Here is a 111,877-nt window from a genome sequence, read left to right as displayed (position 1 = left end):
TTTCCTGATCCGTCCTTGTCTTTTAATTTTGTATTTATCATATTTTAGTTGTTTATTTATTTTTTTTCTTATCTCTCTTCCTTTATTTTGATCCTTTTTTGGTCACTGGTTTTAGTTTTTTGTCTGAGAGGATTGTCCATGTTCAATAAAGATGTCTCATTTTTTTTTCAACATTTTTGTTTCCTCTTCCCGTTTTTGTCACATGAGATGCACTTTGTCATAGAGATCTAATAAAAAAATTGATGTTGTATTTCTTGATCTTTCCCTTAAAGCATGACATCTGTCATGAACAGTCCGTAATGTGCTCACTTTTTTTTCATTATTAGATTCTGGAAATTTTGTACAAAATTCATTAGGGCTATACTTCTGTGATCAGTGCAAAATTCTTATCTGTAGCCAAGTTCAAAATGAGAAATTGCCCTTAAAAGTTTTGCACATCCATGTTGTTGATTCACATGTGACTTTTTCAGATTTTTTTTTTTTTTTTTTTCAATAAATGTTTCCTAGTGACAAATAAACTTAAAGCATAAAATTTAGGTGAAATATCTAACAAAGAACCTCCTGGTCAGGGCCGGATTTGGAAGTGTGGAGGCTCCTAATCAGGGTTCGAAAAGATCATCATATTTTTGAAAATATCCGATACTTTGATTTATATATCCAAATAGTTTGATATATATGTATATATCCTATATTTTTTACCCGTGAAAGTTAGGATATTTTGTAAAAATTTTATTGTGGGGGCCCCTTTGTTGTGGAGGCCCCGGGGCCGTAGCCCCGAGTGCCCTCCTCTAAATCCGGCCCTGCTCCTGGTGACCAAAACTCAATTTTGATAAAAGTTGCAGGTACGACGTTTTTGCTTTGCACTTATGGAGATGCCTCACAATTTTTTTTTTTTTTTTTGTTTAACCCCCCCAAGTTATATTTTATTCTTTTTTCATTTTTTAGGCTTAATTTTTGCATCAATTCCTTGTTTAGAGGGCAAAAAAATCCTCCCTAAAAATTTTTTACACCATAAATAAATTACTTGATGTTTTAAATCTAAAGTAAAGTTTGTTCCAAGTCAATTAGATGGGCTTGAAATTAATTTTTAGAGAATCATCAAGGTCATTACAGAACTCATTAATTTTAAATCATTGTTACATAATTTCTAGAAAAGTTTTCTTTTATTGATGTAGCTTTTCTTACACTTGACTTTTCCTAAAAGAAATATTTTACACAATTAAATGAAAAAGACTTTCAATTGTGTTGACTTCACTGCTCGTTTATTGGCATCATTGAACAACAGAATAATAGATGAATTAACCCTTGTAGTTGGTTAAAAGTACCATATTTTATAAGACATAATTACTTTAGAACTTCAGATGGAACTGGTTGCAAGATTTTATCGAAGATTGTCAGTCAACGATTACAATTGTATTTTTATTTTAGCAGTAAAAATCTGCATTCTTGTCCAAAATTAAATAGAAAATGGTATATTTATGTTCATACAGTATATGTTAGCAGCAAACAACACATGCATTCGAGAAGGCAGTGTCAGAAATAAGAATTTAAATCTATGAGCTATTTTTGATAAATTGAATATTAATGAGTTTACTGAAAAAATAAGAAAGTAACATAAAGTTGAAATAATTTGACATGCATTTGAAAAAGAAAGTCAAAATTAAAGAAATGCTTCATTTTATTCTTTTACGTTCGTTGTGAATTGTCATGGCAGTATGTGTGTGTGTGTCTAAGGTGTGGGGGGGGGGATTTGATGCGATTCAAATTTTTAGGTATCAACTTTGGCACCTAGGATTGAAAATCTGGGTCTGAAAATTAAATTTTTTGTTTCAAAATACTTCTAATGACTGCTAACTTCTAACTCTTAGGTCTGATTGAAAGGCAAAAAAACACGGAACAGTTGATCGAGCTTCTATCACAAGCAATGCTAGAATAAATATTGTTACAAATTCTGTAAATAGTAATTATTTTTATGAGAAATTTGTCGTAATCTAGCTAAATTTGGCGTTTATTAAATTATCTTTCATTTAAAAATTGTAGTAACGTAACCTGTAAATAGTTTCTTGTAATGAATAAACAGCCCTCGTACATTCAGCTGAAGTATACGGTCCCCTCATTTCTGAATGATAAAATTGGAATGGAAAGAAATAAGATAACAATCTACGATTTTCTGTAATCTTGTGGAATATTTGAGAGGTCTCTTTCGATGTCTACGAATAACCGTGCGGCATTGATAAAGAGTCAGTCAGACTCGATTGAGAAGTTATACTGAGAGTGTATTAGCTCTGTTTATTGCGAGGCATTTCGCTGTGTTGTTTTACGTATTTGGATGTAAATACGTGTGTAACCGTTGAGTTTACGGTGTTGATTGATATTTGCTTAATTGCTGATGAATAATTTAGCAGTTGTTAACGATCTTTCCTGTACATAGTGTAAATAAATCTCCTGTGTTTTCTCAAGAACTGTGTCATCCTTTCAAGAAAGTTGGAAGTCGCACCGGATCCGTAACTATTCATATAATTATTTCCTTGTCAAAAGATAACAGGTAAATAAGAATTTATCTTTTCATTTCAAAGTTAAATTAAAAAGTATCCTTGTACCAGGGGTGCCCACTCCCCCTAAGAGCAAGGGTGCACCCCATCCTAAATATCGCGAAGACCCCCCCCCCCCAAAGAAAAGAAGAATACTCCTCAAAACACCCCTTCCCCCAGGTGGGCACCCCTGCCTTGCATAACAAATACACTAAAGCTATTCCACCAATATTAATGAGTTAATTGCATTAAAAATAGCATCCATCTTTTTACCTTAATATTTGGCAAAAGGAGAATGATTATTTTTTCTAATGGATAAAGGTATAATACAAAATATAAATTTAATGAAAAATCCTTGTTCTGAAAGCAAACACAATTAAGTTTATAACCCAAACTTCTGAGAGTAGTTTGCTTCTTGTTCTTCAGGCCCAAGCCACCGAAAGCCAACATGGTCCCCCTTGTCAATTTGGCCATTGGATTCCCTTCCCCAGGGTTGTCCGGGTTTTTCCACCCTAGAAAACACCTGCATCATTTTGTTGAAGTTGATTTATACTACAGTAAAAAATTACCCTATCTCTGTGTCAGTGGCTACATAGCACCTCAGGGGCATGGGGAGGGAAGGGCGCAAGAGGTATGAGGGTTATGTATTAACCAAATTTTTGGTTAAAAGAATTATCTGTGATGTTAAATGACAGTTTAAAATTTTAAAAATATATATCTATTTTATGCTTTTTGTCAAATGTTAATGCATTTTTAACATCTTAAATGTATTGACATTAAGTATAACTATTCAATTAAAATAAATAAAAATGATATAAATCATTCCAAAAAAACAAAATTAATGTAGCATATGGTTAATATGTCACTATTTGGTTTACATTTATCTGCAATTCTGCATTAATTGCTTTCCTGATATATGATTTAATAACTTATAATCACATGGTAACATATTATGCTACAAATAAAGAATCTTGCATCTACCCCTTTACATATACAATTACAAACCTAAAACTGAAAATGCAGAACACCTAATATGCTCCTTCACGATAATTTACCATTATTCAACTTGAACTACTATGATTCATTAAACAAGTTGATTTTTAAACAATATTTAATATTCATAATCATAAAACTTCTGAAGTTATACTCAAACTTTATGTACAAGCATTATTTTTACATATTATTAATTACATTTTAAAAATATTTGAAATTATGATACTTAAGCTGCATATAACTTAAAAACCATTAGTTAATTGACTTTACATACTAATGAACATTTAATTTTCCAAGTTTTTTCTTCATCATCATCATCACTGACTTGACAACCCATTGTGGGTCCTGGCCTTCTCCATGAGCTTCTTCCAGTTAGATCTATTGTTTTGCCGGATTTCTCCAATTTGAGGATTTGATAGTTTAAAAGTCTCCTTCCAAACAATCCAGCCATCTAATTTTTGGTCTTAATCTCATACGTTCGACAGCTGATCTTGCATTTAGGATCTTAAGTGACTAAGGGGGCAAGCAAATAACACGTCCTGCCTATCTCATTCTTCGCAATTTAATGTATTTTACTATGCCCATATCTCAATAGTAGACTTTCAATTTCACTGTTTCATACTTAAAAAAGTTATTAGTAGTACGCTAATGAAAAGTGTTAAAAGATTTTTAAAAAACTGAAAAGCAACAAAACTAAGCATCTAAGTGTTTTCTTTTACATTGACATAACTTTGAATGTGATAATTTTAATAACTAACAATTTCAATTAATTCTGTACTACAATACTATACTAATACTTTTCATTGTATTTTAAAATGTCTCTGTTTACCAATTCTCGAATATTTAAATTTGTTTACTATTTGGCTGCTGAATATTAAAGCATTCGGCTGAATTGAATATTTGATTAGTCTGTCAAATAGGCAGTATGCTGAATATGTGGTGCATCTCTAATATTTAATTGAAGAAATGACAATTCTTTAAATGTTGGTTTTCTTGATTTCTGTTATTTCAATTCAACTAAATCAAAAGTATTTCATACTTTTTTAAACAGTATTAAAATACCCTTATAAAGCTATTACACTTGCCATTAAGAAACACTTCAACAAAATATGTCTTAAAACCACATCACAAAATCCATAAGTATATAAAATATTTATTAATTTACAATATTTACACATTTACATGGAGAAAAAAAGTTTTTGTCATTGAAGTGTGCAAATTCTACTTCGCTGTCTACGACTAGATGTTTGACTGCTTCTTCTTGACCAAAAACTCTTCTTAGAAACAGGCCTTTCATCATAATATCCATCTGAAAACTAAAAAGACATACTTTTGTCATATTTTGTGTGCAAGATTCAAGTATAATACAATAAATGATTTACAATATGTACGATCTTCATTTTAAATATGCTAGAACATTTACGAAAGAAGTTACTTAAAAAGCAAATGGTACACGTTTGATTTGTTTCTTTCTTTAGCAGGCTCTCATTTTAAACTAATGCACCGTTTATTGCTGATTCCTCTTCACATCACGCTTTGTCATACTTATTTTTATTTTATTTTTGACAATTATCTATAAGAGGGGGGGGGGATGCTTAGTTCAGGTAAAATCTATAGGATGGTGAAAATAAACTGCTTTTAGTTCTCTGTTTCCATGTCATACTGTACAAGATTTTTTTTTTTTTTTTACCAATATGTTTCGTATCTGAAAATACTCAAACCTGTTTTTCTGCGGTCTTTTTTTGTGCGAATTTTTTTTCTGAGGTATATGAAAATTATTCATAAAACAAGTAGGAATTTTTTATGAAACGAATGCGAGGTGAAGTAAAACCTGTAAAGTTGATCATCCTAGTATGTTAATCACCTGTCTATCTTGACCACCAATATGCATCAAATTTGACTGAAAATCATATAACAAAACCTTTGTAAGTTGACTACTTGTCCAAGTAGACCACTAAAGTACTGCACCGCAAGTGGTCAACTTACCCAGGTTTCACTGTAGTATCGTCAAGTGATGACAGGGGCATCCTAATGGGAAGTCACTGTGAACTCCCAAAAATTTCCTTATTCGGGAAATTTTTCGGGAGTAGGCAAAATTATCATCATTTGGTTTATTTTGATTTCGTTTAAACATAACTGTTTTGGGTTACTTCCTACGAGAGACTTTTTTTATGCGGTCCCTATCCACTGTCAGGGGCGCCGACTTGGAAAAATTATTGGGGGGGCTGGATGTCACCGAGATCTAGGGAGTATGTTAAAGCACGGAGCCGCCGCCCCCCCCCCCCCGCCAGAAAAAAAATAATTATGCTTTTAGTCTATTACAAAGCAGTTGATATATAGCTCTGAAAAGATTGAAATGATATTTAAGTAAACCTAAACTATCATTAAAAGAATAAAGCATAAAATATTGCTGTCACAATTTGATTACTATAAGTGAAATAACTACTTTAAGCTTGCTTTGGATAAGGCTCAGAGTTCATTAAATAAAAATAATGTCTCAAAATTAATGCTTTAATAGAGTTAAAAAGGTTAATACAGATTACTTTATTAACTCTAATAATTGAAAAAAACTATCACGCCTTCTATTTAATATACAAATCAAACCCTGATATATTTTTTCCAGATCAGAAACACTTATTAGATGAGAGCGCCGCCGGCGACAGACTTCACCCGAAGGTTTGCGCACTGGGATAAATTCTTTGAGTGTTCTCAGCAGCAATAACACTATCATTATTCACAACACTCGTTTTCAATTAACCTGTTTACTACCGCAATAGTTATTTGTTTTAATTCATTACTGAATGTATTTTACAATGTAACTATCTTCAAACAAGGAAAGTAAAAAATACCAACATAATTTTGAATTTTTAGATACCATAATATGAAAAATAATGTTCTTAAATTATTGAGGGGGGCTCTGCCCCCTAAAACAAACTATTGAGGGGGCTCGGGCCCCCTCAGGCCCTATGGAGTCGGCGCCACTGTCCACTGTATAAAAAATATTTTTAAACTGTGTTGTGAAAATAGCTTTTTATAGTTACTCGTGAAGTTTCCAACAATTTTTTTCCATACGTTTTTTTTTATGCGGTCCCTTCCCACCACATAAAAACAGGGTTGGGTGTACTTATTTAATCGAGAATATAGTATTTTTATAGTCTTTTGTTATTGCTAGCTTTTACAGTCAGGCTTTGATAAGATGACTTCGGATGGGCAAAGCCTTAAACGACTTTTCAAGATAAAGGTGCTATGCCATCCGAGGTTATTCAAACTCTGCAAAATAAGAATACTTCATTCCAATTTAAACAAAAACAACCTCATACAAGATTAAGCACCTAATCATTCTCTCAGAGGTTTACAACATCTTACTTCTAATACTATCTTCTTTTTTGTCCCCAGTTCTCAACTCCTTTTTAGAAAAAAATCCTGTTTACATTCCTGTATTGATGCCTTTAAAGATTTATAAATTCTTATATTATTATTTATTTATTTTATTTATTTATTTATTTATTTTTTGATTTTGCATACAATACACTTTAAAACCCTTCGTAACGGACACTCCTCAAATGTGGACACCCATTTTATGCGGACAATTTTTAATTCTCCGATTCCAAGGGAAATAGCATTATTAAACCCCTGTTCTGCTGACACCCCTCTATTACAGACAAAAAAATTTGTCCCGTTAGTGTCTGCACTGGAGGGGTTTTACTGTACTTTATTCATTATAAACAATTGCCTAAAGCATTAAAGTTCACCTCAAAAATACAACTAAGTTATTTAAAATTCATATACCATTAGTATTTATCAACAAAAAATTAAGAAATATAAAGAAGTTTTTGAATACAAACCAAAGTATAACATGAGTTAAAGCATTTTCTTAGTACCAGAATACTTTCTGAAAATATTAACTCACTTCTAATCGATCAACTTCAGAATTCTTGTTCATTGATGTTTTCTGGTACTTTTTCAATTCTTCTTTTAGTTTCAAAATTTCATTTTCTAACTGTTTTTCTCTATTCTGGAAAAAAAAAGAAAACATATATATATATATATATATATATATATATATATATATATATATATATATATATATATATATAATCCATACATGAATGTATGTTATTGTAAAAGAAGTCCATTTATTTGGAATTTTCAATTTTTATTTTTGTCTAACTAAATCAACTAGTCTTTTGACTAACTAAATCAATCTGCCTAGTAAAAAAATATATTTCACTCAATTGTTAATTTTTAACTCTGAAAAGTGAGGGGGCTAGGCTCCTTGATTTTTTGAAGCGAGAGGGCAGTTGCCCCCCTCCCCCTCCTTTACAAGTCAGAGTTTAAAATTATATATCACTATGCTGTGAATGTGAAGGATATGGTAATCGTTATTATTGGTATAAATAGCTAGTCAGAGTTGGCCGGATTGGACCCAATTGTGTTGGACCCAATGGGTTTTTTTTGAAAAAACCCATTTAAAAAAACCCATTATTTAGCCCACTTTTGGGTTTTTTAAAATTTTTCGAGAAGTTTTTTAAAAAATTAATTAATTTAAATACTTTCACAATTTAAACTTCTTTTTTTATTTGTTCTTCACCACAGACAATGGACATAAAAAATGAATTTTGAACTTTAATAGTATTTCTTAACTCTTAGCAGCACTAAAAAAAATACTTCAAAGATTTTAAATAAATATATTTAACTTCTTTCTTTAACCTGTCAATAAATAACTCAAATTATCTTGACTAAGTCCTGTCACGTCTGATTTTCTCAATATTTGTAGACTATACAGAGGAAACTACTCTAGCTAAAAGGCTTTCATGTGAATTATTTTCTGCAAACCAACAAGTCACAAATCTCGAATAAACAAGGTATATTTTTTAGAAACTAACAGGTTTTCAAATGATCGGACAGAAAACAGAAAAGGATGTACAGTATTTTCATTATCTTACGAAAAAGTTTAATATTTGTTACTCTGTACACAGAAATAGAAAAACAGGCAACATAAAATTCAAAGAAATGTCTTGATTAAGCTGGAATTCAGTAAAAAAGGATTTAAACTACTTGAGGTTCAACAGTAGTTTTGCATAACAAAATGAAATACAATAAAGTAAAATGAAAAAAAAAAAAAAGTAGTAATTACAAACGAACAATAGATTTTATCACTCGAGAAGTAACTCTGCCTTAACTGTTGGTAATCATGGAAACTAAAAAAATCAAAAACTTCACCATTCTTGGGTTTTGTTGTCTTTTTTACTTTTCTTCAGAAAACGCTGAATTTTCCAGCTTTTTTTACCCCAAGACAATTTTTGTGTTTTGTTCATATAGTTACGCTACAATATGCTACTACCCCACATTTTCCCTAAAAAAAGACAAAAAAAACCCACATTTCTTTTAAAAAACCCAGCTTTAGTTGGGTTTTTTTTTGGGTTTTATTGAAAAAAACCCAAAAAACCCTGGGTCTATGGGCTTTTTTAAAAAAACCCGGGTTTTTGCCAACCCTGTAGCTAGTGCACCAAAAAGTAGGGGAGGAGGGTCAAAAAGGTTGCGGGGGTGGCAGATTTGGCGGGAAGTACCCTCTAAAATTGACTTTTTTCTTTTCAAATTGAGCAATTGAATTTTAACGCCACTGTTGAACTTCTCGAAAAAAAACAGGACACTGCTTTAAAATACAGGATAGATGGCCACAGTAACCTCCCCCTTCCAAATCAAAGATCCGTTTTCATTTTTGTGAAACAGTAACATAAGTAAAATATAAAACACACACTCATTAAGTCAATTTGTCTTTCTTTAAACACCTATTTTGATCAATTTAACCATTTTCAATAAATCTTTAATTTTGTGCTCAGAAAAGTGAGGGGACAGTTGTTCCCCTTGCCATCTTGAATGAGCCACCTATAATTGTTGGGAATAATCATAGTGAATAGTTTGAAAATGCTTCATGATGCCTTTTGGTGATGTGATACACAAGTTGGAATTTTGGGTTCACATAGTCCATCAGCAACTGAAGTGAAATTTATGAAAATGAACCAATGATGGTTCACAATCCACAGTACTTCTAAATTGAAATCAATTTTGAAAAAAAAATTTTTTTTTTTTTTTTTTGCTTGATAATGGTTATGTCTTTTATATCATAGAATGGCTTTCTGTGCAAAAAATAAAACTGTATTGCACAAGAAAAAATGCACTAAATTGATTTGAAAATTTATAACCAATTGAAGAGATGGATGAATTTTGATAGCAAAAAGTCACTGGTAACATTAAATGCAATCATAAAAAGCAAAGTTTGTACATTGCTAAAGAATAAGTTTTAAAATTGACCAGTTTAATTAAAAAATGTACATATTTACTATATTCAGATTTTGGTTGCCATTTACATCGCTGCTTTGATGCTGCATTTCTCTGTTTTCAATTTTGTCAGATTCATTTGTATAGGTTCTGTAAAAATAAAAATAATGAATATAAAAAACGTTAATTACGTTAATGGAAATAAAAATGGGTTCCATACAATACGTAAGATATTTTTTTAAAATATTGAATAGAGTTAAAATAATTTATACAAAAAAGTGAAGAATATATTCAATAAAAAATGGTGTCGGAAATATTAAAAAAAAATAAAATTAATTGAAAAAACTAACAAGCAGTACATTTGGTAAATTCCTAATTTTTTTCCTAAATAAATTTAGATGACATCAAAACTGGTAAACTGAAACCAGTTGAAATATTTTACTTCAATTGAAGATAATCAGCAAATAAATAAAAACTAAAATAAGCAAATTAAATTAGCTTAGATTAAAACAACTTGGAGTTTTCAAAATAATTGAAATGTTTACAAAATGCAAAAGGATTAAAACCTCAAGCTTGGAGGCAATTTTCAACGAAATATGTTTTATAATGGCATGTAATAAAACATTGTTTTAGGCATCGTAGAAATTAAAAGAATTTGCATGAAATATTAGATAAGATTATTAATCTTCAAAGTCAATCAAATTTTGTACACAGAAAGTACTAGAAGATTAATTTCTAGTGAAATACTTATTTAATTCATTTAACTGAATTTCAAAGCATTAGCGATACACCAACAACCTGGTCGTGACATCCAGAGGTTGTAACTTCATCCTTGTTATGAACTCATCAGTCTGGAATAGTCAACTGCCTAGCCGGAGGCAGATGTTATCTCATTGAAGCTGAGAGTGCAAACAAACTGATAGACAAAATAAATTTAGCACACCAGTGAGTCTCCACAGCACTTGAGCGGTTCAACACATCAATTGAAGGCAAAGCTTGGGTAAATAAAAGCTATAATTGACCAGTTAAACCAGACCATTGCTACGAATTCTTGCTGTCATGCTTAATTTATTTTAGCTAACAGTTTGTTGTTGCTTCAATGAGATGAAATCTTCCTCAAGCTCGGTTATTGATTATTTGGGGGGGGGGGACACTCTTATGATGGACTGGATGCCCCTTTATTTAATATAATTGTTTAATTTTTAATTGAGGACCTAGCAAAAATATTTTGCCCAGTGCCTTGCAAGACCTAGAGCTCCCACTGACTGCCATCAAGTCTAGTTTTGAGGTAATCAGGTTAAAGTTTATTAACACTAGTGACTCCATTCAAGGCTAAAGACTACTGCTGCAATATAGAAAACTGCAGTAATGGGAATTTGCTTCATTCTTGCTCTGAAAATATACACTATTGACAAGTATTAATCTGCAAGAAAAATATTTCTGTATACATTTGGACTTGATCCACATTAGCTCTGAAGGCCTCATTTAGAGAAGCCAAACTCTAATTTCTTAAATTTTTACTTTTTTACTTAATAAAGAAAAAAACAAATCAAAGATTTATTTCACCAATTTTGATAGTAAAAAAGCTTTACTTACTTTACTTTGATATGTTGCAAATCTTGTTTAGCTATCTTTGGTTCTACTTTCGGTGGGTTTTGTTTGCAATCTAAAAAAAATCACATTAATTAGTGAGTGCATTTAAAATACTGGATGCTTTTTTTTTAATACTTTTATTATTCTTGTTCTGACTGTTATGTTAACATAAAATAATTTATCAATAATTTTACTTTTCCACTGCCTGCTGCCAATTTTTTGTAAGTTTTTGAAAGGTTAAAATTTATGATCTGATACTCTCACTAGAGATCTATGCATGAAAATGGAGTAAGTATTAATTTGTCCAATCTGCAGAAATGAAGATTTCTCCAGACTGAAAATGAAGTTAGTATTTAGTACTCACGCTCCATTGTTACAAAACAAATTGATATTGGGAATTAATTTCATTATGTATCACCTTTCCTTTCTTTGTTTAGATTGATTTATCTGATACTATGCTAAATTTTGGAATGGATAACAAACACCAAAACCAATATGTAGGGAAGAAAATGAAATTATTGATTTATTTTTAAGAACTACCTAAATTATTACTAGGGCCCTATTGTTATTGTCACTTCCGTTGCATCATATTTCATAAATATTTTTACTTCAAAATGTTATAATATAGTTAAGATTTTTTTTAAAATATAATAAAACATACCAAAGTTTTAAAATATTTAAATCAAAGCATTTGGAAAAAAATAGGAAATTTAAGTCACAAAAATTCAGAAACATTTTTGAAACAAATAATGAGAAGTAAAATTTCCAAACTGATTGCAAACTTGATAAGAGGCCTATAGAAGTTATTGAAAAAAATAGTATGATAAACCTCTTAAAAGATAATTCTGAATTTCGTGTTAAATATAAAAAAAAAGTATAGAAAAATGAAATTTTAGAAATGTAGTCACCATTTGGAAGACAACCCATAGTTGTGGTAGTGATATTTTTTGATATAGTAGTTGAAGAAACAGCATTTGCTAATTCCATCTTTAACCAATCTGGAATCTTAAAAACAATGAAATAAATGAATAAGGAAGTAGTGGAATTTCAGGGTGCAACATTACTGCTTTTTAATGGTAATCTAATGAAAGAATTCTGTAATTCTTCAAAAGATTTTTAGTTGCAATAATAATAACAAATTTAAAACTGAGCTTGAACTAAAAATTCTAACTATTGCCTTAATTTTAGATTTAGCAAAGTTGTATACATTGATTACATGTAGGCACAAAGTTTTCACATCACTTGCTGATTCTTCATTTCAGGTTGGATATTTTTGTTTGAGCAATTATAATTGAAGCTTCTTCAATGTGGCGCCATTCTGAAAACGTTCATTTAAAAGTTGTCCGAAACTAGGCTATAGCCTTTTTAAAGGGATGAAAGTAAAATGTAATGAATAAATTTAAGATAGGAAATGTACAAGTCTCAAACTTGAAGAATCTAATTTTATGATGAATTTTCATAAGTTTCTTTCAAAATTTAAATTTTTTGGTAAGGGTTCATGTTAGTAATTTTTATTTTTATCACTTTTGCCTCCATTCTGAAACAATAACACTACAATTTACTAGAAGCTTCATTAGATCCAATCTTCAAAATGAGGTCAAATTTATACATGCACAACAATCTTGGTAATTCACGTTTCTGGAATTTAGTGTTTCTGAATGTGTTTTTTGGATAGATCAGCTTTTACTGTATATTCTAAAAGCTTCTCTCTCTAAATGGTTCCATTCAAGGTCACAGCTTTCATGGATTATCAACTATCAATATAGTTTTAATGGAAATACCATAAGAAATTCATGAAAACAAGTAGTAATATTTTGGTTTTTTAAATTGAAAATGCCAAAGAACCAATGCTGGTATCACACATTCCATATTGTAATATTTTGTTTTTTGCAATTTAAATGGTGATGAATCCTACCTAGATTTCTTCTGTACAGCAAGAGGATGCTTGCAATCATAAAAATAACTAGCAGTCATGCAGAGACTACAGAACATGTTATAACTCAGTTCACTGCATGTACATGGTTGTAATAGTGTGCAAAACAAACATGAATTGCCAGATAAAGTAAAATTTGTTATGCACTGAAATAAAAATCAACTGTCATGACAAACACTGCAAAATTAAGTGGTGTAACCTTGAGGTTAAAACCAACCAATAGTGATATTCAATCATCAAAATTCACATGTTAGCAGTTTGATAGGCTATGGAATGTACTGAACCAAAAAATACCAGATTGAAGGGGACAGAATGTAGATGGTAAATGCCAGAAAATACCATTGATTTCACATCCAAATATACCATAAGATAACAATACTATTGAAATTCAGAGAACAATTAAAAACAAAAATATGTATCTTCAGATCTTAAGCAAAATCCACTATAATATTAAAATCTGTTCGCGTCCGTCTGTCTGTCTGTCTGTCTGAAGATCTATCTTCTCGAGAACCGCTGCGAATCGGGAGTCAAACGAGATACCGATCAATTCGAATTTTCCCAAAGAAAACAATAGGACCAATCTCGTGATTGTGCGACTTCAATTAGCGGAGATATTAATTAAAACGTTAATTAACATAACGTTATTCGGGAATTTTATTTCTTTCCTGTTGCCATTTTGAATTTGCGTGAGCAAGTAAAATTCTAATAATTGTTTTAAAAGAGATTTTTTTGACTGCTGTCCAAATTTTAAAATAACGTTTCCATCTAGAATTTCATTTTAAATTAGTTTAAAATTGGTTGCTCTATTCGGATATAGCCTTTATTTTATCGTCTGTCTTTTTTTTATTTTTTACATTCAACGTTCTTAACTCCTTTCAACATATGAAAGTTGTTTCTTTAGCTATGTTTATTGATTGTAGTGTAAGTTTATTATTCACCGGCCTCATATTTTGGTACATTTAGGATGTGCGACTAACTATGTTTATTTTGTTGGACTTTTTCCCGTCACATGTGTGAGTTTTCGAATTGTAATAACTCTCTTTTTCCTTCCTGTTTCTATTTTTAAAATACAGTTTATATCGTTAAAAGAACATGCTAAATTAAGATTGTTTGGATTTTTTTGTGAAACTGATTTGAACAAAAAAGATTGTTTTTAAGGATTTTAACCAAAGCTGAATTGGAATCTGACGACTTGGTATTAAATTAATGCTTGTTGGTAGTTATTTAGTCTTGGTGCTTTAGTATCACGTTATCAACCAAAAAGTGTGTGTCATTTTATGTAAAAGGCTGATTGTAATTGCACATAAATATTTCAGATATAGTCTATCAGATGTAATTCATTTTAACGTGAGCACAGATTATAGTCGATAATGCATATATTTTCATCTTTTGTGCTAATTGAAAATACTCATAACTTGTATCATTGATAACTATGATTAACGTTAAAGAGATTTTTGCCAAAAATATGCTCTACCGGTGTTTTGCAAACCTTGCATTACGTGTATTTATTTACTCTTTAGCGCTTTAGAAACTGATGTCAGAGTAATACAAAAACATCAATTGGACATCTCCTTCATTTTTTAAGTAGCCCGTGCAACGCCAGGCACGCAGCTAGTCCACTATAATATTAAAATCTGTTCGCGTCCGTCTGTCTGTCTGAAGATCTATCTTCTCGAGAACCGCTGCGACTCGGGAGTCAAACGAGATACCGATCAATTCGAAATTTCCCAAAGAAAACAATAGGACCAATCTCGTAATTGTGCGACTTTAATTAGCGGAGATATTAATTAAAACGTTAATTAACATAATGTTATTCGGGAATTTTATTTCTTTCCTGTTGCCATTTTGAATTTGCGTGAGCACGTAAAATTCTAATAATTGTTTTAAAAGAGATTTTTTTGGCTTTTGTCCAAATTTTAAAACAACGTTTCCATCTAGAATTTCATTTTAAATTAGTTTAAAATTGGTTGCTCTATTCGGATATAGCCTTTATTTTATCGTCTGTCCTTTTTTTTTATTTTTTATATTCAACGTTCTTAACTCCTTTCAACGTATGAAAGTTGTTTCTTTAGCTATGTTTATTGATTGTAGTGTAAGTTTATCATTCACCGGCCTCATATTTTGGTACATTTAGGATGTGCGACTAACTATGTTTATTTTGTTGGACTTTTTCCCGTCACATGTGTGAGTTTTCGAATTGTAATAACTCTCTTTTTCCTTCCTGTTTCTATTTTTGAAATACAGTTTGTATCGTTAAAAGAACATGTTAAATTAAGATTGTTTGGATTTCTTTAAGTGAAACAGAGTTGAACAAAAATATTGTTTTTAAGGATTTTAACTGAAGCTTAATTCGAATCTGATGACTTGGTATTAAATTAATGCTGATTGGTATTTATTAAGTCTTGGTGCTTTAGTTTCACGTAAGCAACCAAAAAGTATGTGTCATTTTATGTAAAAAGCTGATCGTAATTGTACATTCAAATGTTTCAGGTATAGTCTATCAGATTTAATTCAGTTTAAAGTGAGCACAGATTATAATTGATAATGCATATAATTTCATCTTTTGTGCTAATTGAAAATACTCATAACTTGCATTATTGATAACTATGATTAACTTTAAAGAGATTTTTGCCAGAAATATGCTCTACTGGTGTTTTGCAAACCTTGCATTACGCGTATTTTTTTACACCTTAGCGCTTTAGAAACTGATGTCAGAGTAATACAAAAACATCAATTGGACATCTCTTTCATTTTTTAAGTAGCCCGTGCAACGCCGGGCACGCAGCTAGTCGACGGATAATTTATTTCTGATATGAATTCCCAAAATAATTTCAAGCAAATTTTGAGGGATCTTTATACATCTTGATTTAGTTACATGGCACTAAGTTATGTAACAAAAGCTAATACTAATGCAACAACTCCAACATGGGTCAAAATTTTTATTTTGTTTTGGTGCCTCAAAATGTTTTTTTCTTTTCATATTTCTAATTGAGTAAAATGAAATTGTTTACAACTTGTTACATAAATTATTTTGTAAATAAACATTTGATGTGAAGTCACATATAAAAAAAAAGGATCAGATGTTTGATTCTGCATGACTCAAATTAAATCCTATAACACGGAATAACTGTTTTAAAAATCTCACACACATATTAAACAAACAACGTAATTAACTCACAGGACCAAGACTATCTTCATCAGGCACATCAGGTAACGTAACTTTAGGTTCAGAAAAAGCCGGTGGAGGGCTGAATTTTTTCACTTCATTTTCTTGATTTGCAGAACTACTACTTTTTTTACTGAGTCCTCGGGGCAAAGGAGCAGTTGTGTCTACCACAAGATACACCTGCATCCCAAAGCAATAAATATTTGCAACACTGACCATTTCGCCTTTTGCAATTTGAGCAGGAGAAGCATACAATCTAAAGAAAATAAAACAAGTCCATTCATTTCAAATAGCACTTTTTATGTTTTCTGTTTACTCAGACATTGTATTTGGGCAATTTCAAGGGTAACTGACTGACATTTTTAAAACAACACAATACATATCTTGTAATATTCAAAGCAAAGCATACATTGTAAAAACAATCTTTTCCTGTGGAATATTGTATTTTTCAGGCTGAGTTCAATGGTACAATTAAATTCTCAAAATAAATTTTGGACGATTTTAAAACAATTGTTAAAAACATGGTAACTGTCTGACATACTTGTTTTTAAATGTCAGTCATTAACCATGTTTTTAATAAAGATTTCTAAATCATCCAAAATGTATTTTGAGAATTCAACTATACCATCAAATTCAACTAAAGAAATACAATATTCCAAAGCTAAAGATAATTTGCAGAACATATATTTTGCATCAAAAATGTCAGGCAGTTAGCCGCGGAATTGCCCATTTATAGTTATGATCAATTTTGATTTATATTAAACTATAACCCTTAAGAAGTTTTTCAATGCTCTACCCGAAACCATTCAAAAAGAAGACTTTCATGTATGTTTAAAGATTAAAAACTTATTTCTTTAAAACTATCATTTAACTTGCTCATCATTAAATTTTTTGATCTTATCTTGTAATCAATATATTTTTTTTAAATTAGGTTTTATAGTTTCTTAGAAGCATTCATGTAGCTCAACTTTATTGATTCAAAATATATTAACATTTGCACAAAGTAAATAAAAGCAATTATTTTATTTTAAATAATTATCTGTTTTAAAATTATCTTCAATAGCTTGAGCTCCCTTCAGCTGTACCAGATGATGTTTATTTTGTAATTTTTATCTGGAAAAGCACTTTGGAAAGGGAGGATAAATAGCATTCCAATAGGAGGGCTGCCATGCGGTACACTGTAAAATTTTGGAAACGTTTCTTGATATATCGGAAACGTTTCCGAAATAGTAAAAATCCTTCATCCAATAGCAAAGTTCTCATTATTTGGAAAGCTTTTTGTTATTTCAAAAAATCTAGAAGCGGAAGTGCTGACGCAGTGCTTCGGAACATATTTTATCCTTCTAACACGGGCGCCAGTGAGTCGGAAATAACGAGAACTATTTTTTCTTTATCTATGGCTGCTGCAGTCAGCAACTGTTTAGCATTGGATTGCTTGTTATTTCATGTCTAGAGAGTAGTAAAATGTGTCGAAACTAATTTTACGCCTTTGCATTTTGGACTGCCCTTGATTTTTTTAGACGATGTATGCAGCTATTAAGTTAGTTGAACGATTTGCTTTTTTACAATTTCCAGTGTGACCATGATTAGACATACATTGTGTGTTCAAGCGTGAACAGTTTAAACACCCGTGTTTATACTCAGGGCCGGATTTAAGGGAGGGCAGGCGGGGCTACTGTCCCGGGGCCTCCACAACAAAGGGGCCAACACAATAAATTTTTTTCAAAATATCCTAACTTTCACAGGTTAGCAAATTTTACTTTTTTTTCTCCCCTATAAATTATAATAATAATAATTTAAAAAAATAAATAGCAGTAACTTCAGGATGTATTTACTATTAAAGTTCTGATCGAAAATATCAGATGCATATATTTATATATCAAAATATTCAGATATATCTCAAAGTACCGGATATTTTCGAAAATATGATGATCTTTCCGAACCCTGATTAGGGGCCTCCACTCCTTCGTTGCCCCAGGGCCTCTACACTTCCAAATCCGGCCCTGTTTACTTCATGAAACGAAACCCTTTGGATTACTTATCCAGTTGTAATGGAGGTACTTAGATTTTATCCCGCTGATGTTCACTTGTAAGTATTAATGAATATTTTAAAACATGTTGTTATATACATTTATATTTTTATTGATTTGCATTTGATGAGGCTCCACTTGTAACTGTTTTTGGGTTTACCGAATTAATTTAGAGTTATCCTACATACCTATGTGCGCAGTGTACTATTTGAAACTGATTAATTACGCAACCAATTGAAACTGATTAATTACGCAAAAGAAATAAGATTTATATTTGAAAAGCAATCACAGAAAAGTTATTCCGAAACACTCGAAAACGGTTTGGATATACATACAGTGGTTCAAAAAAAAATATATCAATTGTTTAATTCATTAAAAATATGGTAATGCAAATGTTTTCTAATATTGTAATATGCTTCACAAAAAAATGTGCCAGTATTATTTATCTTTTTTTAATTATAATTTATTCATTCATTTGAACCATTAGAAAATGACCCAGTTATCTATTGGTAAGCAACATAGTTATGCAATTAATTCATCTGCTTATTCATTTTGTTAAATGTGGTTAACAATAAAAAATTGCTTGACATTAGTTGTTCCGTAAATAACATTTCCTTCGTGGATATACTAGTTTAATGTGGGACAGTCAGGAGGAATGAGTCTGTGGCAAAAATGGAACAGCTGCATTTACATGCCGAGATAAAAAGTAATACTATTTCATGTCATTGTTTTAAGTGATCATTTTTTAAATACTATGTTATTAATATGCAATGTACATATGGGGAGAAGACAAGGGGTGTTCTCCACGCAGACTGCCATTGACGTTTTCAAGGGGTTGCTTTTTTTTAAGGGGGGGGGTTGTGTGCTTTATAACATTTTATGGGTGCACCATCACTCTTATGGAGTGGGGGGGGGGATTCTCGTATATATGAAATGGAATAATCATGCAAGAGAATTCAATGTTTTAATAAATAAAATATATAATGCATTTCGCGCACACTGTAAAAATAAAATCAGTAATCTATTTTGATTAAGTATTTATATTTGTGATGAACTGGAAAAGGGCAAGAACAGAAGAATCAACCCAAATGGTTCCAGCAGGGGGACTTGGTGTCATATTTAAAGTCATCAATTTCTCTGTTGGTACTTTTTGGTACAGTTTGTTCGTCAGAGAAATTGATTTGAGGTGAACGAATTCCGGAACGCAAAGTGTAGGTAAGTTTTGTCAAATTTTATTCGAAAATAAAAGCTATCAAGTTTGTTGTAAGATATGTTTTTAAGTTCCGCATTAAAAATACAATATGTTGATAATTTTGTCTTGAAAATATTGAGAGAAAAACTGAAGTTTAAGATCGTTTAACAAACAATCCCACTTTTGAGAAAAAAACCCCCTCCCCTTCCCCGACGATTTGTGATTAGGAATGAAACTACTATATTATTTCATAAATTTTCAAAAATTTATAACTGTGCATATGTTATGCTGTTAACCATGCTATTTGTCATTAGAAATTCAGAAAAAAAAATCCACGAATGATTCTAAAATTGCTTGTTTTATTGCTCTTAGATATGAAAGAATTGAAACTGATATGGTATGCAATACAATAGTAAAGAATTATATTTTTAAAAAAATCACGGAAAGAGTATTCCGAAATTCTCGGAAACGTTTTTGAAAATTGTTTGGAGAATTCTGAAATACTCGGAAACGTTTTTGAATCTTTCATGAACCACAGCTGCACAGAATACTCAGAAACATTTCTGAAAATTACCGAAAGAAGATTCCGAAATACTCAGAAACATTTCTGAAAATTACAGAAAAAGAATTCCAAAATACTCAGAAACGTTTCTGGAAATTACAGAAAGAGAATTCCGAAATACTCAGACACGTTTCTGGACATTACAGAAAGAGAATTCCGAAATACTCAGAAACTTTTTTGAAAATTTCATGAACCACAGCTGCACGATATACTCAGAAACGTTTCCGGATTTTTTTTACAGTGTAGTGTACTGAATAAGAGAAAACCAAGAAAACTTAGTTTTGATCAGGGTACCCGATAGAGCGTGAGAAGTGGGAAAATCGTGTACTTTTAAAAGAAATTTCATTTGAAAAATATTTGCTGGACTTTTTCGCAATTTGGTCATGTCTGTTGAATTGAATAATAAGATTTAAAAAAAAAAACCCTCAATTTTTAAAAACTTCACTCAAATTTCAACAGAGGTTGAGATTTTCTCAACCTTGTTTTTTCCTCTAATCGGAATCCTGGTTCCTATCATGCAGCTCAATAAAGGTTTGGCAACATGTCACAATAAACACTTTACTTCCCCCTTAAAGAAAAGACTGCAACACGTGGGTTAAAATCTAGAGCATTTGGGTTCCCAACTCTATGTGCTAACAACGCTGAGCTATAACCTGGGCTTTCTTAATCAAAATTGTTATTTTATTTTCTAAAAAAAACTGTCTGTCAAAACTTTTTAAAAAGGAGTAAACTACATACGCCAAAATTTCTTTCGGATGCAATATCACGTCTCTTCTTCCACTGCATGAATCAACAAAATTATCTCTGTCCTCTGAAAATTATTTCAAAAAGGTAATTCATTAATGAATTTGAAAGGGGATAGGCTCAATACATATCAGTCTTAATGATGCTTACCCTCTCCATGAGACGATGCTGATTTACGACTAGAAATGGAGGAAGTGGGTGAGCCGGAAAAGGGGACATCAGGTGTTTTCACTTGGATTATAGGTGAATCGGGTCCTATTCGTTCGATTTCCGTCATTAGGGGACTGTTACTAACGCCTGTGGGAAATGAATAGTCACAAGAGAAAAATGTTTTTGATTATATGAACACTAAAAAAAAGAGCAAACAGTATTAAGAATACTTTTGAAATAAAACTCTTTGTTGAATTACTAAAAAACGATCTAAATAAAAAAAATTTGTTTTTTTAGTTTTTCCAGTTAATATTTTAATATTTTCAACATATTTTTTTTGGGGGGGGGGGATACTTGGTGCTTAGGTTGCAACAAAGACTACGAACCGTCTTGTGCTGAACGTAAAGTACTCTATATACACAACAGGTGCAACTTGTTTGCAAATATCGAAAAATGGAACAAACCAATGAAATGACTTGACAATAATGTTTCATTTTACACACTCTCAGAACTTTTGTGCTAGTCTTTCAGTGGAATACAAAATATATCCACCTGAGAATTAAGGAAAAAAATATTCATATTAGTTGGCATAAACATTATTTTTTTAACAAATGTGCATTATTACATTAAGAATCATTTTTGGGGGAAAGAAAATGGGATAACATTTCATCATATGAAATGCTAATTAATTTATCATAAAATAGGTGCATGAAATAAGTACTTCAGGTGTCACCTATCCTAACAAAAAATTAAAAAGAAACAAGGGTGTGCTTGCATTTTTATACAAGTTGCCCATAATTAGTCTTATCTGTAGCCGCATATTCATTTTTCTTTGTAATATTTAATTAATAAACATGAATAAAATAGTTTGTGTACATCATCATTTAGTTTATGCTGCTTCTCCCCTCTCCCATTATTTATTTTAACTCTCAGAACCCCACAGATGTGCCAAAGTGAAGATAGATTATCTATTGGAGTAGAGATAGATTATCTGAATACCAATCGATAGAAACAGCGGTTAACAGAAAGTGTTTCAGTTGACAAAATCTATTCTACTTTTCTGCTATGCCACAAAACATAGCAATACAAAGGCTATAAGTTAAAAGGTAAGGCATGAAAGAGAAAAGTTGGAAAATCCAAATTTGCATCCAGTGAAAAGTATTTGCAAGCGGCATTATCAGACTATGCCAATAAACTATATGAGTAATTTGTAAGCTGTATGATACAAAAAGTATTTACAGTTTGCATTTAATATCCATTTCTAAGTTGCTTATCGCTCCTACAACACTGGTATTATTGAGTTCATAGCAAACAACACAACATTTGTACAACTGTTTTTCACAACAGTGCTCTACTGAACATGTCATAGTCAAAGAGATGAAGAAAGAAATATAACACTTAAATTATTTTCTAATATTTTAAAGACATACAATTTGATCCATACCAATTTTAATTATTTCTGAAACTGATGTATCACTAATCTCTCCATCACTGTACTTCCTATCAGTACTTTTGGATTTGAATTTTTTCGTAGAACTAGATGACAAATTCTGCTCCTTCTCAGATGGCACAAGGACTTGCCTGCTACCCCCAAAAATAAACAGCATTTTCTGCAGTGGCAGCAATTGTAAATGTATCTCCACACTGCACAATCTAAAAAGGAAATGTGCATATTTATATATGAATTGTAACAAACATTGTTAATTATTTATGATTAATTTATATTTGAAAAAGTAAAAACAGAACAAAATGAAGAATCATAATAAAATAATCCTGCCATGCTAAGCACAGATGTGGTAACTGCACATTTTATCAAAATTGAGTTAGTGTCACCAGGTGGTCGTTATTAATTTAATTTGCCTAAATCTCAAGTTTTTTGGCAATTTGTGAATGTGAAATATTTAAAAAAGCTTAAAGAAAAAACTCCTAACTGCACATTTTGCTAAGGCAATTTGAACGTAAGTAACAAACACTAAGCCTTTAAAGTGGTATCTACGTAGTTACCACTTTTTTCCATAGTAATATGTAGATACGACTTTTATACCGCAGTAAAGCAGAATATTTAATAATGTAGCAGTCTATTGTAACAGAGTTAGTTTACTAAAATTAGTTTCCCGTTGAATAGTTGATATAGTTCAAAAAAAAAAAACTAGTTCAACTTTTCATAAATATTCAAGTAAATATTCAGCTTTTTTTACTTAAATTTTTATTTAAAATGCAAATTCTTAAAAATGAGATGCATGTTAAATATTCAAGTCTAATTCTTTCATGCAAGAAAAAAAATGCATTTCATTCTACGTCCAATATTGTATTTTTATTTAAGTATGGTCTGTTGTCAAAATTATCTTCATGCTGGGTAAAAATGAATCTTGAAAATAAAACATTATAAATGATAGCATCAACACACATTTTTTGAACATAAAGAACAGAAAACTATTATTGGTTTACAGTTTTAAATGTCTAAAATTTTGAAAATGGTATTTTTCAGAAGGAAGATTCTGTTTGATTTGTATTAACAAAATGAAGCGGCTGCGAAGTCCAAGCAAAACTGATGCTATCAGTTTTATTTAATGATACTTTAAGCGCATTTTACTAAGCTATTTTTGACGCATCTATGCAAATACCCCTAAAAATGCCTAGTAATAGTCACTTACGGTGAAATTAACCTTGTTGTTTAAAAGCTTTTGAAGAGAAAATTTGTCGTAACTGCATTCATTAATTTTAAGTTAAGATATTTACAAAAATAAGTTCTTATGTAGATTAGATAAGTTATTAATGAAACAACTGCCACAAGTTGAACATTTAATTAAGTCACAAATCAAAGAAACAAGTTGTAAAACTTTAATAATATTTTTCTTATTTTGAGCTCCACTTCATATATCACTTTTGCGCTTAGCACGGCAGAATAGTAATGTTGAAAATTTATAAGATGTTCTGTAAGAGCCACTTTTTTGAAATTGCGTCCTTTTTTTTTAACTCAAAGTGCCGAGAAATATTTTATTTTGAAAAAAAAAACATTGAAATCAATATAACTATATGTGTGAGCATATGTAATATATTTTTACCAAATTAGTTTATAAAGACTGAATTTTGATCTTAGGTGGAAAAGATTTTACCAATTATTTATTTATTTTTTGTACATTTTACAAGATCATTAATTTACTGTTTGAGGTGGCAATTAACAAATGATTTTTAATAGCCATTATGTCTATTTAGTCTCACTGTGACTGGTGGTAACCACTAATCTTGCCCTTTGATGCTTAACATATCTTAACAATAAATGTTGAAGAATTAAAAGTTATGTCACTAAAAATGATGACATTACTTCTCTATACACAGTGGTCACATATAGTTTCTTTTCCTCCTTAGTTCAAAGAAATGAATAAATCTTACTGTTACGGTTTTGTCAGCCATGGATTTTACCACAGCTGGTGCAGAGTGACTCTTCAGGTTCCCCCTTCCAAGCTGTCCACTCTTGTTTCCACCAAAAGTTATCAATTTGCAAGGCTCCACTAAAACAGCTGTGTGAGCTGCTCCCATAGATACAGAGATGACTTTCTGCCTTAGCCAAGCTACCTTTGTAGGAATGGTCTGCTTTTCAACTTCTGTCTAAGCAAATATAATTTTTTATGTGAGTAATATGTACCAACGGCCTTTAAGCATATTAATAAGAAATATTTATTTTGAGACATATAAAAACAATTTAATTAAACTCATGAGCAGCATTTAAAAAATGAAACAATGTCAGAAGTAAAATATTTGTAACTCCTTTTGTTAAAATTACCCAATCTATATGCATGACTGTGACATTTTCACACATATATTTGACATTTATTCCCGAAATTTTGACCTTTGGCTTTTAGTTTTAATATATATAAGTACAAGAAACCATTGAAGTAAAGTGGTTCACTGGTAACCCTTCATGCTTCTACGCCACAGACAAGGGTTCAATTCCTGGGTTGGGCACGGTCAACTCAGCCTGTCATCTTTCAGTGGATTGATAAAATGAGTACTAAGCGTGCTTGGGAATTAAACCCTAGGGGTTCTGCATTCAGCTGACCATATGACCAGAGCATCTGCCTTGTGCCCCAGAGCCCTTGGCCTCTTAAACTGAGATGCTTACAGTAGACTTAATAGAGTAATATTTTTTCTTTACTAATAATAAAGCTGAAAGTCTCTCCGTCTGGATCTCTCTCTGTCTGTCTGAATCTCTGTGACGTGCATAGTGCCTAGACTATTGGGCCAATTTTTGTGAAATCTGGCACAGAATTAGTTTGTAGCATAGAGGTGTGCACCTCAAAGCGATTTTTTGAAAATTTGATATTGTTCTTTTTCTATTTCAATTTTAAGAACATTTTCCCAAGTAAAATTATCATGAGATGGACTAGTAAATTACCAAGCTATCATAACATGAAACTGTTTGTTTCATGTTATGATAGCTTGGTATTCATCATATCATAACATGAAACTGGATCTGTAACATGGTCAAGGCAATTGGCCAGAAATTCACCATACATTATTTGTAAATATACAGGCAAACCAAAAGACCTTTTATTTTTCTACTACGGACAAAGCCGTGTGGGTGCTACTAGTATATATATATATGTACATGAGTTAGTGTAAAAAATGTACATTTACAGTATGTGCCCAATTTTTTTTCAATGATAAAACTTTTATGTGAGCCTCACATAAATTTGTAGTGCAAAGTAGAAAAACTTTAAATGAATAGGGAGATGGGGAAATTTTGTTGATTTTCAATTTTTTGATAAAAGATCTAATATGGCAACCTTTGCCTGAAACTCACCTCTTACTCTAACATTCATAAATAATAAACTTTTTGGTGCTGGTGGAAAGTTTTGGCAATTTTTCAAGTTAGTGAAGATCCCCTTCCCGGCTCTAGTTATAGAATGGTTTTTCCTCTGTAGCTAGAAAGTTATTTAAAAACCAACATTTTTTGGAGGCTTTTGATAATGGGAAGAAAATCTTGCCAAGTTGAAAATCTAAAATTTGTAGCCAATACACAAGGGGTTCTCACATCTGAATGATAATTATGAGGTGATTAAATCTGATATACTACATATTTGAACGACATTTTATCTTTTTAACTGCTACAGTTTATGTTTGAACATTTTATCCTTTTGAGTTCACTATTTTTCAATTTTATATGTTACATTTTATATTTGTACATTTTCTCCTTTTGAGTTTTAATATTTTTACAATTTTTCAGTTTTACATTTCATATTTGTACATTTTACCTTTTCTTTTTTTTACTAGTTACATTTTACATTTTTATAGCTTACTTTTCATATTTTACCTCGTTGCATTGTTATATACAGAAAAATTTTGATTATCGGTGGTTGGAGTATCCACAGGTCTTTTTAAAAAAATTTTCTTCAATGGTGGTGACTTATGATTATGTTATTATTTATTTTTAGCTTTTTCATATATTTTTATATTTTTTACAATCAATGTTATTGATTTTAGCAATAACTTTCTATATGTGTGAGTTTTATTCCTATATTTTAGCTATTGTATACACCAGTATTGTTTTTACCTATAATTCGGATTATCCGCAGTTTCGCTTATCTGCGGTTACCGTGCCACCCTATTCCGGGGATAATCGGGAGTTTATTGTATTATTCTCTCTTCATGTGTGCCGAGTGCACAATCTATGTGCACTCTAACTCCAGTCAATAAATTCCTATGTTCAAGTGCTACTGCTAAAAGTTACACAATTGAATGTTAATCTGTTAAGCATAGAGCACAAATTTTACAAAACCTCATTTTACGAAGTCTCTCAGCATTTATTTGGGGATGTGAGGGAAAAAAATATTCTTTGTTGTTTTTAAGTAAATACAAATGGATAGATTTCAAAAGGTATAATTACAGTAATTTCTACCTTAGCAATGAACTGCTTCATTTGCATTAGGAAGCCTTTTTGCTCATTCAATCCAAGTTTATTGGAATCATTTAGTCCACAAGCATACAAAGAACCTCTTTCAGTAATAAACATAGTTCCATCATATCCACAATAGGATCTCACAACTTTTACATCGTTTGGTAAAAGTATTTCACAAGGAGAACAGCTGAGAATAAGAAAGAAAAAAAAAAATAAAACATACACAGAATGCTGAAATTGAAACAAGTTTACAAATCATTACTGTCAAAATTATTTTCAAGGTTTATAAGCCACAGTCTATTCAGGTGTTTCAGGCTACGGTTTTATCTCACAAATCTCAATTTTCTTCGAAAGGCAAATGAGCATAATGTGTCTGGTCATAAACTTTCTTTTGGAGTTTGATCCAACTCCTCATTTGATAGCAATAATCTGAGATTTGATCGCTCATCCTCTTTGATCTTGCTGGGATATTTGTTTGCTGCCTTCTGAAGCATAGGAAACTAGGTTTATTAATTTTTAATGCACAAAAAGAATTAGGGCTAGATTTTTCTTGGATAGTCTCAGACTTGTCAGGCAGAAACATCATGAATTAAGCCCCAAAATCAATTTTGTAATTGATATCAGTTATGAAAGCCTCAAACCTTATACTCGTGAACTATTTGTATTGATAAAAATTTCCTAAGCTGACTTACTAGCTTAAAAATAATAATTAGTAAAAAGTAACAAAAATATACGATGAATAATGTTCCTACCCAGGCCTGGATTCAGGGAAGGGCAGGGGGGGCTACTGCCCCGGGGCCTCCACAACAAAGGGGCCCCCACAATAAAATTTTTACAAAATATCCTAACTTTCACGGGTCAGGGGACGTATTTACAATTAAAGTGCTGATCGAAAATATCGGATATTTACATATATATCAAAATATTTCGGATATATATCAAAGTATCGGGTATTTTCGAAAATATGATGATCTTTTCAAACCCTGATTAGGGGTCTCCACTTCTTCGTTGCCTCGGGGCCTCCACACTTCCAAATCCAGCCCTGTTCCTACCCAGAATTATAAATATTTGTTCAACGCTACTTGAAACTAAACTTTAAAAAAAAATCACTTTAAAATTATAAAAAACATAACTATAATTATCCATTGATATAACAGGTTCTTAAAGACATTATACATTTAAGTACAGGGGCAGAGTGAAATATGACATTGAGACAGTATCCAATTATAAAGTAAGAAATAACAACGTCAAAAAGCGCAAATTGCAAATTACTGCAGTATTCTGCAGTTTGTGCTTTTTGATGTTGTGATTTCTTACTTTACTTTTCAGCACAAAGGTATTTATTTATCTTAGTATCCAACTATATTTGAAGAATAAAGCAAAATCTTTTCACAGCTCTATATGAAGCAAAGATTTTTTTTGCACATTACCATAAATTACTAAAATGGATTCAAAAAATCTCTTTTGTTACTAATATATTTCATTAAAAGTTTCTAATCACTCAAATGCTCACCTAGTTTAAAGCAAATTATTTTACCTTCCCAGTTAGTGACCAAAATAGAGGTTAATGAATTGTTTAAACTCTTTTCTAAAAGTAGGGGATACTAACAAGAAAAAACAATAATAGTTTTTTTACTACTGAATTGATTTAATCTGCAAAAAGTTCAGAGCCAAAGGTCGCTGAGTTTTACAATAAGACCAACTTCTTATATCATAGTTTTTTAAAACACAATCAAGGCATTTGACTAATTAACATGCAAATACTAAGTCTTATTTTTCCCAGAATCATTTCAGTAACACCTTTTTTCCTCTTTGGTATTATGAGACTATTGGAAAAAGTTTTTCTTGGACAAAAAATTTGTACAACTAAATTATTATGGGGATAAGTACAGTAAAACCTGTCTACAACAATATTGTTGAGACCTAAAAAATATTGTTGCAGACAGGTTATTATTATAGACAGTTTCATTATTTATATTGACATTTTGCTGGGACCAAGGAAAATATTTTTACAGACAGGTTTATTGTTATAGACAGTATTGCTATACACAGGTTTCACTGTAATAGGAACGTAAATGAGCAATATTACCAATCTTCTTCTCTGCCAGTACCAAGCCTACCACTTGAACCACATCCCCAGGCAAAAGCTTCCCCAGCACTGCCAATAACGACCACATGATATGGACCACAACTTACATCACAGACATCCACACTGAAAGAAACAATGCTTAGTTAATGGAGAACACAGCTACAAACTTTTATTGCTCTTAACGAATGAAAGTACATTGAAGCACCATTTATATGTTTCTCTTTTATACGTTTTTATCAATTATACAGTTTTTAAATTGGTCCTTGCAGTCTAATGCATATTAACCTATACCCATCATATTTTTTTTATATATATATATATATACGCATTTTTCATTCAGTCCCTTTAAAACATATAAATGGTGCTTCACTGTATATGTATCCAGCAAACCTGAGAAGTTTTTCAATCAGTTTGGGCTTGATGCACATATTCCAGTCGCCATGACCTAGACATCCATGGGCGCCATTACCACATGTCATCAGGATGCCGTTGTCACTAGAAAAGACACTGAAACCTTCCCCGGCACAAATCCTAAAAAACATTTTATGAAAATGAAATTTAAATAATTTCAAAATTTGACATGGGTAAAAAATAAAACTGAATTTTATTGCAAAAACATAAAGTTAATGACATACAAGTCATACACAATTCTCATTTCGGTAAACTTTTGAGAACTGCAAGATAATCTGACTGAATTAAAAAATTGCCAGAACTTGACACAAATGCCCAATGATTTGCTGTAGTTAAATGTTACCAAAATGTGTTGGTAAATTGAGGTTGCCATTATTGAATGTTTATCACCAAATGTAAATTTAACAAGATATTTTCTCAGCTAACAAACATCTATATATTTTCTTTGTAAATAGTGCTTTAAATAGCAACTCCCTATCTAATCACATTTAATAAAATTACAATATGATGTATCAAGGCTTGCTGATCATTACTTTAAGAGAAGACTCTGGTGCCAGCTATGGGTACAAATCCCCCTCCTGCATTAAATAATCACTATTACAAACCTTCAACAACCTCATTACTTTGTCAGGCAGATTCTTCATGTTCAAATTTATTAAATATAGTTACAAAAGAAATGCAGCTCAAAAATGACCTCAAATATATGTATGTATAAATGCATATATGCAATCAAAGACATATTTTTATCAGTTTTTTGAAACATGTTGATTTATAGATCTTGTTTAACAATAAATGGCGTAAGATGGAAGAAAAGCCTAGTGAACAATGTTGTTCATCAAATTCTGCTTTAGTGTAGCAAAATACATTGGAAAGGTATGGCTATCTATGTGACAAAATTATTGTTGAAAAGATTAATTGATTTAATGTACAATGAAATGACATCTTTTCAACGAAAAGATGGAAATAGTATAATATGCACCAATCTATAAACTACTTCAAATTTTGCTGATTTAATTAAAATTTTAGGTATTAAGCTTTTTTTCCTTTTGGTTTTTCAAGTCAAAGAGGAAATTTTAATTCAAAAGATTACTGCATACTAAAAGAAAATTCAGTAAAAATAGTAAAAAAAAAAAAAAAAAGAATCATTTCATGAAATCTTGTATTAATTTCCCCTCAAAACATGCTTACCTGGTAATATTTTTTCCTTTCAGTGTCTCTACGCAAAATGGTTTATCTCTCCATGTTTCTAATTTTCCATGGCCTAGTTGGCCTTTCCTTCCATCACCCCAAGTATACACTAAGAGCTCTGATGTAAGTACAATCATATGAGTTGAACTTAAGCAGACCTGAAAAAGATACAAAGAGCTGCTTAAGAGATAAGATCTGAAATTGCTTCTAAGTTTTCAAACAAGCGTTTTCTTTACATGAAATACACCACCAGCTCAGTCAATTCCAGCCAAGGACTGCAGTTTCGTCCTTATTAGCACTCATCAGCCCAGCATAGGAGCGACTGAGCTGGAGGTGGAAAACCTCTTAAGGAAGACAAGAGTGCCAAACAAACTGGTAGCTAATACAGAATTAGCACTGACCAGGCGAGTGACCGAAATATTAGTATCTGTATTAGCTACCAGTTTGTTTGGCACTCTTGGCTTCCTTAAGAGGTTTTAAACCTTCGGCTCAGTAACTCCTATGCCGGGCTGATGAGTGCTAATAAGCACGAAACTGCAGTTCTCGGCTGGAATTGACTTAGCTGGCGGTGTATTTCATGTATTTCTGCCTTAGCCCTGGCTATAGGGCGGTAACTTACTGAATAAGCATTTTATTTATTTCTTAACAAAAAGTTACCAAGAATGAGTGATAGTGAAATTTCACCAAATGTAAGTGTGGCAATTAAAAGTCAGTTGTGATCATAGCTAGATAATACGTGCGCATGTGTGCATGTCATGCGCGGATACATTTGATGCTATGCAGATGCATTTGCTGTAGATATGTGCATTGACTGAAAATTGTTGATCATATCCTGAAAATTGTTAATCATATCCATATTGAACACTGATTATCTTTAACATTTGAAGATAAATTAATGAAAAATGTTGAAAGCAAAAAGCATTTTGTTACTAAACATGTTACTTACCAACAGAATGTTGATTTTCATTCCTGCAAATAGTTTTGAGCTACGTGCGCAGATACTTTATATTTTTTTTTTACTACGGTTATGATAACTCTAATTTGCCAACACACCTCTCAATTTCATGTGATAAGAGCTACAATTTTTTCCACAATATCTGGCTGTTTAAGACACCATTAAGGATTTTGTTATATGAAGTAGAAAACCTCATAACTGCAATTAGTTTTTGTCATAATTATAATTAGTCACACCTAATTAGGGTATAGTTAGTATAAAGCCCCTGATTTGGATGATCAGAGATTTTTAAAACGTAATGTAATTATGCATTTTGAATGTAGTTTGATTTTTTTTTCAACAAAATTCAATAAATATTTATCTTTTGCCCTCTCCTGGAATAGTTTGAACTGACGGGATGATTGCTATATTTTAGTGTAGCTAACATGATTATCATTTGTTTGTAATCAAAACAGGATATTTTTTAAAAAATCATTTGACAGGTACTATTATTTTTTTGTGAGTAAGTAATGTTTTTAAACAAGTTTTTTTTTCCGTAACTTTAAATCAAAATACAACTAGTATTCATGTCCATTTCCCAGATTACAGCTATAAAAACCATGCTTGATGATATGGTCATAATGCCCAAAAAAAACACCATTCTGTTGGTTTTGCCAATGAGTTCGATGATTTTTCAATTCGGTTGGATTTTGCCGACAGAAATTGAAATAATCAAAGGAAATATTTTTTAAAGTGAAACATTACCTCTTTAATTTTACTTCGTGGAGGAAGTGGTATTGGTGAGAGAGATATGTCTGCTTGATGCATTGTCACATCATATAAGACTGATCTGGAAAGGAAATGACATGTTGAAAATTATTTTCTATAATTAAACTGCTGTTATTTATTATTCTAAGCGGTAGCGAATTTTAGAATCTAAGGCACCCAGGCCCTTCCCAAAGGGATTAAATTGATTTAACTATCTTTGAGACCCTAACTTTGAGAGGGTACCCCCCTGGTGCCCTCTCAAAAAACTATTTCTGTATCTGTTCCTGATTCTACTCAAAAGAAAACTTAAATTGTAAAATAACACAAAAACAGGAAAAAAATATAAAAAATAAAAAATCATGCTGTTTCAAAAGCATAGGGAATTTATTGACCGTGAATTTCTAATAAGAGTGCATGATAGTAAAACTTTTATTACAATGACAGCAGAAAGACGTGCTGTTAATAATGCTTTCATGTGAATGGTGGCATCAGAAGTGGCAACTAATGGCTTAAAAAAATTTCTTTTACACAAAATCCTTTATTTTAATCCTTTATTTATATCCCTTTTAAACAACCCCCACTCATTTCTGTCTTAGTTACATTTGATTTAAGCATCAAAACAGGCATCAAATGGTGATTAAAAAATTAATGCACAGCAAAACCCTGGTTTACTTAACTGGGATCAAGTAGAATTCAGGTTACATGAAGTAGTTAACTGAACTTAAATAAACAAAAATCCTGGAGATACAAAATGCATATAAAATCATAAATAAAGTATTGTGTGCTGCACTGAAAGAGAACAAGTCTAAAGGAAGAGTCAGCTGAAATATCAGAGGTAAACTCAACTTTTAATTGATTCTGAAATGACCAACCTCCCAGTCTAAATGTATCTACACTGCTCTTTCATCCCTTCAACAGGGAGTGCTTTCAGCTAAGGTTAGGTCTTAGTATCAAGCAGTTTGATAGCTCTCCACAGGGTGCATTATTAGTGGTTTTGTTTATTCTGTCCGGGCCGGATTTCAAGGAAGGCAGGCGGGGCTACTGCCCCGGGGCCTTCACAATAAAGGGGCACCCACAATAAAATTTTTACAAAATATCCTAACTTTCATGGGTCAGGGGATGTATTTACTATTAAAATGCTGATCGAAAATATCGGATATATACATATATATCAAAATATTCAGATATATATCAAAGTATCGGATATTTTCGAAAATATGATGATCTTTTCAAACCCTGATTAGGATTAGGGAACCCTGATTTAGGAGGATTTGTAAAGGGAACATATATATATCTACACACACGTATATTCTTTGTTTTATTGATATAGATTGGAATATATACCTGGTTCTTGGAGATCCGAGTAACAAATGGGCAAATACAAAAATATACGTTTTAATAAAAATGAATAAAAAAATTAGGACTACAGTATTAACACATATTATGAGCAAAACTGATAATTTTATGTAGACTGCTGAATTGTGAACCTTAAGCTATTTGAGAACTCTATAGGGTGGTTTTGAGTTGCACTTTGCAGAGCAGTTCAATATCACAGTAAAAAAATTCTTAGCATAAAAATAATTACTGGTATTTCATTGATATTACTAACCTTTTTCAATAAATTTCTTTCTTTTTTTTATTTTTTAATTATAATAATTTATTTATAAGTACAATGTAGAATTTTCACAATAAGTATATCTAATGCCCTCTCTCTCAGGCACTCATGTTAATAACACTGAAAGTTTACAACACAACTAAAAATACCTATAGATTTACTAAGAATATAAATCAACTGTCAAAAATGGTATTTCTTACCTTGGTTCTAATGCACTGCTGAAACAAAAAGAAAAATAGTATCAATGAATGAAAAATGTTTTTAAAGATTATGTTTTATACACTTTCCACAAAATCTCAAATTTTGAAAATAAAATAAAATAAAATACATGCTTTTTTCCAACTGCAGGCTGTCCTTGGTAATTGAAGTCCATGGAAATTTCAGCATCATCATCGTAATATGCTATGCTTTTGTCCTCGTATATGTCAAGCAACTAAAAAAGAAAAAGGATGTAAGTGGCAAAATTAAAAATTTGGAGATAACCAGTACACATGGTAGGTGAACCTCTTCTCTGCCTTTGGGCTAGAGATGGTACAGTAGAAGACCATTATAACGCACACCTTGGGACCAAAGCTTTTGCGTTATATAGGTCGTTTCTCAAATTTTGAAACTAATGTTCAGAATGTATCTATATTAGCACTTCAGAATGGGTTTTATCTGCAATGAGTAGTAAAGCACTAATTATAGAATTAGTTATTCACAAATAAACATGTCTCACAATCAAAAGAAAGTGATATATCTTGCACTTCTGGTAGCTTCATGGCTTGCATAACAGCTGCATTTTAAGAGCCATCTGGTATTTTCTTTTCACTGTGCATACTAATTTTCATTTAAAAGCTTTGAAATATGATGGGAAGATGAAAAACTGTTTCAAAATTTAATTTGCCTAACCTTTTTTATGTTTGCAAGGCAAAACAGAGGGATTTTTAAACTTCAAAACCTATTGTTTACTTCTGAAAAGTTGTGCAGTTTATAAAGAATTGAGTTATATGGGTTGGCGTTATAATGGTATTCTACTGTACTAGTAGTCCTGGTAGTTGCTGCTATACAGCATGATTTAGAAAAAAAATTCACTGAAAGTCTACCTAGGATGTTATCTTTAAATGTGTTTCACTCAAAACTTGAAAAAGTCCACTTACATCCCTTTGCTTCTCACTGCCTCATTTGTCATTGGCTTATTTGCAGTTTTATTCCTTTTTAATAATAATGGATTAAAGGTGGCAAACACTTGTACTACAGTAGAATCTTGATTATCCATTTGCCGATTAACTACCTTTATGATACATTTTTTTTTTTTTTGGAATATTTATAAACAAGTACATTTACTATTAATTTTATCAAATATAAACAGATGGCAATATGTACAAGATAAAAAGCAAAATGATTTGAAGGCAAATCAAAAAGTCTTTGCACCTATTTTTTTTAAGCCAAAATATGGCTGGGAATACAAAACGAATATATACATTCCCAGCAGTGACAGTTCCTTTAATGGTACCAGCCGTATCTGCTTTTTGCTCGGAAGAGCGGAGCTGCTATCAGTCATTTAAGATGACAGTATGTCTTCAGAAGTCCACAGCTTATGAGTAGCGACGTGTTATTCGTTTTCTATGGAGCAAGGGACAAACGCAACTAGCAATTCGTGGGGAAATGCTCCCCACGCATGGGAAAAGTGTCTCTCTTGGAGACTGACTTGAAGATACACAAGGGGCGTTTGTCTCTTTTGCTCCATAGAAAATGAATAACACTTCATTGCTCATAAGCTATGGACGTCTGAAGACGGACCTTCATCTTAAATGACTGACAGCAGCTCCGCTCTTTCGCGCAAAAAGCAGATACGGCTGGTATGGTTAAAGGAACTGTCACTGCTGGGAATGTACATATTTGTTCTGTACTCCTAGCCATATTTTGGCTTAAAAAAATAGGCGCAAAGACTTTTTGATTTGCCTTTGTATTATACAATGTTTGAGTTATTCAACGGAATAAAAGAAGTATTTTGTTTCGGCATCATTTGGATTGAAAAACATGGCATACTTTTCTTTGTTCCTCTTTTTTGCAGCAAAAAGTTGATTCATATAGTTATTATGGTTAGAACTAGAATTTCATTTCAAAAATCAATTTATAAATTGAAAATAACCATCATGCATAAAACTGAAAACCTATTTACTGGAGGTAACTTGTGATGTAAAATTTCGGTTGCTGTGGGCCGCAAATCAGGATCTCTTTGCAAGAGTTCTCGAATAAGTTGTTTGAATCCAGGGGAATAATTCCCTTTCACTGGAGCAAATTGACCCTAGAACAATCAATTATTAATTATTGCTAATTGGTTTTAAAAACAAAGAAAAACATTTGTTTTCACTAATGTCTAAAGCAGAGCACAATTGAAGGCAGACTTGTCATTTTAACACATCTCGAGGAGAGTGAAGTGGAGGACAGAGAATGTAAAATCAATATACACATAGGCAGATTAACAGGGGGTGCGCCATACCCCCAACATTTTTAGTTGGATTTAAAAAAAAATTAAATCAAGTACATTTCAACAGGAAACACAGTTTGGAAAAAAAAACTTATATTTTCCCAGATACAATGTAACTTAATTTACTTGAAAGCACTTCCCCTCCCCCCCCCAAAAAACCCCAATTATATGAGGTTCATTGTGTGACCTGTGGATGTCTCCACACATTACCAGTGCAAGAGAAGCATAAATGTGCTATGTATTAAGAATAAGAGTATTTTTATCCATTTAAAGAAAAAAAACATAAATAATTACATACATAAAATAAACACATTTAGTAAATTATACTGTGCGGCAAAAAAAAACCCCTTCAAAATGCTTCTGACATTTCGTCGACTGATTCTTACGTAAAATGACCCCCTGAATATGAATATGACCTCTGTTTTCCCACTATAAATACCAATTTTTTTTAAAGCCCCCCCCCCCCCCCCGCCCCAAGTTTTTTTCAATTTTCCTTAGTTTTAGAGCAACTTTTTTTCTTTTTTTTTTTGGAGGTGAAAGGAGCTTTATATTAACTGCTAACATAGTTTTGGTGGGCAAGAGAGGTTCAAAGTTCAAAATCATGGACACCGATCACAAAATGGGGTTAAAACTATAAGAAACATCAAGAAACAAAGAGGTATAAGTGCCAAAAGGTAGATTCTGTGTTAAATGAAAGTGAAGTACAGTAGACATAAATTAATTTCATGTCCTGTTCATAAAGAGGAGCTGGCTATGATAGTCTTTTTGCAGTCATTAAGAATTTTTCTCTGTAATTCTTTGCAGAGCATTAACGCATCCATGTCCACTTGTGTCATTTCCATGATAGAATCTTCCTTCACTAACAAATCAGAAAGATCATTTCTATTGTTTAGAAATGGCTCAAAATTTTCAATATGAACGTTTTTGGTTGTGCGTCACTGACATCGGTATCCTCGTTGGTTTTGTCCCTCTTTGTCACTCCTAAAAGCTCTTCTTCCAGTGAGTTCTGAACTGTGTGAGTTTAATAACTTTACTTCTGGCAAGAGCTCTAGAATCAATTGCATAACGTGTCTCCAGTGGCCCGAGCTTGATTATTAGCATGCCAAAATGCAGTTTATTTCGTGTAATCTGCAATCTTTAGGAGTTTGGATTTTGAAAAAGAGGGGGAAATTTTATCTGTTTGCATTGCCGCATCTACGTAAAACCAAAACTCATCCACGTAAAATAAAGGTGTCAAATCTTAAACCACGTATAATCGAAACCGTGTAAAATAAATCCACGTAAAACGAGGGACTACTGTATGTGCGTGGAAACTCTAAATCATGTTAGAAAGCACTACCTGTCAAAGATACCAATATCACAAACAATAATTACCCAAAAACATTGATGTTTCTCCATTCCTCTTGAACAGGTTATTAAAAAAAATCATTTTTCTTATTTAAACTAATTTGCTTCTAGGTGCCTTACCTCTATAATTAAAAATTTAAATAAAAACTTTAGTCAATTTCTTACTTTAACAATTTTATTCACCAATGCAGGCAAATTAGAGCCTTCAAATGTCTTCTGTTGGCAAGCAATTTCATATAATATGCATCCGAGGGCCCAAATGTCAGATTTTTGATTATAGAATTTACCTTCACACTAAAAAAAAACGTGTTAAATAAATAGCTTTTTCATGGAAAAATAAAGTAATAACAGATTATTACTATGTGAAAAGGCGTATGACTCACTATTTCAGGGCTAATGTAATAAGGAGTTCCAACAACAGTTAGAGCACCACCTTGCTTTGTAGTTAACATTTTTGATATGCCAAAGTCTCCAACTTTAACAGTACCATCTTTTGTCAAGAAAATATTAGCAGTCTTCAAATCTCTAAAATGTATTAAACCAACTATAATATCAATCAACTCTGTTTACCTCAAAAGATGAATCTAAAGGGAATCTATCAACAATTGCCTTACCTTTTACAATAATCTACATTGCAAGTAGTGCATTGAGTTCGGTAAAATGTGATATAAATCTTTAATTAACATATTATACACCCCAGTGATGCCTAACTTTTTTTCATTCAAAGGCTCCATCTCTTATTAAGATGATTCATGCAAGCTGGAGCCAAAAATCTAAAAAATTTCTAAATAACATGAGAAAATATGAAAAAGTTTACGAAACAAGAATTGTCGTTATCAGCACTCGATGCTTATTGTTATTAGGGTCAATTCACAGTATTTGGTCCAAATGTAGGGTCTGCAACTGATACTTTTTTTGCCATAACTATTTAATTTACTATTTGATTAGCATATTGTTTTATTTTGAGTTTGTGCGTTGGTAGGACTAATCAAAAATACAATTTTACACTAATCAAACAGTAAATTAAATAGTTGTGGCAAAAATAATGTAATGTTTCGGACTGTATATTAGGACAAAATGCCGTGAAATGGCCCATTAATGAAAACTTTGTATTTGTTTTCCAGAAACCATAATAGATGTGACTCATGGAGTCAATATCAAATATATCATTTAATTTACATATGGATACATTCCGAACTCATTTAAATCAGTTTTTTTCATCTTCTGATGCTCCCATTCTAGAAATCATCGATTTGAAATTGTATAGGACTTAATTGTTACTTAATGCCTCATTCTACCTTTTGTTTTTGTCGAAAATACTCCACAGTAAAATAAGAAATAACGGAAAATGGCACAAATTGCAGATTACTGCAGACTTGATTTCCTTGTAATGCCGAAACACGTGTCCACAGGAATAATCTGCAAATTTGAGCTATCTCACGTTGTTATTTCTTATTTTACTTTTTATGCACAAAAGTATTTACTTAACATACTCCACAGTGCATGGGTTCTCAAAGAATATTTTTGGTTTCTTAAAATTTAAAACTTAAATATTATAAATATTTTTTGAGTTAAGTTAAGGCTCATGAAGGGACTCTTGCAACAATAAAATCAACTCGCCAACCAATCATCCAGTCGGCAAGCCTTTTCACTATAGTTCATATTTTATTTTATTAAATAGGATTAAAAATGCATAGCCATTTTATATTAATAGCATAGTAATAGTTTAATCCACTCAACAATATCATGGAAAGGGGGGGGGGAGAGAAGGGAAGAATAAAAGGAAACTTTTGAATACAATTATTAATCAGAAAAATTAAAAAAAATGTTGGTTCTAAAATAAAATAAAATATTTTACATTTAACTAATTAACATCAACAAGCATTAAAAATAAAATTAAAAAAAAAAGCATTGCACATTTAACAAATGAAAGTTGAAAAATAAACTTCTATAAATTAATGAAATAGTCTTAATTAATATTTTCCGTAAATTTTGAGATAGATATAAATATACAAACCTGTGCAATATATTGTGGTCATGCATATGTTTTATAGCTGCGACAATTTGCTTGAATAATAATAAAATCTCCTTTTCTTCCATTGGACTTTTCATCTGTGACAAGTACTGGGCTAAATTTCTGAAAAATTAAGAAAAAATGAGACTTAAAGTCATAAATAAGCTGTAACTTAATAATTTTAGAGGAAGTTATGAAAGTAACGAATTTACCTTCATTTGCAACTCATTTAAGCCTCAAAATGTATTGAAAGACGTTTATTATTTAAAACTTAAAATATATATTATTTAAGCCTTAATTTACTGTAAAAAACACTTATTTTCACAAGCTTTCAACTTCTGCGATTTTTTGGAGCCTGTTATAATCGCAAAAATGTAAGCCTTATGAAGTAATTTTTGCAGCAGAATTTTGATCTTCATATAATATTCGCAAAATTTTCCCGAAATTACTGGTATCTTCTTTTATGCAAAAATTGCAGCTCGTGAAAATAAGTGCTTTTATAGAAGTCATGTGATGCAAAATTGAAGATTAAATTTTGCATTAAGGTTTTAGAAAAGAAATAAAAACTTTACCAACCCTCCATCAGCGTACTCCATTTCAATCATCAAAATTCCATCATTTTCAAAGCTGTCATAATAACTTACGATATTTTCATGGTTCAGTAAAGATAGCACACTAACCTGGGAATTAATAAACGTATATATATATATATTTTATAAGAGACAAATTAATAAATATTGAAAACAAAAAACAGTTCCAGCATTTATCACTTCCTGATACATATACGATAAACCAATACTTAAATAATGAATAGCATTCCTTTCAATTCTCATGATATAGTTAATTATATGAAGCATTATTAACAACTGACGAATAAAATAACAAAGAAAATAAGCATATGAAAATTTACAAAAGTAGATAAATGTTTAAATAAAATTTTGATTGCAAATGTTTAAAAAAAATTTTTCACAGTAAAGCATAAAAAAAATCAGTTGTAAAGTATTTTAAAAAAAATCACACACCTCGTTCATAGCAAGTTGTCTTTCACTGGCAGTGAGATCATGCATATTAATTTCCTTCACAATAACGAAAGAATCATCACATTTTTTTCTGTACAAGACAGCTGTTCCAAAGGCCCCTGTAAAAACATGTTGATGCCAGTATCAGCAAATCATAGTGAACGTAACAAAAAACTAATTTGACACTCAAAAATTCAAGTAGCCCAGCTTGCAGTTACCCCCCCCCCCCAGCCTTGCATCATTGATGAACAAGTGTTGACATTTCCAAATGTAGGTTTGTTGCCGTAAGTTGCAAAATACTTACGGTAACAGACATGAAACTGCTGTCAGGGCAATTCCATTTAATTACAAAAAATATAATATAGCTATCATCCTGTAATTAAATCTATTAGCATGTAATTTAGAGCATTTCACACCAAAAATTAATCAGAGTAGAAATTTGGCTTCTGGAAAGTAAACTAGCGGCTCTGTATTTTTCTTTCTGCTGGATTCCTTTCGTTAAAATTTAAATTTTAAAAAAATGAAGAAGAATTTAAATTAAAGAATTTCAATTTTATTGTTTCTTTTTTAGTCTGTCTGTTTAAAAGAATATGAAGAAAAATAAATAATTTTAACATAAATAAAATAAATAATTTAACATCATGAAGGAAAAATCTCACACATGGTCACATGGACAGAAAATGGCAGAAAACTTTGAAAATGATCCCTATGTGTATGTATACAAAAATTAATTTTATGTGTATTTTTAATTTTATTGTAATAGCTAGGCTGGCGACTGCTTTTGGCAGACACTGAGAGGGACATTTTGGATGCTGATGAGGATGCTAGTTGTTGTTTGTGGAAACTAGTTTGTCAAAGTTTTGTAATTTTGAAAGCTAATCCTTAGTTTTGTCATGATACTGGATTTCACTTACACTCAAATGACAACATGACAGTAATGTGAGTTCATAAATACTTCACAAGCACTATATTAACTATTATTATTAACACTTACCTTTGCCAACAGTTCTAATTTTTTCATAACCAGATAAATTCTGCATTTGGCTTTGTAATGATGCATTGAGAAATTCCTCCATTTTTTCAGGAATGAAATACAAGTCCATAACTGACCTGTAAAGACATTAATAAATAAAAAGTTTTATTAAATATAAAAGCAGTAACGGTTAATGATAAAAACTTCTATAGGTGCACAGAAAGTTCTGGTAATAATAATACTGAAATAAATAAGTGGGATGAAAGTTGAACAAAATATAGACTAGTTTACAGTTGAGCAACTCGAGCTATTTCCAGAAGAAAGATTGGTTTATTAAATGATATTATCAACAAGTGTCAGTAAATATATATCATGGGGTTAGAAAAATAACACTAACTCAAAATTTTCGATTTTTCAGATTTTTCTGGCGACGAAACTGAGATATTCTTAATTGTAAGACTCAATAGGTCATGCAAATTACCAAAAGCCCAGTTATGACATCCAGAGACTGAAAATGTCACCAGCTTTTAGCTTTTAGCTACCAATTTGTTGATAATCTCAGTTTCAACGAGAGAATATGCTCCTGGCTCCGTTATTGACAATTCCAAACTGATTAGACCATAACAAGGACGAAAGTACAGTTTGAATGTCATAACTGGGCTGTCAGTATTTTGAATGTAGTTCTGCTTAAATCTGGTGTAAGTTAATTAATATTAATTGGGTAATAAGTTATTGCCGCTTAAAAAGTAATAAGTCATGTCTTCAGTTCTTTGAATTTTTTATCACATTAACTTTACCAGCCTATAGTTGGGGCAAATCTAACCTGGCAGTAATGTGAAGGTTAAGCAGATCCTACCCACAACATTACGACACTAACAGGTTAGGTTTCCCCCCAACCATAGCAGCTTTTGCAGGACAAATACATTTATGAAAAACATGTTTTTTGAATTTGTATGCTTTGTAACTCCAAGGTATATACTACACTACAGAAGTAAAGAGCAATACTTGCATATTTTTTGTTTTTCATTTCTCGTATTTTTGGCATTGATCTTATTTAAGCTTTATTGCACAAACTAGCTTCGTTAATTCCAGCTGAAAACAAAGTCTAAAAAGAATGTCAAATTCTAGCATTTTACTAGTGTTTGTATCAGAGTAAAAAACATGTTTCTTTGAACATCTGAAAAACTCATTTTTGTAGCTACTGCCATTAACCTGCCCATGTCACACTTGAAGGACACAACAATTTTCAACCATTTTAGATTGAATTATTGTTGCCACAATAATTCAATCCAATAGGAAACATTATTTTATGAATAAAACTTGTAAAAGCTGGCCTCCTTTGAGGGGTACATAATTAGTCCTACATCATATATACCAGCCTCTATAAGTTGACCTCCTGTCTAAGTTGAACACTAAAATACGCTATCGCATGTGGTCGACTTACTCAGGGGTTTCATTATACTCATTTTATTTTAACTAATATTAAGCCAATTTATAATGGAGAGCATGGAAAAATCTGTATAAGTACTGTACCCATTCCTCAGGAATTTCAGAAGCACATTGCAGTGGCAAAATTCAAAGTCCCTACTTTCTATGACTTCTTACCTGGACACTTACACCACATACTGTCCAACCACAGATTGCATGGAATTTTCGAATATCTAGATAAGATGAATTTATGTGAAAGAGGGGGAAAAGTAAAAATTTGATGCGCGTATTCCGCTCATTTGAAGGAGACTCTGCATCTGCAAAAGCCGACATCGGTAAAAAGTAATTGATTCGTCCATTTCCGGCTGTAAAACGGATGTTTGTCTTTCCATACAATCCGTGGTCAGATAGTAGGTTTGTTTCTTTTCCTGACTGCTCTGATGTTCTACAAGAGACTAAATGAATTTTAACCATTTATTTGTGTGCTCTCAACTTCAAGGAAAACACCTTTCTGTTGTTGATTTTTTAACGTTGCTGAGCTCTAATGGGCAGCTTTTAGGGAGTTATGGTCCTTGAACTCTCCCCCAATGTAGGATACAAATATTAAAATAGACTAAAAAATAAAAAAGAGCTATAGAAAGTACCATTAAAAATTTAAAACTAAAACTTCCTTTGCTTAACACATCTATTTTCAAAAAATGTAATGTAGAAAGTCTAATAAGGAGTAAAAATCCATTGAAAAAAAAGAGTTATAATGAATTGTTTAACTGCAAAAAAAAAAAAACTGCCACCAGGGGTGTAATCAGTAGAACAGTAGGCTATTGAGTTAAGGGCCTAGTATTGAGGGAAGTTTTCTTCTTAAGGGAAGTTTTTCCCGATTCTCTCCCAGTGGTTTGGATCCTACATTAAGCTGCAGTGATACATACAGACATTTCATGATTAGTCTGTTTAGCCAAAGATTTTGCTAAAGAGAATAAAAATTGCACAAGGTGGTTGATCCAGGCCTGTCATTTAGAGCGGTCAGGACAGATTGCCCCTGGCTTTGAGAAATCAATGCCTTTATATATTTATGAAGACACAGTTTTTGTTATTTTTTTGATACACTATTCACAGAGCTCCTTTACCTCTTCTGGGAAAATTTTTATCAATCATTTAGGTACAAAGCAAACCACCAAAATACAAAACTAAAAATATGAACAGGGGTAGAAGTGACCGACTTGTCACATATAGGACATTTTCCACAAAAAAAATAGGACAAATATAGGACACCTTATATGAATAATTTTGCTATGAAAAAAGAAATAATACATATCATATATTTTTCAGTTATTCTTTTCAAGGATTTTGTTAGAAAAAAAACCTCAAACAAAATATTTTACATCTATAATGACTTTCCTGTAGTTGAAAGAATAATTTTTGAAAAAAGTGTACTTTCTAGACTAAATAACTAAATAAAATTTGAAAAAAGATAATTTTTTTTTTTTTTCCTCACTCATGACCCAAGTACTAATTCCACTGCTCTTAGATTTTATATCTAAACTGAACCCTTTACCACTTGTATTAAGAACAAACAGAGCTTGAGAAGGATCCTTCTGACGTTTTTCAGAGTTTTCTTTATGCTTGAACGTTTTAGCATGCTGCCTCAATTGCGAAAATCCACTATTGCTTATGGGCACTGAAAAGTTGCAAAAATGACAAAAAGCGATAAAATCATCTTTTCCTTTAGTGCATCATGCACCAAAATTTGTAGAATTAATGTCCTCCTGGTTCAACAACTCCACACGAAATGTTGTTAAGCGATGCGATTTCGCCATTTTAATTCCACTTATTACAACAAACTACGTTTTAACATCATAAGGAACTAATTATTCCACAATCACAAAATTCCACAAAAAGAAAAGATTGCAAAAAGAAAATTAGAACATTCCGATCAGAAAATGCACTGAACGCAAAAATATACCAACAAAAACCATGATGGAAAACAAAACAAACGGCTGTTGCCCCCCCCCCCCCCAATGCAAAATTCTAAAACCAACTTCATTATTAGTTCTCAAAACTCCACCCACTATAAAGTGACGTCAAATTGCTGTAGCTAATGAGAAAAGATGCCTGTTGCAGAATTTAGTCAGTTGAGTTTTTTAATTTGAAATTCGTTTGGGCACGTACTTTCAGCAAAAAATCCGATGTCAGAAAGTTTATTTACCGTTCCTTCATAGGCGGATTTAGGACTGAGTTCCTGGGAGGGCAGGATTTTTTTTCAGCAACATTTTTATTGCCCCCTACTCCTATGTTTTTGTCTGTTTCCTGTGATGCATAAGTCCATGCTTTACATTTTTGTGTGTCGTTTTCATTAATGTGTGTTTTCATGCTGTCCTTTTTTAATTGACCTTAGGGAGCTATCAACAGAGTGACGCAGGGCTCCCTTTTAAGTGGGAAATATAATATCTCCAATTTTAGGGGGCCGGGGGTTTCTCCCCCGGAGGAAATTTTGTAAAATGGATATACAATTCTGCATTTTGAAGCCTTATAAAAGTTAATTGGATAGACATAGAAATTGATAACTAGATTATACAGTTGCACAGTATTGTTCAAACTTTGTAAGAAACAGCCATTTTAAGTTTGAAAGAAAAAATAAACTAGATCTCTCATTACAACAACCTTTTTTTAATTATAAGTAGTGCAGAAAACGAAAAGGAATAGAGGTAGTGTATCATTTTTTTTCCCTGGCTAAACAGATTAACAATATGCAGTATAAGTAATTGGAGCCTACTTTGCTTAGGATTTTCAAAGACTTATCTAATTATTTTCTAGGACTCTAGAATAAATAAAGTTATTTAACGCACTTCATTTGTACTTTCCAGTCTCTGGTATTTTAGTACTTGATTGTAAATTTTTGCAGTCCTGTTCAAACTTTGGGAGAAATAGCTATTTTAACTTTAAAAGAAAAAAGAAACCATAGATTTCTCATGACAACAACCTTTCTTCAGTTGCAAGTGGGGAAGAAAACGAAACGAAATAGAAGTAGTATGTATTTTTTTCCGTGCTAAACAGATAGACAATATGCAGAAGAAGTAAGATAAAAGCAACCAATACAAAAGAATTTCCAAAATACTGCATTCGGGATTGAATAAATAGCAAGATATGAAACATGTGAGTCACAAAAATTTATTTCAAATAATATGTTACAAACGTGAGAACCATGATTTTTGCATTTTTAATACAGGATGTGGCAAGGAGCTGAATTTGACACATGTTGGCATTCCACCCCCTCTACCATTTGTTAGAAATTTTAAAATTTAAGGTTTGTAACCACACGTTTCCAAATATTCAAGGTTTTCCAGCACTTAAAAATGAAATTAGTTTTCTCAAGCAATTTCCATTTTTTAAGGAAAGAATCATGATTTTTTTTTTTTGGGGGGGGGGGGCTAGGGACCCACTTCAAAGCAGGAGCCCTAAGCAACAGCTTGTTTATCCTATAGGCAAATTCGACCCTGTTTGTAATTCACTCTTACCTGTAAATTTTTGCTTGATTTTTTTGTAATTTTTACGAAAATTCGTCATTTTTACGGTTAAAGGATTTTTACGATTTTACTAATCTTTGTTAGGTTTTCATAGACTTTTATAAAATTTCAGCAAATTTTTCCAAAATTTTTGATGACTCAATTATTCAGATTTCAATAATGAAAAGGACTGACTCACTTAGACTCAGATGATTATGGCTTACCTTACTTCTTAAACAGTATTCATAAAATAAGTAAAATTGTACTTTCCCTCTAAGTAAAAAGATTCATTTAATCAGAACACTCAGATTACTGAAATTTATTCAGTTTGCGACTGTATTTATTCTCTCTCTCTTTTTTATAAGAGAGAGAGGGGGGAAAAAAACTTATGTTTTTTAGAATTTCTCAAAAGGCCAATTAATATACTAAGAACATAAATATTATGCACAAATAAATACTTGAAATGTGGACACAAATCATAACGAGTAGATCGTTCTGTTGCGGGAATGGGGAAGGGGGACGTTTTTTCCCCTTTGCTTTAGGTTCTAATTTGTTAAAATAATCGTCAATTATTATAAGTGTTGCAGCTTGATATATAGCTTGTTTAGCTTATATTTTCATTCATATACTTGCCCAAATGGTTTTCAGTCCGAAATAGTGAATTTAGACACATTTTCAGCACCCCAGTGACAGCTGTACTATTTGTATTTAATGTTCTTTTTTTTCCCTTTTCTTTTCTCCCATCAGAATAGGACATTTGCTTTTCTCTTCATTTTCATTGAACTATTAATAAAAAGTCATGATTTTTTTGTTTTAAGATTTTGGAAGATGTGTTGTTACTACATAAAGTCCTCCCAAAACTGGGGGGCATTGTCCCCTATGCCCCCTCCCCCTTTAAATCCACCCATGCCCTTCTGAACTATTCAAAAAAAAAAAAAAAATATATATATATATATATATATATATATATATATATATATTTATTTATTTTAATTTTTGGAAGATGTGTTGTTGCTACATCAAGTCCTCCCAAAACTGGGGGGCATTGCCCCCCGCTGCCCCCCCATAAATCCGCCCATGCGTTCCTTTTAAAAGATATATATGGTACAAAACGGGAATATAGGAAATATAGGGCATTTTTGAAAAATATAGGAAATATAGGACAATTTTGATGCTTTTTTTGAAAATATAGGAAATATAGAATATATAGGACTACTTCGACCCCTGTATGAAGGAAAATATTGCAAAAACAAGGCTAATAAGACGTAACCACCAATCAATAATTACAGGACAAATCTAGATAAAAAAATGTATTTATTTTTTAACGAATTTTTCAGCAATGAGGCCTATTATTTTGACATTTTCCAGGGGGGGGGGGGGTGGTCAAAGGGAGTATACTCGATGCAAATAAAACTGAAAACCAACCAAAACCAAGCCCACTTATAGTAAATACATTAATTTCTTTAAGCCAGAGGGAGTCAATTGCCCCCTCCTGACCAGAGGCGTAGCTAGACCCGACTTTTGGGGGGGGGGTTACTTCTTTTATATATATATATATATATATACACACACATACATATATATATATATATATATATATATATATATATATATATATATATATATATATATATATTATATATATATATATATATATATATATATATATATAAACATTTTTAGTATTAAAAAAAATAAAAGGGAGGTGACTCTTACATACTTTGGAATGGAGTGCCCCAAGTCCGATACTTGTATCAAACAAAACGAAAGCAAAGAATTTTTTTTATATTTTTTTAATGTTATGGAAAATTCAACTTTTTTTTATTTTCCCTCCATTTAATTTAAAGTGAAATTTTCTAGCAACGGCCTTGTCAAAACCAGTCAATCCGAACCAATGAAAGTGTTCCGTGCATTTCACTGTGACTGCTTAATTTAGAGGCTAAGACACATCTACAAAAGCTGGCATCCCTGAAAGCTAATAGATACTTCCATTTCCGCCTGTAAACTGGATGTTTGACTTTCAATCTCATTGGTGGTCAGACTATAAAGATTATTTTTACTAACTTGGTTTGCACTAAAAGTATGAAATAAAATAAAAAAAAAAGACTCCAAGAAATATAACCGGCAAAAAATGAAATTGTTTTTCATATCGTTATATTTATATGTTGCTTTTTATGTATTTACATTTATGCTAATTTTAAAGCAGTTAATAAAATTTGAATTAAAAAAAAATAGGGAAGAAATATAGGCGGTTGAAAGTTCTGCATACCATGTGTTCTCCTCTAGAGTTTTTATTTTTTAATTTTATTAGCTGCTTTAGAATTTACATAAGTATCTATTAGAGAGCAACAGCATTTTTTGAGTGTTATAAACAGAAGTCTTTTATTTTCTACTTTTTAATGCAAACCAAGCTAACAGAAATAGTCTAGATTTGCAGCAATTGCTAACCTCAAGAGGATAGATAATAAGTTAAAAAAAAAAAAAAATCAGGGACCAAAAAGCAATAAAAGACTTTTTCTTGAAAAAAATATGCTTTTAGTGTCAAAATGACTCCTTAAACTCGTAATAAAGCACTTAATAATGTAATAACAGAATAAATACCTAACAAAACTAATACAGAGGAATTTTAATCAAGAGCCCACATTGTCCCGATTTCAAATTTTCACCATCATATTCCAAATTTCTATAAAGTTTCTTAAAGTCCCCGTATCTCAAAATCTCTTTATCTCGATTTTTTTTCTTTCCTGTGAAATTCGAAATATACAGCTTTGACTGTATGCAATATTCCCACTGCGCCACTCATAAAATTAAACATATTCAACAATTTGCAGAATCTATGTCAAAGAAAGGCTACATATACATGGATTTAACAAATCAATCTCATTTGTAAAGCAAAGTGTCAAATTTCAGTCAATTATCAAAAAATTGTCGCAGCAGAGGGAGGCGTCTTTACGCTTGAGGGTCACTCATGGAGCAGATTTTCAATGGCATTGGGGGGGGGGGGGGAAACAAAGTGAATTTTTGACCTTTGTTACTCAGAAAAATGTCATTTATTTTTTTTCTTTTTCTTTCTTTCTCTTCTCTTTTCTCTCTTTCTGTCCTTTTTTGAGACAAACGTTTCGCCCCCCCCCCCTAGCTACGCCCCTGCTCCTGACCACCCTACATGATGAACCTGTCTGAAATATGAATTTCATCTTCAACAATTATGCAAGGTTTCAATATAACATGATAACTGTCAATAAAATCAAACTCACACTATTTTATTATCTCTATTAGGATAGGAAGTACCTTTAATTTCAGATCCATATATATCTTGAGATATTTGCACAGGGCACTAAAAGAAAAAGCACATAAATAAAAATATATGTTTCTGGATGAAAAAACTTACAATTTTTTTCAAATGTTAGTTGATTTCTTTAGACACATAAAAGAACATTTATTTACAGAACAATGGTTGTTGCATATTGAGATGCATTTAATAACATTTTATGAATAGTAGAAGCTATACTACGGTTTTCTATGATCATGACAAAATATATACAAATATGGAAACGACAATGCTGTTTAAAAAAAAAAGAAAAAGATTAAATAATAAAATTTTTTTGAGAATTCTCTTTTGCATATTGCATTTCATGGGTGTAAGAGAAACAGATTTATTTGTGCAGTTCACTTTTTTACAAAATAGATATTCCAAAAGGGCAAAAAAGCAATAAGAGTTTTCTCAGGGGTGTGTAGGAGCTTTATAAAAATTGAAGAACACAGGGCCTGATGCCAGAAGCTAGTGGCTTTGACACAAGCACTTATTTGCGCAGTTCACACTCTTTTATAAAACAGATATTCCAAAAGGGCAAAAAAGCAATAAGAGTTTTCTCAGGAGTATGTAATAGTTTTATAAAAATAGAAGAACTTGGGGCTTGATGCCAGAACCTAGTGGAATTGATATGAGCAACAAAGCTTTTTCTGGTCAATATAAAGTTTACAATACCATCTATAACAAGGACAGTCTCTAAGAAAAATCAAAACAAGATTTTGAACAGTGGGAAAAAGGGTAAAAGGGAGCTAAACATGTTCATGTTCACCAACAATTCGATTCTTCTTTTTTTTTCGTTGTATATTGACTTAATTTCTGAGAAAAATTAGACTATATTTTGAAATTAGTTCTGAGGTAAACAACATACCATAAATATATGTGGTGCAACATGCAATAATTCCTTACAGAGGAGCTGAGTCCATGTGAAATATGTCAGAGGAAGCCATAGCACCCCTGTTTCCCTAGTTCCTTTACCTCTTATACTCCTTTCTTTGGCCTTTTCCCTTCCTTTTTGTACTGGATATCATCAATTATTTAAATTAATAGAATACATGCAGAACATCTCTGCCCTATATGTTTAAATGAAAAAAATATACATACTGTCAGACAATGCCCAATATTTGCAATTTGGGAGGTAATTTGACACCTGGAAGGATGATTTTATCATCATGACAGCATTTTATACTTCTTTTCTTACTTGACTAAATTTTATTTTTCCAATAAAATGCATGTTTTAATGTGTCTCATAGTTATAATGCATGTCATGATGTACATACTTCAACTCCAAATAATGCCAGTTGTTGTTCACAGATTCATAGAAAATTTTGTTATCAATCTGAGCAATCTCTGTGTTTATCAGGCCTATCTATTTCACCGTGGCATGCTCAAGGATTCAAAATTGAACTATGAATCTTTCCAAAGAAAATATTTTTCAAGTATAAGACAAATTAACAGCTAACAATGAAAGCTAAAATGTAACATCATTGGTAGAAATTGATTTTAAAATTGTGAAAACTTTGTCTGTGTGTGTGTATTACGAATACATACATTGTTAGCGTATTAATGCATTTTCAATAGAAAAATATTGTAATAATGATAACGCTATTAGGAAGTTTCAATCATTAAAACATAATGGAAATATCTTAATAGTTTATTGCTGACAAAATATATAACAATCATAATCAATAACAAATAAAATGTATTTACTGATAATGCTTAAATACAGGTTTTTCTTTTTTAATATCTCTTTATTTTTAGGCATCCACCGAGCTAAATAAACTCTGAAGAAGTTTAATAACAATAAATCATAAATAATAATTTCATAAAATACTGACATTTACATTTTTACATACATATTTACATTTAATCTTCCAAGCTAAAAAGGGAAACCTTGAACAAAACTTACTGATACAACTTTCTGCAATTTTTCACATAATCTGATCGACTCTGATTCATCTTTTAAAGGAGAGTTGAGAAAATCAATTCTTGCTCCAACTTTTCTAATTTGCATAAATGTTGATGACAAGCAAATGAAGAATTCCTTCAAATTTTTATCACATTCCAAAGTTGCACAAGACAGAACCTGCATCAATTAATTCCATTTAGAAATTATTTTAAAACTTACAAGGGAATATAAATTCATATTAATGAAGCAGTTATAGTAGCATAAGAAGTAGTTACTTTAGGTCAAAGGAATAAATGCAATCATGGGCTCAGCCAAAACTTTTGCTCTTGCCAGAGACTAGGCAGATTATAAAGCAGTTGAAAAATTGAATAGTATGAGGAAAAAAAAGTGTTTGCGTGTGTCTAAAAAGAAGAAGCGTCAAGTGAGTCTCCATGTCTCTGTCTGGAAATTGTTAAACTGTTTCAAAACAGAAACATAATTCAGTCTTGGAATAGCAATTTAGTCAGCAGTGCAGTGCAGCAAGTAACAAAGTCAACAGAATGTTGAGTTTCATAAATAGGTCTTTTTTATCTTAAGAAAGAAAGTAGTTTCTTGTAAAAGATTCAAAGGATTTACTTTAAAGTTTAGTAAAGTTGTGACACTTGTGTTAGAAAAACTAAAGTAAGTGACTTTTACTCCAAGGTTAGTAAATGGGCGTCCTAATGCAGATTCCAAACTTAGGATGCTTAGTATGTATAATTTTAAGGTATCGTGTGCTAAATTTCTGTATCCAGGGGTTTAAGTTTTTTAATCTTCAAAGCTAATCTTCAAATCAGGAAAAATTACTACAACAACAGGATCGTAAGCATTTGGAACAGTTTATCAGAAACAGCTGCTATTTGCAATGAGGTGGATAGTTTTGAGAAGGTTCTTGATCTTCATTGGCGAATGATAAACTAACTAGGACCAGCCAAACTGGGCCCAGAGCCTATTGCTTGTCATCACTTTTATACTTGTTTATTGTTCTCTGTTATGCTCAATGAAACAGGACAAGAGTGCCTACCTAGGGGGGAGGGGTTCACACTGCAGACTACGCCATTAAAATTTTAGGGGAGGGGGGCTTGAGGGGTATTTTTCATTTTTGGGGGGATTTTGCTTTTGGGGGGGCTTGTGATATTTAGGGGGTGCACCCTTGCTCTTAGGGGGATGGGCACCCCTGAATAGGAGTTAGTATTAGAACAATATTGTGGAGTAAATGTAAACACGATTGGATTGCTAGGAATGGCCTGCATCTGAGCTCTACAGGGGTCAAAATGGTTAGTGGTTTGGTTTTAGAGGTTTCAGAATCAAAAAACTAAGTTGGAATGGGGGGCATGGTTTAAGGAGCAGAATTCGAAAGGGTACTATTGGGATTTTAGTAGAAACAGAAACAGGGTGGCTAATAAGAGAAAAGATTTTAACAGTTGGGATTCAAATAATCGCGCAGCATTAAATGAAAGTAAGATGGGCTTACTTAAGATTTTTTATACAAATGCTCGTAGTATTAGGAACAAGATGGAAGATTTGAAAAGCATAATAATAGACAAGAGGTTGGATATTATTGGAGTTACCGAGACATGGGCTACTGAAAATGATGATGATTTATTATCTATTGCTGGGTATAATTTGTTTAGACAAGATAGAATAGGTAGAAGAGGTGGTGGGGTTTTGTTTTATGTCAGAGACACTTTAACTTGCAATGAATTGGTAATTAATGATAATCCTAATGAGATTGATATGATTTGGCTAGAGTTGATGAGCAATAAGGGCAAAAAACTACGTTTAGGGAACAGTTATAAACCACCCAACTTAAGCCAGGGTCAAGATGAACAGATGTTTAGTATTATTAGTGACATTTCAAGCAAGGGGTCAGTCATCATAATGGGAGATTTTGATTTTACAGGAATTGATTGGAATAATTTTTACCATAGTAATAGCAGAGAAGAGGAGTTTTTAAAAGTAATTGGTAATTGTTTCTTAGATCAAATTGTAACTCAAGGTACTCGAAAGTATGTGATTTTGGATCTAGTTTTCTGCGACAAGAAAGGTTCTGTTCAGGGGTTATGTGTAGGGGAACACATCGGAGACAGTGACCACAACAGTATTGGGTTTGGGATTAAATTTGATATGCTCAAAGTAGAGAATTTTAGGTTTGTGCCCAATTTCAGAAATACTGATTTTGTGGCACTTAGGCAGAGTTTGAAAGCAGATTTTTGTTCCAGATTGGACAATAGCGATGTGAATCTTCAGTGGGCAGAGTTTAAGGAAAATCTAGCGAAAATGGTTGGGAATCATGTTTGTTTTAGGAGAAAGGGTGTCAACACTAAAATTTGGCCGATGTGGTTCTCCAGGGAAACTAAAGACGCTCTAAATTACAAGCAAGCCACTTTTCATAGGTTTAAAGAAACTGGTCACAGTGCAGATAGGCTCCAATATTGTAAGACAAGGCATAAATTTAAGTATTTGGTACAGATTCAAAAAAGAGAGTTGGAGCAAAGACTGGCAGATAACATAAACAGGAATCCCAAGAGATTTTTTGCATACGCTAATTCGGGGAAAGTTCAAAATAGTCATATTGGGCCACTGGTTGATGAGCAAGGAATTTTAATTCAAGACGATAGTGATATTGCTAATGTTTTTAATAACTTTTTTCGAGGTTTTTTTAACGATAACTGTATCTCAACAGTTAACACCAACAAGACAAAAGCTTTAGTACAGCTTGAGGACTTTGTATTTTCCAGGGATGATGTTTTACTTCATTTGAAAAAAAAAATAAAGAGACTAAGGCTCCAGGACCAGATAATATTTATCCAAAAATTTTAGTTGAATGTGCAGAGGAATTAGCAGATGAAATTGTAAATATTTTCAATGCTTCTTGTAACCCGGGGACAGTGCCAGAGGACTGGAAGCTGGCTAACATTACACCGCTCTTCAAGAAAGGGTCTAAAGGGATTACAGGAAATTATAGACCTGTGAGTCTAACTTCAGTGGTTTGTAAAATTTTGGAAACATTGATAAAAATTAAGATAGTAAATTTTTTAGAGACTAATAATCTATTGACTAGTTTTCAGTACGGTTTCCGGAAAGGTAAATCTTGTGCAACTAATCTATTACATTTCTATGACAAAGTTACCATGGCTTTGGACAATAAAAAGCCTGTAGATGTTGTTTACATTGATTTTCAAAACGCTTTCGATAAGGTATGGCATGTTGCTCTACTTAGCAAGTTAGCTGATATAGGAATAGGAGGGAAAACTTTCATTTGAGTAAAAAACTGGCTGACCGGAAGGAAACAAAGGGTAGTTGTAAAGGGAAATTATTCTAATTGGAGTGAGGTTTTAAGCGGGGTTCCTCAAGGATCAGTGTTACGGCCTGTTTTTTTCATTGTTTTTATGAACGACATTCATAAAAATATTTCTGGGAACATGAATTGTTTTGCTGATGATGTCAAAGTTATGGGGAGTGCAGAAAAAGAAGAACAAGCAAACCAGCTGCAAGAGGATCTAGATCATATTACGGAGTGGGCTGATAAATGGGGTATGGCTGTTAATGTTGGGAAATGTCAAGTGCTACATATAGGGCATGGAAATAAGTGTACAAGTTATTATTTGCAAGGTTCAGTCATTAGTCAGGCAGAAAAAGTTATTGATCTAGGCGTCTTAATAAGTCAGGACTTAAAGTTTAGCCAACAGTGCAGCATAGCTAGTAACAAACCCAATAAGATGCTTGGGTTTATCAATAGATCTATTTTAAACAAATCTAAAGAAATTCTTCTACCCTTGTATAGAAGTTTGGTAAGATCTCATTTGGAGTATGCTGTTCAGTTTTGGTCTCCTTATCTTAAGAAATATATTAATGTATTGGAAAGGGTTCATAGGCGGGCTACAAGGCTAATAAATGGACTTTCTCATTTGGACTATGATTTCCAGGCTTAGAAGGCTAAAAATGTACAGTCTTGAGCAAAGAAGAGACCGAGAGGACATGATTCAGCTGTTTAAACTTATTAAAATGAAAGATGTTACAGGGCTGAAGTTTAGCACTGAAAACAGGATAAGGGGTCATTGTTTTAAGCTATTTAAATCTCAGGCTAACATGGATATTAGGAAAAATTATTATTTTAGCAGGGTAGTGGAACCTTGGAACAGCTTACCGGAAGAGGTGGTAATGAGCAAGGGAGTCGATAGTTTTAAGAGGGCCATTGATCTTCACTGGGAATTGTAAATTGACTAGGACCAGTCTAGCTGGGCCCAGAGCCTGTTGCTGGTCGTCACTTTTATACTTGTATTTGTATATAATATTTATTGCTGTCTCCTCCAAGACTTATTTAGGTTTCATCAATATACATTATCCAATGTCGTTCAATTGGCAGGTGAAGGACTAAATCTAACACCATTATAGACAAGAAACAGAGAATACACACAAACAGCTCAAATAAACGTATAAAGAGAGGTACATTATAAGTGGTATGGACAAACCCTATGTAGCCTAATGGTTTGGGCAGTTGTCTTTCACAAAGACAACCTGAGCGCAATTCAGGAATATTTATGGGTCACTGAGAAAATCTACGTAGAGAAAACCAAGGCTACATGGCATGCTTAAGGTTTCACATTAAAAGATATGAAGCAGTTGGAGAAAAGATGGTAAGGAAAAATCTACGGCAACAGACGGCAAAAAAAAAAAGATGTTATTAAGACACTTGATTCTTTAAGTCTACACAATTATCCAATAATCTACTGCAATCGTTAATTTGCTGACAGTACACAGATCTATTTTTCTCCAAATTTGAACAGGAGTTTTAGTGAATTTCTACCCAGAATGCAGTTTGCAAACCTGTTTATATTGCTGGGTTTACAGAGCTACCAAGTGCTACAAAAAATCGTAGTCTCTACAAACTACAACCTTGAATTGCGAGTCTTTTCATCCATATCTTTTCATCAGCTCACTTGTTTTGCATTGAAAAAGGGCTTCCTTGTGACCTCAAAAAACATGAAAAATGAAATTTTACGCAACTTTACTTGGTTATTTCTTATGTTTATTAATTTAGATTTTCAAAAGTTGGCAGCTCTGTGTTTTGATTGTGCCTTCTGAACAGGCCTATTAAAGTCTTCTGTTAAATATCTAACCAGCTTTAACCAATTCATAATTATCATTTTGCATTTCAATGAGTGTGAAAATTCATCTGAGTGTGTCTTTTGTGTAGAAGGTAAAACATGTAAGCTAGGGGTACCCCCCACCAGGTGAGCACCCCTGCGTGAGCTTGAATTAATACAAAATGGACATTATCAACACTCATATTTGCAAAAATATTGCACATTTGTGTTTCAGGGAGTTTGTGTTCAGAGCTTGTCGGAGAAAGAAATTCTCCCAGAGTTCGTATAGGATCAGAACGTTGCGTGTTCATATCACGTCCAGGTCACCAATTTGTTGATGTATTGAATATTATTATCATTGAACATCAAACAATTAATCAGAAGGTTGAATAAATAAAAATATTAAGCCACAGAATTAAAAAACATAAATATATACATTTATTTACAATCAATCACCAAAATATCAAGCGCCTTTTTTACACCAAACTTATTCCACTATCTTTGTTAAATTCATATTTATGGAATTCTAAATTGAAAGTTAAAGTTATTATTTTTCTTCTTGCAATGCAACGCCTGCAAGGCTTCGCTATATCTTTTAGCACGCTGGAAGGTTTTCCTGTCCGCTACACGCAAAACTCAAACATCCAGTCTTTATAGTAACTGCAGCTGTTTAACATTGCATGTTAAAAATATTTTCTGCATTTAAAAAAAGCAGGGGGGGAGTCTTATTACATTAAAATACATGTGGGCAATTTTTTTTTTGTAAATTTGTACTTGTAAAAACGTAATTTTATTTTTCCTTATTTTAAAGATATTTTCATCTCCAATAATTATGTACAGAGTGTAAGGTTAAGCTTAAAATATGCATAAAGTGGAACACAGAACAGATATCAAAATGGCTAGTGATTTATTAACTTTAATATGATAATGTACTTTAAGTTAAAATAATATTTAAAACTTACTACATTTCCGCTTCCAGCTAAGTACATTTCTTTAGGTGTACCATGAAGAAGAAATGCAATACTCAATGCTTTTTGTCCACCTAATTCTGCAATTATAAAGGCTGAAATAAAAGAAATTCAAAATAAATATACATCAAAGTACACAACACAAAAGAAAAAAAATTATATTTTACTCCCAAAGGAAGAAAGAAAAGCATAAAATGCCTTTGATTTTTTATTCAGATCAGACATTTACACTATGTAACCATTAATTGACTGAGTAATTTTCCATTTCAGGTGCAGTGGTGCATTTTTTATTTTTGGCAATTTTAATTTATTTTTTACAACAGTAGAATACCTTTATAACGCCAACCTCTATAACACAATTCTCTATAAACTGCACAACTTTTCAGAAGTAAACAATAAGTTTTGAGTTTAAAAAATCCCTCTGTTTTGCTTTGCAAGCATAAAAATTATAAAGCAAATTAAATTTTGAAACAGTTTTTCGTCTTTCCATCTTAATTCAAAGCTTTTAAAGGAAAATCAGTACTTACAGTAAATAGAAAATATCAGATGGCTCTTGAAAATGCAGACCATGAAGCTGGCAAAAGTACAGGATAATGCACTATCTTTTGATTGTGAAACATATTTATTTGTGAATAATTAATTGTAATATTGTGCTTTAATGCTCATTGCAGATAAAACTCAATCTGAAGTGCTAATATATAGATATATTTTGAATATTAGTTTAAAAATTTGTGAAATGACCTATATAACGCCAAAACCTGTATAACGCAAAAACTCTGGTCCCAAGGTGTGCGTTATAATGGTCTTCTACTGTATTGCAAACTCAAAATTTTGTAGTCGGGGAAATTTAACAACTTCAGTTTCTAAATTCTAGGGCTGTCACATACATGAACTGGTAGATATCGCCAATAGCTTTGAGCAATCTTTCTATTGGTACCAAGGAGGGAAAAAATAAGTCACCAAATTCAGTGCTTTAACAGAAAAGTACCTGTTTGTGTAGAATGTACAGTAAAACCTTGAAGTTGACCACCTGTCTAAGTTGACCGCTTTTTACAGACATGGAATTAGCCTTTATCATATTAAATCAGCCTTTGTAAGTTGACCACCTGTTTAAGTTGACCACTAAAGTAGTGCACCGCAAGTGGTCAACTTACGCAGGTTTCACTGTATATCATTTTACAATTCTGTACCAAGGGAAAAAAGGCACTGTGTCCATTTTTTTTGAGCAATCATGATTGCTTATTGCTTTCATTTGAATGTTTTTGGCGTTCCTTTGATTTTTCCCACCAGCACCCTCCGCAACATCACCGTCGACTGGCTCTTCACGATGCTGCACCTCTAACGAAAACCGTCTCCAGGTTTCGTCAATATCCTACACTTACACGCATACATACACGCACCTACACACATATACCCCCATATACACACCTACACACATATACATATACACACCTACACACACATACATACACCTACACACATACACAAACATATACACACTCATGCCTGCACACAGATACAAACACATATGCCTACACACATACACATACCCCCCACACACACCTACACATATACACACGACTACCCACACATTCATGCATGCACACAGACACAAACACACATGCCTACACACACATACATACCCCCCACACACAAACACACACGCTTGCATATACACACACACTCGTGATTGCGAAAAACATAATTTGAATTCAAGAAGGAAAAACTCAAATTAATTTTTTTTTCAAAGTCAGGATTTAAGAATAATCTCTCAACTTTTTTAGTTGTAAATCATTAAGATATTGATAAGCAAATCTTCATTTTAAAACTCATAAATGATAAATACAAATTATCACAAGAAAAAACTTCAAGCTCATCTCCTTGCTCAATTTGTTTTTGTGACTTTGTGCCCTGTGCTGCCCAGGTGCAGAATTACAGTAAACAAAAATCATAATTAGTATTATAAATATTTTAAATATTTGCACACACATTTTCTCATATAATTGCTTTTTGAATGATCACAGAAGAAAATTCAATGCACTTGCAAAAAGAATAAATAATAATTATTGAAATTGAGATTGTAATGAGTTCTAACATAAATTATCGAATTAGGAGAAAATTTCAGAGAAAAGTCACTTTTTAAAAACTGAACTACAATCCACATGTCTGAAATTTTGTTGTATTTTTATCAGTTTTGAGGCAGTAGTTTACATTTTACACACATTTAAAACAAGATTGATATGAGATAAATAAATACCTTTATGCTGAAAAGTAAAGTAAGAAGTAACAACGTCAAAAAGCACGTTTTTTCCATTCATAAGTTTTTCATTCATAAACTCACTTATTTTGCATTGAAAAAGGCACATCTTTTAACACAGAAACATGTATCTGCAGTAATCTGCAATTTGTGCTTTTTGACGCTGTTATTTCTTACTTTACAATTGGCATGGTTGCAAAATTTTTTTACATTCACTTTTGAAAAAAAAAATTTTCTTGATTCGATACAAGATTTTGTTCACATTATTAAGAGCATAAACATGTGTTCACATTTTCAAAGTTTAATTTGCTGTGCATGTACTTTCTCAACACATCAAATATATTAAAGATTTTTCTAAATTATTTTAACAAAATTTTACACTCACACAAAATGTCATCAAGTGAACACGTTTCATACGAGTAGATCACTTTTTTGACATTAGATTTGATAATATTTGATAAAAAATAGCAATTTTGACTGGATTTAGACATAATCAACAAACGTATATTGCTTTCAGAATCTGACAGAATACTCATTGTCTACTATTATGTGCAAATCCAAATTAATAATTTCCACCACGGAAAAACGTCTAAATTATAGAAAAACTGCTTTGCTATCATGTCGTGCAGTATTCTATCTGGCGTTATCACGTACGTATTTTGTTTACAATGCACCATGACAACAAGATAAAATAAACACAACGCTAGCGCCTTTAAAGAAAATAATTGAAATCACTAAGAAATGATGTTATTTGTCTGTTAGAAAATAATTTCATTCACAGTGACGCGTAGAATAATTCTTTCAATGATTTTTTTAAGGAGAAACATTTATTTTAAAATTAATATTCAACAAATAGAAAACTTTTGAAAAACGTGTGTTTGTTTTGGTTTGAACCTGAAGATTCATTGCCATTCCAGAGAACACTTTAACCAAAATACTTTTTTAAAGGGAGTAATGTGATGGGAATAACTACTAATAAGGTTTAATTGATTACAAAATACGGTTTTTCCGGCATATTTTTGGAAAAAAAAAAGATATAAAAAAGGGAAAAACTTGCTATTTTCTACGTTGTGGATAACCTATAAGCGTACTATCAATGGAGCATGAGTCAAACTCTTTAAATATGCTTCTTTAGCAAAATAAAATTTCCTTTCGTTTTGAGGTATGAAGACTAGCTTTGTGTTTTTAATATAAAATGCTCTTTTAACAATTAAAAAACAGGCTAACTTTTGCTTGATACCATACGACAAATCACACGTGCATCTTTCATCAGCTGCTTCTAAAGTGTTCTTCTTGAATAGATAATATCCTTTCGCTGAAGGAAAGCCTCATATTTACCGTTTATGAATAAAATGCGATTTCATGGAATGCCTACCGTTAAAGAAAAGAGCATGTAATACAATGTTTTTATGAGAGATATGTTTTAAACTTTTTAGTACAAAAAACTCGTCAGAAGTGACTTACAATAATCGGAGATTCTCTTTATATTGATTTGCTTTTATGATTACTTTTTAAAACATCTGTAGCCTTTTGTGGATACGCTTTTACTTCTAAATATATGAAAGTGCTGTCAGTGTTTGTAAGTATAGAATTCAATAATTTTTTTCTATCGCATAAAAGTTTTAGTTTTTACATGTGTAAGATAACGCAAAATGTTTTGCAAAATTTAGTAACTTAATACACGTGCAAGTTCATTACTTTACTGATATATGTTTAGCCTTGAAATTGTTCATTGTTTACTAAAAACAATGAGAACTTAAGACTAGTTTACTATTTAACTTAAATTTTAATGAGTGCACAGTATTCAATGTATGATATCAGTATTTTATATCGTAGCCGTCACATTCATTTATGTATCTTCTAAGGATCATTTCATTATTTACCTTTTGTTTGTTTTTTCTTATGAAACTGGAATTTAAATTTCAGTATATTAAGAAAAACAAAGATTTTTAGAAAAGTAAGATTTTATTCCGAAACGTCACTTAATTGTAATCATCGCTTTTCATGAAAAAAAAAAAAACAGGAAACATTTATCGAGAGGAAATATCGCGGTTATTTAAACGATTTCATTTGTATAAGTTTTCTCATTTTCCAAGTTTGACAATTATTTTCAGAGTAAACTAAAAGATTTTCAGTTCTGATTATTACTTATCTTATTTGATTAACACCATACGTTTATTTTGAACTTTTATATAATTTACTGCTTAAATGTTAGCAATATTTGTATGCTTTGAGTTTATACTTAGGTGAAATATGACATGTAGCTTTTGAAAGTAATTTACAAATACAAATACAAATGTGACGACCAGCAACAGGCTCTGGGCCTAGCTAGGCTGGTCCTAGTCAATTAATAAGTCCCCAATGAAGATCAATGGCCCTCTTAAAGCTATTCACCCCCCTTGCTCGTTACCGCCTCTTCCGATAAGCTATTCCAAGTGCCCACAACCCTGCTGAAGTAGTAGGGTCAGGTGGGGTGAAACGGGGCGGATTTTGTCTTTTTTTTAAAATGATGCCATTTGCAGACCCATAAACTTTTTTTTGTACTTTTTTAAAAATTTCTTCTTTACATCTGATTCTTCCCTTTAATTTAAGTTGCTTCTCATTGATATTTGTTGTCACTGACAATCTGAAAATTGCAATTAAAGTATCTGACCCATTTCACCCCACAGTGGCGTGAAATGGGTTTTAATGGGGTGAAATGGGTCATAGCAATAGAAACATACAATAACTAAGAAATTATTACCAAAACACGTACAAAAGCTGAACGAAATTGTTTCCAATGAACCATTTATTTATTTTAACTTATTCAACACCAAAATATTTTGAACTAAAACTCAAAAATATAATGTCCACAACAATCGAATTCTGCTCGTTCAATGTCTTCAGAATTCGACATCTAGAAACAATGTATCTTCCTACTCAGGGAAGATGTAGTATTTGCCTGAGTTGGCTTTTATAGAAAATTTATGTTTTTGTAATCCTGGTCATTGACTTCTGTCAAGTGATCAACGAATTCTTTTGATGATTTCTTCCCCTTGTATTAAAAAAGAGCCCACTCCCCAGATGTTGGTTCTTGCATAAGTAACTCAGACATTTCTTCATCCAAGAGTTAGGTTTCATTCGGTTGCTGCTTCTTAGAAGATGTCCTGGCTCTTGCTTTCATGAGCAATTCTGGCTTCCCCTTACATAAGTGGTATGCCAACCTTTTTTCAAAATTCCTGGTCCACTCTATGCCAAGAGTGCCATGATTGCATTTTTCAGAATTGGTTTTATGAAATCCTTAGTAACAATGGTTGTATCTTTTTATCAAATGGGAAACCACACTTTGTAGAGCTGAAGCAGTACATCTTTCTTCTTCTTCACTTAGCGTTGTACGTCCACCCGAACCTTTTCGACTTTGTGTGTTGGAGACCCATCTCCTCGGTGTTTCTCTATATTATCATATTATCATCTGCATATTATATTTCCTTGCAGCTGCAGGAATTGCTAAACCACTTTCAACTTCTATTAGTGCAGCCTCTAAATCAGAGTCTGAATATTTCTGTTCCCTTTTTCTTACATACACCCCAGGCATTTTCATTGAATAAATAAAAAATTTGAATTATGAAAGAGTAGCTACTACGAAATAGGTTGTAAATATGGATGGCAAGTTTAGCTTTTAAATTCTACACATTAATAATACATACTTTATTTTTGTTACATTTAAAAATCTTCTAAATTTCCGTTTAAGACCAACTTATGGATTTTAAAAGTCAATTTACTCTCATTATGAATTAAAATTCGCTAATCCTAATTATGCCCCATTTCACCCCACCACATGAAAATAGCAACAAAAGAAGAAAGAATTAATACTTTTCCTACCTGTTTTTTGCAAATTGTAGATGAAAGTCTGTTCTAACTGATAACACCTGAGAATTTCAAGAGAGAAAAAATGTATAGCAAGATTTTAAGAAGTTTGTCAGGCTTCCAAAAAATTCACGTGTGACTTGAGAAACAAAATGTCAGTGTAGTGCTCCCAGCAATTTACGCAGAAACTTTTTAAAAATCAGAATTGTAACCAAAAAGCCCCTCATAACTTGTGTAAAGTTTGAGAAAAATTCAGCCTGATCAAAAATTTTTGTTGATAAAAATACACAGCATGACCCATTTCACCCCATCTGACCCTAGTTTTTCCTCATTTCCAAGTTAGCGTGAGATTTAAATAGCTTAAAACAATCACCCCTTTTCCTACTTTCACCGCAAAAATTTAATCCATTTACATCTTCCATTTTGATAAATTTAAATAACTGAATCATGTCCCCTCTGACTCTCCTTTGCTCCAGGCTATACATGTTAAGCCTATTAAGTCTGGTATCATAATCTAAATCTGAGAGTCCCCTTACTAATTTAGTTATCCTTTTTTGAACCCTTTCCCATACAAAAATATCTTTCTTCAGATAAGGTGACCAAAACTGAACAGCGTACTCCAAATGAGGTCTTACTAAACTCCTATATAAAGGCAGAAGAACCTTCTTAGATTTGTTTGAAATAGATCTATTGATAAACCCAAGCATTTTGTTGGCTTTGTTACTAGCAATACTGCACTGTTGACTAAACTTGAAGTCCTGATTTATAAAGACACCCAGATCCATAACATTTTCTGCCTGATTTATGACTGAACCCTGTAAAGGATATCTCATACGCTTATTTCCATGACCTAAGTGTAGCACTTGACATTTCCCTACATTAACTGCCATACCCCATTTATCTGCCCACTTAGTAATATGATCTAAATCCTCTTGAAGCTGTTTTACTTGTTCTTCATTTTCAGCAACCCCCATAACTTTTACATCATCAGCAAAACAATTCATGCTTCCAGAAATATTTTCATTGATGTCATTCATAAATATAATAAACAAAAGAGGCCCTAAAACTGATCCCTGAGGAACCCCACTTAAAACATCACTCCAATTAGAATGATTTCCTCTCACAACTACTCTTTGCTTCCTACCAGTGAGCCAATTTCTAACCCAAAGTAAAGTTTTTCCTCCTATTCCTATGTCAGCTAACTTGCTGAGAAGAGCAACATGCGGTACCATGTCGAAAGCTTTTTGAAAATCAATATAAACAACATCCACACATTTTTTGTTATCTAAAGCTGAGGTAACCTTGTCGTAGAAATGCAATAAATTAGTAGTACAGGATTTACCTTTCCTGAAACCATACTGCAAACTAGTCAACAGACTATTAGTCTCTAAGAACTTCATGATCTTGATTTTGATCAAAGTTTCGAAAATCTTACAAATATACTGAAGGGCAATTCCATGATAAGGTCAACCAGATGATCAAATTTTCAAAATTAAAATTTCTAAACAAATGAGGCGTCATTTTAAAGGTAAAGAGTTGTATATTTTGGAATGCCTGTCAAAAATTTGATCACTTCAGTTATAAATAAGTTACAGGAGGTTAAACTAAGGTCAACATCTTGAGTATTTTCAAACCATATTTGGTGACTCTCGAAGAAATTATGTTTTTTACAAAAAATACATACTAATATTATGAATTGAGATGAATAACCATTTAAAGATACAATGTGTTGCTTCTGATGTTGCAAAAATGTGTCAAAATATAATTCATTTTGATTTGTAAAGGAATTCCTCTGGGGTACATTACGTGTTTTACGTCCGACACCAAAATGCACAATTAATTATGCTGAGCTAATAATTTTAAAACTACATGCATGTATTTTTGGGTACAAAGTAAGATTTTCAATCTCATTGATGTAACCTATTTTCATTTTGTAACAAGTGAATATTTTTTACTAAAATCTAGGTGTCGGACGTAAATTTTTTTTTACGTCCGACACTATTACATTCCTTTGAACAAAATATGTTTTCGACTATGTTTCTCCTTTTTTTTGCCTTTAATTTCAAAGTTAAAGTGAAACATGCATAAAAAACAACTTAGTGAATTTACTGTATAATACATTTAGGGCTGATAGGGGTAAGTAGGACCCCTTTTGAGAAAGGTGTGCTGAATGAACGTAATACAGTTGATTAAGATCAATTTTGGCAAATTTGCCAAAACTATATGTGGGGAAAAAATTGGAAACACTAAATGACTGCGTCTATGTAAAGTTGGCTAAGGAAGAACAATTATCAACATTCAACCCATATAAATCTTGATGGTTTTCTTTCAGGTAAGTTTCACAAATAACTAATCACCAGCTTTTGTAGCTGAACTATCAGCTATCTACTAAGTCATCATAGTTGTCTTGTATTTCACTAATATAAATATTTCATCAGAGTTGCTTTTGATTTTCAAATCCTCACTGTTATGGGGTGAACTACTTACCCCATAGTGTGGGGACCTGTTATAGCGAAATTTTACGGGGTAAGTGGAGCCCCTCCTCTAAAAGTTTTTAATAATGTTTTATTCCAAAATTCTGATTGCAGTATGCACTTGAAGTTAAACTGGACATGAATGTTTAATGATCATAAAAAAATAAATGCTAACCGTGAAACACTTTGAAAATTGCTGCTTAAACTCGCCAAAAAATAATTTTCAGATTTTTTTTTGACTAAGTTTTCTGACCTAGAAAAAAAATTCGACAGAACTCAAATATATGCAAAACTAATCACTGTGATGAACCATGACATGATCAATGTAAAAAATTATAAAAACCATAAGGTTATTTCAGTTTTTGGGTGTGACCCACTTACCCCAGTGTCCCACTTACCCCAGTCAACCCTACTTTTGAATTTACTTGTTAAATTTTGTTTCAGTATATGTAACCTATATAATTTACATATTTATAACTGTAATCATTATTATGTATTTACATTTTTTTAAGAGCAGTAGTTTACGTCCAATATGAACAATTTACGTCCGACACCGAAAATTTACGTCCGACACCAAGCTAAAAATATTTTTTTAAATAATTTTATTCTTTATAATATCATTTGAAAACTGTGTAATATGCTTCAATCATAAGTATACTTTAGAATTATGCTGTTTTTAAAATTAAAATGTAAGCCAATTCACAGACTTTTAATAATTTTTAATTGAACCATCAATTTTACTATTTGTGTGTTTACGTCCGACACCAACTCTTTAAATTTTTTTAATTTATACTTTAGAGATATATTTTGAAAAACTAACATGATTTTTTATTCAGTGGGATATAATAAGTATCTTGTAAATAAATTTGATCACTTTGGAACAGTTTATACTTGTTAAATGGAATTAAAACTGAGAAATTTTTCTTTATTTTTTACGTCCGACACCATGGAATTGCCTTGAAGTCAAATTTACAGGCCTATAATTCCCAGCATTACCTTTAAACCCCTTCTTGAAGAGTGGCGTTATGTTAGCCAGCTTCCAGTCCTCTGGCCCTGTCCCCGAGTTATAAGAAGCATTGAAAATATTCAAAATAACATCCATTAATTCCTCTGCACATTCAACTAAAATTTTTGGATAAATATTGTCTGGTCCCAGAGCTTTAGTTGCTTTAATCTTTTTCAAATGAAATAAAACCTCCTCCCTGGAAAATACAAAATCCTCAAGCTGTATAAAATCAAACACAGCTAAAACTAAATGCTTGCTACTTGCAAGAATATTGATTCCTTCTTCCAACACTTCCAAACTTTCAGAATTTAATATATAAATTTTTGCACCATGTTCAGTCGCTCCTTCAAGATATCTCTCTACTTCATAACGCTTCATATTTTCCGGCAAACCTTCTACTTCTAAAATACGATTTCCTCCTACTTCCAATATTGGTCGCGATGCCTGAGATGTTGAACAACTTCCTTTAGATCTTTGCTTTCTACTCTCAGGAGGGCGATTGGCAGGAGAATGGTGTGAAATGGAAGCACGTGGAATCCTTGCTATTGATGAATTTTTAGTAATTAATTTATTAACTTAAAAATATTACAATAAAAATTATCATTTTGAAAATTAACTTAATTTTCCTACATAACAAGTTATCCAATATTCATTTTTAAGCAGGGTTGGCAAAAACCCGGGTTTTTTTAAAAAAGCCCATGGACCCAGGTTTTTTTGGGTTTTTTTAAATAAAACCCAAAAAAAACCCTACTAAAGCTGGGTTTTTTAAAAGAAATATGGGTTTTTTGTATTTTTTTAGGGAAAATGTAGGGTACTTGTAGCATATTGTAGCGTGAGTATATGAACAAAGCACAAGAATTGTCTTAGGGTAAAAAAAGCTGGAAAACCAGTTAAAATTCAGCGTTTTCTGAAGAAAAGTATAAAAGACGACGAAACCCAAGAATGGTGAAGTTTCAGATTTTTTAGTTTCCATGATTACCAACAGTTAAGGCAAAATTACTTCTGGAGTGATAAAATCTATTGTTCGTTTTTAATTACTACTATTTTTTTTTTTTTTTGCATTTTATTTTATTGTATTTCATTTTTTATGCAAAACTACTGTAGAACCTCAAGTAGTTTAAATCCCCATTTACTGAATTCCAGCTTAATCAAGACATTTCTTTGAATTTTATGTTGCCTGTTTTTCTATTTCTGTGTACAGATTAAGAAATATTAAACTTTTTTGTAAGATAATGAAAATACTGTACATCCTATTCCGTTTTCTGTCCGACCGTTTGTAAAACCTGTTAATTTCTAAAAAAAATATAACTTGTTAGTTCGAAATTTGTGACGTGTCGGGTTGCAGAAAATAATTCACATGAAAGCCTTTTAGCTAGAGTAGTTTCCTCTGTACAATCTACAAATATTGAGAAAACCTGACGTGACAGGACTTAGTCAAGATAATTTGAGTTATTTATTGACCAGTTAAAGATAAAAGTTAAATATATATTTTTTAAATCTTTGAAGTATTTTTAATGCTGTCAAGAGTTAAGAAATACTATTAAAGTTCAAAATTCATTTTTTATGTCCATTGTCTGTGGTGAAGAACAAATAAAATAGAAGTTTAAATTGTAAAAGTATTTAAATTAATTATTTTTTTAAAAAACTTCTCAAAAAATTTAAAAAAACCCAAAAGTGGGCTAAATAATGGGGTTTTTTAAATGTGTTTTTTCAAAAAAAACCCATTGGGTCCAACCCAATTGGGTCCAATCCGGCCAACCCTGTTTTTAAGTAAAGAATTAAAATAATACATGGTAAAGTAAAACGTCTTTCTAATTGCAGAAAAAGATTTTCAATCCTAATCACGTTACATAAACAACTTTGTTAATCGTCTTACAAAAATGATTGATAATTGTTACTCTGTGCAAAGAAGTAGAATTTATAAAGGACCGGATTCTATCGCCAACAGGTATTAGTGGGACCGCTATCAAAGTGTATTCTTTATAAAGCTTGATTTATGTGTTTATTATCTATACAGATTAAGATTTTACACTCTGAGATTTTACCAAGTTGGCAACCGTGCTTGTTCCACTTTTTTTTTTCTTTCTTAAGTGTTAAGTTGGGTATTAGTGTACAATACAAGGGGGGACCCAAAAGAAATCGAACTAATGGTGCGCTGCCAATCCTAGATGTAGTAGAGTGTTCTCCAGCTAGATGGCTCAAGTAGAGGCCTTCACAGACCAGCTGTGCAAGTGGCATTAGTGTAGTTGTTAACGTCTGATCGTAACGTTAGTTTTCTCAGGTGTTATCGCTTTCTGCCTGCGAACTCATTATGGCACATCTAATAGATCAAAGTGTAAGCTTAAAATTTGCTTCCTGCTTGAAAAGTCAGTAACGGAATAGCTTACCAAATGCTTCAACAAGCTTTCAAGAACGATGCTGTGAGCCGCATACAAGTTTTCGAGTGGTTTGGGCGCTTTAAACGTGGTAGCATGAGGTGCCGAACGTCATGCTCGTTCTGAGCGCCCTTCAACGTCTCGAAATGATGAAAACGTTGAAAAAATCCGCCAAAAATTCAGTAAATGTCATCGTTTTACGAATGACAAAATTTCAGACGAAAGAAGAGTGAATTGGAGCTCGCACAGGCGATGGGAAGAATGGTTCCTTCACCATGATAACGATCCCGCACACTCAGCCTTCACTATTAAGCGCTACTTGACCTCTCAGGGGTAGCCAGTCGTTCATCACCACTCGTATTGCCAAACCTAGCCCCCTCTGATTTTTTTTCTGTTCCCGAGGATGAAAAAAAAAATAAAAAAGAAGCTTTTTCATGATGAAGAGGCTGTAAAAACCACTTCGCAACAGGCGCTGGACATGGTCAAAGTTAAAGAATTCCATGGGAGCTTCTAGTAGTGGAAAAAAGAATTAACAGGTGTATTGCATCTAATGGTGAATACTTTGAAGGAGATTAAAGAAATTTTGTGAATAAACTGATCTATAAATATTTTAGGACAAAAATCCGGTTATTTTTGGACCCCCCCTCGTACAGCGAGATTTAATTAGTTTCTTATGTGTTTTAATTTTTTTTTCTCTCTTTGAACATCTCACTTCAGCTATTTGACTCCTGCTAGGATATATGATTTCAAGTATCATCACTGAGATAAAAGTTGCTTGGAAACTCATTGAAATATGTCCCAATCACGTGGAAATTATTTTAATGTGCTCCAAAGTATTAAGCAGTTGAAGCCATTAAACTTTATACTTATTGAGGTTTTCTTTTTTTCAGATGAAGTAATGCTGCTATCATGGCTGCAAATGCTCCAACATCAGCTGACGCATGTTTGAGCATTGTGCATAGCTTGATGTGCCACAGACAAGGTGGAGAACCCGAAGGTTTCTCAAAAAGAGCAATAGAAAGTTTAGTTAAAAAACTAAAGGAAAAAAGGGACGAACTTGATAGTCTTATTACAGCCATAACTACTAATGGAGCACATCCCAGTAGATGTGTTACGATACAAAGGACATTAGATGGCAGATTACAGGTCAGCATGCATTTTTTTCTTTTTCTTTCTTTTTTTTTGAACCTGTCATTGCAAAAAAGGAAGGGTGTTGTAAGTTTGACCTGTGTATCATCCATCTTCATAGCTCCTAAACAGACTCTTCCCATTTGGGAGCCCCTGAATTAGATTCATCCTACACTTTTCAGTTTTTAAATCATGATTTAATTTAGTGTAAGGATATGCATATAAGTCTAGACAGAAGGGTTATTTGTTTCAAAAGGCAATTTCATTATACATGGGGTCATGGAAGATGTTACTAATTAGATTTATGGATCCTCTTTTGTGAAATGAAATTCTGTCACAGGGTTCATGATATATATTTTAGAACATTGACTGCAGAACCATACCATTGCCTCATGCTGGGCTCTTAATACTACCATAAATAATTGTGAGTCATCTCTTGAGATGCAAAACTAAAATTTGAACTACGTCATTAACTGTTATTAGTTGTACTAAATTGTTTTATATGTATGTATTTGATACCTTTTAGAGGCAAATCAGGTCTCCTTTGCAGCTCTTTCACAAAATTCTAGATCGTAAAAGTAGCCACTTTGCAAGATTTCATACTGTCAGCCCCGCTTAGTCGAATGTCGTCCGTTCTAAGAATTATTATTCAATTAAACAGGGACATTTTCTCTACCTTTCTAAATTGACAACAGTTGTTTTAAAACATAATAATAATAAATCAATAGCTATGTAAAGGAAATAATTAATGTTACCGTTAAAAAGTTTTTGAACTGTAGAAACAAAATAGTTTAATACAGTGGCCGCTGCTTATGTGTATCACATTTGTTCCAAACAGTTTTGATTCCATAAAGTGGCTGATTCAATAAAGTGGTTAATTAAATAAAGCTGGATTTTGTTCTGTTTTTGACAGTTTGATTTATTAAAGTGGTTGATTCAATTAACCTGCTTCCACTGTAATTAGTATATATGTTAGGGCAGTTCTCAAAAGGTGGGAGCAAACACAGACCTCAACTTTGAAGCTTCAACACCATACATGGGCGGATTTATGGGGGGCAGAGGGGGGGCAATGCCCCCCCCCAGTTTTGGGAGGACTTTATGTAGTAACAACACATCTTCCAAAAATTAAAAAAATATATATATTTTTTTCTTTTTTGAATAGTTCAGAAGGGCATGGGTGGATTTATAGGGGGGGGGCATAAGGGGCAATGTCCTCAGTTTTGGGAGGACTTTATGTAGTAATAACACATCTTAAAAAATCTTAAAACAAAAAAAAACATGACTTTTTCTTTTTTGAATAGTTCAATGAAAATGAAGAGAAAAGCAAATGTCCTTTTCTGATGGGAGAAAAGAAATGGAAAAAAAAAAGAACATTAAATACAAATAGTACAACTGTCACTGGGGTGCTGAAAATGTCTAAATTCACTATTTTGGACTGAAAACAATTTGGGCAAATATATGAATGAAAATATAGGCTAAACGAGCTATACATTAAGCTGCACTTATAATAATTGACAATTATTTTAACAAATTAGAACCTAAAGCAAAGGGGAAAATCTCCCCCCTCCCCCATTCGCGCTAACAGAACGATCTACTCGTTATGATTTGTGTCCACATTTCAAGTATTTATTTGTGCATAATATTTATGTTCTTAGTATCACGGGTGCAGAATATGTCCGATCCGGCGATCTAGGATCGTGGGAAATTTGAACCATCTGGGGAAAATTTTGCAGATTCGATTTATAAAAAAAAATAAAAAATTGAATGCATTTTCTTTTGCATCACCACTCTGTATACTTTCATCAACTATTTGTTAGATAATAATTTACATTTAACGATAAATGGAGACATGAGATTTTAATTAAAACTTACATGCATTTACTTAATTTACTAATTTTAGATACTGAGTTCTAAGGCTACTATAGTTCATTCTATTAGTTTTAAAGATGCAATTCCTTTTTTTTTCCAAAATTATCTCTACCTGTAGTAATAGGAATGAATTTTTATCTGAAGCATTAAGCATATTGTAAAATTTTGGGGAAATTTTCATATAGATTGGGGGAAATGTTGGTGTTAAAAACATTTTCTGCACCCATGCTTAGTATATTAATTGGCCTTTTGAGAAATTCTAAAAAACATTAGATTTTTTTCCTTCTCTCTCTTTTTTGAGAGAGAGAGAATAAATACTATCGCAAACTGAATAAATTTCAGTTATCTGAGAGTTCTGATGAAATGAATCTTTTTACTTAGAGGGAGAGTACAATTTTGCTTACTTTATATGCTTTATAAATACTGTTTGAAAAGTAAGGTAAGTCATAATCACCTAAGTCTAAGTGAGTCAGTCCTTGTCATTATTTTTTTATTTCCAATGGCTGGCAGCAAGAAAAGGTTACAAAGAACGAAATAGCAAAACAAACACAATACACAGAACAAGGAACAATACAAGAACAATAGAGTGAAATATTTAGCTGCCGATTCACTCTCTTGCTTCCCAATAACGGTCACACAGGCTACGTCTGGAAAGCTGGGTGCAAGTGTGCAGGTGACGAATGTCCATTTCTTTGTTTGAATTGCAAAGGGGACAATTAGGGCTCTTGACAATCCTCAAGCTGTGAAGGTGTTTTGGTAAACAGTCATGGCCAGTTAAAAGTCGAAACAAAGCTAGTGACTCTGCTCTTGGTGCTGAAGGGACAAAATCACGGTTTATAAACCAAACTTTGTGGTTGCTTCTAGCTTTTAGGTCTTGCCAAAAAAAAAACTCTTGATTTTTTCCTCATATATAACTTTATTGCATTGTATGGGACTGGCTCATTTGGTAGTTGAACAATAGCAGACCCCCTCTTGGCCAGAGCATCAGCTAGTAGGGCTCAACCGATGGCATTTTCTGGCCGATGGGCCGATGCCAATTGTTGGTCGATTGTTCAAAGATGGCCGATTGTTCTCCTCCAATTGGCCGATGGCCGTTGGCCGATGGCAAAAAAAAAAAAAAAAAATCAAGCAGAAATAAATTGATAAGAATGTCAGGGATTTAAAGGATCATTGATTCATCTCACTTTACTTCCTTTCTACGAATAAGGAATTGTAATCACAAAAAAAAAAAATCAGATTTCGACCTAAATTTCTATTTTACGATCACCCAATTTATACTTCACAAGTTTTTTCGAAACATCTGTACATATATATGTACCTAAGAACATATAAATAACCGAACTATCCATTTTGAACGCCTCCTCAGTCAATTATCGCAAATTCACTTGTAATGTCTTCATGCGCGTAAATTTGTGTCACTCAAAAACGTTATGAAATAGTAAGTTGAAAACTCATACGTACGTAGTATGATTTAAAAGTTCGAGGACAAGTTGTATAAAACCTTACCCTGAAGAGCTCCCTTTACCTAAGCACATCTATCTACAAAATAGTCACCTTAAACGACTATGCACTTCTGCCAACGTTCGTATAGCTTTTAGAAGCACTTCTGGAAGACATTTTTCGCAACCACCTGTATGATGGTGGAAGAAGGCGACTTTTATATTGAGGATGCACGGTTCGATTGGTCAATATTCTGATATGACAAACAAATAACAAAACGTTTCGTTGAACTTAGCTCCGTGCGACTTTTACCTGTTCCCAGCAAAAAAAAAAAACATTTGCATGGACGCCGCTTTCTTCCGTCAGGAGAAGATAAAGCTGCATCATAGAAGGTAGTGAAAAATGGCTTTCAGGAGTGTTTCCAAAAGTTATATGAACACTGGCAGAAGTATATAGTCCCTCAAGGTGACCTTTTGAAAGTGGATGTGCTTCGGTAATGTGAACTATTCTGGGTAAGGTTTTATGCAGCTTGTTCACGAACTTTTGGATCGTACTACGTACAATCTGTATAGGGTATAGTTATGTTTCTCCTTTTTTGACTGCTGTATGATGAAAGAGAAAGAACAACAACCAAAAACAAAAAAAGAAAGAAAGAACAAGGAAGAAAAACAAAGAGACTGTTTAATAACAAATTGATTTGATTTTTTTAATTGAACATATGACTAAGATTTCAGTAATATTGTAATAATGTATGGATTTAGGTACATTAAACATAAGTAAAAAACATTAAATTATGTAGTTTAATCATTCAAAAAAAAATTAAGAATAAAACTATGAAATTGTCAACAAATTTCGCAATTAAAGTGGAAAGATTGCACGTAGACATTTTTTAGTCGTCAAATAAAACAAAAAAGGTAACAGATAAATTACAATATTAAATCAAAATAGGAATATTTTTATACTTATTTAAAATTTATCAATAGAAAAGTTTGCCTTTTTCATAAAAGCTATAACAGTGACATAAATTTTGCTGAAAAAAGAAATAGCCATGAAAAGAGCAAGGTTCTTAAAACGCAGCTGCAATAAACAAACTCAATATTTACACCAAGTTAATAACTGAATACATATACTACTTGATCTGATGTTTGCAGACATAATATTGAACAATTTGATTGTTTAACCTTTTATGAAGCTTTACAAACAAGTTCAAATTAAATTTTTGAATTTAACAATAATTTTCTGAAATTAAAAAAATTGCATAATAGAAAATCCTTGAAACTTTTCTATAAAAAGGAAAAATAACTTATTCATTGATTTTACATAAATACATAAAAATAGTTACTTACAACAGAAAAAAAAAATCGATAGCTATTAATGATGCAAAAGAGATGGCGCATTACGAAACAAAGGTGAGAAATACGCAAAATGACATTTCTTGACCAAAATAAATAATTGCTAAATATTTAAGAAATGCTTGAAACGACGAGGTAGGGTAAGGGGGGGGGGTCACCCTCTGATTTTGGAGTAACTCACACTTTGGCCCCAACCTCGGCCTCATTTTTTTAGTACAGAACCGCTACCACCAACGCCTCGGAAGAGTTTTTGAATCTACTTCAGTACTTATGAAAAACAAATTCAAAAGTCCCTTTGATTTCTGAATTATGTCACCATTCAAAACGTCTTTAATCAATTTCTTAAATTATTGCTCTAAATTCTTTCTAAACAATAGATAAAGTTTGAAAATAAATCTCCAATTTTATGAATGGTGTTACTTTAAACAACTCAGACGTACAACTACAGTTTAATTTCAGAAATTGAGGGAGTGGGAGGAGGAGCACGCAAGTGTTCTCGAAAATTCAAAAAATAGTTGTAAAAATAGAGTTCAAAATAATCATAAACATTAAGCAGAAAAACCCTTTCAAAACTTGCACCCGAGTTTGTTTTGACGTGCAGTGGCGGATTTAAAATATAGCAAATGTTGCAATTGTGCGAGAGGGCCCATAACCATAGGGGCTACAAAAGTACGAGTTACGAAACGTAGGAGTTACAAAAATGCTTATGATAAATATTTTAAAACTTCTGTGATAGAGAAATAGGGTCCCAAAATGTATTTCGACGGGCCCCAAACTTGTAGCTCCGCCGAAGCGATACTGAAAAGACTGCATTACTGTGATTCATATTACAAATATCGAAAAATTAAAAATTACCGTCGGTTCAACGGGAATCTCACAAAATGAAACGAAATCGGTTTCGCCATCTCATATTTATTTCCATGGTCTCCAATTCGGCAATATATCAACAAGTGATCGTCAGTCTGAGACGCTATATTAGTTTTGCATTGAAATAAGTAATTAATAGCCACAAAAAATGAGTAAACAGCCTTTTCAGAACACCCGATTGAAAACAAAAAGGGAAGTGCACAACTGGAACGTACGCACACCTCACATGCGAAAATTTATCCTCCCTTAGCTTACCATTTTTGAGTTATGACTTATGAGAGATACATACATACATCCAGCGGCGAGAAACAACGTAATAATTTACTTGTTTGGTACCTGAATGCAGTATTAAAACCTCTTTCGGGGGGGGGGACTAAAATAAAAATTCATACTGAAATTTAAGTAAACAATTTTATATGAAAACAATAACTCCCTTTACCTTGTATTGAAAAGTAAAACAGCCAAGGTCCTTTTTTTTTTCAAAAACATCGGCCAATTCCATCGGTTTTTCGATGTTTTTTAAGGCCGATGGACCGATGTTTCCCGCAAGTTAGCATCGGCCGCCGATGCCGATGGCTAAATTGTTGAACCATCGGCGCCGATGCATCGGTCGAGTCCTATCAGCTAGCTCATTTCCTCTAATCCCACAGTGTGCAGGGATCCACTGTAACACCACTTTTATATTCTGCTTCACTAGATCGTTAATGAAACTGCGACATTCAGAAATTTCCTGCGATTTGCAGCTCTTTATCGATGCTATCGTCTCAATAGCCGCTTGAGAATCCGATAGGACACATTTCTTAAGTTTAAAATCACGGTATTTCAACTGATCTAGAGCCAGGTGTATAGCTTTTACCTCTCCATCGAATGCAGAGGCATATTTACCAACAGGAATAGAAAAAGAAAAGTGCTCACTGTAGACGCCTGCACCTGCATTTATATGGTCTGCTCCTCTTGACCCATCAGTATAGATATGTATCCATTCACTTTCGTGGTATTTAGTGTAGATCGTCTCCAGAGCAATGGCCCTGAGAACTACTTGATCGATCTCACTCTTTAAAACAGGCTGTATCAAATTTAAATCATAATTCACTGGTTCATATTCGCATGGGTTTGTTGGTAAAGGGAGCAACTGTAGGTTAGAATTGATGTCATACATTTGTTTTGTCTCAAGCGCAAACTGCACAAACCCCTTTTGCGTTTTGAGAGATCTTGGGTGTAACTCCAGTTTCCATTTGTTTCTAAATGGTATTCTTTGCATTTTTTCAAATAAAAGTAGAGTTTTCTCCTCTATGTATGATTTTATTGATCTGAAATTAGTAAATAAAAACAATGCATCCAGTGGTGTTGATTTCAAGGCTCCTGTTATTAGGCGGAGTGCTTGGTTATGTATAGTTTCAACTCTGTTCAGGACATGTTTTGATGCAGTGCTCAGTACCTCACAGCAATAGCTCATTAGTGGGAGAATAAACGTCCTATAGGTAATTTCAAGCATATTACGACTACAGCCCCATTTGCAGCCCGCCAGGCGTTTCAATACGTTTAAACATCTGCAAACCTTTTCAACAGTCTTCTCAATGTGGGATTTCCAATTAAGCTTGCTGTCAAAAGTTACTCCCAAAATAATCATATTCATCAGTATAGGATAGAATATCCTGTTTAAATTTTATTTCAGGTTTTATTTTCTTATGTGCAAGCGAAAACGTCTGAACAGCTGACTTTGAAGCATTTAAAAACATGTTATTATTGTCACACCAATTGGACAATGCCTCCATAGCTCTATTAAGTGTCTCCTCAATGTTCTTGACTCCATTGCATTTTTTAGTTTCAGTCCATATGACCAAATCATCAGCAAAAAGAAGGCATTTAATACCTGGAATAGATTTAATCGACTGTATCAAATCATTGATGTAAATGTTGAACAAAATACAACTCAAAATTGCCCCCTGAGGCAGTCCTTGTCATTATTGAAATCTAAATAATTCAGTCATCAAAAGTTTTGGAAAATTTGCTGAAATTTTATAAAAGTCTATAAAAATCTAACAAAGATTGGTAAAACCGTAAAAATCCTTTAACCGTAAAAACTGACGAATTTTCGTAAAAACTACAAAAAAACAAGCAAAAATTAACAGGTAGGAGTGAATTACAAATAGGGTCGAATTTGCCTATAAGATAAACAAGCTGTTGCTTAGGGCCCCTGCTTTGAAGTGGGTCCCTAACTCCCAAAAAAAAATTCATGATTTGTTCCTTAAAAAACGGAAATTGCTTGAAAAAACTAATTTTATTTTTAAGTGCTTGAAAACCTTGAATATTTGGAAACTTGTGGCTACAAACCTTAAATTTTAAAATTTCTAAAAAATGGTAGAGGGGGAGGAATGCCAACATATGTCAAATTCAGCTCCTTGCCACATCCTGTATTAAAAATATAAAAATCATGGTTCTCATGTTTGTAACATACTGTTTGAAATAAATTTTTGTGACTCGCATGTTTCATATCTTGCTATTTATTCAATCCTGAATGCAGTATTTTGGAAATTCTTTTGCATTGATTGCTTTTATCTTACTTCTTCTGCATATTGTCTATCTGTTTAGCACGGAAAAAAAATACACACTACTTCTATTTCTTTTCGTTTTCTGCCTCACTTGCAACTGAAGAAAAGTTGTTGTCATGAAAAAACTATGGTTTCTTTTTTCTTTTAAAGTTAAATTAGTTATTTCTCCCAAAGTTAGAACAGGACTGCTTAAATTTACAATCAAGTACTAAAATACCAGAGACTGGAAAGTACAAATGAAGTGCGTTAAATAATTTTATTTATTCTAGAGTCCTTGAAAGTAATTAGATAAGTCTTTGAAAATCCTAAGCAAATTAGGCTCCAATTACTTCTACTGCATATTGTTAATCTGTTTAGCCAGGAAAAAAAAAATGATACACTACCTCTATTCCTTTTCGTTTTCTGCACTACTTATAATTAAAAAATGGTTGTTGCAATGAGGAAACTAGTTTATTTTTTCTTTCAAACTTAAAATTTCTGTTTCTTACAAAAGTTTGAACAATACTGTACAACTGTATAATCTAGTTATCAATTTCTGTGTCTATCCAATTAACCTTTATAAGGCTTCAAAATGCAGAATTTTATATCCATTTTACAAAATTTCCTCCGGGGGAGAAACCCCCGGTCCTCTAAAATTTGAGATATTCTATTTCCCACTCAAAAGGGTCACCCTGTGTCACTCTCTTGATACCAGCTCCCTCTCTTAAGGTCAATTCAAAAAGGACAGCATGAAAACACATTAATGAAAACGACACACAAAAAAGTAAAGCATGGACTTATGCATCACAGGAAACAGACAAAAACATAGGAGTGGGGGGGCAATGAAAATGTTGCTTTAAAAAAAAAAAATCCTGCCCCCCCCCCCCAGGAACTCGGTCCTAAATCCGCCTATAAACACCAAATAACTTTCATTTTAATCGACTCGAACGTTTTTGAGTTAAATAATAATAATAATGTATAGAGACAAGAATTGACATAAATTATGGAAAAAATACTCTTCAAATACCCTTAAAAAATATTTTCTTTGCTAAAAGGCCAATTTTTGAACTTTCAAAACGTTAACTGAGCAAATGTATCATCAAAAAAAAAAATATTTTTAATTATTTCCAAACGTTTCAAAAAAAAAATAAGGGTTTGAATCTCAATCTGGATAATTTTTTGATAATATTTTCCACAAATTAAAAAAGTAAAGACAGATTATTTATTTTGTAAACAATTTTAGAAAAAAAAGGAAGTTGGAAGTTTCATGTATGTCCAAAAGTTACGATCTGGACAATGCTATTATTTGTGTACTAAATATATGATTTATATGTTTTAAAGGTATTTTTCAATCTTCAAAATCAATCGTTAATCATTTTAAAGTGTTTTCATATGTTTTTATGCAGTATCTTTGAAGCAAAATCATTTTTCTTAAAACATATATGTGAGTTGTCCAAATTGCGTTATGACGCCGATAATTCTGTCCATTTATTCAATACTATAAATGATCTTCTGTCTTGTAACCTTAATAAAAAAGGCTATTATAATGTTAATTTCTTTAATCCATTAGTATTTTGCACAATTAATACATTATGCATTAAACATTACATAAATAACAGAAACACAAGTTTCGATCGTAACAAAAAGTAAACAAAGGCGGCAAAAATTGCCAAGCAAACCCCGATTGGTGATAACTCACAGCGTACGATAAGCAAAGAGTTACCAAAGAGGAATTCCGGTTTTCGCCAAGAGCGTCGGTTTTGACGATTTTATCACTTGCGCTGCCAAAATAGATGTTTTTTTTTTTCGGATTCTACGAACAGGGCCGGATTTAGAGGAGGGCAGGCGGGGCTACTGCCCCGGGGCCTCCACAACAAAGGGGGCCCCCACAATAAATTTTTTACAAAATATCCTAACTTTCACGGGTCGAAAATATCGGATATATACATATATATCAAAATATTCGAATATATATCAAAGTATCGAATATTTTCAAAAATATAATGATCTTTACGAACCCCGATTAGGGGCCTCCACTCTTTCATTGCCCGGGGCATCCACACTTCCAAATCCGGTCCTGTCTACGAAACCATAACAAAATTTTATTATTTAAAGACCAGTACATAAAGTCATTCATTTACTTCATAAATCCTCTATTTTTCATTCCAGAATTTAAAAATAGATAGAATTTTCATTGGAAAAGTTCAAAAACTGAAACTTTTATGATGATGATGTCCAAAATCTGTAACCTACTGGGGACAACTGTTTGTCCAAAATTTGTTACCTACAGACCAATCATTAAATTTGCTATTTATTAATTTTTATAAATACCTGCTGTCTTTTTATGTTTGTGTATGATGTTCTAGGTATACATGCTATGCAATAAAAGCAAAATTGATTTCAAATTTGAAAATTTTAAAAATGGCTCAAAAGTAACTTTTTTGTTCCCATCTTTTGAGTACCCATTACAAGTATGTTTCAAAATTATAAAAAGTAGTAACTTACGACTTGAGTTATAAAATCTTTGTTTTGGCACTCTTTTCCAGTACATTATTTTTTGAAAAATTCCACAACAGTGGATTGCTTGCTCAATGTTATTTTTTGGGGGGTGGGGGGACACTTTTCCGACTCTTTTTCCCCTCCTCGTCTACCAAGTTTTACATTTGATATTTATCAATTTATCATCTAAAATGTGTATATTTCTATGTGTTACTTAATTTAATTATCGACTATGTTAGCTTTTCTTTTCTTTTTTTTTTTTTTTTGTAATAGCAAAATCAAAATTAATTTGATAAAAGAGTGGAAATGTTTTTTTTTTTTTTTTTTTGATGGAATATAAATGTTGTTTTTCTGGTGCATAGTTTTTGAAAAATATTACTTTATATTTTTACTTCAAGAATTGTACTTACTTAATTGATTTTTAATTTATTCAAAAAAAATTACCAAAAATGTTTGAGAAAGCTGATTAATGTTATTCGATTAAGCGGGGATCTTTAACGTTGCGTTTATGGGAATGTATTTGGTTCTGGGAGGTTTTATTCGTATAAGCAGGGTATTCATTTATCCGTTACTCAATTAAGCAGGGATGACAGTAGCTGAAAATTAGACCTTTCATAAATTTTCATTTATAAGAGCAGTTCTTTCATCTTTTTAAGCTTAATCAATCTGTCTCAAAATATCAGAAAAAAAAACACCTCCAGTTTACAAGTATTTCCCAGTAAAAGCCATTAGGCCGAAAGAATTTTAAATTTGATTTGTGATGGTTAAACATGCTGTAGGATTTTTTTCGCAAAAGATGTATTAAAGAGAAATGCTCAGAAATAGTTGTTTTTTTTTTTTTTCAGATGAAAAAGTTTTTAAAAATTACTCTTTTTTTCACTAAATGCAGACTTAAAAATAAAATTCTGTATGGACCCCTAATTTTATGAAAAATCAACAATGATAGAAAAACCAATCTTTTTTTTTCTTTTCCCCTGCAAATTTGATTTGTTAATTAACAAATAAAATTTTCCTTTCTTAATCCTATCTACTTAATACCTATATACTTAATCCTATGAAAATTTTAAGGTATTTTAACTGTAGAGAATTATTGGTTAAGAAATGTAATTTTTTATGATTTTTAATATTTTCTCTTTAGGTTGCTGGAAGGAAAGGTTTTCCCCATGTCATTTATGCTAAAATCTGGCGATGGCCTGACTTGCATAAAAATGAACTCAAACATGTAAAATATTGCAAATTTGCCTTTGACTTAAAATGTGACAGTGTTTGTGTTAACCCTTACCATTATGAACGTGTTGTTTCACCTGCAATAGGTAGGTTTTTTTGTCTAATAAAATGAGTTACTCTTACCTGTTCATTTTTCATGTAGTAGTCTCTCTAAAACTTCAAAGAAAGCTATTTAAAGCTTGAACAATTGTAAGAAAAAAAAGTATGAGTTTACTTGGTGTTCCATAGAACAAAATGGTTTTATATGTTGTATGAAAAAAATGAGGGCAAAACATACTTGCTTCAAACAATGAGTTAGTGCACAATATGTTGTCATTTGGAATGTAACTCAATTTTGAAACCCCCCCCCCCTCAAAAACATCCAAGAAATGAATTGTCATCCAAAAGAATTTGCTGTGTCGGTAGGAAGAAGACGAAGACAAGTGTGCAAAGTTTTTAATATTTTCTGAACCTGAATGCTAAAAATAAAGTTTAACATGAAAAAAAGCCTTGGTGCTGAAATGTTGTCTTGCTTTGTAAACACATGTATATGTTTTGGGCTTAAGTTTTAAAAAGCTATGAAATGTTAAGAAAGTATTCCTGTCATTTCAAAAGGTTTTGTTCAGTTGAAATTCCAACTCTAATATTATTTTTCTGGGAAAGAGTTTAGAAAGCAAAATCCATTGTGTTCTCAGTGGCTGAATATAAAAGTGTTTTTATTTATATCTTCATGGATTTTATTTATATTTTAATGAAATAGTAAACTGTTGCATTGTCAGGAAATAAATTTTAAACAAACTAAGCTTTATTTTTAGTAGTTTTGATTTTGCTGCATGATTCATATTTTATTAAATTGTGATCAACTATTTGGAAAACTAATATTTTGTGAGTGTTTCATTAGGAAGTTTTACACTGATCCAAAATGTTTGATTTTGATTTGAGGTTTGATATATAACTGAATTGTATCTTTTTAGATTTGTCTGGATTGACATTGCAAACTCCAGGTAAGAAAATAATAATAATTTCATAAACGTTGCATCTTGCTTTTGCTACTTCAGTTTCCTTTAATGCATTGTCCAAATTTATTTTAAGTCCAAAATGTAAAAGTTAGCTTTATGCTTTCTTAAGTCTTATGTGTCATAATACCTTATTTGCTAGTCAACACTTAAAAATTTAATTTTTATTGTTTTAACCATGGTTGAAAAAACTATAAATTTTAAGTATGCCTTCTAGTCACGCTGCAAATGTTTGGCCCATCTGCCGAATACCTAGTTTACTACTGTCCTTAGCTGAATATTGTGCTTACTAAAAGCTACATGCAAATATTCTTGAATATTCAAAGCTATCCTTTTTGTTTTTTAAAAATTATGCTGTTAAACTAAGCATCATTGGTTATTTTTAGCATTATATTACCATACTTGCCAACTCTACTGTCTTTAACAGGAGACTCCCGTTTTTTGCTTCCATCTCCCGATTTCGCAGTTTTTTCAGTCAATCATTAAAAAGTTTCACTTTCTTCTCAATAGATGGCGCCCTTTTCTAGTCTACCAATGTCAGGGAATAAGAATTTTTCCAATAAATAACTCATTTAGTAAAAATTAATTTTTCAGACGTTTTCCACATTGCATGTTCAACGAAGCACGTGCTTTGACGAAAATTGCAGCAGATTTCAATCCTTTTGCATTTTGAAATTATTTCAATTATTTTGAATGTTTGAAGTTATTTTAATATGTGCTACCCTATACCTACTTTTTTTATATTGTATTTTCATTATATATTGATTTCCTTTTTTTTCGGATTTAGTAATTAAATTTTTGTAGCTACTTTTCTGTAGAGACTGAAGAATGTACAACACTTTAAGCAAATTCACTCCTTATTATTTAGTTTTCCTTTGCAGTATATTTTTCTTGCTGCTACCAATTTGCTTACTTCTGCAAAAAATCCCCATTTCACTTTAAATTTAGTATTCATGTTATTTAGAAGCATAATTTAATAATTCTGTAGCGAGGCTATGTCGATGGTGAATCACTTATATGCCTCTAGTAAAATCTCCTGTTTTTTTATCCTTCGAAGGTTGGCAAGTATGTATTACAACAACACTTACAGTTGTCCTTTAGTTCTGTATAAAATGCATGTGCCCTGATAGAAATGTCCTTCAAACTCTTTTCGCACTCAGCTTATGCAATAATCATATTACTTAGGTGAGAACCAAATGGTGAAAAATGAGTATGGGGAATTGGAATGTGGGCCAAGCACAATACAAACCATTCAGCACACTCCACAGACTGTGCAGCATCATCCTGCCCAGCCACAGACAGATGCCTTTGGGAGACCATTATTACCTTCAGCAGATGGTATGTTTGAAAAAAAAAATTGTTTTTAACTGTTCTGTTATAATTTTCCTTGCTGAAAACTTTTTTTTTTTTTTGAAAATGGATGTATGAAAATATAAATAATTGTTTTTTTTTTTTTTTTGTTAAAAAAGCTGCTGATATAACAGTTGTTGGGCTGCAATGTTACTATGAAAATATACATATTGTTACACGTTTGGTGCCAACTTCAAACTTTCTTTAAATGACGACATAATTCTTGAGAAAAGAGCAGGAGATTTATTTACAGCTATGTACAGGAAATGTAGTTACAACTGCTAAATCAATCATCAGCAATTAAGCAAATATCAATTAACACCGTAAACTCAACAATCACACATGTATTTACTTCCGAATACACAAAAACACAGCACAAAGGCTAATACACACAGAGCTTAAAACATGCTCTCAGCCCAACGGCTCAGACCGGTCTGCTTTTGAACACGTGGCATGGTTATTTATAAACCTCGAAAGAGACCTCTCAAATATTCCAGAAAATCCCACACCGTTCTACCACTTTCTTTTTTATTCCATTCACAAATCTTATCATTCAGAAATGGGGGGACCGCATACTTTAATCGAATATAAGGAAGTTGTATATTCATTACAAGAAACTATTTACAGGTTACGTTACTGAGATAATTTCAGATGAAAGATAAAGGAATAAACCCAAATTTAGCTAGATTACAACAAATTAATCATAAAAATAATTACTATTTACAGGATTTGTAAAAATATTATTCACTAGAATTATATGTTAAAATAATCTTTAAAATATACTCAAAGCTGAATCTGAATGTCATGATTTTATCACAAATCAAATAAATTGCTCGCCTTCAATTTTCAGAAAATCCCATTTAAAATTTTGGTCAGGATTTGAAATCTCATAGTTTTTTCCCCTAATGATGTCTATTGTTCGTCAAATTTCCCCCCTTTTTTTAACGTTAGTTGCTAATATATTTTTGTTCATTTATGTTATGCACTCAAAAGTATAGATATGTATTGCTTTTAAATTGTCTGATTTTTTTAAAATTAAGCAATAAATCATGTAAATATTAAGTAATAAATTAGAATTTTCATTTAAAAAGCAATTAGATTCAACAATTATAAAGGTACTCTGGGTAAATTTTTGTGCATGTGAGTTTGGAGTGTTGCATGCATTACTGTATCACCCCGCCTTAGCCAGCATGCCGCAAAATTCAGGGATCACCAGATTTTTTATAACACTTGCCTGGTCCTTTCCAGCATGCCGAAAAAATCGAGGATAAGAAAAAAAAAGTTATAAAAATAATATAAGTTATATATATATACATCTTATATATCTTATTAGTATCAATACACAGTTTAATTTTGTAAACATTTTAAATAACAATGTCTTTGTTATTTTAGCAAGAAAAATATCATTCAATAGCGAATAATTCTATAAAATTTAAATTAAAACTCAGCAGACATTTAAGCAGTAAGTTACCATCCCTAAGCCAGTGCTAAAAAATTTACCATAGCTATTCAATAAATAAAAATTAAACTTACCACTTATTACTTACCAAATTAACTTACCACAATTAAACTCTAAAAGGAACCAAAAATTATTTATTTAAAAAATTCTGAACGAATCCAGTAACAATGGTTTGCTTTCTGATTGGAACTGAATGGGGAAATTTACTTTAGTTTTGTTGCAAAATAAACCTTGAATTATCGAGCATGTCGAAAAATTTGAATTTTCGAGCATGCTGGTCAACCTTGCTTTTTTTCTGCATAACGGCTAATTCTAGGCAGTATGGTACGTTTTTTATCTAATTCCAAGTGTTAGAAAAAAAAACATTTCTTTTAACCCTCACCCCCACCCCTCAAAAAGGGGGAGGGGGGAAATACAGTGTTGGATGAAATATTACCAAATTTTTTATGGAGTTAAATCCGCAGATAATGCACTTTTTTCTTAAGACTCTGATTACATCATCTTCTAAGTACTACTGCAAATTTGCAAAAAGGAGAAAGTTTCCCTTTTTGAAGATTTTTGTTCCGAAGAATACATTAACATTTCTAATTAAATAATGTTTATTTGGAAATGATTGTTTAATAACATTTAAATCAAGTCTTTGCATTCCACTAAAATCATGACAAAACATCACATCAACCTTCCTTATTGCAGTTCATCCAGGGCCCGATTAACTTCTGAAATTAGGGGAAGCTCGTCCTCATTTTGGGACCCCTCCACCTTTTGTTTTTGGAAATTTTTCTTAACATTCTATGCACACACTGCAACAACACTGACTAATGCAAAGTGGCACAGCAGAATTCAGATTTAAGTTTTTTCCATCTTACCGACTGACAGAAATTTTGTTTATTACATACGTTGCACTTGAATTCTCAGCAAACATAGGTAGTAACATGTTGAATCATGGCAAAGGAAATTATTGTATATCATAAAAGTACATTGTACCAGAATTGAATCAAATCCCACACCCACATTTGAAAATATAGCTTGTGGCCACATTTTATCAAATGTCTTCATTTGCCATAATTATTTAATTCTCTCAAATACTTTTATTTAACGAGTACTAATTTTTGAAATATCCTTAAAAAACACAGTTAAAAGAAGAAACTAGAATAATTAAGCACAATTTTACATTCATATTTGGGCCCCCTAAAAATTCTGAGGGAAAGCTCAAACTTCCCGAGCCTTTTGGGTAATCAAGCCCCGAGTTCATCCATTTTGAACTCTACCGTAATAAGTGAATTTCCGCAAAGTAGGATTTTTCATTTATAATTTTAACATTTTTCAAGTTTAAGCATAGACTTTTTTTACTACACTCTAATTTTATTTTTGAGAGCCTTCATTCGAGCAAAATTCGAACCTTCTAGGCATGAAATGACACCCTTTAGTCACTATTACTTTCATATTACCCAATATATTATACAAAATACGACAATTAGACATATTAGGCATTTCAAATCACGTTTTTATTGTGCATTAAAATACACACACTTTTTTCATACTACACCAGTAACCTACAACAATAGTGCAACTTGTTCGATAGTGAGAAATGCATAGAGAAGAACAAGAAGTATAGTTTCATTTAGTATTTAATGATTGACAGTAGATAGTGATTCTTGACACTGTCTTCAAGGTTTTTATTAATATCCCGTCTTTTGAGGGAAAAAAATATCAAGAGTCTATAAGAAAGCTGAATGAATATGTTTGAAGACCAAAAAAATGGGATAGGGTGAAACCTCGAAAGTTGACGTGCAAAGTGACGAGTTACGACTGTAATAGGAATTTGTTGAGTTTTTCTCAAATCACCATGAAAAAAAAAAGAAATTTTAGTTACTTGTATTATTCACCCTGTGATATGTAGCCCAAATTATCCTTGGATAATATGTTGTCTTGTAGCTATGCATTGTAAGACAGACTAATTAAAGCAAAAAATATCTTATTTATTTTTTTAAATGGTTTTGTATTTTTTTAGCATTGGGGAAAAAAATATTTGAAACGTTGAAAGCTCTGATATCAAATGCTAAAGGATTGCTGCCCAGTTGTACCAAAACGCTTATGTTACATATGGGTATGACATTCAAAGAAACATCTACACAAAAAAAGTTAAGTTTTAATGATTAAAAGCATTTTAAGCATTGAAAATTTAACGAAGCCTTTAGTGTTAAAATCTTAATAAATATTCTAGTTTGGTAAAATATATATATATATATATATATATATATATATATATATATATATATATATATATATATATATATATTCTATTCTTCATGGGGGTGATTGATTTTGAAACAGTTTTTAGGTTCTTGTAAAAATATTTGAATGAAAGCCTTTATTTCAATTCAACTAAATATTTTTTAACTCGTTTTCTGGAGATTAATTACAGTTTCTAATTTTCTGCCATTTTAAAGAAAATGTTGCTTCTCCACTAAGAAGTGGGATTTAGAATATAACATATTTTAAATCAAAAGTTTTTAAAGCATTATAAAACATCAGCAGTGTCTCCAACCGATATTCTTCAGAAATGAGTGTCTTAAATAATTTCACACTAAGAAAAATTGATCACATAATCGGTGGTGACCTATTATACGTATCCCAATGTTTTAGCAGTGGATTATGGCCGGGAAAAATACAGTAGTTACTTTTATAATAACAATATTTTTTGGAAATTAAAGTGCTTTTTGAGGGGGGATTTTCATTTTTCTATTGTAAATTTTCATATTAATTCTGGCTAAATGTTATTGAAATGAGTAAAATATTTCTGCTTCAGCAAAGAGTGTCCAATTTAATTGCTTTAGTTTTAGTTGCAGCTCCCACAATTTCCAGCATTTCCCACCAGACTCAGTCGGTCACTTCACCGTTGACGGTGTGTACGCAGCAGCTGCAATCTGTTGGCCCTCCGCCCTCCGTTTCTTCAACTTCTCTTTCTACTCCACCTTCTACCCCATCTGTGGCTGCATTGTCCACTCCATCACCAGGGTTCTTCTCACCCTCGCAAGAATCCCAAAGTAAGTGCTTTCACTTAGTGATTTGACTGGATTTTTGTATTACACTGCTCATCTGTAATTCATTTATTTTCTCTATTGGGGAAAAAAAATTTTTTAACCTTCTAACGGTTCTGAGTCATGAGTAAGATTCGTGAAATTATTCCACATGAAATTTTTTTTTTTTTTGAGTAACTTGCAACGCAAATCAATCACCTTCTATCAATGCCCTCTTCCCCTGCGCTTTGAACTGTTTGACAATGAACATTTAGCATCAGAAAAATAAGTGTAAAATGCTTTTGAAACATTCTCAGTAGGCATGATAAAACGTTCAAAACCTTCAGAGAGTTAATGTTCATTTAAAATAATTGCATTTTGAAATCATTGGTGGTCCACTGGTCCGAGAATTTCACAAATGTGTGTGTTTGGAAAAAAAAAACTGATTTGAACATCTTGAAATAAAAACATAAATCCGGTTTTTCTACGAAATTAGTCCTTAAATTTGAGTCTTCCAACTAACTAATTTCTACTTTTATGGTTGCATGCTTTGTTTTTTATGTTATCAAAACAAAGAATACAGGATTTTGGCAGAAAAAACATTTATGAAAAATATGTTTGTTTTTACTTAGCATACTTTGTGTAGTCTGATGTTTAGGAAGCAATAAGTAATGCCAAAAACCTACAGCAGATATTTAATGGTTGCCTCTCAGTTTCAAAAATGCTGTAAAATAACATAAGCCTGCTTTTCCAGTCACAAGCAAAATAATGCATAAGTTACATTTAATGCACAATGTTCTGCATCCTGCACGAGAATATAGATTTTTTTTTGTTACAATTGTTTTTCAACTTGCATTTTTTAGAAGTTCATTTATTATTTTTTCCTTTTTTTTTAATTTTAGGATGTATTGAACCAACATATGTTCATAATTGCCAAGGACTATTAGCCTTTTATATAGATGTCTTTCACTGTATAATATTTTTTGACAGGCTTTGTTGATTTAAATCAGCTTGATTAAAAACATGATTTAGCCAAGTGATTAAAAAAAAACAATCATTGCAGTTTTGCTTTCACTCCAAAATTACAATTACATAAAAACTTGCAGTTATTCTTATACACTATGAAAAACTACTATTAAGGAAAGTAATTGTTCAACATATCGTTTTATACTGAAAATGTACATGATGAGGGAAACCTTATCTTAAGGCAAAGCATAAAACAAAATTCTTATTTAATCATTACAATGTATTTTGTAAATCTTTAAAAATTATTGAATGCTTAAAGAACTTATCCTAATTTTAAGAGTAAGCTGAATGGATTCACATTAGTTCAGATTGCTTTATTATCAGGTTTTGACAATTGCCTTCTTCACTCCAATTGAATCAATTTCAAAACTATTGTCGACTCTAAACTGATAAACATAGAAAGCATAGATAAAGGTCTAAAAAGTATGAAAATTATAATTCTAGGAAATAGTGTTACTCTTTGTAGCTATGAAGTTGATTTTTCATCTATTGTATAAAATATAATATGTTTATAAAAGTAAAGTAATTAATATCTTCTAGTTTTTTAACATATAAAAATTTTAAAAAAAATCTGATTTGTTTTATTATTTTATTTTATTTATTTATTTATTTATTTTTTAAATCAGAAAAATCACAAACCCTGGTTATCAATGTTTTTCATATTACTGCTTTTATCTACTTTATTATGCTTGAAAGCTATTTAAGACTCAGTACTATAATTTTAGTATTACTACTGTATATTTTGTATTTAAAAGTATTCAATTTTCTTATTATGTTATTTTACTTACTTATTTTCTCATTCTGTAGTTGATACATATTGTCTTACTCATGTTTTACTTGTTTCAAGTTTTGAAAAATTGAGAAATTTCATTTAAAAAAAACATTCTTCTAGGAGATATATTTGTGATTTTTGTCATTGAAACAATATAAGTATTAAAAATATATTTTTCTATATTTATAAGAAAAGTATCCTTTATACATCAGTAAAACAGTTGTAGTGTAGTCAAATGAAGTATCTGTTTGCCTTTTCAAATAAAATATAATCCCTCAACTTTAGCATTCAAATTGCTTGTAATTTTATTTTGATGTTTTGAAAGTCTACTTGTCTTGATGGTAGCATTAACACTAATTAATTCTTTTGTACTCTGTTTACTTTATACTGTGAAGCAATCTTGCACAGTATCATCTGTGCAGGCTGTACAATATTATTCATTATTATTACTATGTCAGAAGTTGTCCATAATTTTGTTGTCACACTTTTTTAAACAAATTTGTCCGCCCTGTTTCAGAAAGTGCCAAACTTCACCTTATCTCCTCCCCTCATCACACATCACCCTGTATTTTATAAACATATTTTTATAAAGAATGTAGTGTCACTTTTTCATTACTCCTTTCCTCCCCCTTGGTCCAATCTCACAATTTTAGAACCCCTTGCCCCCTCAAAGCATGACATCATTTGTGGACAACCCCTTAGCTTAAAAAAGTATTGCATTGAGATCCAAAAGTCTCAAAAGACTAACGAAAAACACTGATATGAAAATTACTTAAATAACAAGGGAAGAAAAAGAAAGAATGGAAATCCTCTTTGTATGTAATTAATTAGAGTGGTAAATTATATTATTTTTTTTTAGAATCTATAAAAACTAATATTACAAAATGTATATTAAAAGAAACTTAACTGAGAGACTTGCAATTATTCTGCTTTACTAAATTCATAGAGTTTTAGTTTTAATGTTTTTTTAATACCTAGACACAAAAACGTCCATAACAGTTTTTTAAAGCATAAGCAGAAAAATGCTACAGAACTTTAAAAATATTTTATTAAATATTTCTTAATAACAATAAATACCTATATTTTTTATTATAATTTGATATAATTATTAATTATTGTGGTATTAAATGCATTAGCCTTGTTTATAATTTCAGATGCTTTTTTTTTTTTTTTTTGTAAAAATGGAACCAACTATTCCAAACTTATGTTTAAAAAAATCAGGGATATATAATCAACATCTCGTGAGTTAGTTTGTGAATGTTGATAGATTTCATGTTGCCTAATGTCCTTATGTTGTGATGCTTGCTCTAAGATATTTGTTACCAAAACTACATCTATAATTGCCTTTTCTGTTAACCCTACTTTTCTTCCTTTCTTCTCTTACTTTGGGCGAAAATGCTATTCGAGTACTGTGCTTAATCAGTAAAAATAAATCTGAGGCATGAAAAGTTTACTAATAACACTGATAAAACATTTTTCGGTTTCAAAGTTAAGCAATTTGTTTTCAGGCAATAAATTTCGTGAACAACAAGTGTTGGAAATTTAATAAACAAAACCTGATTTGCGTATTATACGGTTTGCAAAATATTGTTATTCTTCTGGAATTAAAGTTTGGCTTGTGAGCATAAATCAGAATTGGGTAAAAACTCCAATTGGATGTTCTTAGAATATTGCAGGCAAAATCTTTTGTCTAGTTCAGTACATATGTTAACCATGAAAGTTTTGTGGAGGCTTGTAAAAGGTATTCCAAGAATCATTCATAGTATCAGAAAATTTGAGTGGAAAATAAACTACTTTCTTGATGTGTTTTTGTGAATAACGTTTATTTGTATGCTTCTTTTTGAAAGGGAGCTCTTTTAGAATATTCCATTAGTAATTTGAATGCAGAACTCACTCATTTGCTGTACTACAGATGCTGAATTAAAAAATGCTTCATAAATTTCTGTCCTTCCTTAATTTACTACTCACTTGTCTCTTGATTCAAATCTTCCATTAACTTGTGTTGAGTTCAGCATGTCTATTATTTTTAATGCATTTTCTTTGACTATAACTTTCAGCCTATTGAAAATGATTCAAATCCTGTGAGATCAATGATCTTCAGCTTTGAAATATATTGATTGTTTTGATGTCATTTTTGGTTTGGACTTCTGCTCACAGTAGAGATGATCTATGATTTTCATGATGAGTACTTGTGTGGACTTCTTGCATACTTGGTACATTTTTGAAGATGGAAATTTGTAGAAATGATATTTGTATATTTTTGATGCAATGAAATGTTGACTATAGTTCTGCTGAAAAAAAGAGTTGTTTTTCTGTTGAAGGATTTGTGATTTCTAATTTGTTTTACCAAGTTTCAGAAGCTATTTCAGCTTATTTGAGATATTCTGAAAAATAAAAGCTGTTTTCTTCTGAAGAAATTTTTGAGATTCATTTATGAGTTTAAAGTTTCACAGATTGAGATTTGCTTCTTTCATTTCATTAATTGTTTTATATCGTGTGCTTTTCAAGATTTAAGATGCTTGCAGGAAGATAGGCTCCTCTTTGTAAGGAAAGAGGCAGTGAAGGTAAACAAGTTGGAAAATAACCTACTGAAAGTATCGTCTGTTCAACAGTATATGCCACAAGGTTTGCATGCAATATATTAAGTCTAATTATTACTTTTTCCTATAAAGAGTTTATGATAGTCTGTGTCAAACAATAATGCTGAAAGATTTAAAGTGACCTATTACTTTTTGATATATCTGTTACTTTTCTGACAAATATTTTCATTTTTCACTGTTTGTTTGCAGTGAAGTAAGAAGACACCAGTATTTTAATCAGAGTGGCTCTTTTTATTTATTTATTTATTTTTATTAATTTTTTATTGCTCAGTTTCAAAAGATTATGTATTAAAAGTAATTATAAAATTTTGTATTCATCCAAAAGCTGAATATGTAAGAATAAATGGGGCTGGCTATCCCCATTGTTATGTATGGCGTGCGCCTAGATTCCAATTAAAATGATCCTTTATTATTATTTTCTTTTAATTTTCAATTTCCAAAGATTGCAAATTAAAATTTATAATAAAATTTTATATTCTGAGAAAAGCTGATTATATGAGAATAAATGGAGGCATTCTTCTAAAACACTGTGAAATCATTTAAAGTTTCAAAATAAATAAACATAGTATGCAGGGCCGGACTTGGAAGTGTAGAGGCCCCGGGGCAACGAAGAAGTGGAGGGCCCTAATCAGGGTTCGAAAAGATTATAATATTTTCGAAAGAATCCGATACTTTGATATATATCTGAATATTTTGATATATATGTATATATCCGATATTTTCGACCCGTGATAGTTAGGATAGTTTGTAAAAAATTTATTGTGGGGGCCCCTTTGTTGTGGAGGCCCCGGGGCAGTAGCCCCGCCTTCCCTCCCCTAAATCCGGCCCTGATAGTATGTATGGGCAGGATAGTTATCTATGGGCAAAATCATAATAATTAATATTATATATCATATGAATACAAATAGAAAAAACAATTTCAATTTAGGTGTCACAGTGATGTCTCAGTTAAATTTTCTAAGAGCTAAAAAGAAAAAAAAAAAAATAAATATACATAGTCATTTTAATAATTGCTTAAAATAGGAGCATTATGATTCATTGACAATGCTCATTGACAATGCTAGATAATTTTTTAAAAAAACAGTTGAAGAAACTCTGAACAACTACTATATCCAACCTGAATGTAAAGAATCACATATAGCAGTATATCTCATCATATGGGAAATACTATGGACCTTTCTTGAGCATTAGTTTTGTGATGTTGATGATTGCAATAGCATTTGCATATATAATTTTATCATTTAAGCTCACATTCTAACTTTATCAAGATAATCCGTGCCACATTGTCAAACTTTCGTGTTATATAAAATAAATGAAAACTGAATAAAATATGTTTATTATTTAAAAAAAAAAGTTTTTAAAAGATTAAAAGTGTTTCATTGCTTCTTTTTTTTTTTTTTTTGCCTTCATTTTTGGCTTGCTCATGGAAGTTGAAAGTGAGAAATGTTTCTTCATTTTGTAAAAGTTTTTATGTTGTATCTTTCTGTGTTTTAAGATTTCATTATTCTATTTATTATCAATTGAAATTGCTTGCTGTAATTTTGCAGTTAATGGGAGTTCATCGTTGGATACCCTTTCGCCGCATCTGACGCCAAATTCAATTAACGGACTTGGATCTTCTCCTCCACAGTCGGCTGTTCCTTCGAGCTTTTCCTCAAATAGCAGTAAGTTGTTCATTAAAATTTCATGAATGCTCTTCAATAAGATGTTTATTAAATAAGTTACAATAGCTGAACTGCAGAAGTGCAAAAGGTATTTGAAAAAACAACCTGGACAGGAAACTAAATTGTGCACTCACTCTCTTCCAGAAAAAAATAACAATAAACAAAATAACAATGTATTTAAAACTTCAATATATGCATTGAATTTTCCAAAGGTACAATCTCATATATCTTTGGAAGGTTGAATGTAGAAAGAAATGCATGACGAATGGATAATAACAACCTGGAATTGTGTAAGAACTTAGGGTTGCAACGACAACATAGCAAACAATTAAAGCTTGTCAGAATGGCTCATCATTGTGACGGTCAGTGTGTTTGTTGTCAGTGAAGCATGTTTTACAACTGCAGACCGCAAATTTCAACAACTGCTTTAAGCCTTCATTAAAAACTAAAATGTTATTTAATCATGTATTATTATTTGTGACCTGTTTCTTATTCATCAGTTTCTGGCATGTAACACATCAGCATTGCATTTGCAACCATAAGTTCCTGTATGTTCCTTGCTTCTTATTATCCCCTTTAACTTCCTTAAAAATTTTGCTGCTTATTTTTTTTATCTATTCATAGATGTAATTTTTCTCATCTTATTATTTTTTTTGATTTTAGGTTCTTCAAATACTTGGACTGGTGCAAATACATTGTCTTATACTCAGTCAATGGTTCCACCTAGTGATAATTCAATATTAATGAGATCACAAAGCACTAGTTTCTGTAAGAATTGTACTATCAAAGCATATTGTTTAATTTTTTTATTTTAAATCACAAATTTTAGTCCAAGATATTTTGTGTCACTTCCCTTTGCTAATACTTTTTCTTCTGTGATAGGGCAACAACAGTTACACAGTGATATAATACAAGGTGCTCTTTCATCTCAACCTGGTAAGTGACATTGTTTTGAATCTTTACAATGCTCTAACAGAAAAATGAGCAGATACCTCTTCTGCTTCCACAGGAAATTGGAACATACTGTTCAATTTCTTAAGAATTTATTTTGGTTTTAGCCATAATTATTAAATTATACACGGTGGACTCGGGCTAGAACACAGAAAAGAATGAAAGTTGTGCTAAAAAAGAATAGAAGCTGAAAACTTTGACCCTTATAGAAAGCATAAGGTATAAAAATTGCCAGTAACTGGTAAAACATCCCAACATAATCAGCTGTCAAAACAATTTTCTGTGGAATGTATTGTAGCTCATTAAAATGTTGTTCTGTCTATTTGTTTTAGAAATAATTTTTAAAAAACTTTCACTTTGTAATTAATGTTGCAAATAAAAATTTTCACTTCAAATAATTTTTCCCAGCTCTTTTCCACAACTCGATGTTTAATTATCATTTTCTTCTGTGTAGCTCCAGAGTATTGGTGCTCTATCGCTTACTTTGAACTTGATCAGCAAGTTGGTGAAACTTTCAAAGTTTCCTCTACTTTCAGCAGTGTAATAGTTGACGGTTATGTAGATCCTTCTGGTGGAAACCGTTTTTGCTTGGGTGCTCTATCCAATGTACATAGGACAGAACAGAGTGAGAGACCAAGGTATATGTATTTTATATCTTACTGAAGGAGTTCAGCTCACTCAAGATTTATTAATTACCTTAATTTTTTCCTGTGTATGGGTTATTCTTCAAAAAGTGTAACTTTTCTGTCACACGCCTTCTACTGTAAAAACATGAACAGTTCATTTAATAATGTTTTTTAATTTCATCAAAAATATATCTATTTAAACGTGTAAGAATTTTTTATTTATTTATTTTTTTGGTTCACTGCATGTGAATTCTCACCTCAGTGGCATGTCTCACACCTAGTGTGAATATGTCGCTTAATAACTTACATGTAAAAACCTTAGTTTTTTAAAGTAAGGGAAACTGTATTGACCCCCTAACACCTTAAATGACAGACCTGGTTATAGGGGTGGTGTTTCAATAAAAGTATATATTCATTTATTTATTATTTCTGTCACAAGTGTCTCAAAAACTAATTGTTCAAGAATATTTCTTTTAATGTGTTTTAGTTTGTTTTAGTAGGATAAGGAATTATGTCACAAATTAAATTCTCACCTCCATTACCCAAACACAAAATGCCATATCTTATTAACAGATGGCAGTAATGACATCACACTTTATTTCCCACGATATAAGGGAGCCAGCTCCCTTGTTTATTTTCAGCCATAAAGAGGTTGTAAGATTTTTGTTGAAAAACAAGAAGATAAATTTTGTTTTAAAACCAAGTGTTTATTGGGATTTCTCACCTCCGTGAACTTGAATTTCAGGGATGTAAATTAATGTAAAAAAAAAAAAAGTAGTGCACATGTTTTCATATGCTTCATGTGTGCAAATTGAACCAACATAGAAAAAATTTCTTTCCCTGCAAAATGTATCCATTAGACCTATATTAATGGAAAATTCCTCACCATCATGAATCTCTCCTCAGTGGCACTTTATCAATGTCATTATTTCTGAGGTGAGAATAAATGATGTATGTGAAATACATCAATTTTAGACAGTCTACCAAAATTTTAAATTACCAGTGTGTTTTACTCGAATTTACTAGATTGAAAATATAAACTATTTTAAATGCAAATTTGAACAAAGAGGAAAGCTAAAATTTAAGCAGTATTTTTATTAAGAGAGCTTAATATTAGATTTCCACCAATCATTAAAATAGCTCATTGTTTGCACTATTAACAAAATTATTTCTTTGATATTAAAATGGCCTCTATTTTCAAACATTCATTTTTTTTTAAATTTCCGTGAACAAGCTATTTTTATTTTTTTAAATTTTTATTTATGAGTAAAATAATTGGAACTTAGCTGAGCCATTGTTTATGTTTACTTCTAGTAGGGAACACTTTCATTTACAAATGAAGAAAAAAGAAAACAAAAGGTTTTGAAATTGAAAAATATTTTCGTTCATTAGTTACACATTCTGGAGAATGACCCATATGTCTTATTAATAGTGAGTTACTTCAGATTATCACTTGATATTACATTTTGAAATTTTACTCTTTTTTTTCTCTTTCTTCTTTTGTTAATGTGGTTTACTAGATTGAAACTTTAGTGTTGAATCCATCATTTGTGTTGGACAAGCTCGTTTTTCTTTAAAAAAATAATAAAAATAAAAAAAAACCCTTAATTCTTTTGTACTTGATACCTTTCAGGACAAACAATACATGCATATGTTTCTGCTAAATTCTTTCTGGATAATAAAGTCATAGTCGCCACAGAGCAACAGTAAGATATCTTAATGTTATTCCTCGGTTTAGGTGTCTAACTGTTGCTCTGAGGCGACGATATCCTAGTGTTTTGCCCTTATAATCTGGGGGATGTATGACAAAGCATTATGACATCTTTACATACAAGACAATTGATGCAGTCAAGCATCATGCTTTTAAAATAAAATCTTTACTCTCGCATAGAATTACTGATCTTTTTTTTTCTTTTTTTTTGCCAAATTTGCATCTCCACAGCAGCATTTCTTTCTCCAAGGTCATCTTATAGTCTAAATTGTTTTATTTTTGTTAGTGTGAGAGACACAAGTGTAAAAACTACAAAAAAAATATGCTAAATAGCTCGATTTTCTAACAATTGTTTCATCATTCTTGATATCAGTTGTGCAACTGAATGGGGAAAAGCAGAATATGATAAATGAGCTAATCACATAAAATCATAGGTGACTTATTACACAAGATAAATCTTCAGAAATCATAGATGAGAAACTAAATATGTAAAAGATAAATCTTCAGAAACAAACCTGTTAAATTCTTACTCATCATGACAAACTTAGAGCAAGTTGTTTAAAGAAAAGCTTGGATTCTACATATCAGGGATCCAGTAATTAAAATATATTTTAATTTAAAAAAAAAATCTAAATCACTGATTTAAATAACTCTATAAGTTTAATCTTAGAAAATTTTTCCTTTAAGTCTAAATTTCATGAATTCTGCTGTTTCATTAGTCGGTACAACCATTCTATTATTTTATTATTACATAAAAAGAAATTTTTAAAGCAATTTTTTTAGTTAACATAATTCTAATGTTACTCTTAAATCCAAAACAGCAAAAATTAGTTTTATAGTGATCTTTTTGTGATTATTCTTAATGGCTGTTGCACCAATGCAACACCAGCGAATAATGGATTAAGTAGTCCACGTGACTTGTGGACAGAACTCTTATCACTTTGTCATCACTCTTTAAGTCACTACACTAAAATCTGAACATGAGAAAAGTGTAAGCAAATGAGGCCTGTTCCTGTTGCTACTGTGTATGCGGATTTGGGAAAAATAAAAAAATAGTAGTACTTCAACCATCATTTTTTACAAAAAAAAAAAAAAAACATAATGCCAGGACATTTTGTACAATGTTGAATGTGGTTTGTTTAGCAATTCTTTTTTTCATTTCATTTAATAAGTGAATTGCATGCTAGGTTGCATATTGGCAAAGGAGTTCAACTGGATCTTCGAGGCGAAGGAGATGTTTGGTTGAGGTGTTTAAGTGATCACAGTGTTTTTGTGCAAAGTTATTATCTAGACAGAGAAGCTGGCAGAGCTCCTGGGGATGCAGTACATAAGATTTATCCAAGTGCCTATATCAAGGTGAATACTGTGAATTTCATTTTCTATTCTAATAAATGATATTTTTGTCTGGCATTTGATAAGATGTTGCATGCAAGAAAATGATGCAAAATGTTTTTTTTTTTTAATTCTTTTGAATGTTCTGGTACAGAATGGACAGAATATGATCAAAGAACTCATCCAGTGTATACATACTTGAGTGCTGTTCAGCTACTGTTTGATATTTTAAACCATGACCTTCCTCGAATTTGAGCATGCGTCAGGTCTCTTCTGATTTTATCAAAATAGTGGAGATATTGATAAGAGAGATAGCGAATGTGAGGGGATTTATTTATTTTTGTTTTGTTTTCCATTGGATTCGTTTATTAGAGGTGTTGGTTTGAGTTGAGGCTTCTTTTTTTTTTTGTTACTCAAGCTCTCACCCCTTTTTAAAATAGAACCGTTCAACGGTGCTAGTCGCGGCTTTCGAGGTCGGACAGTAGTTCCAAACTTTCTTTAATCAATTGCTGATTTACACTCAGTGGATATGGTGTAAAATGCTAAAAGGAATGAAATAATGTGCTTCATTTGTTTTTGTTACTTGGTTAAATTCTATCAGTCAGTGATTTTTTTTTTTTTTTTTTTGATTAAAATGTAATGGATTTTTGCATTTAAATCATGTTTCCTATTTATCTTATTAAAAATCATAAAAGCAACAAAAAATGCATAAAAGTTACAAATAGATTAAAACTTGCATCAGATGGTTGCAAATTGTTACAAGATGTGCAATTTTTTTCAATCTCTCGAAATGCAAATATGTGTGATCAAAATGCAATGGCACCCTAAATCTCCTCCCTCTTTATTTTTCTTTTAAAAAAATATTTCTAATGTTAAATGTATCACCTTTACATAGGAAGGTTCCTATGTCATCTTTTCTCTAAGCATAGAGCTAATTTGTGGTGTTAGTTTACTGTTTTTACCATTGGTCTAAATTTTCTATCATCTCATTTTGTTGCAGGAATAATGGAATAGAATTAAAATTTATCAAAATAACTTAAGTGACAGGTAAATAGATCAAAAAGTGATAATAACAAAGTATTTTTTTTACTGACTGGAATAAAAAATTCAATAAGCACTTATTTTTAGACTAAAAACTTTCTCAACACTTGGGGAAAACAATGCAAGATAAAATTGACCAGAACATACATTAATTAAACTGGGGTATCATGTGCAAAAATATATTGACGTGTGATTCAGGACCTTATTAGTTCAACTGATGATTTTTATTAGTATATTAGAAAATCGCCCGTCATGGTATGACAGGTGAAAATTGCTTCTACATTTGAACAAAGCAATTGCTTGTTTGTTGATATTTTGATAGTTGAAATTTTAACCCTAACTCCAGTGGATTAACCCTAAACTCCAGTAGATAGCGTTAAGCTGTTGACCACTTTTTTGTTTCTTCAGTCTCCTGAAATTGCAGTCTTACCAGTAAAGCAGTTTAGTTACCGGATCCAGTTCAGCCTTGCCAAAATTGTTTTTAACTAGTGTTAGTTAATAAATACTAAATATAGCATTTAAATCTAGTTTTCTTATTAAGATCATTGCCAAGCTTCATTTTACTATTCATGATTTATTACAAGTTTCGTGACTAAGCACATGGACCTGATATTTATGAACTTTAATAAGTTGAGAAAAATCATGCTGCAATGATATCTTATTTTATTTACAGGTCTTTGATCTTCGTCAGTGCCATCGGCAAATGCAGCAGCAAGCAGCAACTGCTCAAGCAGCAGCTGCTGCTCAGGCTGCTGCAGTGGCAGGCCATATACCTGGGCCTAACTCTGTTGGAGGAATTGCACCTGCAATTAGTAAGTGTAAGCAATTCAATTTTATAATTAATAGTAATGATGTTCATTGATGAACCGAACATTATTTGCTGAAAATTTGAAATGAAAATTGCATGCATCTGTTTTGGAGTCAGTAGGAATTATGCAAGAAAAAGATGTTGAAGTAGTCAAATTGGTCATTTTTCTGGAAAAGGCACCGTTATCTTGCCTTAAAGAAGGGGTTCCTCATAGCTCCAAAAGACATGGGTGCATTTTTGTTCCAAATTTGTGGTAAACAATGTTGGATTTGTCAATGTGTGCAGCTGGTGGAAAGGTAATTATTTTAATATTTATAATCATCTATAATACTTATAATCTTACCAGACTAAAAAGTATGGATATTATGATTTAATTTTCAAATGTAACATATCTTTATCAAACAGGAAAATCTTTTTATAGTCAAGGTTTTTCTTTCTTTTTTTTTTTTTTTTTCGCCTTTTTCTTGGTTTACCCAGACGTTAGTAAGAACATTTTGGTTTATTTGGCAAAAGGACAAAATACAAGCATAAAATACTTGTGATAGGACACTTTGTAAATTAACTTTTTCCTTATTCCATCTTAGTGTTTAAATTTAACCTCTCTTATATTTTACATTATAATGTATGACAACTCTAAATATGGAATTTTTTGTGTTGAAATTTTAAAAGATTTAATTTTGAGACTCATAGCTGTTGGAAGATCTTTCAATCAATCGTACTTACCCTTGAAAGTAAAAGAGGAAAAAATTACGCTTCCAGTACTCTGTATCTATGGTCACTATCTTTAATATATAATCATAAAATTTTAACCCTTTGAAAAGTATTTCCCAGTAGTATCATCTACTTCTTAAGATTAATAAAAAAATATTGACCTTTGATGCTGATGAAAAAATAGGGACAAAGTTAGCCAGTTCTGTGATTTTTTTTTTTTTTTTTTTTGGTAACAAAGCCTAGTATAGTACTATAGAGTTACTATTTCCTTTTTAAAGCGGTTATTTGCAAGTAGTTCAATTTTTACTTTCTTCTATATCTAATATATAGAAAAAAGAGTCCATTTCGACCATTTTTGGAAATTGTCTGTCTGTCTGTGTGTGTGTATGTGTGTGTGTATGTGTGTGTGTCACGTCTGTGTGTGACCAGTTTTTTGTGGCCGCTCTACAGCAAAAACTACCGCATGAAATCGAACGAAATTTAGTACACATATGTGCCGCTATGTGAACTTGTGCCCATTGGTTTTTGGCGCGAATCCCTCCAAGGGGGGTGGAGCAATGGGACGTTTTTTGAGTTACGCGTGCTTGCTATTCCTCAGGAAGTAACTGGCGGAATCAAACAAAATTTGGTCCATATGTTGCCATTAACAGGAACAGGTGCTGATTCAATTTTGGTGTCAATAACTCAAACGGGGGTTGAGCTATAGAACGTTTTTTGTCGTCAATTGTGACTGCTGTATCTCAAGAAATAATGAACGGAATGAAAGAAAAATTTATCGGCAAGTAGCCCTTAGTGGGTATAAGAGCTGATTTTATTTTGGTGTCAACAGCTAAAAAGGGGGTAGCGCAATCGCCCGTTCTTTTTTTCCATTGTGAGTGCCCTATCTCAAGAAGTAATGCTACTTTCTGGTTGAAATTTGGAATATATGTGAATCCATATGTAAACAGACTTCGGTTCAATTTGGACGCCAATCGCTCCAAGAGGTGTTGATTTATTTTTTTTTTTTTTTGCGAATAAAAATAGCTTTATTAATGCAACAATAAGAAAGATAAATCGTAATAGATTGTCGTCTGCGTATTTCTCGTGATTTTAACTGTATGGAAATGATCGGAAATTTTATCTCAATGATTTAAAATGTTTAACTGTTGCCATCTTATGTTTGTTAATAAATAAAATATTTGTAATTAATTTAAGCAAGGCTTTTAAAATAACTTTCATTTTTCGCTCTTTGCTTTGCTTTTGAATATAATTCAGACATTGGAATGGTCGTCAAGTCTTTTCATGTGAAATTTTGTTTTTGTTGGGAATATTGCTTCCTCATCAAGCATGGGGAGGGATCAGAAAAAAAAGAAAAATATAGAAGAAAGTTTTGTGATGGCCACAACATACTAGTTTATTTTAAAAATATTTACATGTAACACTTGAATGATAATTTTAGGTTTGTCTGCTGCTGCTGGTATTGGAGTTGATGACCTGAGGCGGCTTTGTATTTTACGGCTGAGCTTCGTGAAGGGATGGGGGCCGGACTATCCCCGACAGAGCATAAAGGAGACCCCTTGCTGGATAGAAGTACACTTGCACAGAGCCCTGCAGCTGTTAGATGAAGTTTTACATACGATGCCCATCCATGATCCACGCCCTCATGATTAATTCTTAGACAGAATACTGCCAAGTTATGAATAACAACGAGTTTGTGATTTTGGTTTTAAAACAATGTTTTCAAAATAATTGCTTGCTTTTGTTTTTAACAAGCTACAGACCGAAGGAGGAACGTTTTAATAAGAACAAATTGATCGAATGAATGCTTCAATTCAAATATTGGAAAGACCAACAAATGTTTTCATCAATGCTCATACATCATGTTGTACATGTTTCAGTATGTTCTATGTATGTCAATTCTTTATTCATTTTTTTTTCTCCTCAGTAAACATATTGTTCATGAGAAATTTCCCCAAGAACCTCAATCGTAAGAATAAATTGTTAAAATTCCCTGTTTTTTAAAGGTTTTTTTTTTTTTTTTTTTTGAGTTGAATTTCCAGTTTAACTCAAAGTTGACAACAAAAAGTTGAAATTTCCAAAATAGCTTGAAAATTGTCCAATTTAGTTAATATTTGTATGCATACATCATGTAAATTTGCCTTCTTTTGGCGTGTACATCATGTTAATAAAAAAATTATTTAAAGATATTTTTTTTTAAACTTTCCAAATTGCACATCAAAAAATCATTCTTTAGAACAAACATTTATGTTTTATAGGGGACACATTGAACACAAAGCTGTGTTTCAATTTTGTATGATACAAAAAAGTAACTGAATGACACATATGCTGCCCTCTTAGCAAGACGGGTGTGTGCATTTCTTTAAAAAGTTAACTTCTGTGTGTGAGCATCTTTCAAAATGTTTATTTTAGAGAGTTAAAACAATCTAAATTAATATTTTTATTATTTATTATCATTTAGTTAAATGTTTGATTACACGGTAAGGCCAGTAGTTGATCTTTATTTAAAGCATAAATTGCTTCAACAAATACTCTTACATTAAAATCTTGAAAGTAACCCCTTCATCGGTTGTATGGCGGATGATCTCAAAGTGGAAACATCATTTGTAATAGTCAGCCAGATAGTTACGTTTAGTAAGAGGTGCATTCTCACTGATCTGTCTATTACAAAATAATTACAAAACAACATATTACAAATGATGTTTCTGCTTCAAAGTCATCCGCCAGCTCTCCATTTTCAAGCTTTACTCACTCTTTTCACTTAAAGTGAAACAATTCTATGATCCCGAATGAACAGCCTCTCCCTGCCTAATTTTTCGTGGTCTTTCTTTGCCACTCCTCGAAAAAGAAAAAAGGCGAGCAGTTTTAGTTCTCCCTCCATATGTGGGTTTTCTTTTCTAAAAAACCAAAGATGCAAACAGTATGATTGGGAGAAAAAGCACAAATTATTGATTCCATCTATTTATTCCTTCCACTTTGTCTAGACATCTTTTTCTGCAAGCACGTTTGTTCATTTTGCCAGCAAAATGGTATTTTGGCCAGGACAACAAAAATGGAAATTTGGTCGGATTTTTTAAATTTACTAAGGAATAATTTTCAGAGTATATCTGCTATATTTCAAGTTTTGAAATCCATGACCTTCCATGACTCATGGGATTCAATTTTTCTAGTAAAAACATTAATTTTTCACAAGAATATCAAAATTTGTTTTGTGAAAATTAAATTGCAACCACCTGATCTATGCTTTGGACATATGTTTATAAAAATTCAAATCAAAGTAAAATGTCACTAGCTCAACTATTGTTTTTCAGGGCAAAATGCTCGTTGTCCTGTTAATTTTGTCCAGTTTTAACAGTGACATTTTTTTTTTAATCTCAGCCATGGGTGCAAGACCTTCCGTCTCAGGACGGATTTCCGTCTTGGACAAAATTTCTGAGACGGAGGTCGGGACGGAAAGAAATTCGATTACTTTCCTTCAGTTTTTACTAAAAAAAGAAAAATTGAGTATTCGAAAAATATGCTTTAATTGCAGGACCTTTCCATAACCACGAATTTACATGGACATTCTCTTGATTTTCCGCAATGGGCTTGTTTTGTTTACAACGTGCTTTTGGAGGTGTGTGTCCTTTCGTTTTTTTTTCTCATTTGCCAGTTCATTAATCGCCCATACCCTTCCCCCACCTTTCTTTCTTTTCTGGTTTGTTCGCGCTATCTTGGGGAGACTTTCTGATCAAAACTGGTTTATGTTGCAAAAGTGAATCTGATGTCCCATGCGATTTTATTGCTGCAAAAAAAAAAAGATTTAAGATTGGCAAAAAAACTAATGGCTTGGAGCCCCGATTGCTTTTACTCCTAACATCATCCAACATCGCCTAAAATTGCGTTTCTGGAACTTCAATTTCGAAACATTGCCGAAGGAGAGTTCTTGAACTCCGTACCTTCGATAATGCATTGAAAAAGCGTGTAAATGTTATGAAAGAGGGAGTACAATTTCGTTTTTAAAGCTTCGATTTCGGGGAGAGCCAGCGCCCCCTTCCTCTTTCTATAATATTTTTGAAGATCACCCAATATTGTGATTTTGGGACCCTGAACCTCTCCTTTCCCTGAACTTTACCAAAATGGCCTATCATTGCGCTTTTTAGACTTCAATTTAAAAAAATTTGAAGTTTTTGAATTCAAGGAGAGCCCCCAGAGCCCAGACCCCCAATTATTGGTGGTTTTTGGAACTACGATATCAAAACTCTTAAATATTACAATTAAAACTACAAGGTCCATATTGTTAGAAAAGTCAAAAGTGAAAAATTCAAAGTAAACACAGATTCCAAAACTGCCATACTCAAAATCTACAACATTTATGATCGTAAATTTTTCCTTAAGCACGCATGTGGGGGTGGGGGGGGCTCAAAATATTTTCCGTCTTGAACACATCACCAAACGTGCACCCATTATCTCAGCAAAACATTTTCATTTTGAAATATTGTGCTTTCCACAATCATTTCTAGCATACAAAGGAACTTTGTGTCCACTGTACTATTTACTTTTGTAAAACTTCGTCAAATGGTAACGTGAGTCACGTAGAATTGCCCACACAGCATTTTCTTCTCTCCATAAAGGTGAAAGAGAGCTATTTCCAGTCTGGTATAAGAGCACCCATATAAGGGGGCAAGAGGGGGCTCAAGCCCCTGCCCCCCATAGAAATTAGAACTTCGCTTTTAGTACTTTTTTCTTTGCAAAAATGTAAAAACATTTCTTCTCCAGCCATTAATGAATAATTTAAGAAAAAATTTCAAACTTTAATAACTCTAATCTGCACTAAAATCGGTTTCTATGGGGAAAATATCTGAGCCCCCCCCCCTGTTAAAATTTTGCATATGGGCACTAGGGTGGAGTGAAAAAAATTGAAATTGAGAAATATGTAAAGCCTGTATGCGGAAAAGTTGCCTCTTGCCAAGTCTATTTATCATACAAAATTTCAGCTAAATCAAATATCTTTAGCTGCCGATTTGACTTTGAATTTTAAGTAATTTGCTTGATTTTTCAGCAAACTGGCGAAAATGGAATGATAAAAGATACCCAATTTTTGGAACCTTTGAATGTTTGTAATGAAACTCTTGATAAATAAATACTTAATATATAGTTAGTTGAATGATTTAGGCTATGGCGAAATCGCTTTCAAATGTGCATCAAGCGAGCTAATCGCAAATGCTCTGTCAGCACACTTTTTCACTGCTATCAACTGTTTTTTTTTTTTTTTTTGTTCTAGTTGGTTGTCTCTTTCTTTTAAAGAGATTTATTTAGTTTGAATTATTTCAAACCATTAAATTATTACTTCAAATGTAAAGGAAGACGCTGTTTTTACATATAAACAACTTGAAAGGAAAAATAAACGATTATAAAGCATCGTAAATAAGAATTAAAATTCCAAATGAAGCATAGAATGGACTCCAATGGATCGTCAATTCTTATTAATAATGCTTTAAAAGATAAACGAGTTTGGTAAGACCTCATCTTTAGTATGATGTTCAATTTTAGTCTCCTCATTCGAAGAAAGATATTTCTTCATTGTAAAGAGCTCAAAGAAAGGCTTCTAGGCTGCAAAGGAGAGTCAAATGGGACATGGTTCAGTTGCTTAAATTTATCAATGTGAAAGGTGTTAATGGGTTGACTTTTTGCACAGAAAGCAGGACAAGAAGTCATTGTTTTAAGCTATTTGAATCTCAGACTAATCTGATAATTAGGGAAAATTATTACTTTAGTAGAGTGTGTTGTGGGTGCTTGGAACAGCTGACCGGAAGCGGCTGTAATGAGTAAGGGGGTAGATGGCTTTAAGAGGGCCATTGATCTTTATTGGGACCTATAATAAACTGACCTAGGAGCAGCCTAGGTGGGCCCAGAGCCTCTGGTCGTCACATTCGTATTTTAATAATTGCCCAAAGAAGATTCCTCCAAAGAAGTTGATTGTTGCAAAATCATAATGAAGGGAAGAAAAACATCAATTGACTTCAAAAAAAATGAGGAGCAACACTTTTTTCATAGGAAGATGCTCGGGGTTCGTACGGGTCATGGAAATCATGGAAAGTCATGGAAAAAAATTTAGTGAATTTCAGACCTGGAAAAGTCATGGAAAATTGAAATTTTCGTTCAAAGTCATGGAAAATTATTTAAAGTCATGAAAAAATGTCCTGGGCAAAGAGAAAGTAACAGTTGCTAAAAGAGCATCAGAAATATTGAGTGATTTAAGTCTTACATATTAAAACTGGAAAATTGAATGATCGCAAAAACAATTCTGAATTTTGAAATCTCATTGCATCCACTTCTGTAGCAGCCGCTCGTCTTTTTTTTGGAATGTGATTTTACTGCTTGGACATCACTCGTTTTGCATTTACCATTATTTTCAAGACTTTTTATATTCTGTAGTAGCGAACTTGCACATTCTTGATTTTGCCACGCCCACTTAAAAAATGCAATTCAATTGCATCCGAGTTTGTTTCCATCACTCGTAAAAACTTTATTACTAAATTTATCAGAGTTAATCTCAATTTGTTGAAAGTTTTAGAAAATGTAGATCTTTAATCAGGTGATAAAACACAGAAATAGGGGAATTCTAATATTCTAAAACAGTACTTACTGCCCAACATACGGCCCGCAGAACTAATCCATGCGACCCACTGCTACGTTCAATGTCAGGAATCAAACCCTATGTTCAGGAATTTCTGAACCTATTAATTTATATGCATTTGAAAATGTGCAAATAAGTAAACAAGTACATTTGAATCAGAAGATTTATTCGCTACTGAATGTTTTTCTTTATTTTAAACATAAATATTTGGTTTAGAAACATGAATTTACTGAAGAATGGCTTTTCTTTACCATTCAAACCAAAGTACTGTCAAGCTATGTGTATGCTTAAATGCACTGCTGATGCTAAAAGGCAACCTTTGAAGCAAATGTATTAAAACTTAGTTTTGATGACTCATTCAACCTTTGTCCCATTCATTATCATTTTACCTGTTTATAAAAATTACTAGACATTTAAGCACAGTTATATTTCATTCACTGTAGTTTTACCAACTTTACTAAAAATTATATGATGAAGACAAATAAGAATAGAGTTTAGTTTTTAGGTGTACACTGATATTTTTTCAGTCTCAAGTAAGTGTTTCGATGAGGTAGAAGCATTCACGTAGAAGTTTCGCTAATGCTCATTTCCAAAAAATTTCCAGTTTGAAATTAAATAGTACTACTCTCATCATGAAACAAGGTCATGAAATTTTTTTATGAAGTCATGAAAAAGTCTTGGAAAAGTCATGGAGTTTTTTCATCCGAATAGGGTATGAACCCTGATGCTGCACTTTGACAGTCGAAGGGGAAATATTTTTATTCCAATTAAGGAATGAAAAAATAAAACTAGAAAGACAACAGAAGACCAAGTTGTTTTACTCTCTCTCATAACTTAAATCAAAAAATGATATCCTTATCACTCCTATATCTGGTCTGGTAACTCTCACAACATTAAAATAAGTATATTAACTTTTTGAAAGAAAAATATTGACGTTTTTAAGTTACATGCTGTTGGTTAAGTGCAAAAAGTGATCAATACAGGTTTTGATGTGGAGTCATAAGGAAAATTGAGATTTCTATTGGGCACTCTTTACAATGGTTTATTGTGAGTTTTATACAACTGAACTGCAATTACCCCATCTACTGAAACATTTGAATGGAAATAAATGCTGAGTCAAAAGGATACTGTTTTGAAGCTACAGTCCTGTGAAAATATAACTGTAGTTAACTTGTAAAAAGTAGATGTATCTTTGGCAGAGGTAGCGCCTGATGATCTTAGTACGGATCAATTATCAATGGTATGTCTACAAAATGTGGAATGTAATTTCAGACGAAAATATTTCATTCTGCTTGTTGAGAAATATAGTCATTGCAGAGTGTTAACGACATTAAATAGAACTTTTCAATTATATATTTTGAGAAAATGTGAAAGTTAACAGAATATGTTGTTAGAGTTCTATAATATTAAATCTAAATTATCACGTCAGATTGGAAGTGAATACTTTTACAATGTACAGTATAACAAAATAATGCAGTCATGCCAAGAAAATATTCTGTTGTCATTGCTGACCAACAATGTAAAATGTGCGAGAAAGCTGGGCCTTCAAAGCATTAAAAGGAAAAAATAGCTAAACTCGATAACTATGTTTAAGAATTCAAAATTCCTACAATAAATTTCAATGCAGACAACTATTTGACTTTAACTGAGTGGAATTCAGTTGTACTTATAAGAAGTATTAATTTTTCAAGAGTTTCATTTCAAGCATTCAAAGTTTCAAACAAGAGGTAATTATATTTGTCATTCCATTTTCGCCAATTTGGTGAAAAATTAGTCTGATTACTTAAAATTCAAAGTCAAATGGGCAGCTAAAGATATTAATTGATTTAACTGAAATTTTTTACGATAAATAAACTTGGTAAGAGGCAACTTTTCCGCATACAGGCTTTACATATTTCTCAAGTTCATTTTTTTTCACCCGACCTTAATGAGCGCCCTTGGTCTGGTATCAAGAAAGTTGTCAAACATCTACTACTCAGTATAAGATTTCAAATTGACTGGTGTGTAATAACTCGCGGAATGCTGAATAAAATGTGAACACTTCCTATTTATGCATATTTTTGTGCAGTTGCTTATAAGGACTTTTAGATAAGGTAAGTGCGTTTTTTCTCTCACCACAATATTACAAATACCCGCGATTTAATATATTAAAGTTTCGGTCCTGATGAATTCGTTAAATCAGGATCTGACGAAAACCA

General features: G+C 31.9%; 2 protein-coding genes across 6 annotated transcripts; one reads left to right on the top strand and one right to left on the bottom strand.

The window, feature by feature from the left end:
• Positions 1-4,726: 4,726 nt before the first annotated feature.
• Positions 4,727-60,919, bottom strand: LOC129223246 (serine/threonine-protein kinase Nek8-like). Its single transcript, XM_054857811.1, is given in 29 exon segments — positions 4,727-4,840; positions 7,435-7,539; positions 9,869-9,956; positions 11,403-11,472; positions 12,308-12,404; positions 16,511-16,754; positions 21,021-21,093; positions 21,177-21,323; positions 22,621-22,765; positions 22,767-22,829; positions 24,570-24,785; positions 27,076-27,262; positions 29,165-29,287; positions 29,555-29,695; positions 30,764-30,921; positions 32,463-32,547; positions 33,953-33,969; positions 34,409-34,513; positions 36,245-36,370; positions 38,066-38,194; positions 38,284-38,425; positions 39,918-40,037; positions 40,491-40,594; positions 40,937-41,052; positions 41,928-42,043; positions 50,089-50,168; positions 52,051-52,227; positions 58,121-58,221; positions 60,769-60,919. Coding segments are annotated over 29 exon segments (3,540 nt in total).
• An 853-nt stretch (positions 60,920-61,772) lies between these two features.
• LOC129221866 (mothers against decapentaplegic homolog 4-like) lies at positions 61,773-105,205 on the top strand. 5 transcript variants are annotated; one of them, XM_054856225.1, is made up of 14 exons: positions 61,773-61,962; positions 70,975-71,230; positions 82,909-83,083; positions 83,951-83,980; positions 85,178-85,330; positions 89,645-89,848; positions 94,128-94,244; positions 95,767-95,883; positions 96,547-96,651; positions 96,766-96,819; positions 97,289-97,472; positions 100,359-100,527; positions 102,218-102,356; positions 104,502-105,205. In XM_054856225.1, the coding sequence occupies exons 2-14, from the start codon at positions 70,994-70,996 to the stop codon at positions 104,711-104,713; spliced, it is 1,896 nt and encodes a 631-aa protein (XP_054712200.1). In that variant the 5' UTR covers positions 61,773-61,962; positions 70,975-70,993; the 3' UTR covers positions 104,714-105,205. The 5 variants fall into 5 exon arrangements, with proteins under 5 accessions (XP_054712200.1, XP_054712198.1, XP_054712197.1 ...); XM_054856223.1 differs by having other exon boundaries at positions 102,218-102,362; XM_054856222.1 differs by having other exon boundaries at positions 89,639-89,848.
• The last annotated feature ends 6,672 nt before the right edge of the window (positions 105,206-111,877 follow it).

The sequence above is a fragment of the Uloborus diversus genome, chromosome 5 (assembly GCF_026930045.1).
Source record: "Uloborus diversus isolate 005 chromosome 5, Udiv.v.3.1, whole genome shotgun sequence".
In the NCBI taxonomy this organism is placed as follows: domain Eukaryota; kingdom Metazoa; phylum Arthropoda; class Arachnida; order Araneae; family Uloboridae; genus Uloborus; species Uloborus diversus.
The sequence above is the reverse complement of the archived record's forward strand: the minus strand, read 5'-3'. Positions and strand labels throughout refer to the sequence as shown.

What these genes read in the sequence shown, in the direction of transcription:
- LOC129221866 (XM_054856221.1), top strand. Translation starts at nt 70,994, where the DNA reads ATGGCTGCAAATGCTCCAACATCAGCTGACGCATGTTTGAGCATTGTG. An exon ending in ATTGACATTGCAAACTCCAG is followed by an intron (nt 83,981 to 85,177) that starts GTAAGAAAATAA and finishes CATATTACTTAG; the next exon opens with GTGAGAACCAAATGGTGAAA. An exon ending in ATCCAAGTGCCTATATCAAG is followed by an intron (nt 100,528 to 102,217) that starts GTGAATACTGTG and finishes TTTTATTTACAG; the next exon opens with GTCTTTGATCTTCGTCAGTG.